The sequence below is a fragment of the Pseudorca crassidens genome, chromosome 15, assembly GCF_039906515.1.
Source record: "Pseudorca crassidens isolate mPseCra1 chromosome 15, mPseCra1.hap1, whole genome shotgun sequence".
NCBI lineage: Eukaryota > Metazoa > Chordata > Mammalia > Artiodactyla > Delphinidae > Pseudorca > Pseudorca crassidens.
This window is the reverse complement of record NC_090310.1, coordinates 50,883,336-51,027,514: the sequence shown is the minus strand read 5'-3', so window position 1 is coordinate 51,027,514 and position 144,179 is coordinate 50,883,336. Positions and strand designations below refer to the sequence as shown.

Below are 144,179 nucleotides of genomic sequence, written 5' to 3'. Positions count from 1 at the left end.
ATGAGTGTTCTTTAATGCTTAAATCAGTTTGAACTGAGTTTCTGTCACTTATAATCTAAAATATGCTGACTAATACTTTAATTGTTCTTTCTCAATGTTAACACAGAGCTAAGTACAGAGCCAGTGCTGTTTCTTTTTCTCTTTTTCTACCACATTTCAGAATTCTTCTGATTCCCAGGTTCATCAAGTAATCATTCAGCAATTATTTATTGAGAACCCATCATATGGCCAGCATATGGACTTTGCTGTTAAAAAGTTCAGAGTCAATATTGCTTTCCTAAAGTTATCTCAAGATGGTAAGCTGGTTATTTTGTTTTACAAAAAATATAAATAAATAAAGAGAGAGAGAGAGAGAGAGAGAGATTGAACTCTCAAGTTAAAAATATTTGTGACTTTTACCAAAAATTTTACTTTATTTCATGAATCATTTCACTTAGTGGTAGAAATTACCTTTCTCCAAATTTCTTCATGTTTTCAATGTGGCTATCACATCTTCTCCTTAGGAAAGTTACTTAGGCTCTCTGAGCCTTAATTTTTCTCATCTATAAAGGGGTAAAAGGGGTTCATCTGATATCTTCTCAAACTGAAATTCTGGCAATTAGCTCACTTATATAGACCCCCTTTTTCCTTGGGAACAATTTCCTACTCTGCCCTGTAGTAGCCTTCACTGCATGTATATCTCCCACTTCCCAAACCCAGGGAATCAAATGAGTTTCTCAGAGGAGACTGCCTTGCTTCCATTCCTAATACTTATAATCCATTCCCTATGCAACAGCCAAATCAATCTTTCTAAACAGTATGTCAGATCAAACCACACACACCCCACCCCAACTTATGATTCAGTGGAATGCTATCCACCTTGGAATAAAACTCAGATTCCTTACATGGCCCCTGTCTTCCATTTCCTCTCTCCCCTGACCTCCTCTTCTTCTCTCCCTTACTCACTATACTTCAACCACAGTGTCCTTTTGGCTCCTCCTTGAATATGCCAATCTTGGTTCCATCATGGCCTTTGGTCTTGCAAATCTCTCTTCCTAGAATATTTTTCCTCCAGATCAAGGAAATGTTTACTCCCTCACTTCACTCAGGTCTTTGCATGTGTCACTCATTCAAAGTGATTTCCTGATTCCCCCTTCCCTCCCCTATCTAAAATAACATCCTGCCCCCACTCTTCTACTTATGTTGATTTATTTTCTCTCAAGCTCTTATCACTCTCTGGAATTATAGTAGATCATGTTATGACAGTACTATGTTATATAATTAACATTTAATTTAATATAATTTAATGTAAATTATATTAGCATAGAGAGGAGCAAATAATAGAGGCTCAATTGGTTTTTGTAGAATGAATAATTCTACTCTAATTCCCATATTAGCCATCTGTTTAGCTTCGAGGCATATATGACAATAACTCACATTGGCTATAGTATCCTCTTTTAAGCATCTTTTGCTCTAATGTATAGACAGTTTTTCTATCCAAGCAGATTTTAAACAATTTGGAGATTCCATGAGCAGACATCATTTCTTTTGTGAATTCTCACAGAATCTCATCAGCTAATAGAATTTTAATAATATTCTCATAGGGGACTGTATTTTATTTTTAAAAGACAGGTTTTCTCACATTCTTAAAAGATTCAATTGAACATGGCAGAATTAACTTCTAAGACAATCTATAATGGGTAGTAGATATAATTTGGATCACCAAATGGAAACACGAAACAATGTTCAGAAGTCAGGGTACAGACCCAGGATTTAAACCAAACTGAGGTGATCTACCAATGAGGTATTTCCACCATTTTATCAAATTCATCCAATTTAACCACTGGATTATGGTGATATGGTTCAGCCAAATGATCACAGTCATCTGGACAATGTGCTCCCAACTTACCCAGAGAGCAGTTCATGGTAATCATCTCAGAAACTTCATCTATATTTGGTGAAAATTAGGAGGTCAAGGACAGGATAAAACTTAGAAGATGAAATATCAAGAATCTTCTTGATATCTGTGTTTACTAAAAGATAATAAGAAGGTACAAGAATTTTTGTCACAGCACTGTTTGTAAAATGGCGGAATCCCCATGTCCATCAACAGCAGAATGGAAAAATAAATCATGGTATATTAATGCAATGGATGACTATAACGAAAAAAGAAGAATGAATGATTTACGGTCACATGCAATAATATTAATGCAACCTACACACATAATATTGAAAGAATAAAAACACCAAACAGTCACAACAGTATGTACTAAATGTATAAAGTTCAAAAACAAGAAGAACTAATCCATAATGTGAGATCAGGATAGTGGTTACCCTTGCGGAGTTAGTGACCAGCAAGGGACATGAAAGAGGCATCAGGGGTGCTGCTAATGACCTAGGTCTGATTTTGGGTCCTGGTTGCACGGATGTGCTAACTTTACCAAAATCCATTAAGCTGTACACTTATATGTGCATGTTCATGTATTTATTTTACATTTCAGTAAAAGTTTACTTTAAAACCATTCTTCATGTGTTTAAGGACTTTTAAGCCAAGAAAATTATGAAAGCCTCTTTTGCAAGTACTCACAAATTGATACACCAACTTTTAAAACCGTCTGAAGCATGTGTTGAAAAGACGTTGAATCTTTAGCTGAACTTCACCAAAAAAAAGGAACACATTTGATTCTGAAGATATCACATATCCCTGAATTTTTCAAGAGAAAATGACTTTGTTTTCAGGATCCCAAGTTATATATTTTCCAAAAGCTCACTCATTCCCTCCTGGCCATTCACCAAAGTACATTCATCAATCAATCAATCAGTAACTGAAGGGGAAGGATGATGATGGATAGACATCCTTTTTATCTTCTAGCTCAGGTTATAAAATGCTAAGGGACTTCTGCATAATGAGTATGGCTCAGTAGGGAGTTGGGAGGAGGAGTGCAGGAAGTAGCTGTCAGAGGGAAATGAGGTCATCACCAAAGAGGAGGTAATAGGGCAATATCTGAGAAAGGTGGCACCTCAGATATTGTTCTCCTAGCCATTGCATAACCAGCCCCTAAAGTTTATACATAGGTGACTAGTTTATAAATCACACTATCTCAAGAATTCTGCCTCTAGTAATGGGAGACTACGTAATTTGCCCCATTCTATCCACCACCTCCTTTTCCACCATCATTACAACCAGAACCCTGAACTGATATGCTATCACTCTAACTTTTTTCCTCACTAACACTATACTTTGTGGAAATTTTAATTTAATTTAGCTATTGTGAAAAGATTCAAAGATGACAAACTTGGAAGGAAGTGGTTATAGGCTTCTTTCCTCCTACAGATAACTTTTTGTCTTCACAGGGTATTTTTTAAATGTTTGAATGTAAATGTCTTTAGATTCATAAAGAAAAAAAATTAAAAACAAAAGGCAGTTTCTTCTACTTTTCACTTCTGTCACCAAATGTGTTGTGTGTGTTTTCTTCCACACCAAGCAATTTCCCAATTCTTAGTGGACATCAACTAAGTGTCCTACAATTTAACTCAATTATGATACTAACTATCTGGAATTAGCATAGACCTCACAGGTTAAGGGCTCAGTCCCACAAGACTGCTCTCCACTTCAGAGGCTAGTTGAAAGTCTCAGGTTGTCAGTGTACTTCTGACACCAATCAGAGGTTCCCACGACCCCTCTTCAGGTTTGACAATTTGCAAGAATGTCTCACAGAATTCAGGAAAGTGCTTTACTTACTATTATCCATTTATTATAAAGAATACAACAAAGAAACAGCATAATGGAAGAGATGTATAGGGCAAGGTATGGGGGTTGATGAGGGGGCTTGAAGCATCCATGCCCTTTCTAGGCATGCTACTCCCCTCCTCTCCCCTGCTCCACACCTCAACATGTTCAGCAAACAATCTCTTCAAACCCCTTCAGTTAAAATTTTTATGGAAATTCCATTATGTAGGCACAATTGATTAAATCACTGGCCACTAGTGATTAACCTAAACGCCAGCCCCTCTCCGCTCCCTGGAGTTTGGAGGGTGGGGCTGAAAGTTCCAACACTCTAATACATGGTGTGTTCCTCTGGCAACCAGCCCCATCCTCCAAGTGTCACCTCATTAGCATAAACTCAAGTATGATTAAAGGGACTTATTACAAATAACAAAGGCTCCTCTTACCCTGTTACTCAGAAATGTCAAGGGTTTTAGGAGCTCTGTGCCAGGAACCTGGGATGAAGACAAAATATATATTTCTTATGATATCACAGTATCACAAATAGGCAAACGATCTCCAATTAATCATGGCCACCTCCACTCTTTGCATACTACAGTCATGTTTTCTACCTGGAATAAAGTCTTTTTTCTACCTTTGAATTAATTCTTAGGAATCCAAAAATGTTGCTCCTCCCTTTTTGCCTATGAAGTACAAGAAAGTCTCTGGTGGGGAGCAAAAAGTTACATAGAGGAATACAGATGTTTTTGTGATTATTGTTCCCAACTTTTGGTGTTTCCAAGGTACTAGTGTTAATTGGTTATTTGACATGAATGAAAGAGAGAAACAATGCTAATGACACAGAATCACCCAGCCCCAGATCTCAACTCTACTAGAGAAATGATCAGATATGATTACAACACCCCACTCCTCCAACCAAAACTGTCTTGGAATAAAAAGCTACTGAGGTAAAATTCCAATCCAATTCTGATTCCACTACTCACTAAAAATCTTATGATAGTTAGAAAATATTGACTGTAAACACGAACCAAATTAGTGACGAAAAAGAAAAATGGGAAAGAACTCCATGCTAAAAATCCAACCACATATGAAATTAGCAAAGCACCCTGAGAATAGACCATAAGTGCTACCTTCATCAAAAGCTTCCGGAAAGGGGAATAATTGTCCCTCCATGATACAGTCACCTCCTCCCCCCTCAGCTCTAACTGAACTGTTCATCTAGAGCCCAGACAGCCTGGACGGAGAAACTGAGCCCCTGATCTCTGTGGTGCCTGTTAGTTTAGGGTTGATGGTTCTCCATTAGCACCATCAGTAACTGCTGTACGGCCTGCATAAAACCACTTACCAATTCTAAGACTTAGACTTTTCATCTGTAACATGGGTGCAAACCAGGTGATTTCAATTCTAAAGGTTGCTTTCCATCCTAAAATCTCACTTTCTAAAATGTAACATTCCATTTCTTAACCTAGGTGGTGATTACACAAATATTTGCTTTACAATTATTCTTTGAACATATATGTTTTATACAACCTTCTAAATAAGTAATGTTTGAAAATGTGTTGAAATGGAAAAAAACCCTATGAAAGGAAGCCAGTCTAGTACCATTCTTGAATGCATAAAAGTAGGTGTGAAAATTGAATGCTAGAGGCAAAAAGCCAAGAGCAGATTGAAGCTTGTAAAATTCCTGAGGCTTCAAACCATTTCAGTGATAAGATAGAATCTAAGAAAGTGGAATGAATGGGAACTTGCAGGGCAAGCTGGACAGTTGCGAGCTCATAAAAGTTCCCACCATGGTCCTTGGAGAAAATTGGAATCCAAGGGTTGTTATTTAATAGCTAAATTTTCTCTTAGCCAAATGTGACTGTGGATATACATAGCATAGCCTAGGAAACAATTTTCTCCTAGTAGTTTACAATAAGGAGCATCTTAACATTCTCAAAATGACTTTGTTATAAAAAGTTTTTCATTACAGCATTATTTCTTTTGCCAAGCATTGTGCTGGGCCACATAAGTCTGCTCTCAAGGAGCTTGCAGACTTAGAAGGCCCTATGTCACTTAGAATAAATTCCAAACTCCTTATTCCTCTCTGACCTCAACTAAGAACACCCCCCACTGGCCTTTTGTCTTCGTTTTATCAAACTCCCTCCTCAGGGCCTTTGCACTTGCTGTACCTTCTACCAGACATTCTACTCCCCCCATCTTTACCTTGCCAGCTCTTTCTTACCATTCAGGTTTCAACTGAAATGTCAGAGATGCTTCTCTAGACCTCCAAATTAAACAGATTAATGTTCTAGTCATTCTCTACCTCATTTCTCAAAGTAATGAACCTTCAATACTCAACATTTGTAAGTACTTGTTTTTTAAAACTTATTTCTAGCCTTCCTTCTCTCAATATAGAGAAAGTTCCATGCTATGCCCCAGTGGCTGGATCAGTGCCCAACACATAAAAGTTGCACATTAAATATTTTAAAATTTTATTATTATTGATAAATGATATGAGGCAAACCAAAAAAAAGCATTACAAAATGTTTTTTAAGGTTCTGTTTAATCTTAAGATTTATATGCTCTTAAATACTATCAAAGAGTTTAAAGCTTCATGGAGTTGAAAGATAAAGAAAGGAAAGATGAATCCTGATTCTGTTTGTGTCCTCTATGTTGGTTGGTGTGATAGAGGGATTCACAGAAGGTGCTATTAGTGGGATTGGGAAAAATGCATATGATTCTTCAAGGTAGAGAATAAGAGGAAATTATGCCAGGTCAAGTGAACAGCCTGAAAGGCATGAAGAGATAAGAATGCACAGAATGTTGCTAGAACAGAGGATAAATGGAAAGGAAGGGTAATTTGAGCATTGTCATGGAAGATTTTGGGCTTCTTTCTGTTATCTGCTGGTGACAGGGGTCAGGAAAGTAAAATGACCTCACTCATCTTATGGAAATCTTAGTCTGACAGCAGTGGGAAGAATGGATTTCTGTGAGTGTGAGCAGCAATGAATACTTTGAGATTCTGGCCAAAATGTGTGTGTGTGTGTGTGTGTGTGTGTGTGTGTGTGTGTGAGAGAGAGAGAGAGAGAGAGAGAGAGAGAGAGAGATTTGGACATTTTACTGGAGAGAGAAAACTCATAGCTTTCATCAGGCTCAACATAAAAGAAAATAATAATAAATTAAAATATAAACACTGATGTAAAGGGAAAGTAAGAAGTACTCACATTGAAGATAAAGAAAAGATCCAGCAGAAGAAATATTTGCCCTTTTTTTTAAAGGTTATCTCCATGAGTAGTATAAGCCCCCCATTAATTGAGTCTTCTTACTTTTGGGAAATGCTCAATTATACATATCATAAACATTCAGGCAGATTACATATTTCTAGAAGACAGGAGGAAGGCAAATTTTTTTATTGACAATGTAGGAAAAGCTTAGACTACATCATATAAGACAGTAATTGCTTGAAGGTAGAAATAGGGGCAAATTCAGGTCTAACAAACTAAGACAGAAAAAAAGAAAAAGAGAAAAGTACAAACCTTACTCATGTATGTCCTATGTGATTCTTGTCTCTGTCTCAGTTATGCATTCTTTTGTGGCAAGTGAGTTTCTCCTCCATGCAGAGCAGCTCCTCCCATACCCTATACATCAATGGTCAATTCTTTTGTCATCTGTGAACCAGCTCTCTGGTGATGTAATTGGCAAAACTGCTTGAAGTTTAAAGTATCAGAGTTAATCTGTCTTCCCTAAGTTATAATAATGTTATTACAGTGGGGGTAGAAACAGCTCCAAAGTAGAGAAGAGTGTGATCTTAACAGTGAAGTTGAGGAAAGAAGAATTAAAATGAGATGGTGACCAACGGGAAAACTTGATGCAAGTCAAACCAATGGTCATCTCTCCATGGGAATCAACTGAGGAAAAACTGAGGTCAGATAAGGACATTGGCAAGAGAAGCCAACAGGCAGTGGAGTCAGATGGCCTTGTCCTTGTAGAAGCTATGCACACCCTTTTGAAGAGGAGAAAGCTAGATTTCAGGAATTGGCTCCAATTCAGTAGGAAGAAGTTGCAGGAGCCAGGAGGCCGAAAGATGTCTGCCATCTGGAGAAACTGGAGGAAGGAGGATGGGAAGTCATGCCGATCAGGGGTGGGGACTCAAGAAGAAAGAAAGACTATTTGGCAGGGATGCCTTCGGTGGGGTCTGATGCACCCACAGTACTAGGAGAGTCAGCAATAAAAACAATTATTTCCTTTCCAAATCCTGATACATCTATATTTTGAACTGACATTTAGGAAAACTGTCTTTAAATATGTAAATGTAGTGTTTCACATGTGATCATCTTTTTAAAAAATGCATCAAAATCATTAACAGCAATTCTACAAAGTGCAATAAATTTATACATTTTTGTTAGGGGTAAAAGGAAAAGATACCAGTTCTCTCCAGATAGAGAATTTCTTCCTGGAGAAGCAAAAAAAAAAAAAAAAATTGCAGTGGGAGTCACTGAAATACTGGCAGGAAAAGTTAAGGTTAATAGTGGTTACAGGTACAGGCTCTTAAATGAGACCAGGTAGATCAGATCCTGGCTCCACCATTTACCAATTATGGGTTCTTGGGCAAGTTCATAAACTCTGTAAACCTCAATTTCCTTCACCATACAGTGGGAGTAGCACCCACATCAAAGAGTTATTATGAGGATTAAAATTCAAAATAGTAATGCATGTAAATTATTTAGCACAGTGCCTGGTATATTTTGAGAGCTAAATAATTATCTATCATCCCCATCATCACTATTATTAGTTAATTAGAGAGAGCTTCCAGAATTATTCATGGACAGTGCTAATTAGTATTGGAATCGTCCACACAGACATAGAGTACAGACTTGTGGTTGCCAAGGGGGAGGGCGTGACCGAGGGATGGACTGGGAGTTTGGAATTAGCAGATGCAAACTATTATATATAGAATGGGTAAACAACAAGGTCCTACTGTATAGCACAGGAAACTATATTCAATATCCTGTAATAAACCCGAATAGAAAAGAATATGAAAAAGAATGTGTATATATATGCATAACTGAATCACTTTGCTGTATAGTAGAAATTAACACAACATTGGAAATCAACAATACTTCAATAAAATAAATTTTTTAAAAAATGTATTGAAGTCGTCCATCTTCTGCTGATTTGCTGTATGAATTTCGCTGAATGATTCAGCTGTAAAAGGGGAACAAGATCTGTGTCTAGGTTAAATCTCAAGAATTTAGATCATAGACATTGTTATTATTAACACTGCAGTGGCACAGACGGGGTGTTGAGTCCTTGTGTCAACTCCACCGTGAACTCACAAGCCACACATCTGTATAATGTTTATTGCAGTCTCCAAGGTTCATTTGAATTCTAACATTCTTTGATTCTGCAGCTACTGTTTCAGCTGCAGCACTTGTGAGCTAAAAATAATATAACTCCCCTTTGCCTGTATGGGTATGCTTATGGGTACTGAAAATGCAAAGCATGTGAGTATGTAACCTTCCACAGGTAAGAGATGGGTTGCTCTGCTCAGCCCAGCCTGCCTTTTCACAGCAGCCATTTTGTTCTGCCCTTGGCTGGCTGCCTCTTCAGTAATTTTCTGCAGAAAGCTCCATCCTCATCCCAGCCAGCAAGAAGAAAATGAATTTGCTCAGCAGTCCCAGGCATCCCTTTGGATGTTGCAGGAGAGAGCACGCCAGGCGTTTCACTGTTAATTATCAGCAGCCTGGCTGCTGTGGCCCCTTGCTGTGCCAATTTGAGAGATGAGACTCTTTACACTGCTTATTAGGCTCAGCTAAATAAATATTACCCGGCATTAGTGTTGTCAGAGATACAGTCTGAATTCAGCTCCCTGGAGTGGCTGTTGGTACCCAAGCTTTACACCATCACTTTTCCTTCCTGGCTTCCCTCTCTTACCACACCACTGTTGATCTCTTTCACTCCTCCCTGGACATTCAGCTGGATTCTGACATCAGGGGGCTGAAATATAATATCATTGATTTAGCTCCTTTGTTTAAGGTTATCAAACACCTGTACTATTAGATTTAAGGGCCTCAGTATTAATTACCTCCTATTCTTGACCCAACAGACTAAATTTCTGAGCCATGTGTTTTGAGTTAGATTTCCCCACCCTCCAAAAACTCAGGGGTGAGTTTTGATAGGCTTAAGTCCCCTGGCTGCAATGATTGCTTTATAGGTGGGAATATGACCCTAATCAGGGCAATCATAGCCTGAAAGACTGAACTACAGAACTCATTTAAACTATTTGGAAAATAGACTTTCTCTTCTTGGCTGGATATTGAAGCTAGAAAATATAGCTACCATTAGCTCTTTTGTAACCATGAGGGTAGAAACTACTGAGAATGGAGCCAACACATAGAAAGTGACACAAAGAAATAGAGGGTGAGAAAAGCCCCATGCCTGGTCAAGAATTGAAGAGCTGGATCAAGCTTTACCTGAAGTCATTCTAATTTTTGAACATTTCAGTTTTGCATCATTATGCCTCTTTTAGCACTTAAGCTTGAGTGGGGGAATTCTAATACTTTCATCCACATATATCTACTTGTTGTATGTGGTCTCCCTGATGTGCCTATTTGTAGCAAGTGCAGGTGGAGCCCTGCCATATCCCTTCAGCTCTTACCATAATAATTCTCTCCTACCTGAATTCCTACTCCTAAGGGCATACTCTAGTGTTTCTGCCTTAGAACAAGACAGACCAAAGTGCTGGGTAATTAATACCCCTTTGAGGCAGCCCTCAGTCAATAACTGGCAGAAGTTCATGGATAAATACCCCAGCCTCCTTGCTCCCTCAGGATAACTCTGAGATATATTCTCTATATGGGCTCTCAGAGTTCCACAGTGAGAGTGAGCCTGATTTGATAATGCGCACCTAATTGCTTGCCTTCCTTTCCCCATCCTACCTCCTCACTTCTTTCCGGGCTTCTTGGCATCACCCTCTAACTAAACTACTTGCACTTGGGTCCCTGTGAGCTGAGACATCACTTAACAGAGCAGCAAACTAGAGCTACACTGGCCCACAGGAATTTATAAAAAGTAACATCTACTTAGAACTTTAAAATGCACCCCACAAATTGTTTAACTTACCACAATTTTCATCTTTCCACCCCCAAACAGACTGGTGTATACGCAGACCATTTGACATTGACTCAGCCTAGAAAGCAGCTATGAATTCAAAGCCCAGTAAGCCAGTGTGTTCTTTCTTGTCATTGCTGGCCAAACAGAGGGTGATGTACTAGATGGAAGGTTTTAGGAGACAGACAGAAGTAAAAGCAAAAGCAAGCCAAGGTGTGGAGGACGCTCATTAATCCCCAGGCACCTACAATGGCAGTGAGCTGTCTAGATGCATGCATGGGAAGAATCAAGTCACTGAGGTTACTAATTTGGTGGTCCTGAAAGATGAGCAACACAGACATGTTTAATCTCTGGACACACTCCCTCCCCTGCACAGTATCTCTCCCAGTTTCTAAGCCCTCTTTGCTAAGGAAAACATCACCAGGCATGGGGGCTTTGCCAGAAACATGCATTTGCACTCCAAATGGTACCTGTCAGATGAAAACCACACTTTGAAATAATGCACTCTGACTAGTCTCACTAATGGGATGTTGTCTATTATTTACATGAAAAATGTTGAAATGCAGACTCCTTTGTTTTATTTTTATTTTGGGCCTTTAAAAGAAAACATTCAATCTCATGCCAGTGGGAAAAGGTTCATTTCCCTTTCTGTGTTCCTTTCCGTCTTCTAATCCTAGATTCTTGCCAAAGAACACATATGGCCAACAGGGCTTGCACTGAAACCTGTGCAATTCTAGTTCCCTCCTATGAGAAAGTACAATCATGGGATAAAAGAGTTAGCACCTTCAAGGTAAAATAGTTCAACTTCCTCATTTTACCAATAAGGACAGGGAAGGCATGAAAGTCTCAGATGACAAAGCTGGATGGGACTTGAAGGGCATCTGGTCCAATTCACCCCTGCCACAGATGAGGAAACTGAGGTACAGATCAGTGAAAGACTTTGTTCAAGACGTCACAGGTGGTTAGGGACAAAGTTGAGGCTGGAACTGAGGAATCTTGATTCCATCCACTGCCCCTCCTCCTCATACCATGCTCATTATTTTTGGTTTAACTGAATTTTTGTTTCACTTGCACGTTTGTTTTATCTTAAGCTCACACTTCAACCCTATAACTTATCTTGAATGTGGTGTGGGATGTTTCTTCTTAGAAAACCTGAGATTATACCATTGTATTTAGGGGTCTTGCCTAAATAATTGCACTGGGGAGAAACCCTCTCAGTAATGAATTTTGTCACTGGGAAATCACTAGAAATACCCCATGGCCTTTCCTTCTCTCTTCAGATACAGCCTGAAAAGTCAGATTATACTGATCCAACCTTAGTCCATTTGGTACGATGCTCATTCCTAAGCTCAAACCAGTTCCTGGGCCTGAGCCCAGGTACTGGTGTGGCCAGAAAAATGCCAGAAGCCATATGGCCTCCCCAGGCCACCTCCCGGATGAAGTTGGACGGCACACCTAGGAACCAACTCACTCCAAGAGATAGAACAGATGGCACCCCAGATATTAATATGTAGAATGTAGACTGCTAAGGTTGTTAAATAAGTTTATATTTTTAGACGGATTCATGAAAATCAAGAATTTTAAAGCCAAAGTGAAAGCCAAGCAAAGGAAACCACAAGACACCGTTCAAAGCTGTGCACTATTCTGTATTTGCTGGCACTGCCTTCCATAGCATCCTCCAACCTCCATAGAAACCACTGGAAAATAACCAGGAAGAAATTAAGTTACAACAAGAAAGGACTTTGGCTTCAGAATTCCATGCTGTGAGACCCTAGAAATGATACTGATGGCTACATTGTCATTTGGCAGAACAAGAAGCAAGCTGAATTTTTCCCTGTCTTCACCACCTGTTCCATGTTCCTTTCCTGATAATCCCACACTGACTATCCCACCCCACCTCAAACTACTTATGCTTCATTTTGGCTGCACCAGGAACAAGGCCTAAGGAGTATAACAACAATGCAAATCACTGAATCAGTGGAATTCGATAAGAAGATAGACGTGTAAGAATCTCCAATACAAACAGGACCCATCAGAAGGCTTCGAGTGCTTTGCCCATTGTTAGTACCACCTTGCATATGAAGTTATTTCCAGTTTACAGAACACTCTCATACTCATGATCTCATTTGATTTTTTTTTTTTTTTTTCGGTACGCGGGCCTCTCACTGTTGTGGCCTCTCCCGTTGCGGAGCACAGGCTCCGGACGCACAGGCACAGCGGCCATGGCTCACGGGCCCAGCCGCTCCGCGGCATGTGGGACCTTCCCGGACCGGGGCACAAACCCGTGTCCCCTGCATCGGCAGGCGGACTCTCAACCACTGCGCCACCAGGGAAGCCCTCATTTGATTTTGATCTTTGTAACAACCCTATGAGATAGAGAACGAATTTTTACTCTCATTTTATAGATGAGGAAATGGAGGCTCAGAGAGGTTAAATAGATCACTCAGAGATGCACAGATGATAAGTGGTACCACTGGGACTTGAACCCAAGACTCTTTGATTCCATGTCTAGCATTGCATCTGATTCGGCACTTGCCGATGAATTAACAGCCAAAAGGGCCTTCACGGGGGAATAATTCCAACTGCTGCTAGAACAGCCTAATCCATGGATTAACTGATTTTAATGAGTTAGAACATCAGGGGGTGGAATAAAATAATATTCCCATATTCTGCGAACATTCCGTGTAAAGAAACTAGATTCTAATGTATGCATTATTGATACTTAGTGCTTCACCTCTCACTGTATCCATGACCTTTTACACTTCCTCCCACTGGAAACAGAATCCATTTCCCTTCTTCACTGATGATGGGTTTGGCAATGTGATTTGCTTCACCCAATGAAACGTTAGCAAATGTGATGCAACAAAGACTCAAAATGAACTTGCTTAGTTGAGTTTACCATCTTTTGCTCTTATTATCTACCCAAAGTAGCTCACTGAACCAAGCCCATCTGAACCCATCCTAGATAATCCAACCTCCATCCAACCAGTGACACATAGTAAGAAAAAAAAAGATTATTTGAAATAATTGAGTTTGGGGTTGATCCGTTATATAGCAATAGCTGACTGATACACTACCTTCCTTTCATCTTTCCACCTCCAATTGAACGCAGATAGGGTTTGCCATTTGTTATCATTACTCTGTTTCTTTCCATACAGTGAATCACCACCTCTTCTTAAGTCCTAGATTAGCAGGGGTTTCAATATCAGGATCTGTATCATCATAGGATTGTGAAAAGCTACTATTAAGGACCCAGTAAAACAGTAAAAATAAGGTGGATGAAGATATACCCACAAAGGAGAACCTCATAGGTACCAGATAAATATTCAATGAATGATCAAAAACTTTGGTCATTTAAAGGCTATTTTATAGTTAGCATGTTAGAGAAAACACATTGTCATTAGACAATATTTTCTATGTGCTTTTTTACATGGTGACTTGGTGCTTGGTGTGCTAGGAAGACAGACTGCCCATCCCCTAGTGGCTTATTGACTAAAACAGACAATACAGAGGCAGGCAACTGGTAGAAAATGTAGAATAGGGTTGGATAAATTGATACTAAAAGGGTAAGGTTAGGTATTTTCTTTGGTTTGATTCTGCCATTTTGGCTTTGTTGGATGCATCATCAAAGCCCCCCAAAACCCAGTTCTGCTGGCTCCCTAGAAATCTGCATCAGGCTTCCAGCTCTAGAAAATTACGTGCTTTTCTTGGTATTCAGGAGGTTCAAATCCCCTAGTTCTCTAATCAACTGCTCCAAGCTGGGGTGGGGTGAGGAGTGGGGGAGGGGGAGGGTGAACCAATAGGGTGTACCACTTACAGCAAGGATGTAGTTATTCATCAGTTATCTGCAGTTTCCTGAAGATGATGGAAAGACTATGTCTAACCCCTGGTCAGCACTCAAGAACATTTGCTAAATGAAAGAAGGAGGAAGACAGGAACTAGTCCCTGCCCTCCCCATCCTTCCATCGTCCACTCTGTTTCATGTCAGTTTGATCAAGTAGTATCCATTGTGTGGTTCTCTCCAACTCTCATTGGTTCTAGTCCTATGATTCAGCCATTATAGCCCTCCAAATTTCTTCAATGATCACATCCTCCCCCCAATCCCTGACACGGTGACCTTGATACCGGCAGATTTTCCATTTTAGCTCTCAACCCCTTTCTTAATGTGCCCCAGTGCAAGGTATTTTGTACATAGTTCCCACCCTGACTGTAACTCCAGAAAGATGGACTTTGATTCTCAATTTTTAAAAATATTCTTTATAACAGCATCATGCTGGGCACTGAAGTACCCAGTGCTGTGCCACCTACAAAGAACTTTATTCTACAATAACTCATCTGACCTTCACCGCAGGTGGACAGAACAACCCTACCTGTTCAAATGAGGACTTGGAATACAAAGAGGGTTACAGAGTTGGAATACAGAGCAACCAAGATGCAAACCCAGTTTTCCTGTCTCCAACTCTGGGAATTATTTCTTTGCATCATGCTATTTTTAAAAAGCACTAGCACTGCTGAAATTCTTGGATATCCTTTATAATATTCCAATTTAAAAGAGAAAATTAAAAATTGCTAAGAAAAGAACTAGTTGGTATGGCACACGAAAATGGCCACAAGAAGACTGAACGACTTAGAAGGCCCGTCTTTGCCAAAAATGACCATTAGCTGTATTCCAATGCATTAATATAGATCTTAAGATTCTGGGTTCCGTTGGCAGGACTCTCTCTTCCAAAAATAACTCCAGATTTAATGGGTAGAATGAGATTCAGTACAAAGGCCCTGCACTCTTTAAAACTCGGCTTCCAGCCAAGACTTCAAAGGTTATTAAAGAAGAAATGTCAGGAAAGACCAAAGGCTGTCACCGCATCATGAATCACTCAACGTCTATTGGAACTTCCTACTTTTTTTAATATTTGCTTTCCAGAGTAATGGGGCCCTTGGGCTTTTGGAGGACCCTAAAAACTGCATCTTGAGAAGTGTCCAGCTTATTCAGTAGCCATTGCCCAGTCTGATTTCATTTTGAGATCATTTCCAAATAACCAGCTTGAGCATGAAATACTAGAAAAGTTCTAGGCTCAGGAGGAGGTGACAAGGGCATAGCTCCTGGCTGTTCCATGAACTGACTGTGTGAAGTTGAGCAAATTCCTTGGCCGATTCTGACCTCATTCTTTCCACAAATATTTATTTGAGCACCTACCGTGTGCCAGGCACTGGAAGTAGAAGAGCCCACCAGACAAAGATCTTGCCCTCAGGGAACTCACATTCTAGGGGAGATGCATGATAAGCAGATAAGTAAACATAAAATAAAGACATGAAAACAGCAAGGAGGCCTATGGAGACAGCACAGAGAGCTATTTTGGATAGGGTTCTATTTTGGGGAGGGTAGTCTTTTGGGCAGAGTAAAATGAAAGAAATGTCTGGGGGAAGAGAGTTCTAGGTGGAGGGGACAGCATGCCGGAAGGGCCATTGGTAGGGGTGCACCTGGTGTGTTCATGGAACAGGGAGAAGGCCAGATCCCTTACTCTGGCTGGAGTAGAGTGATAGAGGGGAAAGAGGGGACGGGGAGGAGGTAAGCGTTAACTGGGGCCCGATTTCAGAGGGTCTTTAGGCTTGGTAATGACTTGGGATGGGAAGTCACTGGAGAGGTCTGAGCAGGTGACAGTATAATCTGACTAAGGTTCCAGGAGCATGACTTTGGCTGCTATATAGAGGAAGGACAGCCTTCTGCTCATCTGGAAGCAAACTGGTACAGACAAGAGAAACAAAGAGGGCTCCCCACTGACCCTCTATGAGCTGAGATCCCAAGTCATAGGCTTTGCTGAACAAGTCACTGCCCATCTTGGTGGAAGCACATCCAGGCTGGGGCAGCTCTTTCATCCCAGAGGCCCGGGGCAGTGTCATTCCTCTGCCATTAGCCTATGGAGGAAGGACAGCTTCTAGACAGCAGGAGCTCCTGGGGGACCTGGTGACCACCCTGCAGCCCCTGGGGCTCAGGGTGGCTTTTCAGAGATGGCCGCTTTGGGTAGTTCCAGATAGAAATGACCCAGTTTGCTGCTCTTCATTTCCATCCATCCTCCAGCCTTTCTTCCCAAAAGGTAATCTGGAAAGGTCAGTGGGATTGAAGCACTTGGCCTTGGCCCAGCAGAGTGATTATTCTGTGGATGCTCAAGGCTTCAGGAGCTTATTTCTTTTTCTGGGTCACCTGCTTGGTGCGAATTCACCCAAATACAGCAGTTTGGTATTTTTAGAGCTATACATTTTAAGTGCATTTCTACTCTCCTACAAAAATTCAAGCTAGGGTTGGGGCAGGGTCCGTCCCTCTGTTTGAAACTTAGAGCCCCACCAGGCCTCTTAGCTCCCACCACTGCTGCTGGAATCAGTCCTCTGCACCGCTGCGTCGTAGCCACTCCAAGAATCCTGAGTCATTTCACTGGTTCTGTTTTCCCCCCCTTTCCCGGGCAACGTTTTCTGAGGCCAAGGAACACTGCAGCTCAGCAATCGCCCCCCTTCAGCAGGGCAGGCACCCACACCCCTTGGCTTCCCTCCGGCGGCCGCGGCTCAGGGCTGCGGCGGAAGGTCGGGGAGCCGCATCGCCCCGCGAGCAGCAGGCTTTGGCGCGGGGCGCGCGGCACGGAGGGTGGGCGGAGGCGCGGCGCGGGCGGCGCTGAGCTGGGCGGCGGGGATTCGCCTGCGCGCGGGCTGGGAGGCGGGCTCTTGACTCAACGGCGGCACCCGCGGGGCTGCAGCCCGGCCTCCCTCGCCCCCTGCCATCTGCGGCGGAGGTGAGGGGCGCCGAGCCGGCCTCCCTGGCTCGGTGGTCCTCTCGAGGGCTTTCCGAACAGCCCGCGCTCATTTCCGCGGGAGCCCTAGGGGGGCTGTACTGTCACTGTTTATTTCCACTTCTGCCCCAGGAGACTCCGACGGGGCAGAGCTTTCATCCACCCCCCGATGAATTCGGGGCCGTCGCGCTTGGCACCGTTCCTGGCACGTCATCACGACTTGGGGGATCAGTAAACAGCAGTGGAAGGAAGAGGGAGGGAGGGGGAGGAGAGAGACAGGGCGGGAGAGAGGAGAGAAAACGGAAGCGGCCTCGAGCCTCCATGTCTGCATAAGCGCTGCCCGTCTCCCTTTGAAACACAGGGATTAAAGCCGTGTTTAACCCCTTGGCCTGGCCGCCCCTCACACACCTCTGGCATTGTCCTCAATATTTATGCTTCTAGAGTGACAGTGATGTGATCAGGAGGGAAGGAAAGGACAAGGAGAAATGGGGGTGTCTCTTGCTCTTAAACATGAGGGGGTCATAAACACTTCATTGTCCTCCAACCACCAGTTGCCCCCAAAGCAAAGCAGGCTGGTGGCCCTTCCCTCCCTTATCATAACCGCAGAATGTGCAGAGCCTGGAGGATTCTCAGACACGTCTAGGACCCCATGTTACAGATGAGGAAACTGAGGTTCCGGGAGGCTCTGTCATGTGCCCAAGTCGAGGAAGACAGGACAGGAATCAATGAGTTGGAGCTTGGATTTCCAATCCCTTATCCTGCCTACTGCATCCCATGGCCTCTCTCTGAGCTTTCTCCTCTCCCTAATTTCCCAAAATGAAAGTTCTGGAAGAAGCCCCATATTGCGTTTTGCTCAGGGCCTGGACTCTGAACATGTGGAATTCTGGATGCAGAGACCCAGGCAACCAGCAGCCTCTGAAACCTCCACCCACCAGCGGGGAGCAGCTGCCAGAGGCTGCCTGACAACAAGCTTTCTGGGGCAGCTCTGCGCACGGAGAGGTATGTCGCTCGCAGCTCCAAAAACAGATTTTGCCATCTCATCCCCACATTTGCAGTCTCCAGTTGGCGTCTTGTGATTGGCCAGAACTTTTCCTCACTAGAAAGATGAGGAGAATTTGCCTCCTCCAACCGGCTGGGAGAAAACATTCTGCAGCAGGAAAGATGGGAATGACTGTTCCACCCCCTCTAATGCGGACCAGGGGGATAGGCGTGGGCTCCACAGGATGAATGACGCCAGGGCCCCCAAGGGTCCCTACACCTGACCCTGGGGGAGGTGGCCTCTGATGGGGTAACTGACCTTGAACCTTTCAGTCTGTAATTGGGGGTGTCGGAGTGGATTCTCTGGCTTTCTGGACCAAAACGTTTCTCAAAATTTAATTTCAAAAGTTGTCATCAGGGGCTTCCCTGGTGGTGCAGTGGTTAAGAATCCGCCTGCCAATGCAGGGGACACGGGTTCGAGCCCTGGTCCAGGAAGATCCCACATGCCACGGAGCAACTAAGCCTGTGTGCCACAACTACTGAGCCTGCACTCTAGAGCCCACAAGCCACAACTACTGAACCCACGTGCCACAACTACTGAAGTCTGTGCGCCTAGAGCCTGTGCTCCGCAACAAGAGAAGCCACTGCAATGAGAAGCCTGTGCACCTGAACAAAGAGTAGCCCCCGCTTGCCGCAACTAGAGAAAGCCCGCTCACAGCAGCGAAGACCCAACGCAGCCAAAAGTAAATTAATTAAATTAAAAAAAAAAAGTTGTCATCAGGGCTGGCAACTTGTGTACACAGCAGGTGGTTGCTAATAAACTTCAGTTTGGGGGCAATTACAGCTACCTGTCTGCCAACTGCAGTCCACTCCCATGCCAACTGCACCACACTGATTCTTAGCTTTCTCCAGTGTCGGGAACTCTGCCCTGAGAGATGCCCTCTTTTAGCCTGACCCGCAGGCTTCAAGGCATTTCCCAGGATCAGGCTTAATTAGCTATTAATATCCCTAATGCAGCAGTTCTGCCTTTGGCGACTCATTAGAATCACCTGGAGAATTTTTTTTTTTTTTTTTTGGCGGTACGCGGGCCTCTCACTGTTGTGGCCTCTCCCGTTGCGGAGCACAGGCTCCGGACGCGCAGGCTCAGCGGCCATGGCTCACGGGCCCAGCTGCTCCACGGCATGTGGGATCTTCCTGGACCGGGGCACGAACCCACGTCCCCTGCATCAGCAGGCGGACTTTCAACCACTGCGCCACCAGGGAAGCCCCACCTGGAGAATTTAAACGAATACTGAGGCCCAGGCCACACCTCAGAATGAATAAAGCAGTATTTCTGGAAGTGTTTTCTAAAAGTCCCCCTCGGGTGACTATAATATACAGTGAGATTGAAAGACATTGGTCAGATGGTAACTGCTGGTTTTACCTGCCCACATCTGTCCCCCTTCTAGTAACAGCACCTGATGTTCCGGGGAAAATCCCACTCTCTCTTAATCCAAGTTACTGAGTGGTGCTCGCCCCACCCTCACCTCCCACTCTACCCTTCTCTGGGGGGCTAGAAGGTTATCAGTTTGGCTAATTAGCATTTGCCATTCCCCTGGAGAAAGCAATCTGTTCAGGCACACTATGTGACCCAAGGAGTCCAGTGAGAATCAGCCAGAAGACTTCTGCTGAAACTACTGGGGAGGGAGAGTTCTCTTTGTGCTGCAGTTATTCAGCAGACAACATGGGAGTCCCAGGCTCCCAGCAGCCATTTTTGTCACCATGTGGAGAAAGCCTGCCTGTAAATTAAGGCAACACAGAGGAAAAGAGAGATTACTGATGGAGTGAAAAAGATGGAAACCTAATTAAAACCATGCCTAAAGCCAGATACCCTTCAGTAACAAAAACAAATAAATTCCCCTTCTTCACTCAAGCCAATTTGAGCTGAAATTTCTGTGATGGGCCAGCATCAGAATTAATCTGTTACATAACTAGGTGTTACCTTGAAATGCAGTGAACAGAGTCCTCATCTAAAGGGTCACTGCACAAGTGAGCTTAGATGTTCATGGGGAATAGTCCCAGGTATCTAAAGACAGCAAGAGCATGATGCCCACTTTCAAGGATGGTGGCTGTCAGAGGAGAGGGGTGCAGAAACTAAAGACAGACATGTCCTACTGCATTGTTTTCTTCAGTGAACATCAAGAGCCATGAGTAGCTAGGCCTTATCTAAATGAGAAAAAGCTTGAGGCAGAAATAAGTAGGTCCCAGGGATAATGTGTGGACTAATTTTAACCATGTCTGTTAGAGCTCTTTAAATAGCCAATAGAACAATGATACAGGAAGTTATACAGCCAAACAAAAGCAGACAACAGACCATCAAGACAATGCATTGGATGCTTTCTTGGTCAGGGGAAGTTTCCTGGAAAATGTACCCTCTGTCTGAAGGTACAAGGGAGGGAAGGGTAATTGACTCACTGAATGTTCAATTTGAAAATTATATCAGTTAGCTGTTGCTGCATAACAAACACCCCTAAACTTGGTGGCTTAAAAAAAAATGATTTATTTGGCCCAGCAATCTGAGTTAGGGTCAGCTGAATCCTTCTTCTGGTCTCAGTTGGGCTCACTTATGTATCTGCGGTAAGATTCTGATCAGTTTCTGGAGTTGGCTGGCTGTTGGCTGGCATGATGGGAGTGCCTGGGCCATGTGTCTCTCACCCTTTAGCAGCCTAGCCTGGGCTTATGTACATGGTGGAGGCAGGCTTCCAAGAGTGAGAGGAAAATCACACAAGGAATCTTGGGATCGAGAATTAAAACTTGCACATTTTCATTCCACCCCACTATTGGTTAAAGCAAGCCACAGCTCCACTTTTTAAGGGGAGGAGTTGCAAAGTCACATTACAGTGAGCCAATAAGAACTGAACTCAGAGGTGATTTGACCCAACCTTTCCTATCTGACAGGTGAGAAACTACAACGAGTGAGCTTACCCAGGTCCCCCTCTGATTATGGAGGAGTATTCTGGCCTCCACACTTGATGATTTGTCTACTACACTTCCCTTTTCTTCGTTATTTCTCTTACAATGTAGATCACTTGGCGTCTAGTAAATTTTCCATAAAGTGGAAGGATGACTTGTTTAATTTGCTACTTTATAATTAAAGAAACTGACACTCTTCTTCTCAAGGTCACCCACCAAATATATCGGGGTTCTTTCTCTGGACTGGGCACTGAGACACAACAGAAAACAGTGCAGACATGGATTCTATCTGCACAAAACACAGAGTTTACCATCTAAATGGGGTATCTGGACCTGAACCAAGACCATCCAATTCTTCCTCCGGACATACTTTTCATCCCCAGTTGCTGTCATGATTCTGATCTGTATGCTGATCTGTATTTCAAAGCCAGCTGTTTGCATTTGTGATGGGAACGATCTATATTAATTTACGGAGTTCTCAGCCTACGATTATTCCCTTTTCTACCCCTGCTAAGGAGAATTTTCTCTTTGACTACTCAGCTTTGTCTCTTCTCCCCTGGAGAGTTCTGTCTTTGTTGGGTAAGGTCCCAGGTTTTTGTGACAGCTGAATATGGAAAATGGATAGAGACAGTTTGGAAGGAGCAGGAGGAAAGAATTGAGAAAATGATGAGACAGAAGAGCCATGTGTAGTGGGGCTTCAGATAGAACAGAAGTGGGAATAGAAAGGAAGGAATTTGGAAAATGAGAAGGTCCAGAAAACTATAGGTTATATGAAAACCAGAGAAAAAAGAATTTTAAAAAATGCTGTGCTGAATTATGAATTGGATCTCTTTTTTCTTCCAGATACGTAAAAAAGGGGGGCAGTTTAATACTGCCCCCAAAGTTATGTGTCAATTTTATTATTTCAAGACATTTAGCGTTTGCCTGATTTTTTTCCATAGTAAACCACGCTCTAATATTTGCCTGCAGTTTCCAAAGCACTATAGATTTCTTTTTTTTTTCTTTCGCTTCTTTATCTATTAGATATGATAGTAAAATTGAATTTTGGCATTCAAAGAGGACTTAGAGAAAACAGCCCTCACTCTGTTTTCAGGAACTGTACTTTGAGATATTTTCTAAAAGTACAGAAAATTGGATGGAATGATGAAACAAACATTACTTAATTACTGTTAACCCTTGAATGACAGGAGTGAAGGACACGGACCCCAGTGTGGTAGAAAATCCAATTATAATTTTACAGTTGGCCCTCCATGTCCTTGGTTCTGCATCTGTAGATTCAGCCAATGGCAGACTTTGTAGTATTGTGGCATTTACTGAAAAAAAAAAAAAATCTGTGTATAAGTAGACCAGTGCAGTTCAAATCCGTGTTGTTCAAGGGTCAACTGTATATCTCCTTCAGAATGTTTAATTAAAATAGCTAGAATATTATACATGAGCTAAAGTCTTATTTATTCTATTTGTTTAGCCCATCTTTTCCCCCCTCAAACTGACTGATATAAATTTAGTGTGTTATCACCCAGTCCAGATTTTTCTATTTTGCCACATACACGTGGGAGATATATAGAGTTGTTTTTTTATATGGATAAACGTTATCAGGCTGAATGTAATGTTTTTCCATTTCTTTTTCCATTCAACATTTTTTGAAATCTGTGTTGATTTATATGGCTCTAGTTCATTCATTGTAACTATTACATAGCATTCCATCACGTGAATATATAACCTTCCATTTTTATAGCTCTTTATGTTGTTTCCAAATTTTCTCTAGTACAAACAGTACTGCAGTCTACACAGGACTTTGATGTGTCTTCTGTGGCCGTGTGGGACACCAGCCTTCTTTTAGTACTTTCCTGACATATCAAATGCCTTTTCCATCTCTTATTTCCAACCCTTCTGAGTTGTGTTACTTAAGTGCATCTCTGGAAAGTAACAGATAGACGGATATTTTAAAACAATCTGATTGTCTCTAGTTTTTATATAATCTATTCCCATCATTATAATTACTGACATATTTGGACTTATCTCTGCCATCTTATTTTGTGCATTCCATTTGGGAGTTTTTTCTTGACTTCTTTTTCTTCCTCTCCATGAATTTTGTTGGATCCATTTCCTTCTGGCTTCCTTTATTGGTCCCATTTTATTTCTACTATTTTAGTGGTTACCCTTAAATGTTTAACATGTATACTTAAGAAATCACAAGTTAATCTTCATCCTTCTCCTTCTTCTAAACAGTACAAGAGTTTAGAATGCACTAACTCTGACCTTTGCTCCCTCATGTTATTATTTTCTAGTATGTTTGTTCTGGCATTTCTATGTATAATATTTGAGGTAGAAGGAGAGCTCTCCTGGGTCAGGTCAACCTGCCTTTGAAAGTCCCATAATAGAATTTCTAAAGATTGAATATTTGAAAAGTCTGGCTGTGCACAAAAATGTTGATAGTAATTACTGTAGAATGATGTGATGAAAAGTGATTTTTTATTCTTTTCTATATTTTTGTTTTTCTACAGTTTCTCCTTTTTTTCCATAATGAAAAACTGCAAAGAAAGAAAGAAAGAAAAAGAGAAAAGGAACTTTTTTTTTTACTACTTTATTCTCATTTTGCACTGTAGTTTTCATTTTAACTAATGGTGGGATATAATTTCAAACTTGGCAATTAAGAGTAGTTTGATCTCTATCATGTGTCAGTTATAAATTGGCACAAGAATGCCACATAACAAATGATTTCAAAACCTCAGTGGCACGCAACATTGAGCATTTATTTCTCACACATCTATATCTGCTGATCTTGGTCTGGGCTTGCTCATATATCTGTTATGGTAGACAGAATAATGGTACGCAAATATGTCCATGTCCTAATCCCCAGAATCTGTGAATATATTACCTGCCATGTAAAAGGAACTTTGCAGCTGTGATTAAGGATCTTGAGATGGAGAGATTAATTTTGATTATCTGGGTGGGCTTGATATAATCACAAGGGTTTATAAAAGAGATTGGCAGGAGTTCACACAGGAAAGATGCTATGCTGCTGGCTTTGAAGATGGTAGAAGGGTCCATGAGTCAAAGAATATAGGCAGCTTCTAAAAGCTAGAAAAGACAAGGAATCAGATTTTCCCCTATAGCTTCCAGAAGGAATGCAGCTCTGTGGACTCATTTGAGACTTCTGACCTCTAGATCTGTAAAAATAAATTTGTGTTCTTTTAAGCCACTAAAACTGTGCTTATTTGTTATGGTGTCAAGAGAAACCTTATACATCTGGGGATATCTGGAAGTTAGCTGATCTAAAATGACTTCAGCTGGGATAATGAGGATGACTCAGCCCACCTCCACATAACCCTTAATCCTGTGCATGTTTTCATGATGATGGCAGACACAAAAGTGCAAGAAAATGGAAACACACGGGCCTTCTGAGACATAGGCTTTGAACTGGAACAAATCCCTTCAGCTTCATTCTATTCACTAAAGCAAGTGACATAGCCAACTCCAGATCCAAGAGTGTGGAAATAGACTCCACCCTAGACTCTACCTCATTAGAAAGAGGAGTTATGAGGTCCCATGATAAAGGACATGGATACAGGATGGGCAAAGAATTAGGGCAAACAATGCAATCTACCAGAAGAAGGTTAACACAGTCTCTTTCAGATTAACCTAGTCTCATTTAGTAGGTACACGATTAAACACTTTTAATTCCAGACGCTCTATCAAGATAATATCTCTTCTTTCTCAGTTGGTTTCACAATCTGATCATCCCTTCTAATCTGGTGTTTGGATATAGGTAGAAGCTTACATTCTTACCTACATGTGGTTCTCTGTTGATTCCCAATGACCTCAAGTTCAGATATACCTCACTTACCTGGTAAAACTCTAATCTTGCTGCATTCAGTGCTGATGGGTCTTGTGTAATTCATGGTCTGCCCTTGCTAAATTGTCCTTCTCTTTGGGTCTTGGTGGTGATACTCCTCCTCTGAGGAAATTGTAATGATCCCCATTCAACCTTTAGCCTGAGTGACCTGCCTTGCTGTTCTCTACTATAAAATCATCACACCCTTTACTGGGAAGAGTCCCCTGATGGAGTCATAAGGCAGCTCCCTCAACTGTCTTACATGTCCCTCTGTCCCCTATCCCCTGGAGCATGCAGGAAATTCTGAATTTTTTATAAAGCATTCTCAGACTAAAGCAGGTGTCATAAGCTTTTTGCTGATTAACCTCATCATGCCATGTGTGCATTTCCATTTTGCCTTCACCTCCTTCTGTTGGCATAGGACTCTTCTAATCATCTTTAAAATTTCCTAGGATCTACTCATAAGAGTGAGAAATTATTCTTCATATTCTGGCACTTCTCCAGAACAGTCTGGCTATTTCTCCCATTGTATTTATCTTGCATGATTTTGGCTCTAAATAACAGAAAGTCTGAGTCAAACTGATTAAACAGGATATAAAATTATTATATTACAAAATGGGAAGTCTAGTATTAGAATTGCTTGGTTCAAGACCTCAGCAATGTCAACTGGAATGTGGGTTCTTTCGGCTTTTTCCCTCTAAGAGCCACACTGTTGGCCTTGTTCCAAAGCTGGCTTCCCACTTGGTCACAAGTTGGCTGTAAATAGTACTGGCATCCTGCTTCCTCCATCACCAATGGGAGAGGGAAGGAGAATAACTTCTCTGTAACCTTGTAGTAGAAGGTTTTTCCTTCAGCCTGACTGGACCAACTCAAAACAAATAAGAATGGACAAAAGAACGCCATGTGCTGATTGGCTAAAACCTGGGTTTCGGAAACAGTTGCCGTCAAGGGGATTACCATCATTTGCTTCAATTAAGCCCCACCCCTGTAACTGGAGGTGAGTTCAGTTTCCTACTAACAAAGACTGTGTGAGATAAAGATGGACACAACAAAATCTTCATTCTACCAATAATGAGATAGGCAATTATGGATGCTTGCTGCTCAACAACAATGTCCCCTAAAACCATCTTTTGAAAGGTTTTTATACGTACTCCAAAGAACCAGTACATTTATATCTGGTATCTTGTCCTTCAGTTTCCCTCTCTCTTTTAGTAGTGGGAAACTTTCCACTCCTTTCTGTCTCATTGAAACTCTCTTCAAATATAGAATAAATTCTCTCTACCTCTTGTGTTCAGACTCCAATTGCTCTTAATATGTAAGGGAAAATTTTTAATTTCAAACTTCCTTTTTTCCTTGGCAACAAAAGCTAGCTTCCTAAACTTTTGTTTCACTAGACTTAAGTAAGCCCTTTTTATAATTCAATGACTCTGCATTTGTCTGGAGGACATCTGCCTTCCCCATGAAGATATGAATGCCAGTGATCCAGTGAGTAGAGAGTAGCAAGGCAGCAAGATAAACAGATCTACAGGAAATTCAGGATGTATCATAGAAAAAGAGCAAAAAAATATTTTCTTCCCATCACACTTCTGCCTGCCTGGTTTTTCCTTTAGGCAGAGAGATTAGAACCTTCAAATCTCTGACAACGTCAGCTCTGTTCCTGTTGCTTAACATCCAGTCCAAATGGCTTTCCCAGTTATTCTCTAGTTTACCATTATATTAGCTTCCTTCCTAGAAATTATTATAATTTGTAATTATCTATTTATTTGCAATTATGCCTATTTTTTGCTAGTCTATTGCCTGTTTCCTACACTTGAATGTAAGATCTATGAGGGTGGAGACCTCAACTATATTGTTCACTACTTTATTTCCAGCATTCAGCAGAGGACCTGGCACATCTATAGGCTTTCAATAGTTATTAGTTGGATGAATGAATGAATATATTTTCTCTTTCTAAACTGTATAACCCTTACATAGTTTAGCATATTCAGATCCATTATCTTAGCTGATTCTCAGAATGAAGTTACTCTGTCCACCAATAATAATAATGATACTAATATTAAGGTATAGAGATGTTAAGTGACTTGCTCAAAGACACACAGGAAGTGTTAAAGATGAATCTCAAACTCAGGTCTTTTATCTCAAGTCCTGTGCTCCCTCCATTCTGACCCATGATTTAAAGTTCTTAAAATTTGGCATCCAAATTGGAAAGGAAGAAGTAAAACTGTCCCTATTTACAGATGACATGATACTATATAGAGAAAACCTGAAAGACTCTGCCAAAAAAACTATTAGAACAAGTAAATGAATTCAGTGAAATTACAGGATACAAAATTAGTGTACAGAAATCTGTTGTATTTTTATACACTAACAATAACTTTCAGAAAGAAATGATGAAAGCAATCTCATTTACAATTGCATCAAAAAAAATAAAATATCTAGGAATAAATTTGACAAAGGAGGTAAAAGACCTGTACTCTGAAAACTGAGACATTGATGAAAGAAATTGAAGACTACACAAATAAGTGTAAAGATATACCATACTCGTGGAATGTTAAAATGTCCATATTATCGAAAGCGTTATACAGATTCATTGCAACCCCTATCAAAATAATAATGGCATTTTTCATAGAACTAGAACAAATTATCCTAAAATTTATATGGAACCACAAAAGACCCAGAATAGCCAGTGCAGTTTGAGAAGAAGAATAAAACAGGAAATATCACTCTCCCTGATTGCAAACTATACTACAAAGCTGTAGTAATCAAAACAATATGGTACTGGCACAAAAATAGACACATTGAACAATAGAACAGAATAGAACCCAGAAATAAAGCCATGCTTATATGGTCAATTAATCTATTACAAAGGAGTCAAGAATATACAATGACACAAAGACAGCCTCTTCAAAAATGGTGTTGGGAAAACTGCACAACTACATGTAAAAGAATTAAACTGAGCTGCTTATTCACACCACATACAAAAATAACCTCAAAATCAATTAAATACTTAAATGAAAGACCTGAAATGATAGAACTCCTAGAGGAAACATAGGCAGTACACTCTTCAATATCAGGCTTAACCGTATTTCTTTGGCAATGTCCCCTAAAGCAAAAATAAACAAATGGGAATATATCAAAACTAAAAATATTTTATATAGCGAAGGAAACTTTCAACAAAATGAAAAATGCAACCTACTAAATGGGATAATATATTTGCAAAAAATATACCTGATAAGGGATTAATACCCAAAATATATAAAGAATTCATACAACTCAAAAAAAAAAAACCTGATGAAAAATGGGCAAAGGGCCTAAATAAACATATTTCCAAAGAAGTCATACAGATTACCAACAGACACATGAAAAGATGTTCTACATCACTAATCATCAAGGAAATATAAATGAAAACCACAGTGAGATATCACTTCACACTTGTCAGAATGGCTATTATCAAAAGGACAAGAAATAGCAAGTATTGGCAAGGATGTGGAGAAAAGGAAACCCTCGTGAACTGTTGGTGGGAATGTAAATTGGTGCAACCAGCATGGAAAACAGTACTGAGCTTCCTCAAAAAATTAAAAATAGAACTACCATACAATCCATCAATTCCACTTCTATCTTTCAAATACTATTCTTTCAATAGTATTAGTATTCTTTCAAATACTAATTTGAAAATATATGTGTACTTATGTTCACTGCAGCATTATTTACCATAGCCAAGAAATGGAAACAACCTAAATGTCCATCAATTGATGAGTGGTTAAAGAAATTGTGGTGTGTAGGTATATACATAAAATGGAATTCTACTCAGCCATAAAAAAGAATGAAATCTTGCCACTTGCAACAACATGGATGGACCTAGAGGATATTATGCTAAGTGAAATAAGTAAGACAGAAAAAGACAAGTACTGTATCATTTCACTTATATGTAGAATCTAAAAAACAACAAATAAACAAAACAGAAACAGACTCATAGACACAGAGAACAAACTGGTGGTTGCCAGAGAAGAAGGGAGTGGGGGTTGGGCAAAATAGGTGAAGGAGATTAAGAGGTACAAACTTTAGTTATAAACTAAATTTCATGGGGATATAATGTACAGCATAGGAAATATAGTCAAAAATATTGTAATAATTTTGTATGGTGATAGATGGTAACCAGACTTATCATTGCAATCATTTTGTAACATATAAAATTATCAAATCATTATGCAATACATCTGAAACTAATATATTATAAGTCAATTATAATTCAATAAAAAGACAATATAATGCAAAATGTGGGGGGAAAAAAGACTTAGCTGTAGTAAAGTTGTAAAAACATAAAGTTCTCAGTGTTCGAGAACCACTTCAACAAGTAGAGGTGGTAGAAAGCCCTGTCTAGTCAAGGAGAACAGAATGAGCAATGTTAGGGGGTGGGAGGCAGCATGAAGCATTCTGGGAGAAATCTAGTGGTGCATTCTGGGAGCACTTTCGCTTGCCTAGCCTCTTAAAATGTCTAAGGAGATGTGAGACATTCCACAGGAGAAAGGCACCTTTCCTGCCTGTTTGGCTACAAAAACAACCACTACTGCTTCTAGAGTGCCCAGAACCAAGTTCCCTGCATAATAAAAGAGTCTGGATGGAGGACACAGTATAGAAATCTCAAGGTTAAGGGAGATTAAATTTAGCCTCTGTCTTCCTGGAACGTTCCTGGAGCTAGAGTTACATAGGAGGAAGGCCAGCAGTCAGACATCAGGGTTTCTTCTTTAGCAAAGAGAAACGTCCCCGGCCCTGCAGGCATGCCTCTCAAGGACTGGTGGGTGCAGGTGTTGGGGAGCTGATGGCAAACCAAGAGGGAGGCTGACAGGAAGACAAGCGAAGCTGACCTTTTCCTCCCTTGGAAACATCAAGGATTCTAAAACCAGAGATCTGCGGTAGCTCTGATGCTGCAGCAGCTGTGCAACCTCATCCCTACTTGAAGAGTTTCTTCCCAATATGAAATAGGATTGGCATTATCTCAGAATAACTATTTGTAGGGCCAGAGTCCATCCATCAGCAGTCACTAGTCTCACTGATACTTAGATAAAAGCTCTGCCAGAGGAGTAAGGCTCTCTATTATTTTCCTAGGGCTGCCATAACAAAGTACTGCAAACTGAGTGGCTTAAAACAACTAAAATGTATTGTCTCACCGTTCTAGAAGCCAGAAGTCCAAGATCAAGGGGTTGGCAGGACCATGTTTCTTCTGAGGTTATGGGTAAATCTCTTCCTTACCCCTTCCTAGCTCTGAGTGGTGGCTGTCAATCCCTGTAATTTATGGGCTTGCTGCTCTATTATGCTAATATCTGCCTATGCCTGTGTTTCTCTGCCTTCATACGGTGTTTTCCTCTTCTTATAAAGACACCAGTCGTATAGGATTAGAGCCCACCCTAATGACCTCATCTTAACTTGATTATATCTGCAAAGATTCTATTTCCAAGTAAGGTCCGTTCACAGGAACTGGGGGTTAGGACTTCTACATATCTACATACAATTCAACTCTAACAGCTTAGTATTACTATCTCCATTTTTTGAAGGAGGAAACTGAGGTTCAGAGAAACCTGGGATTTGTGTGATGACACTACGGTGGATCAATTGCACTAGTGGCCCCAATTTTTTCATGCCACTCTACAACTTTTTTCCACACTCATTCTAGGCTTGACCATGTGTCTTGCCTCAGCCAATGAAGTAGAGCAAACATGATGTAAGCAGAGGTTTGAAAAGTGCTTTCACATTAGGATTCATCACTCTTGTGTACTCCTGGAGCTCTGTGACCAGTATGTGAATAAACTCAGGACAGTCTGCTGAATGATGAGTGACGATGTGGAGAGAGATCCCAGTCATCCCAGTGTTGCCATAATAAACCAGCCTAATCTCTAGCTGAGCACAGATGCATGAGCAAGTCCCACCAAGATCAGGCAAGCACAACCCAAGTCAGCAGAACTCATAGTCGACCCATAGACTCATGAATAATCATGAATATTTTTTGCTGTTTTAAGCCAAAAAAATTGGGGGGTGGTTAGTTACACTGAGATGACTAACTGATATAATCACATAGATGGTAAATGGCAGAGATGGTTGTGGTAAGGTGGGGAGGGCAGGTGGGGAGAGAAGAGTGCTATGGCTATGCAACAAGCCACCCCAAAACTTAGTGTCATAAAACAACAACCATTTGTTATTTCTCATCAGCCTATGGTTCCACTAGGAAGTTCTGCAACCCTGGACCAGTCTTGACTGATTTTGGCAGGGCTTGCTCAGGCATCCACTACCACCTGCCACAGGCTGGCTGTCAGCTGGCTGGTCTAGGGTGGCCTCAGCTGGGATGACTTGGCTCTGTTCCATGTATCTCTCCCATCCCTCCAGCAGGCTAGCTCAGGCATGTACTCTTGGTGGTGCAAGGATCCAAGAGAGAAAGCAAAAACGTGCACGCACTTTTCAAAAAGATAGCTGCTATCTCATTAATCAAACATATATCATGCCCACGCCCAGAATAAGTGTGGAAGGTCACTAGTGAAAGTTATGGATAAAGGGAGGCATGGAAATCTGTGTATATTAATGCAATCAACCTCCAGTAGCAAGCCAATAACCAGAAAGTTAGAGAAATGAGTTCTTAGACGGGAGAAGAGAAGGGTGAAATTCCTGGAGGAAGAAGAACTGGGAAACTCAGAAAACAGTGTGATAACAAAATGAAAGTGAGTTCACACATAAGTACCTGGAATAAGTATGTGGGCAGAAGTCTGTAGAAGCCTGGAGTTGGCCCCGACTTGGTCCAGAATTCCTCCTACTGTTTACCCAGTAACAATCCCTTGTATTGACTGAGCAAAAAAGAAGTTCTCAGAAAGCACAAGGGCCCCCACCTCATGTCATAAGGCCTCCACCTCATGGTCCGACATGGGTCCTGAAATTCCAGCCAACAACTCTGCATTCCAGCCTGAACAATAGAGGAAGGAAGTGAAGAAAGGTACAGATTAGCCTCACACACTTCCTCCTACACTGCATTGGCCAAAATGTAGTCACATGACCACAGGTAGCTACAAAGAAGGCTAAGAAATATAATCTTTGTTCTCAGGAGAGGAGCATGTGTATAGCTAAAAATAAGGTGTTCTATCACTAAGGAAGAAAAGAAAAGGGATATTGAGGGGCAACTAGTAATTTCAAACATGTAAATTCATCAAAATTCTTTGTTTCCCCTTGAACTCTTTAGAGAAAGTGAATACATAAACACAGATGATGGCTGGGCATCTCAAAGTTGTTTTAAATATACAATTTGTTTTTTCCAAAGGAGATAAGGAATATTGTCCAAGTTAAATAATGCAGAAGAGTTTAAATGTTAGCAGTTGAATTGGTCTCTACATCCCCAGAGGCCATCCCAACCCAAAGAGCTTTCCCATAGAACAATGCAGAAAGATCTCAGTTCTTCTCCAGAGAGTCTTTGGCTCTGAGGTAGGCAGTGTTCTCCTTACCTTCAAGGGGGAGTACTACTTTCAAGCACCCTCCAAGGGGGCAAGGGGAGTTAGTTCAATTCCTTAGGCAAAAGGGCCTCACCTGGGACTGATTTCAGAGGGACAGCAGCGAGCAGTCTTGGAAAGAGATTTTAGTTCCCTGCCCAGGAATTGAACCTGGGTAGCCTGGATGAAAACCAGGAATCGTAGCTGCCAGTCCACCAGTGGCTAGAGGCTAGAAGCAAAATTCTCCTGGCTGTTGCCCCATTTGAAAAATTAGTTTCTCAAAGAGGCAAAAAGAGCAAAACGAGTACAAAGTTTATTACTAGAGACACAGCATAACACGTGAGAGAACACACAGAGAAGCAGTTTATTTATGTAAGACAGAAGCAAGGCAGAAATACGCACCCAGAGAGAAAGGGTGTGGGCGTCCTCTCTAATGAGGAGGAGCACAGTAAAGAGGCGGTTACATCATGTATATAGGGCAGTTCCTCTGGGTCTTTGTTTACCTTTGGCCAATTATCTTGCTTCTTTTCCCACAACTGACCTGTTCTAGGACCTTCCCCAACATGTATGCACATCTTTTTGCCAAGATGAATTCCAACACGGAGGACTGTGGGAGGTTTTAAAACACTTATTATGGGGTGGGACCCCCTCCCTTTTGACCCCCAAGGTGTCTTTCTGCACATGTGCAGTGAGGGAGGTCTGCTTGACCTCAGGAGTGGTCATCTTATCTCTTTAGTCTAACAGAGCTCAGCTCCTGCCACTAACTTTGTCCTTGCCATGTCTAGGGAAAACAAAGCTCCAATTTACTCCACTTGACAAACTTCAGCTGCTCAGCCCAGGGCCCCATCTACCTCCTACCACAGGACCAATCCTCCCCAGGCTCTGCAAGGACTGGGAAGCAGAAAGCCTGCACTGTGCAGCTCACACCTGAGCAGGAGCTGGGCATGCTCTCAGATGGTCAGGGTAGTGCCTAGAAAGATGGGGAAGGACACAGTACAAAGCTGAGGGTGAGTGCCCATTTGCTTACTCTTCTCATTTGGAAACCACTGGAGAGAGAGAAAGATGCCATGTGCTTGCAACAAGTTCTCTTTCTCTCTCTGCTTTCAGTTTCCCAATGGATAAAATGGGGACGTTGAAACAAGCCTTATAGGCTTGTTTGAATGGTTATTTGGAAAATACCTGCCAAAGTTCCTGACAAACACCTCCACTTAATGTGTACAAGTTCTTTTCTCTTCTTCCTTTTGGAATAATGTAATCTGATTGTAAGGACACATTTCCATAAGAAAACATGACAAGAAAAGTTTGACAAGATGTCTAGAGCTGCAACATGGTAGACACTAGCCCCTGTTAAGTACTTGAAATGTGTCTACTGTAATTAGGAACTGAATTTTTAATTTTCTTTCATTTTAATTTACTTAAATTTACATTTAAAATCTGATACTTGATTCATTATCAGAAAATGCTTAAGCATGTTTTGAACCGTTTGGGTATGTGAATCTTCTTTTGCAACTATAAATTTTATAAAATTGAAATACAAATCAAGGAGTTCCTATAGAAACCTAACATTCGAATTAAGATTTCCTGTAAGTATCAAATACTTATCAGATTTCAAAGACTTACTACAAAAAATGAGAATGTAAACTAGTTTATTAATAATTTTTACATTAATAATTTTTATATTAATTACATGTTAAAATGATATATTGGATACAATGGGTAAAATATAATACATTATAAAATTAATTTCATTTTTTTTACTTCTTTAATGCAGTGACTAGAATATTTTAAATTACATAAATGACTTGAATTGTATTTCCATTGGATAGTACTTAGCAGAGGATACCAAATAATCAATTGGATTGAGTTCTCTTACCAGACTAGCTGGTGATTTTGGCCTGGTTCAGACATTTCATTAATTAATTGAGCACCTATTCTGAACGAGGGATAAAGTAGCACTTGAATACCAAATAAACATATAAACAAACATTGAAACAAGAAAATTACAAATAATTATCATGAGTACAAGGAAGGGAATAAATACAGTAATGAATAAGGGAATAATTGGCCAGAGATGGGGGTGGTTTCCTTAGATGAAAGAGTAGGCAGAAAAGGCCTTTGAGAAAAGGGGCATTTGAGTTAAGGCTTGAAGGATAAAGATGAGCTAGAAGTGCAACAATCTAAATGATCGTTGATCTTAACCATTTCTTTTCCCTCTTTTAATGATATTGTTCTCGTCTTCTAAAGAGACAAATTGTTGCCACTGACTAAGTGCTCTCCTTCTGCCCTATCATATAAAACTTATTATGTTATTGATGGGACATTTCCCAGTTTGATTCCTAAGGTCAGGAATCCTGAACAGTAGCCAATACATATGGGTATGTGGCATATCTTACAGGAAAGCATTCGGTTTTACTCTTGTTACCATTTTGATTTTCTATGACAAGGACCAATTACAAAGATTACAGAAATGATGGAAATGATTTCTGAGGAAATGATTAAACTATGACTTAATGGGGTCAAGCTAACAAGCTTGAGGGAATAGAAATGACCTAATGGGAAAATAATGGTGATTCTGAGAGCAGGACAGTGTGGATTTGGGAGGAGGGGACCAACCAGCACTACAGTCCCATGGGGAGTTATTAGATCTGGAGAAGCAGCCATCCCTTGAGGCTTTTATAAACTGAAAAATGGATGTAATCTGTCATACTGAGTTATAGAATTTTACAGGCAAAACTGATGAGGGGCACCATCTTTTTCTCAGACTTTGAACCTCCAATATTTCTCTTAAACTCCTAGGGACTGCTGTGAAACTACAAATGTGCAATGGAGCCATTTAAGCTCCAGACCTTGTTTTTTTTTGTTTTTTTGTTTGTTTGTTTGTTTTCTGATGCTCTGGTTAAAAGCTCAGGAATATGGTTAGCCCTTGCTTTACTTCACAGAATAAGAGGGCTGAAGAAAATCTTCATAGGTATAAAAACAGAGATGGAGGAAGATGACCCTGGTGCTGTATTGCCTGGAACTGAAGTGATTGGGAAGCACAAGAGGATATTGAAATTACACATTTGGAGAAAGGCCAACAAAGCTATGTCAAAAGAATAATTCAAGTTTAAAAAACTAATTTTTGTATAAGAGAAATTCTATACCTAGCTCAGATATCTCCCTAGCTCCAGGTTTATGGATCCAATTGCCCACTTGACATCCAACCACCAGTAGAAAGTAGGATATCTCATGGTCATCCCAAATGGCTAAAATAAAATGTTGGGGCTCTATACCTAGTTTCCCCCATCTAGAGAAATTAGCACTGTTTAATTATTCAAGCCATACTCTCCCATATTCATTCTGTCATCAAGTCCATTTAATTTCACCTCTTAAATGTATTTAGAGCGTCTTCTTTCCATCTCCAGAATCATCCCCCTAGTCCAAGCTGCCATCATTCTGTATGGCAGCAGCAGCCTTTGAACAGGTGTCTTGGCTTCTATACTTGCTTTCTAACCCCAATCTATTCTTCAGGTGGCAGTCACGGGCCCACCCAGATCAAGGGAAGGTGACATGGACCCTCAAACTCTCAATGAAAGGAGTATCAAAGAATTTGTGACCATTTTTTAAAACTGCTACAATCACTCTTACAGGAATATTGGTACCCACTGTAAATCACTTGCTTTGGCATTCCCACCACTTCTGGTCACAGGCTTTGCCCAATATTTAAAAAAAAAATCCACACCAACTGAATCTTCTACAAAGTCCTCTTCTGCATGGTTTACCTCCAAAAACACAGCACACTCCTCTCTTTAGACTTGGAGGTGATTAACTCCTCTCTTTAGACTTTGAGGTGATTAACTCAGACTAGCCCTATACCACTTTATTCTTGGCTCTTCAAATGGTCTTCAGCAAATTACTTAATCTCTCTGGGCCTCGGTTTCTTCATCCAATATGACAGTCCTTATATCTCAGTACTCAGACAACTCTGAGAGGGTTCAGTCACTGCCCATGTTCACATGCCATGAATATACAGTTAATAATCATTTTTTGGTTGCACTGGTTATGAGAATGGCTTCTGGTTCAACTTTGCACAGAACATGATGCAAATCTCCTGAGACTCGAGCTGCCTTGTAACCCCTCCTCCCCAGGATTCCTAAATCATCTGAACCAACTTTAGATTCTATGATTATTTCTATAGCAAATTTTCTAAAAGCTGTTTTCCTTCTTTTGACCCAGCCAATCTATCCCCAATCTAGTTTTCCAAGCAAGCCCCTATCTGATTTGGTCTTTTTTTTTTTTTTTTAATTCCTGCAAGGTGTTCTTTTCTTTCTGTTTCAATTTTTTTTCTTCAGTTGTCTTATTCAAAAGAGGCTTCTTACCTTTTGTCAGCATAAATTTATAACAAAAAGCAATTTCTCCTCTGTTTGAATTTTCTTTTGCTCTTGTGTTAAAAGTACAATGCATGCTGAAGCAGAGAACTAGATTCCTTTTACATATTGGGAGTTCATTTAAGCTGAGGTAAAAGACAAAGCTAATATACAATTTTTTCAAAACTATTTTTAAAAGTTTAAAAAATTCATCATGATTAAATTGTTTATAAGGAAAAAGAATTTACTTTTTTTATTCTCAAGCCTCTTTTTCAAAATTTTGGTCCTGAAATATATAAGAATATATCACATATATGAAAACTAGTATAATAAAAGTAAGTTCTTATGAAAAGACAGTGTTTTTAATCAAACTAAATCACTATCAGGTATAAATAACCCAGAGGGTTGAACTGTTTTTTCTTAAACTTTTTATTGCCATATGATGCACACATGGAAGACTACACAAATAATAGTGTATGATTTGATGAATTTTTCACAAAGTAAAAACATATACGTAACCAGCCAAAGGGTTAACTTTTATCTTGCTGAAGGATTCTCAGTGATAGGCTATTGAGAAAGACCTGTATAGTTGTCTTACATTGTTATTAACTTTATGTGAGGGTGAGGCTGTCCCTCCAACTAAATTATACATTCTACATGGTTTTTACAGGAAGACCATAGTCTATAGCTCTGCCACAGAGCTAGCTAAGGGACCTGAACTGAGGACACAACAATAAATGAATATAAACTATATTAAGACTCCGTTTATTAAACATTAGTGCATGCTCTACATATTTTTATTTCCTGTTTCACCTTCTAGTCTTTTTGCTGGCCCCAACCTCATTGGCCAAATGCTGGAGCTTCTTAGGACTCTTCTCTTCTTCACCTACACTTTATCTCTAGTTGAGCTCAGTTTTTCCTATGGCTTTAAATAATACCTATATGCTGAAGACCTGTACTATAGTCAGTTAATTGCATTGATGACCCCAGATAACGACCTCTCTGTGTCTATACCCTTTTGCAATGTGACTTTACAATAGCTTAGATCATGAGGTGTAATCTATTTCTTTACTCATTGAATCTGTGCTGGCCTTATCATTTTCTTTGGTCAATAGAATTCTGGGAAGGTGATGGTTTACCAGTTATGAGCTTAAGACTCTACTAACTCTTGGAACCCTCCTTCTATCATATGAACAAGCCCAAGGCAGCCCACTAAAGAATGAATAGATCATTACACCAACTGACAATCAACCAACCCCCAGAAACAAAGCCACCTAGCCAAATAACAGCCGACTACTGATGGGCTAGAGAACCCAGGTAAAACCAAATAAGACCCTCAGTTAACCCAGGGTAACTCACCAACCTGAAAAAACCACAAGGTAACAAAATAGTTTTTGAAACTGCTGACTTTTGGTGTGATTTGTTACACAGCAATAGATAACTGATACACTAGCTTAGACTTAAAAATAGACACATATTCAACTACCAATCTGACATCTCCATATAAATGGTTCACAGTCATCTTTTAAAAATCTACATCAGACTGTTGATTTTCACCCCAAGTCCAGATCCTCCCCTCTCTAGTCTTTTCCTCTCAGAAAGTAGCCCCACCATCCATCCAGTTCTTTGAATCAAAAATCTGGAAGATACCACTTAATTTTTCCTTTCCCTTACCTCCCACACCCAATCCATCAGCAAATTTTGTTGATTTAACTTTCCAAATTTGTCTTGCATCTATTCACTTCTTCCCAGTCCCGCTTCAATCTCTTCTCCCAGGCTAAGCCTCTGCTACTGCTTACCTATAGCACTAGAGTAGCCTCCTATCTGGTTTTCTCCCTCTGAACATCTCTAGACCATTTTTACACAAAAGCTAGAGTTTTAATTTTTAAATCCCACAAAATCATGACTCCCCCCTGCTTAAAACCCTTCAAAGACTTCTCACTGCAATTAGAATCAAATAAAAATTCCTTATTATGACCTATAAAGCCCTACATGACCTCGTCCCTGCCATTCTCTCTATAATTCACTACACTGCAGCCACATTTACCTTCTCACTTCTTTTAGAATAACCAAGATCCACCCATCTCAAGACTTTTATTCTTATTATTCATCTGCTGCAAAATCTTTCCCTGTGTTCCCTGTTCTTTACCTGGTGGGCTCCATTCCATCCTTCTCAGATTAAATCTCACCACCTCTTGGAGGTCTTCTCTGGACACTCTCTTGAAAGTGGTATTCCTGCCCCACTCATTTTCCTCCATCATCCTATCCTGTTTAGCTTATTGAAATTCTTACAATTTCTGATTCTTGGTATGCTTATTTAACAATTTACTTTTTTGCCTGTCTTTTCTACCAGATCAGAAATTCCTTTGTTCATCCAGTATCATCAGTGTTAACCATAATTTCTAGCTCACTATAAGCATTTGGTAAATATGAATTGAATAAATGAATTTAATACAGTCCTTCCAAAAACAATAGCAAGTAGATTTTTATCACTACAATTTTATAAATAAGAAACTTGAAAGCAAATATTATCTGTATCACCCTTTTTTCAGACCAGATAGAAGGGATGGAAACATAGTGACTAGGCTAATTTGTCAGAGAATGTATCAGGGACTGGAAACCAATAAACCTTTTGGGAACTTATAAAGGGCCTAATCCTTAATTCCTCAATTGCAGTGAGTTGAGAGAAAAGCAACTGTGCACTTGTCAGGAGGGTTGAGGGTCGTGTTTTAAAGGGATATGAAAAAAGAGATGCCCCAACTCACATTAGAGTTTCCCACCCTGCACTGTTGCTGCAGCTCCCAGAGTCACATCCTCACACGATTAAATCCAGATGTAGGAAGGCAGAGGCAGACAATAAAGGCCTGTCTTATGTACCTCCCTCTTAGCAGAGAGGAAAATATTTCCCAGAAACCTCCAGCAGATTTTTAGTTACATTTCATTGGCCAGAATTCAGTCCCATTCCCATTTCTAGACAAATCATTTATAAAGGTGACCAAGACTGACACATCTGGTTTACATTCATCACCATTCATCACCTGGGCTAGGCTGTGGCTGGTTGCCACACAAATGCATTACGATTTGGTATCCATAACGAAAGGGGAGAGGGGCTATTGATCATGCAAGCTACAGTATCTGCCACAGCAATTAAATTACTGTGTGTTTTTTTGTCCCACTTTATCCTAGAAAGTATAAGTACCATGGATTTAGTCCATGGACTAAGAAACTTAGAGTTCAATCTGATGACACCGAAAGTTACAGCAAGGTTACAACCTACTTTTCTCAGAAATTGATGAACCCATATATTGCACCCAAAGAAGAATGTCAACTTCTCACGTCCTGGAGATAGATAAATTTAAATACCAGGCACGGTGTAACAAAAGCAAACAATATAATAAGGCATTGTCCTGATGACAAACCTAAACTTGTCCTGATAAATAAATCAAAGCATGTTTTAAATTCAGTACTTTGTAAACAACCAAAATATGTTAATATAAAAATATTAGGCTAAATTTTAATGTCCTTCTCCTTATAAAGACAATTTTAATTTTCCACAAAATTCAACCTGTGTGTTTCTGTTTCACTGGCAGTCATACAAGTGTGCTGAAAAGTATGTATAGACTAATAGAGACAAGTTTGGCTTGGTGGAGCCAGTCTTAGACTGAGACTTGGGAGACTGGATTCTAGTCCTGGGATTTCCAAAAACTGTGTGAACTTCAGCAAGTCACTTCATTTCTTCTTCTGTGAGATAAAGAGATGAAATAGACTGAGGACTTTCTAAGTTCTATAAATCTGTGATTATATCTGATATCCAAGTTGAAGTCAATTGGACATATAAAGATAATTGACACTAATAGTTATAACAAATAGCCCTCCAATTATACTGGCTTTACACAGTAAAAGTTTATTTTTCACATAACAGTCCAGTTGTATTTGTGAGGCCTTCCTGGTGTCTCCTCCAAGCAATGTTCTCAAGGATCCAGCTCCATTCATCTTACGGTGCTACCATCCTCTGCATTTGGCTTCCACGGTTCCTGTAAAAGAAGAAAGAGTATGAAGAATAAAACAAGAGGTTTTATAGGAGGCATGTCAATGTGGCAAGATACCTTGGTCAGAACCTTGTCATATGGCCTTGGACTAAATAAAAGTAGGGCTGGGTAGTGTAGCCTGGGAGACTGGAAAGAAGCAACAGGCTTGGTGAGTACTGAGCCAGTCTCTGCCACAAACATCTTTGGAAATACTTCTTTCTCTGAATTCCACGTAAGTAGAGAGAATATTAATCTCACTTTCAATATTTCCACTGTGTCACTCCTTATTCTATGTCCCCATGCACCTCATATATATATCTCTCACTGTTGGCTGGGAGCTCCCTGAAGGAAGGACCCAGTGTAGTATGTACCCTTAGGTCTTAGCATAGTGGATGGCACATATTAAGGATTGGAGATCCTGGACAAATCAAAAAAGAGGAGATATTCTCAAGAGGGTCTTGCCAGGAAGGGTATTAGGGCTACCACACTGACTGACATAATAGTTCTGCTCTAAGGGCAATTGCCAGCTTTCCCTCTACCCTACCCTACAGTCCAGCACCACCACCCAGCATGGCCTAACCCAGTGTCCACTCACAAAGTAGTGATTCTGCAGGTTGCTAGAATTCCAAGATGCCCATACCCCAGACTGAGAAAACATTCCAATGGGAATCTCGTGTTTTCAGTAGACAGACCAGGAATGTACTCATGAGATTCCTGTATTTCAAGTTAAGCATGCATTTTAGTTTTTTTTTTTTAACTCAACAATAATAAACTTTGTTGAAAGACCAACTTCTAGAACTCTGCTATGCAATACAGCAGTCATTAGCCACATGTGGCTATTTAGATTTAAATTTATACTAATTAAAATTAAACAAAACTTTAAAATGAGTTCCTCAGTCACACTAACCATATATCAAGTGTTAAATGTAGCTAGTGGCTCCTTATTGGACAATGCAGCTGTGCAGCATTTTCTGGCATCACAGAAAGTTCTATGGACAGAACTGCTCTAAAAACAGCTTTTACATTAGTGTGTCCAGCTTTCTACATCAAGTTATCTCAGCCTTATTTAATAGAAAATATGATCAACTCTTTTTAGGAAATTAAGAGGACCTGTATTTTGCTAAAATTTAGACATAGGCATGCGGTCTCAAAATAAGTTTTACGTATTTGAAGGGTGAGTCCACCCTTGAAAGCCAAATTTCATATCTCTAACATGAACAAAGTTTTCACTACCTGGAGCTCAGTGATCATTATACATTAATGGTTAAAAAAACAAAGAAAGAAATTTAGTATCTCTTGACATCTGGGAGAGAATATAAGCCAAACAATGTAAACCCCCTTCTAGTAACAGTGAAAGCATGAAAGAACTGAAAAAGAACCTTACCTATTTTTAACTGTATTATCTCCAGGCACATATCATTTTAAAGAATAAAATTCTATATTACCTTATTTGAATCACTGAAATGTGTTTATTCCTTATACTTGTTAACCTCTAAGCTTTATAAGATATGGCATTATTGTTTTTTATGTTTGGGTGTTTTTTAATTTATTTATTTTAGGCTGCGTTGGGTCTTCATTGTTGCACGCGGGGGCTTTTCATTGCGGTAACTTCTCTTGCTGCAGAGCACGGGCTTCAGTAGCTGTAGCTCGAGGGCTCTAGAGCACAGTCTCAGTAGCTGTGGCTCATGGGCTTAGTTGCTCCGCGGCATGTGGGATCTTCCAGGACCAGGGCTCGAACCCGTGTCCCCTGCATTGGCAGGCAGATTCTTAACCACTGCGCCACCAGGGAAGCCCTGGCATTATTGTTTTCTAAGGTTAAAAGTTAGTCCACCCAAGAAGAAAGTGAATTGGCCAGAATCCTATTTCTTCATTGGTCCAGGAGTGGCAAGGACCCTACCTGACCATCTGGGCTAGTTATTGGAGCTGTTCATAAAACCTCTGGCTTTATTTCTCTAGGCATATGGAGGGACTGCACTTCCCTACCCCCTTAAGTAAGAGTGGCCACATGACTTGGTTAACACAGTTAAATATGAACAGGAGTGACGTATGTGTAGAAGCATATAAGTTCCTGTGCTTGGCTAATTCCCCCTTTCTCCCTTTGCTGACAATCACAGAAGTCCACAGAAGTGGACATTCATTAGTGAGGATGATGAAGAAAGGCCCCACTAATCTGCATTGGACAAGTAGAGGGTAGAAGAATAAACTGTTGTTATGTTGAAGCCATTATGAACATGAGGGTGTTTATTACTGCAATATAATCTAGCTTGTTCTGACCAATACGTCATCCAAATCCAGGTCGTATGGCTTAAAATGCAAACAATGAGTTCTGAGTCTTGTTTCTATGAATAAAAATAGAAAGCTATATGTGTGCAGATCAAGAATTAGATAGAGGCAAGGGATCAAATTTGACAAAGTCAATCCTAGACCTGATTTCCTATAGGCATTAAATATAGAAAGAAAAAATAGCTTGTGCCTGTGAGCATAAGTGGTGTGTAGATGTCCATTTAAACTCTGCTGTGAGCTTGGACCTCTTTTCCTGCCATGCTGAAGAAAAAAATACCACATAGGCTGTGTATATCTAAGATGCTTTTCCTATAAGAGCCTTAAAATTTTCATTCCCCCTTTTCTAGGCATGCTACTAAGAGAATATTTTTCCTTTAGGAATGAATAAACCACTGAGATTCACATCCAACTTGCTGAGTCACTTGGCTTCTGCTAGAATTTTAACTACAGGAACCTGAAGGCAGCAGGGAGAGAGAAAGACACACACACACACACACACACACACACACACACCGATTTATAGAGAGAAGGAGAAAGAGACTAATTCTATTACAGACAGAAAGAAGAAAATTTTATTAAGTCAAATGGAAAACCCAAAAATATTTGAAAGATTTGGCTAAGACATCTATTTTCTTACTCTGTAGTGAGATCCCAGAATACAATATTTTAATAAAAATTGCAATGTAAGTAAAGTTTGAATTGGATTTTAACAGTGGAAAAAGCAAGGTCATTAGAGTGAAAAGACCTACGTTTTAAAAACCTTTTTTTATTCCAGGACCTGCACTACAAGCTGTTTGACTTTGACAAAGTCAGCTCACTTTTCTGAGTCATAGTTTCCTCATCTGTAAAAAGGGAATAATACAGCTTACCACATAAGTTGCTAGGGAAGACAGAAGATCATAAAATATGTTAACAGTCTAGGAAATTATCTGACACCAAGCAGAGATCACTAAATGTTTATTTCTTTTGTCTTTTTCATACCGTCTCTTCTTAATTCTAATAGAAAGTTTCTCCGTTAGGCTTCTTTTTTTTTTTTTTTTTTTTTGTGGTACGCGGGCCTCTCACTGTTGTGGCCTCTCCCGTGGCGGAGCACAGGCTCCAGATGCACAGGCTCCGGACGCACAGGCTCAGCGGCCATGGCTCACGGGCCCAGCCGCTCCGCGGCATGTGGGATCTTCCCGGACCGGGGCACGAACCCGTGTCCCCTGCATCGGCAGGCGGACTCTCAACCACTGCGCCACCAGGGAAGCCCTCCATTAGGCTTCTTGAAGATAGCTGTAGGAGGGCAAACTGTAGTTGTTATTCTGCCATTTAATGGAATACTGTGGGGTTTTTTTTTTTACCTCCCTTATTATTTACTATTCAAAATAATTCTAAATAAGTTTATCCCCATTTTACAGAGGAAACAGAGGCTTACAGACAATAAAAAATTTGTCCCAGTTCACGAGATAGTCTTTTAGTAATCTATTGCCACAATAATATGACACACATCCCCAAAACTCAGTGGCTCATAATAACGGCACTTGGTATGGCTCGTCAAGCTGTGGGTCAACCGAGTAGTCCTGCTGACTTAAGGTGGCCTCAGCAGGGCCCAGCCATGCAGCTACAGTCATCTGGAGTTTGGCAAATCTCTCTGGTCTATAGCCAAAGAACAATAAATAAGCAGCAGGAAGTAGAGTGATCTCTGGCTCCTTTATTGAATAAAATGGTGACCATGGCTGCACCAACTAACCTTCCCTGAACCCTAAGCCAGGGATCTCCTTTGGTCCAATGCCTTAAACCCAAGCAGTCCTGGAGTAGGCAAATGAGGAAGCCTGTGCTTCTAATAGAAAGGCTGCCTCCATCTTCATGTTATCCTGAGAGAGATGACTGATAGCAGGACAGAAGCTACTACGGACATACAGACAGCGAGTACAGATGCTTCCAACCGCCACCATTTCAAGGGAAGGACAATCAAGCCGGAGAATTCACCACAGCTGGAGATGATTACCGTTGATGCTTCAGCCCAGCTCCACGCCAATATGTGGTCCACGAATCAGCAGCATCAGCATCACTTGGGAGTTTGTTAGAAATGTGGACTCTTGGACTCCACCCCAGACATCCTGAATCCAAACCTGAGAAGCACTGCTTCAGCAAGAATCACAAGGTCATACTACTGAAATAGCATCTGTAGCCAGATTTGCTCTAGTAGGTAAATTTACTCTTCAAGCCCCAGCACCTTGTTGAGTCTCTGACCTCCCACCCAAGCTCTTACCACCTTCAGTTGCCCACCGGGCCCCATTCTCTGGAATGAGCATCTATCGTTTTTGCTTTTTCTGCATGCATTCCCCATCTTCTTCTTTCTTTCTTTTTTTTTATTTATTCTGATTTTTCTTTGAGACAATTCACCTCCATGTGTTCTGGATGGGACTTATCCTGGTTCTAGGAATAGGTATGTGATCCAGGCTAGGCAATTAGAGTACAAAACCCTTCCACAGTGATTGGTTCTGGAAGGAACACATGACCCAGGCCTGGCCAAAGAAAAGAATAGTCATGGATTTTTCTGGAACTATTGGGAAAGTGGCATGCTCTTTTCTGCTGTTGACTATAGATGGTGGAGTCTATCTGAGAGCAAAGTCAGCACTTAGATGACAAGAGATAAATTTTTGATGACATTGTTTGAGCACCTGAATTCAGCCTTCTTTGAAGCCAGACCTGACCCCAGACTTTAAAATTATGCGAGCCAATATATTATCTTTTTTTGCCTAAATTGTTATGATTTGGATTTCTGTAACTCGAAAGCAAAATAGTCCTGATGTACAAAAGCCACCGCATGTTTCAAGCTTGCTGATCTGCACAAGTCCTTAGCTCAGCTGCCAGTCCCCTATTCCCCATCACCTGTAACATGGTCATTTTCCAATATCTATGTTCATAATTGTATGCACTGCCACAGTCATAAGAAGAATGGGGTTTCAAGATATAATTCTGGGCATGACCCTAGTGATTTGAGGGAGATGTAATTCTTCCCAAGTGTGACATGACCTGAGTGCTAGGTTCTATCTAGAACCTCACTACTCAGAGTGTGGACCAGCAGCATCAACAGCACCTAGGCGCTTGTTAGAGATGCAGAGTCTCAGTTACCACCTCAGATATTCTGAATCAGAATTTGCATCTTAACAAATCCCCAGGTAATTCATGGACACAAGTTGAGAAGTGCTTCTCTAAAACACATATCACATAGTAGAAAAATGTTACTGCCTTGGAGTTAGAAGACTGGTCCTCCAAAGTTCTTCTTTTTTCTCAGTTTCCTCACCTGTGAAATGAATAGGGCAGAATGTTTCAGAGATTTACTCCAGCCTGGACTTTCTAAGACTCTTATGTTTTAGGGACAATTACTCAAACAGATTGTGACAGTCTTGCGCACTGATTAACAGGAAGAGAGGGGGCAGAAAAACAAAAGTGTGTCTCTATCAGTCAATAAACAATTGGTTGAAACTGTGTGTGGCAAGACATCCACTTCCATTTAGAAACAATTTTTTATTTTAAAGATGAGAAAATAAGCCCAGAGAGGTTAAGAGGTTTTCAAAAAGTCACACAGTACAGACACAGCAGAGCAGGGATGAGAAGATAGAGCTGAGAAGGAACAAAAGAACAAAGGATAGTTTTTGAGCACTTGTGCTCTGGATCTGGGCTACCTAGGTCCTGATACTTATTACTGGGTGTCCTTGGACAAAATGCTTAACTGCTCTGTATCTCAGTTTACTCATCTGTTTAATGGGCTTTGTGATAGTTCATGAAACTTCATGAAGTTGTAGGAAGTTAAATCTGTAGTGTTTAAAATGATGCCAGAAACATATAACATTTTATACATGTTTGTTAAGTAAATAAAAATAAATCTTGACTCCCTGTCTTGAGTGATTTCTGTGGTACATCCCAGCACTCCTGAGCCAGAACTGTCCTTCCTTTCCTTCAAGATTTCTTTGACCACCATGCAATGTCTCTGAACTAGGCCTTACTAAATTCTTTTTTAAATTACTTAAATTTTTTTAGCATGGTGAATATGAGTTAATTTAATATGAATTAATTACCAGATAATCTATTCTTGGTAGAAATTACTTGAGGCAGCAGGCTCAAAGGAGAAAGGAGAAGGGAGTTGAATAAAAAAGGATTGAGTGGGGCTTCCCTGGTGGCGCAGTGGTTCAGAGACTGCCTGCCGATGTAGGGGACACGGGTTCGTGCCCCTGTCTGGGAAGATCCCACATGCTATGGAGCGGCTAGGCCCGTGAGCCATGGCTGCTGAGCCTGCGTGTCCGGAGCCTGTGCTCCACAACGAGAGAGGCCACAACAGTGAGAGGCCCGCGTACTGCAAAAAAAAAAAAAAAAAAAGAATTGAGTGGATGGAAAGGACCAAAAGAAAATAAGCAGAGTAATTCTTGTTCATCAGTTTATCTGTGGCTTACCCACAGCAGTAGTTTGAAACACTGGATATACTTGGGAAGCTTTAAAAACATTTTCAGTGTCCAGGACCCACTTGAACACAATTAAATCAGGATTTTTGGAAATGGTACTAAAGTGCCAATGTTTTTTAAAGCTCCCTGTAGTAGGCTGAATAATGTCCTCCAAAGATATCAGGTTCTAATCCCTGGAACCTGTAAACATTAGTTTATTTCGAAAAAGGGTCTTGCAGATATGATTAAGTTAAAGACCTTGAGGTGAGATGATTACCCTAGATTATCTGGGGTGAAACCTAAATGAAATCAAGCTGCATATATCCTTATAAAGAGGGCAGGGAGAGATTTGGACATAGGTGCACGGAGAAGGTGATGTGAACCCAAGAGGAATGTGTATTCTGTGGCTGTTGGGTGGAATGTTCTACAGAAGTCTGTTAGATCTAGAGTGTTTTAGTGTTGTTCAAGTCTTTGATCCTTATTGATTTCCTGTGTAGGTCTTCTATCCATATGGAAAGTGGGGTGTTGATGTCTCCAACTATTATTGTTGAATTGTCTATTTCTCCCGTCAATCTGTCAAATTCTGGCTTTGCTGTTACACTTTTATGATTAAAATGTCCTTCTTTGTCTCTAGTAGCAATTTTTATCTGAAAAAATTTATCATGTCTGTTATTAGTATGGTCACTGCATACTTCTTTTGGTTGCTTGCATAGTTTATCTTTTTCCATCTTTTTAAATTTCAACCTGTTTATGTCTTCGACTGTAAACTGGGTCTGGCAGTTTATATGGCAGCATATAGTTCAATTATGTTTTTTAAAGTCCATTTGACCAACTTCTGCCTTTTGATTAGAGTGTTTTGTCCATTTACATTTAATATAACTGATAAGGTAGGATTTATGTCTGGCTTTTTGCTATTTGTTTTCTTTATATCTTTTGATTTTTCCCTTTATTTCTCCATAACTGCCTTCTTTTGTGTTAAAGTGATATTTTCCAGTATACAATTTTAATTTCCTTTTCATTTTATTCTTTAACTATAATTTTCTAGGTATTTTCTTATAGTTTCCCTGAGATTTACAATTATCATATTAACTTTAAAAATCTAGTTGAGATTAATATTAATTAATGATATCAGTTAATATTAATTAATATTGAAACAATTTAAATGGCACACAAAAACTTTTCTGATATACCTCCAATTCCCTCTCTCCACGTTTATGCTATTATGGTCATACAAATTTCATCTTTATACATTATTAACCCATCAACACAGTCTCATAATTATTGATTTATGCAGGTGTCTTCTCATAGTAGGAGAAGAAAAGAGTTACAAACAAACCAAAAAATACTGGCTTTTTATAAATAATATATATTTATTTATTCGGCTGTACTGGGTCTTAGTTGCGGCATGCGGGATCTTTTAGTTGTGGCATGCAGGATCTGGTTCCCTGATCAGGATGGAAGCCGGGCCCCCTACACTGAGAGCTCAGAATCTTAACCACTGGACAGCCAGGGAAGTCCCAAAATACTGGCTTTTATATTTACCCATGTATCTGCCTTTACTGATAATCTTTGTTTTTTTCTTCATGTGGATTTAAGTCACTGTCTAATGTCTCTCCATTTCAGCCAAAGCACTCCCTGTAGTATTTCTTGTAAGACCACTCTACTGGCAGAAAATTCTCTCAGCTGCTGTTTTTGTTTTAATCTAAGAATGTTTTAATCTCTCCTTCTTTTCTGAAGGATAGTTTTGCTGAATATAGAATTACTGGATAAAAGTCTTTTTTTTTTCCATCACTCTGAATATGTCATCCCATTGCCTCCCTGGTTTCTGATGAGAAATCAGCTGTTAATCTTATTGAGGATCCCCTGTCACTTCTCTCTTATTGCTTTCAAGATTCTCTCTTTGTCTGTTGCTTTTGATAGTTCATGGTGCATGTAGGTGTGGATCTCTGCAGAGTTTTCCTACTTGGAGTTCATTGATTTTCTTGGATGTTTAATGTTATTTCTCAAACTGGGAAGTTTGGGCCATTATTTCTTCAAATATTCTTTCTTTTCCTTTTCTCCCTTTCTTAGACTCCCTATATGGATATTTGGTATGCTTGATAGTGCCCCACAGGTCTCTGAGTTTCTTTTAATTTTTCTTCATTCTTTTTCTGTTTCTCAGACTGAATAATCTTAATAATAATAATAGTAGGGACTTCCCTGGTGACACAGTGGTTAAGAATCCACCTGCCAATGCAGGGGACACGGGTTTGAGCCCTGGTCCGGGAAGATCCCACTTGCTGCAGAGCAACTAAGTCCATGCGCCACAGCTACTGAGCCTGCACTCTGGAGCCCGTGAGCCACAACTACTGAGCCCATGTGCCACAGCTACTGAAACCCATGCACCTAGAGCTCATGCTCCACAACAAGAGAAGCCACCACAATGAGAAGCCCGTACACCACAACAAAGAGTAGTCCCCACTGGCCGCAACTAGAGAAAGCCCACGTGCAGCAATGAAGACCCAATGCAGCCATAAATAAGTAAGTAAATAAATAATCATCTTAATAATAATAATCAATAATCTTCTTAATCTAAATTTAATTTATCCTTTAATTTGCTGGTTATTTTTTCTACCAGATCAAATCTACTATTGTGATCCTCTAGTGAATTTTTCATTTTGGTTATTATACATTTAAATCCCAATATTTCTATTTGGTTCTTTTAAAAATAATAATTATCTCTTATTGATATTCTCTATTTGGTGAGTCACCTAATACTTTACTTTAGTTCTTTAGAATTTGTTTAGTTCTTCAGCATATTTCTAATCACTGATTTAAAATTTTATCCAGTTAGTCTAATGCGTGAGTGTCCTCAGGAATAGTTTCTGCTGATGATTTTTCTACTGTTTATGGGTCATATTTCCTTACATGTTTCAATATTTAGTTAAAAGCTGAATATTTAAAACAGTATAATGTAGCAACTCTGGAAATCAGATTCTGCCCCACACATCCCCATCATTTGTTGCTGCCACTATTTGTTTGTTTAGTGGCTTTTCCAAACTACTTCTATAAAGTCTATATTCTTTGTTGTGTGTGTCCTAAAGTCTCTGCTCAGTTAACTTAGTGATCAGCTAATGAATGGACAGATTTCCTTAAATGCCTTGCACCACTGAGTCTCACAGTACTTGCAGAGAAACTCTGTCTGTGTGTTAGGGTAGTGCTTCAACATTCTGGCAGGCAGTTTACAAGGCTGCTTTAGCCTTTGCTTCCTGTTTTTGCAGAGTCTCAAGAACATTCAGAGAATAGGGCTTTCTCAGATCTTTTGCGGGCATGCTCACAGCCCCATGCATGTGAATGATCTTCTAGATTCCCAGGAATATATTGGAACTTTTCAAAGGCCCTATGGACATCTCATTTCTCAGCATTTCTTTTTAAGTTTTTTGGTCAGTGCCTTGTTTGCCCCAACAGTTATCACTGCCTCAGGCAGCTGCTATGTTAAACATTTGCTGCTGACTGTTTTTGACAAATGCCCTGAGGAAAAGTCTGTTCACATTGATTGCGTTCTGATACATGTCAAATATAGACAAGCCCCGAGAGTAGTAGTTTCCAGGGAACTTTCAAACAGGTCAAGTAGTGACAGTTCTCTCTGGGTGGGGCTTCTAGGGAGCTCCAAACCAATTATGCCTCCCTCGATTGGCTTCTAGGCTCATGGTTTTCAAGGGTACTACAGAGCTGTGGAAAGGGGGATGGGAGTAGGAAAAGTTAAACGCTACAAAGTTTGCTGTTCTTACCTAGATTCAATCATTTTTCTTGCATAAATTGTTTAAATCAGATTGTTATAAACCTTTGGTTAATTTCCAGAGGTTAAAAAAAAAAAAAGCTTTTGAAAAATTTTGCCAATGCTCTCATTGCTTTATCGAAGAGCAGATTTTGGAGGTCCCTACTCCATGATTCCAAAAGTGACTCTCTATGATCACTATTTTATTATTAAAATGTTGACCTCCAGCAGGACTCCTGCCCAGACATCAGCTCCCACATCTCACATTTAATCCAGACTCTCTATTTAGCATTACCCAGAAGAACAAAGAGATTAAAAATACACTTCAGGGAGTTCTTTTTTTCTTTTCCACTCTAAAAGTGGATGTCATTTTGACAGACTGAACAAGCAAGTTTTTAGAATTGCCGAGGCATTATGAGACAGATATTTCAGGTAGAACATTGCAGCCTACCCAAATCAGGAGTGCCTGCTTAAAAGCATTTTAAAAAAATTTGATATCTCCATTCTTTTTAAGATGAGTAATACAGTCACATTAAAAAAATTTTTTAATTAAAAAGTCGGGACTTCCCTGATGGTCCAGCAGTTAATACTCCATGCTCCCAATGCAAGGGGCCTGGATTTGATTCCTGGACAGGGAACTAGATCCCCCATGCTGCAACTAAGAGCCTGCATATCGCTAGTAAAGATTTCACACGCCACAACGAAGGCGAGATGCAGCCAAATAAATAAATATTATTTTTAAAAAATATAAATAAATAAAATTTTTAAAAGTCTCCAGGAGTGGAATTGCTGAATCACATTGTAGTTTCTACTTTTAATTTTTTGAGGAACCTCCATACTCTTTTCCATAATAGCTGCACCAATTTACATTCCCATCAACAGTGCAATAGGGTTCCCTTTTCTCCACATCCTCACCAACATTTTTCATTTCTTGACTTTCTGATAATAGCCACACTGACAGGTGTGAGATGATATCTCACTGTGACTTTGCTTTGCATTGCCCTGATGATTAGTGATGTTGAGTATCTTTTCATGTGTCTGTTGGCCATCTGTATGTCTTTGGAAAATTGTCTATTTAGGTCCTTTGCCTAGTTTTTAATCAGATTGTTTGTTTTCTTTATGTTAAGTTGTATGAGTTCTTCGTATATTTTGGATATTAACCCCTTATCAGACATACCTTTGACAAAAATTTTCTCCCATCTAGTAGGTTGCCTTTTCATTTTGTTGATGGTTTCCTTCGCCGTGCAAACGCTTTTTAGTTTGATGTAGTCTCGTTTGTTTACATGTGCTTTTGTTGTCCTTGCCTGAGGGGACAGATCCAGCAATTCCAGTTCTGTGTATTTATCCAAAGAAAACAAAAACACTAATTCAAAATATATATATACACTCCAATGTTCATTGCAACTTTATAATAGACAAGGTATGGAAGCAACCTAAGTGTCCACTGATAGATGGATGGATAAATTCAGACATAAAAAAGAATGAAATCTTGTCATCTGTGGCAACATGTATGGACTTAGAGGGTATTATGCTAAGTGAAATAAGTCAGACAGAAAAAGACAAATATTATATGTGGAATCTAAAAAACAAAGAAAGCAAACAAACATAAAACAAAAGCGGACTCAAAAATAGAGAACAAACTGGTGATTGCCACAGGAGAGAAGAGTGGAGAGACGGACAAAATAGTGGAAGGAGGGTTAAGAGGTACAAACTTCTAGTTATAAAATAAATATCATGGGGATGTAATGTACAATATAGAGAATATAGTCAATAATATTGTAATAGCTTTGTATGGTGACAGATGGTAACTAGACTTATTGTGGTGATCATTTAGTAAGGTATAGAAATATTGAATCACTATGTCATACACCTGAAACTAATATAATACTGTAAGTCAATTATGCTTCAATAAAATTTTTTAAATAAAATCAAATCATGCATTTTAGTGTTTATCCTTCTCCGAAGTAACCATCTTTTAATATTTCAGTTGTAAGTTCTTCTTAGTGTTTATAACCTTGATTTTAAATGATATAATCCTATTTCTTGATTTATCAACTTTAAATAATATTTATTAACTCTCTCTTATTAAAGATTAGAACATGATCTAATTGGTCCTTTCTCTCTATTCCAACACCTCAACTTTATTACTTCTAACAATTTTTGGTTTTCTGTTGGTTAATTTTGTATATAAATGTATGTTTAATCATATAATATGATTAAACTTTATTTTTCTTCTATCAACTTTACACCTATTCTCTTAACCTTTTACCATATAAAAATGGATAAATTGGAGCTTGTACATTAAATAAAACCTCTCCACCTTGTCCCTTCCCAAGCCCCTCCTTTAACGATCACATTCTGAAAGTTCTATCATCACTTTTCTATAACATGTAGATTCTGTTAGATAAACTTAATTAAAACTCTGTGCTTGATCTACAACTTGATTATAAACTTTGAAAATTAATAAATAGCATTTACAGCATTATGATTATATAAATATTATTCGCTGCAGAACCAGGTAGAATAGTATGTTTTTAAACATTCCTATGGCACTACATCTTCACTATAATAACAAGAAAATAATTAAAGAGAAAGAACAAATGGAAAACCTTTCCTTAAGCTCCACCAAAAATTTCTCAAAATTGTGTAATATTTGAAACAAAAATTTATAGCATAGCTTTGTTTTTCCTGGCATTTTTAAATAGGTGCTTTTTATTGCCATTAGAAGAGATCTATGCCATTGTCAGACCAATACTAGGATCATCCACCTTTTAGATCACATTATTTGTTAGATTATCTAATTTGCACTGATTTATTTCTATACTTGCTTCCTAGCTTCGATACTAGGAAAGAAATTCTATATTAGTTTTAATATTTCCTAAATTTTTAGTCTTCTTGCATTTAGTGGATTCCTTTGTGAGTTTTTGTTTTGCTAGTGTACAATGCTCAGAAACTGTTTTGATTTGCAGACAAAGCACAAGTGAACTTCCTGATTCTGTGTATATTTGAAAATGTCTTTATTTTGCCCTTCATTCTTTATTAACATTTGGCTTGGTATAGACTTATAGACTAAAATTAATTTTTCTTGCAACATGTGAAGACTTATTCTATTGACCCTACCGTCTGGATTCACTGATGAGAAGTCTGATGTTGATGTGATTCATGTTTCTTTGTAAGCAACCATCCTTTTCTCCTCTACAGAAATTCTTAAAATCTTCCCCAGGGAAAGTGGGAAATTATTCAAAAGAAGCAGCATATTAATTGTGTGGTGCTAACTTGTCAGTGAACAATACTTACATACTCATGTTAATGTCCGAGTGATTATGTGAAGAAAACTCATGATATTGAAAGGATAGGGAGAGGAAAAAGTGGTGACCTAAGAGAGCTTGTTTATCATTGACCATAAGAGGAAGTCAAGGGCTTCCCTGGTGGCGTAATGGTTGAGAGTCTGCCTGCCAATGCAGGGGACACGGGTTCGTGCCCCCATCCGGGAAGGTCCCACATGCCGAGGAGCGGCTAGGCCTGTGAGCCATGGCCGCTGAGCCTGCGTGTCTGGAGCCTGCGCTCCACAACGGGAGAGGCCACAACAGTGAGAGGCCCGTGTACCGAAAATAAAAAAAAAAAAAAAATGCAACTACAAACTGGGAAGAATAAACAGTTTTTTCATAGAAGACATGCCGATGGCCAACAGACACATGAAAAAATGCTCAACATCACTAATCATCAGGGAAAAGACATCAAAACCACAATGAGATATCATCTCACACCTGTTAGAGTGGCTATTATCAGAAAGTCAAGAAATAACAAGTGCTGGCAAGGATGTGGAGAAAAGGGAACCCTATTGCACTGTGGTTGGGAGTGTAAACTGGTGCAACCACTATGGAAAACAGTATGGAGGTTCCTCAAAAAATTAAAAATAGAACTACCATATGATCCAGCAATTCCACTCCTGGAGTTCAAAAAGTTATATGCACCCCTATGTTCAGAGCAGCATTATTTACTATAACCTAGACATGGAAGCAACCAAAGTGTGTCCATTGATGGATTAATAAATAAAGAAGATGTGGTGTGTGTGTGTGTGTGTGTGTGTATACATGTGCATACATATATATGTTACATATTTTATACATATATAATGGAATATCACTCAGCCATTAAAAAAATAAAATCTTGTCACTTGTGCCAACATAGCAGGATCTAGAGGGCATTATGCTAAGTGAAATAAGTCAGAGAAAGACAAATACTGTATGATTTCACTTATATGTAGAATCTGAAAACAAAACAAATGAACAAACATAACAAAATAGAAACAGACTCACAGATAGACAACAAGCAGGAGGTTGTCAGAGGGGAGGGGGTAAAGGAGATTAAAAGGTACAAAGTTCCAATTTCAAAATAAATTAGTCACAGGGATGAAATGTACAGCACGGGGAATATAGTCAATAATATTGTAATGACTGTGTATGGTGGCAGGTGATAACTAGACTTGTCATGATGATCATTTTATAATGTATAGAAATATTGAATCACAATGTTGTATGCCTGGAACTAGCATAGTTGTGTAGGTCGATTATACTTCAAGTTAAAAATGAGGAAACTGAGAAAACAGAGTTGAATAACTTGTCCAAAGTCACACAGTTAAGAGTAGAACCAGGATATAAACACAGGCAGTTTGGTTCTTGAGTCTGGCTGTGCTGTCTCAAGAGAGCCAGATTTTGGCCGCTCTGAGGAATATAATGCAAAATGGAAATTTACATAGTGAGTAGAGCCATCTGTGCATGAAAAGGCTTGCCTTTCTGAGGTGGTAGCTAGTCCCATATAACTGCAGGTGTTCAAGTACAAGTTGGACTACCACTTGGCCAAACTAATCAGTCTTAATATTCAAAGTGTTATCCATGGATCAGCAGCAGTGACACCAGCTGGGAGCTTGATAGAATTTCAAGCTCCTCCTCAAAACACTGACTATCAAAGTTTAGGAGTCACTGTAGCACAGGGTCTTTGTGAACCAGAGTAATAATAAAAGGGTGACGAGCATGGTTGTATTGCCAGACAGGCCTCAAGGTGAATCTCAGCTAGGCCAATTCCTAGCCATGTCATTTATTCATCTAAGCTTCAGTTTCTACATCTGAAATGGGCTGATAATTGTATTCCCATGGGGTTGCTGTGAGGACTTAATGAGTTCATACATGTAGAGCACTCATCACGATGCCTAATATCTTATAAGTACTCAATAATTGTAAACCACTAATAGGAATATGCATCAGATGTAAGGCTGGACCAGATAAATACCTCTGAAGATCCCCTTCAAAGAAAAGATTAAAAAAACAAAGAATATAAGAGGAGGAGAGTGGAAGAAATCAACTGATGCATAAATATGTTGAGTTTAAGACACCTTGATTCCTCAGGTAAGAGTATTCGGTAAGAAGCTAAGAAGATGCTTCTGAAGCTCATGAGAGAAGGTGGGATTGGGAATATAAAATGAAGAGTCATATATAAATAATGGCTAAACTAAGGGCATGGATCAGATATTTTTAAGACAACATGTGAAGGAAGGGATAGGACATTGGGTTCTCTTGATGTACTGTGGTCAGTTCAGGAGTCCAGAAAATCAATCAGAATTCTCATGTATTTACTGGGATTAAAATAATAATTACTTGTACACATACCTCAGAGAATGGTGAGAATATAATGAGATCACGTGTGTGACAGTGCTTTACAATTTGTACAAACGTGAGCTGTTCGATATTCCTCTCTTTGACTTAGAGTACAAAAGTTTTCATGGTGGAGAGTCAGGACATAATCCATGGACATATGGAGCTCCCAGAGGGTTTGTGTGGGGCTCAGGGAAATGTCCAGCTTAACCTGCTGGGCACAGCAATTTTACTGCTTCAACCCATCTGCTATGGAAAACAAGAAGCCAACAAAAAAGGGAGAAACAGGTGAGAGCATCTGACAGAGCACTTTAAGAAATGGAATGAGTGGTACAGATTGTCATGTGAAGTCAGAGGTTAAAAAGATGGGAAGTCCATTGGTTATGACGAAGAGATCATTGATGCTCTCTGCTGAGATATTAGAGTGCCTTGCCCAGCCTGGTACCTGTTGGCTGGCAGAACTGCACTGCTCTTCACGGTCAACACTAATAGAATTGTGCCAGATAGCCTTGCTCCATCCCAGCCATATCCTGAATTATTCACATCAACCCATCTCAACCTGATTTTCACTGCCAGAGTTCCTGGCTCTTGGGATCAATTCTGATTTAAGACCTCATATCATCCCCTCAAAAGCAGTAGTTGACATTGATGTTTTGTTCTGACTTCTGGCTGACTCTCTCAAGTATATTTTGAGTGCATCTTCTGACCCAATTCTTATTTATGCTCCTTATTAAGTATTGATCTCTAAATTCCTTTCTTGATTGTACTTGGCACTCTTTTATTTGGAATATGTATCTCCTGTTTACTCCAGATAATCATCTTGCCAGCCTAGATCCTCTCTTGAAATTCACCCCAACCACACTTTGTGGTCAGTGATCCATAGACTTATCCCATTAGCAAGTGGAACCCCAAAGCTGCTAATGAAAATAGTCATACATAAGCCATAACATGTTGAGGTTAGCTGTAAAGGGAGAGTGTGATGGTTAATTTTATCTGTCAACTTGACTGAGCCTCAGGGTGCCCAGATATTTGGTCAAACATTTCTATGAGAGTGCCTTTGGATGAGATTAACACTTGAATCAATAGACTGATGAAGCAGATTGCCCTCCCTAATGTGGTGGGCCTCATCCAATCAGCTAAAGCCCTGAGTAGAACAAAAAGGCTGATTCTCCCCTGAGTAAGAGAGAATTCCTCTTGCCTGGCTTCCTTTAAACTGGGACACTGGCTTGTTCCTGCCTTCAGATCAAACTGAAACAATGGGTGTTGAGCCTGCTGGCCTCTGGTCTAGAACTATACCACCATTGGTTTGGTGTCTTGGGTCTCCAGCTTGATTCACCCTGCAGGTCTTGAGACTTGTCAGCCTCCATAATCACATGAGCCAATTCCTTAGAAGAAATCCCTTTGCATGTATATGTATAGGGAGAGGGGGAGGGTAGTATGGGGGAGAGACAATGTGTGTGTCTAGATATATATACATATTCTATTGGTTCTGTTTCTCTGGAGAGATACAGATGGGCTAAGTCCAATGAGCCTGGCAGAGTCTGTACTAAAGCACAGTGTTTATGAACTTGGGCCCTGGGGTTCAAATTCCAGCTGTACCATTTATTAGCTGTGCCCTTGGTCAGGTTATTTAACCTCTTTAATCCTTATTTCCCTCCTCTGTTTTACTTAAATCCCAATATATTCCAGTGCCAAGCATACGGCAGGTAAATGTTGAGTAAATGAATGAACTAATACAGATGAAGAAATCAAGGCCCAGGGCCATTCATTGATACATATTTCATTAGTAGCTAATGAAAAAACTCAACCCTTCATATTAAAGCAGAGTTACATTTCATTACTTAGAGGAAAAGTTAAAAGTCTCATCAAATTGAGAGATTTATTTAACCAAGACTTCACAATTTCTTTGTGGGTTGGTTATAATGACTGTCCCCATTTTACCTGTGAAATGACTGAGGTACAGAGAGCTTAGAGAGCTAATAAGATTCTTGAAAGACTTACTAAAGGAATACTGTGATCCCTTTCAAATAGCCTTTTAGAAGTTTGCTTATTTCAACTACTATTTTTTCCTTCCCTCTGTCCCTGACTGTCACAGGGTTCTTCCTCCCTACTTGACCACCTGCATATCTCGGTATTGGAGAGGGTCCTGGGATGCATTCACATACAAAAGAAACCCTGTAATTTTGATGCATTAAGGAACAGGAGTTTGAAAGCACCCAGCATCTGGCTGCTGAGCACTTCTCCTTCCATCCTGCAATGCTGTTCTTAGTAAGGAACGAGGTGTTATTTAAAATCCTGGTGTGCAGTCTTATTTTTTCTCAACATGGCAAGCCGGAAACAGAAACCAATATCCCTAGTTCTGCTTTTACCTCTTACAGGATATGTCTCTGCCTCAGAGGCTTCAGGGAAAAAGGAGTTTAGATCTACAGAATTTAAGCTTTTCCCAGGTACTCTTAGGTCACTATCTATAAATGGGTTGGGGGATGAGGTAAGGGCTAGAAGAACATATAAAGAGAAAGTGGCAAGCAAACCATGTGGAAAAAAAACCCAAGGAATTAAAACAGTTGATCTGTCAAATTATGTATTCTTGTGCCCTCACAATGTTTCAAAATATTGTCACAGGGTGCCTGGCATGGCCCAAAGGAGGACCTTGGAGAAGGGGGTTCTGAGCTGGGCTAGTTCTAAACTACTTGCAAACTGACTTTGGAAAGATCTTACAACATTTTATAAAAACTTTTATAATTATTCTTCATGATGTTGTAATTATTGAGTCAACCATGCATCTCGCTCCTTACCTGGGAGATACAAGCTAAATATCTTAGATCTGGAGTTGTTGCAAACCAGAGTACTTTGGGGAATGGTGTACCAGAAAAAGCTTTCAGAGACTACATTAGCATAGTGTAAATATCCTTCCAGCAGAGCAGGTAATTTTCTCATTACTCATCAAATGAGTTCCTAAGAATTCGTTACTCTACATGTTGGATCTTTGTAGAAATAACTCACAAGAGCTGAATCATTTCAGAGTGAATTTTCCATTACCTTTCTTCTCTGTATGGCTTAGGCCTTTATAGACCCTGAATAACATAAATCTGCTGGTTCCCTACTGGCAAAGATGACTATGGATTTTTTTTTTTTTAATCAAGCAATGAGAAAACACTAGGGGGGAAAAAATCTCATTATCAGGGACTTCACTGGCGGTGCAGTGGTTGGAAGTCCGCCTGCCGGTGCAGGGGACACAGGTTCGATCCCTGGTCCGGGAAGATCCCACATGTTATGGAGCAACTGGGCCCGTGCGCCACAACTACTGAGCCTGTGCTCTAGAGCCCGTGTGCCACAATAACTGAAGCCCACATGCTCTAGGGCTCGCATGCTGCAACTACTGAGCCAGCATGCTGCAACTACTGAAGCCTGTACACCTAGAGCCCATGCTCTGCAGTGGGAGAGGCCTGCGCACCGCAACCAAGAGGGGGCCCTGTTCTCTGCAACTAGAGAAAGCCTGCACGCAGAAACGAAGACCCAACCCAGCCAAAAAAGAAAAAAGAAAAAAAAATCTCATTATCCTATTAAAATACATTTAAGGATGTCTGGTTTTCCTGAGTAGACTTATATTTATCCAATGTTTATGTTTTCTAAATTAGACTCTGCTACCTTTCCCAGATCAAGATGAAGAATCTCTCAAACAGCATCTTTTTAACATAAGCACAGGAGAATGAGAAATGCTACCGCCACCACAGCATAATCCCGTAGAGCCTGTGGTATTTTCTGTGATGCTTTGAATTAGTCTGACTCTCTCCTCTACTGTGTAATTTTTTAAGATGTCAATGTGGGGCATCAGCAGCTGAAAATTCAGCATACCAAGCCAGTCCTCCCCTGTGACTGCCACAGAGCTGTTGCCTACAGTTGAGCCTACATCACTGGTGTAGTTACTTTTTTAGTTTTATTATTTTTTTAATCTGGAAAATCCCCCACCTCCTCTATTCCTGCACAAAACTTTCTGCCTGAATGACTTTCAGACTGAGGGCCAAACACATATTTCGTTTCTCTCCACTTCAGGCTTCCCCCCTCAAGACTTCTACATGCTGAAAAAGTGTCACATTTGGGGGAAAAAAATCCTGACTATGAAGGATTTTGTAGTGACATCACCGCATTCGCTGTCACTTCTCCCAGCCCATTCCAGCTTGCTCTGTAGTGAAAGTGAGAACCATAACTAGGCGTTTATTGTCAAGTGTCGGAGGACCAGGCAGATTTTCTTCTTCTTTATTGTATATGAATCTTAAATGTTTAATGAAGTAAACAAATTTCAGCAACATGCCGTGTTTTAAGAATCCAGCTTTAATAAAAATCCAAACACTATTCATTCATTATTATTGAAAACATTAATATTTCAAAATACCCTTTGGGTCAAGGAATCTTTAAAGAAGCAGTGACTTCTACTTATTTCAATTAAAGGCATTGTTTATTAAATTCTTACAGCTCTGCTCGCTATAAATGCCCCCATTAAAACTCTGTTTTCCTCCTTTCTTTCCTGGGATTTATTCTCCATTCCCTTCTCTCTCTCTCTCTCTCTCTCTCTCTCTTTCATCGCGTGCAGTTAAAAACCTAAGCTCGCTCTCAGCCCACAGAGCAGGGGTGTGTGTTGGGGTCGGGGAGGTGATGTTCGTTTCCCCAGCCCCAGGCAAGGATTTTCCATTGCCTAAAAGAGGCCATCAAGTTTTAACATTGAGAGGCACGACTTCTAATCGCATCCTTCCCAGAAAAGTACAAACAGCTCCTCACCGAGATCCCCCACGTCCCACGCGCTCCCAGCTCGCCCTCCCCGCGGAGTGCCCCGCGACAGCCTCCCCAACACCTGTGAATCATCCGAGAGGCTGCCACCATTTGCATATGACCCCCCTTCCTTGGCGCCTAACGCACACAACAAAGGAGGACAGGATTATTGCTTTATGATTATTCTTTTTAATCTCTCCTATGACCAGCACTAGTAGTTTCTCGCCCACGTCCTGTTTTGAGCATCAGAGGGCCCCCAAGGTAGCCTTGATTGGTACTCAGGGTGTGTGCACTGAATGAAGCACCAGAATTTTGTAGCGTCCCAGCAATCCTTGAAGCCGCAGCCCCCCACATTATCCCACCCCACCCCCACCCCAACCCCCAGAAGTCTGGTCAGTCCTAGGAGGCGTGTACGCGCCTCTGTGAACTATTCCTAAGAAACCCAACATAAAACCCCAGGCTCCGATTGCAAATTAAACCCAAACAGCGTCACCTATTTTGGCCTCCGCAAACAACTCTCAACCCAAAGCTTTGAACTCCAGCAAACCCACGCTGGTTGGGTTAACTACCCCTCCCTCCCCTTTCCCCCAATTCCTTTGAAATCGCTCAGCGATAATTGCTCTGACGTACTTTAAAATAACGTGTACTAATCTCTCTCCCCAACTGACCACATTGAGGCGAACTCTAAGCCTCGATGCTACTTTGATAAAATGAAGAAATCACTCATAAAAATAGCAACCCACGTAGCTTGGCCATATATGGAGCTGGTGAGAGTTGACAGGGATGCCCCTTTGGACTATCTTTTTTAGAAAAAGCAAAATCGCAGCTGAAATCTCCCCCCACCCCCTTGCCGTCTACTCCTCCTCTGCCTTCCCTTCCCCTTCTATGACTCAACCAAAGACGAACTCAGCAGGGGAAAATTTTTGTATATATAATCGCAAATATATTGCATATATATCGCACATATACATACACACACACACACACATATATACATGTACATACACACGTACACACAAAAAAACAGAATGTCAGATGACCAGTCGCGAGATAAATGAGTTTGCCCGTGACCGGGTATTAAATAGGAGTCATAAGAATCGTCCCGTTCTGGTGTTTATAAAAGACTAAAATACAAAGGTTTGCAGTACAGCGAACCGGGAGCTGAGTCAAGTGCTCGGCCCCTCGCGGCTCCTCCCCTCCCACCGCCCGCCCCCATCCTCCCTCCGCCCTCCCCTCAACACACTTCCTCCCCGCCTCTCCAGGAGAGGGCTATTAAAAGCTGCTGACGTCAAAAGGGACGGCCATCTTTGATGAGGGCAGAGCTCACGTTGCATTGAAGACGAAACCTCGAGGAGGTCAGGCGCTGTCTTTCCTTCCCTCCCAGCTCGGCGGCTCCTCCACACTTGGAACCTGCAGGGACCGGGCGAACACCACCCTCTGGAGAAGCCAAGGTAAGGAGCCCCCCTCCCCAGGTCGTGGTTCTGGCTCTAGATGGCTACATACCCAGAGGGGACCACAGCTGGGCAGACCAAGTGAGCTTGGGCAAATACAAGAATTTGTGCACCTAGGGTGCGGTATTCCGTGTGTGCGCGTCTGGCTAGACTCCCGCCTGGGGCTTTATAAAGTATTTTCGAGGTGAGCTGCTTGGGGAAGGGATGAATGGGAACAGTGCAGGTGGAGCGATGGGGAGGAAGTGCAAGAATACGTACGGAATAATAACTTACTCTCTTTAAACAGTAGTGGGACCTTCTGTCTCTTCCATTTTGCGATGCAGTTTTAAGAGATGTTTAGGCTGTGGGGTTTTGGTTTTGTTTTGTTTTTTTTTCTGTAGATCAAGAAAAACAAACCCTGTGGTTCTGACCCGATTATTAGGACTTGTCGTTAGGGCGCTATTATCTAGGGAAGAATTAGGGAGAAGGCAGGGTGTGGGCGCTGGGGAGGCGAAAGAAGGGGGAGTTCCCGCCCCGGGCAAGCTGAGCTGCAGCCGCCACAGCAGCCTCCATGCCCCACGGACTTGATATATGCCGCCTGCTCCACGTCAACTGCAGGCTGGCGGGAGGCGGGCGGGTAGTGCTGGGTGGGAGGGCTCTGCGGAAGGCTGGCGGGGGCGGGGGCTCGGGCTCGCCTCCGTACTGCGGCGGCCAGCGCTCAGCACCCTGGACAGCAATACCAAGGGACTGCGCTGGCGCCCGCGACCTTCCAGCACCGCGGATAGCGGTCCGGCCGCCCCGGCGCACCTACCTGCTGCAGAGATGCCTGGCCGGGGCTAGATGTTCCAGGGCTGCAGGCCAAATTGCTTCTCTGAGACTTAGGTCTCACGGAGACCCCCTAATAGAGCAGGTGTAGTAGGTTAAAAGAAAAAAAGAAAGGAAAAAAAAAATCCTGCCTACAGGACTCCTTTGGAAGCAATTACCAGCTCCCATCCTTAGCTCCTGCATAGCCTAAAAAAAAAAAAAAGTCTACTTGTGGAAATTTTCTGTGTTACCCTCTCCCCTCCCCGCCCCCCCCCCCTTTTTAGGTAAAAAACAAACACATTTTTAAAAATTTGCATTTATCCTCCAGTCAGAAATCAAGGGTTTTGTTTATTTCTTTCTTTTCTCTCTCTTTTTTTTTTTTTTAAAACACAGAACAGATCTGTCTGCAGATCCAGGGTGATCATGAATGAGGTATATATGAAGATGCCAACACAATCTGTTTATAGGAGCGATATATCTTTCTACATGTTTCTATTTGATAAAAAATGTAGGGGTAGTTGAACTAAGCAGAATCAACTTTAATAATCAATCCTTCTTCCTCTCTCCCATCCTTGTAATTAGGCATTGACACAAGCACATGCCCATAAAAATACATCTCTAAGAAATATTACAGGTCTTACAGGGTATAGATTTAACCTCTTTGGCCATAGTTTCAGAGTGAGGGGAAGTATTTCCTATGGACATTTGTTATCTCAGGATAGTTTCTGATTTTGACAACATTAAGACTGGCTTTCCTCAGGGGAATCTAACTGTGTCCTTCAGGGTGATGCAGATGAAAGGACCATGGTGTTAGGCTGAAACTGGACTCTGACCTAAAGATCTACTGCAATTTCCATTACAGCATTGCGGGATTTTGCTGAGGCAGTAATAAGTACTTTAACCATTTTCTACTCTGACGTTTGGAGCCTGTGAGTGAACAAAAATTATCACAGGGATATTCCCAGCTGTTTAATATAGATAAAATCAACATAAAATGACCAGGAACAAAACTGTGCTATTTGAGTAGTTGTTAAATAAGAGTAATAGCGTCATATGTAAGAATGTTTATACAGCACGTTAAAGAAATGCTATCATGATCCCCTGAAAAGCCTTAAAATAAGATCTTGGATTGGGTTTAGTTAGTCATTAACTCCAACCATTTATATATTAGAGGTGCTCCAATGCCGTGTCCACATAGAGAAGGTACTTTCATTCCCAGCTATTTATTTCCTAGTGTTTTTTAAGGATAACCATGTGGTTCCATATAAGTATATACAGATCTGTTGCTGGATATGGATGTAAAATTATTATTCAAGAGTATGTAACTGCATGGAAGAATTTTACAACTCTGCAATCTGCAGATGAAATAAATAACTGTGTTTCAGTGATAGGAGGAGGGGAGACAAGATGGGTAGGAGTCTTGAAAAATGCTTTGACTTCATGCTGCATGTCCAGACAGCTCTCTGCGTAGCTGCGACAAATGAAAAAGCCTAACACTGCTGGAATTATGTGCTTGGACATTAGTAATTACTGCTGGGTTTGTTTGTTAGTGGAAGACTGGGGTAGTGGGGGCAGAGGTAGAGGACTGCAGTGAAGCTGGCAAAGGGTACAAATCTGGGAGGAAGTGGTGATGTGCACAATTATGGAGCTAATAGCTTACTGAAAAGTTTAAAAAAATGTAATTGAAACATGAATTTAACATTTACATTATTGATAAGCTTCAGGAAAAATATCAAGAGATTTCCTATTTTAAGTTTTAAATTTTAACAATCCAGGGCAATATGGTGAGCAGAGGCAGGAGCAGATGGACACAGAGATGTGCCAGGAAACATTCACACAGACCCTCCAGTGGTACCTGCTTGTTTGCTCATTGGCATTTTCTGCTTTACCACCTTGGCATTCAGAATATGAAACAATTTGTAATCTTATTAACCTCTCCATGGTAAATCTCCCAAGAATTCACAATTTTATTTTTACTTCGTTAAACATGCACGACCACACATGCACAAACACAATACAAACTGCCTCTGAATTCGCTTATATAAAGACATTTCTAAACTCTAGGTGTTGACCCCAGAGTGATGGTTATCAACCAGAAGACTGATCTATCTGCCAGTAGCACCTCTTCTCATAGCAGCCAGCCTTCAACAGAGCATGTAGGTTTTGACGATTAGGAGAAATGAGAGATAATTTGAGAAAGAGGTTGACAAAGGAGACATGAAGGATAAAAATAGATAGCTCTGCTTTTTATATGATGCACTATGAATAAACTATTTTTCTCACATCATGGAACTACTTTACAATTCTATAAAGGTAAGGCAATTGGTGTTTTCAGCCTCAGTGCTAAATATATTTCTGCAGTGTCATCCCTTGTCAGCAGGGACCAACCTGATTGGAAGACATTCCTCAATCAGTGAGCACCAGATACATAAATGAACCCCACTGAGGATGTAAAACCTCATGCTTATATAGTCTTTGACCTCAATAAGTTTAACACCTAGTACTTTTTTTTCTTTCTTTTTTTTTTTTTTTGCGGTACGCTGGCCTCTCACTGTTGTGGCCTCTCCCGTTGTGGAGCACACAGGCTCCGGACACGCAGGCTCAGCGGCCATGGCTCACGGGCCCAGCCGCTCCACGGCATGTGGGATCTTCCTGGACTGGGGCACGAACCCGTGTCCCCTGCGTCGGCAGGCAGACTCTCAACCACTGCACCACCAGGGAAGCCCTAACATCTAGTACTCTTAATGAAAACAACAAACAATAAAAATTAATAATACCAGAAGGAAAGTGCAATAAAACAGTAGAAGAAAAATCATGAGGGAGTGTATAATTACTTGCCAAGTCAATGCGACCAAAAATAAGGAATGCAAATTCTGAGAAGGACAATATTTCAGTGGACTAGAATGATCCGAGACAGGAAGCAGGACCTGAGCTGGTTTGGGAGGTTGGAGAGAGGTGAGGGGACTCTGCTAAGTAAAAGTTATAGCATAGGCAGAACTACAAGTTAGGCAAGCCCAAGGTATGGTCAGCAAACCCTGAAAATGCCCATCCATTTGGGTGAAGTGGGACGCTTATAAAGGGGAATATGCTGGAACTGTGAGTTGGAGCCGCCTATGAAAGGCCTTGAATGCCACACTGAGGACTTAGTGCTTTATCCTCTAAAGTTGATTTCTGAGCAGAAGCTGATATAACAAAGTAACCATGTCTTTTTTAACATCTTGGAATTGCTATTGACTGAGTGGAATTAAATTTACATTCTTCCAGAAATAGAGGGGAGCAAACTGTTATCATAAAGGATGATTAATTAAAAAAATAGTAACCAGTCCTCATTTAGTCATCTATTAAGACCACCCTTCAGTATATACATGGGCTTCTAAGTCCTACCCAGAAGTTAATTGTAGGTTTCAATTTTTCGTTATTGACTAGAACAAATTATTCAAGATGAGTGCCTACCAAGAAGATTGAAAATCGGGTCAGGCGTCTGGGGATGAGAGGTGTCCAGCAGGTACACTTGAATAATAAACACGCAAACACTCTCTTGGGCCCTCTGAGTATTCTGCACTGTCAAATACACTGACTGGATAGATGAAAAAAGATGCCAGGTTTTCTGTTCATGTTTCAGGCAGCATGACACATAGAACCAGCTCCAAGTGGCTAAAACTGGGGGAAAAAAAAAGGAAGGAAGGAGGGAGGAAAGAAAGGAAGGAAGGAAGGAAGAAGAAAGAAAGAGAGAGAGAGAAAGAAAGAAGGAAAGAAAGAAAGGAAGGAAGGAAGGAAGAAAGGAAGGAAGGAAGGAAGGAAAAGATACTATGGTAAAATTTTGAAAAACTGAGGTGTGGTGGGCAGTATATCATATTTCTTTCCCTACCATCCTAGCAGCCTAGCTGACTTTTGCTGATTACCCTCACTCCAGCGCTTGCTTGAGGTCTGAACTATACCCATTTCATTTTTAATCTTGTGGTTACTACTCTCACAGCAGAGCTTCACAATTCCAAATTCTGACAGAACTGCTGAACTGAAAGAGTCAATGGCTTCATGTGGAGGACTAAATGGCAGTTGCAGACATAGATCTTGTTGCTATTTCAGTTCTCACTGTGAAGTGTCAAGGGACTATTCTCATCTGTTCTTCACCAAAACACTGGCAGGAGAGACATCCTTAGGGCAACTTGTTGATTTCTAAGCTGACTCCCTGGGGCAAAATTGGAGGTAGTGACGTTTGATGCTTTAGGAGGTCAGACTGGTGGTTATTAAACTGAGTGCAGAAGGCCTTCCAAGTTATTAAGTAGGAAGGAGGAGATATGACAGAGCATTGAGGAAGCAGGACATGATGAGTGGAGGAAGAGGTTTTAAAAAATTATTCTTACAAGAGGAAAGAGGCTTCAGAGAAATTTCCAGAGAACCCTGTCTGCACTCTGAACTCTTCAGAATTACTGTCATTGCTGTAATAATAGCTACTTGTTTCTACATAATTTTCTTCACAAGGATCTCAAAGCACTTCACCCAATATAAAAGTCCAAGCAGTTTCTGATTTCCAAGTGAATGATACAAACCAGAGTCATATATGATATTAGATAACATTTCATATATGATATTTAGGTAACATTTAGTAAGCCATAAATCTGATTTAGAACAGAGATACCCAAAGCAGTGATTAATCAGAATAGGTCTGTGGGAGAGAAGAGAGAACCACTAATTCTAAAAGTTTTTACCAGTACTAGCTCACTGAATCTTCATAACAATCCTATAATCAGGGTGCTATTATTATTTCCATTTTACAGATGAGGAAACTGAGGCAAAGAAAACCTAAATAACTTGCCTTACATCACAGAACAGAGCCAGGATTTAAATGTAATCAGTCTGACTCCAGGGTCTAAGCTCTTAACTATATACTCTGCTACCTCTTGCATCATCCACATTTTTCATACTGGCTAAATAAGGCACAGAGAATGTATATGATTTTTTTTTTTTTTTTTTTTTTTTTGCAATATCTTTTCCCTTTCAGTTGGACAGCTGAGCATGATGGCAAGGATGCTGATCAGGAGCCAGGAGACCTGGATCTAGCCCTGAAGCAATTGCTTGTCATTTTCTTTAAATAAGTCATTCAATCTCTATTGAACTCAGTTTCTTCATCTGCAGAATGACAGCAGAATTGAACTAATGTTTTCCAATATGCCATTCAGAAGTCAATGATATCAGTGGTGAAAACTCTAGGTAGTAAGTCTGACGCCAGTGACCTGGTGGTCTCAGATGGCACTGCCTTAATACTGCTTCAGTAACTGACCTGACTCCCTCCCTCATTGTAAGATTAATTATATCCACAGCACCCCCTTCAATCTCTCTCTGTTTTTCCCTCAGTAATTTCTTTGACATCATCTTTCTGAAGTCTTTCTGGTCAGACTTAAGAAATCCTGACTTTTTCCTCAAAGCCCTGATCTGAGTCATCACTGCTATGGGGATCTCCCCTCCTTCTCACTCAGATTTATTGCTGTCTGGAACAGACTATTTCTACAACCTGCCTAAACTTTTTATAATTCTTTTTTCAACCTAATTAACTGTTACAAAAAATTTCTTTCTAGGCCCCCTTTTGATCATGTCTTTATGTCTGACTTAAAGCAATTTATTAGCTGCTATTTCCTCATTCCTCTTTTTTCCTCTGCCTCTTAGAAAAGGGGAAACAGAAGCTTTTAAAGAGTCTGTGAGCTCTTAAGTACTTAAAAAGTAACATTTCCATATGATCTGAATTACATGATTTAAGTAGCCAGCTCAAAAACTAATAAAATTTGGAGGATGGAGAGGTGATGGTAAAATAACATTACAAAAAAGCTTCAAGGACAAGGGACTAGGAGAGGAGGAAGCTTTAAAGCCTATGAGATATAAATTTTGGAGGTTAGCAGTTGGCGGTACAATATTTATTAATTAAATTCACAAGTTCCAGAAAAGCCATGTTCTCCTTGTTGCTATAAACTCATTCTTGCTGCAGATTTCAGCATCTTTCCATCACAGTAAAGCATTGACAAGGGGAGTTGCTAACTGATTTTCTTACTGCTGACTCACAGAGGTTAGCTTCAGTAGTGATCAACTGATGAGAAGAACAAATCTGTATTCCCAAAAAGAGATGGGGTAAATCCTGTTTAAGGGTTAGCGCTTCCTTTTAAATGCCTAACAACCATTCTGGTGAAACTCAAAGTGAATTAACAATGCTCACACCGGATTGGTACTGAATGACAGCTGCGCTAGGTTTATGAACTGCTTTCTGTGGTCATGGAAAAATAAATTTGATCCTCTTAGCTTGTAAAAGAAGCTGAATTATGATCCCTGTGAAGGGAAAACTAAAAGAACTTACTTATCTTTTATTCTATTTGGGGGTTTTTGTTGTTGATTTGATTTGGTTCCTATTACCCAAAGATGGCTAATTCTCAGGTCTTAAGTTGAGACTGTTTGCACTTTCTGCTGACTCACCTCATTTTATACTTGAAGATGGTCCATTTTATACTTGAAGAGCAATGTTATTTTCCTGCTAGAATGGTAGGTCTGACAAAATGACCATCTGGTCCCTGCTTCCCCATCACTTCCTACATCCAAATGACCCTAGTTACAGATTTTGAACTTAGGAGATGACTTTTCATGCCTGCAGGCTTGAATGAGTGGTTTCTGTCCTTTACTGATGACAACATGTAAGAAAGTGGAAGCCTCTTAGGTGCCCCCTGAGGCTAGAGTCACCCTGTACTCCTGCCTCATTCCTATTCTAGAGAAATCTCTCAATTCAGCCCAGAGTCCTACAAGTTGAACAGAATTTCCTTCCATGGAAAATCTCAGACCAAACTGCTGATCACCTTTATTCATGTTTTGTACAATTTCATAGAATAGTGACTGACAAATTGCAAAACAGTATATTTCTTAAATTTCCCTGAAGTTAGTCTAAGGTTGGTCTGACAGCTAGTTACAGGTAAATCACACTGCAGCTTTTCTGTTGATAAACAGAAAGTAGAAGGAAATAAATGCCAGTAAGCCTGCTAGAAAGAACACTGGCAAATGATTTCAATATGCAGTAGTCCTGTAGAGTGATTTTTTTTTATTTTAATAGGAAAGTCCATTATAACTTCATGATAACACTAGAAATCAAGATAGTTTTCCTAATTTATGCCTGAGAAATTGTTGAATATATCTACTTTTTCCAGTTTCAAGATGACTATTCCTGTATTCCTCAAACATAAATCAGCTGTCCTTATGGCACTCTTCACTAATTAATTAATTCAACAAATATTTATTGAGCATCTGTCATGTGCCAGGAAAACATAGTACTGGTTACTGAAGATAGAGCAGTGAATAAAACATGAATGATTCTGCCCTCCGTGTATTTTGATGGGCATCCCTTTTTGAGGTATTATTTTAGAAGACATGTTTCACATAGAATCCCTTTTAGACTCTAAGACATTAACCCAACTTAGAAAAGAACTTGGCTGTCTGTCCAAATATGCAATTGACTAAAGGTTTCTACTGAGTGATCAGTGTCCATGGAAAGGTTGCTGTCATAAACAGAATGTAAATTAAGAACCAGCCTCAGCCATCAAGGAACTTAGTAAATATCTAAGATATGCCCTTGTATAAATTTGCCTCTATTTATGTGGCAGTATTGCTAAAATTTCCTTTCAGAACATGTTATATTCCAGTATCCCAGTCCCTCCCTATATAGACCATTCCCCACCACTCATGCGGAGAACGGGTCAAGCTTCAAGAAACATGGTATCTCCTAGGCTAGAAAACCTAGTCCCAACTATAAAATTCGTGAAGCAATGCAAGAACAGAATGACAGAGAAGCGGCAGCATCTTTTGGATGACAGTACCTCCCGAGCCAATCCACGTTCCTCCTCTGAAAACTCCCTATCATTAAACAAGTTTACAGATTCAGGATCAGATAGAAGAATGTATTAGTTTCCCAGCTCTTGCTTTTCAAAATTTACCTCTTCTTACCAAGGAGCAAAGCTCCCATTTATCACATTGCTTTGTAATTATGTACTTATGCATTTCTCTTCCTTAACAGAATATAAAAGTCTTTGAGAGCAAGGGCAATATCTTAACCATCTTTGAATCCTCAGTACCTATAACAGTTCCTGTCACACACCAGCTATACAGGAAAAGAATGGGTGAGTGGGGATACCAGCTACCCCTTTGCAGAGAAAAGAATTCTACCACTGTAAGTAATTCCTTCTTTAATTGGTCAGATGTTATGATCAGAACAACTTGGGAATACAGATTCACCCTAAATGTTGGAATAAAATTATGTCCCAAGGAAGCACTTTTGTTCATCCCAACTAGCTGCCAAACTTTGGCAAATAAGTTGTTTTTCTGACCTGCTGTTTTATCACCTGTGCATCAGGGGCTAAAATGCCAATGAAGGATCTGAAGAGTCTCGTGAAAAGCATTGCTAAAAACAGGTTTATATAAAGAAATGAAGAACCATTGCCTATGACCTATTTAGGTCAATTTCACACATAAAACAAAGCTGTTTAACGTATATAAAATAATGCAGTCAAAATTCTTTACTTTTCATTAATATGGAAAGAATATTTTTGATGCCCCTCTTCACATGTTCACTGAGACATATAGTCACCAGGGAAGTAGATTGGTGGCTTCAGCCATCTCTTGTCTTTGAGGCCACATATTTGCTGCTTCTCTGTTAGAATTGGTGGCATGGTGTATACAAGCTCTCCATGTTCGTTTGGCTTCCTAGAAAATGTCCTCCAAACACATCAATTTCTAACCTATCCTTTCAAACATCCAGTGTCCTCTTGCCTAGGAGAGAAAAATAAACTGAGGCATGATGTGGTAAATCAGTCCCATTTATCACTGAGAAAAAGCCATTACCAATGGAGCATTGAATGTTGCACTTTTCCCCCCAGTCCTTCTTATGAAACAACTTTAAAACCACTGGTCAGTTACTCTGTGCCCTCCATTCTCCAGCTGAGAATGGAGGCACCACTTGTTGACCATAAGAAAAAAGTAACTAACTTATTGAATGCCCATAGTATGCTGAGCTAGACCCTTGGCATACATTATCTCATTTAATTTCCATGGCAACCTTAAAAGCATTTGGAATTCTTGTCTCTGACTGCAAAGCCCATGTTTCTCCCCACCACCTCATGAATTTTCCCACGAGTCGCACACAGTCCGTTGAGATCTTCTAATAGAAAGTATGCTCCTGATATGTAGAACATGAGTCAGCAAAATCCAAACAACTCAGTCCTGCGGACTAAAAAGTCAGGTGAGATGTGGTGGTATGAACTACCTGGAGAAACTAAATATCCAGACAAACTCATGGGGCACTGGATTTATCACCTATGCATCAGGGGCTAAAATGCTAATGAAGAATTTAGAGTCAGAGGGCTGCATACTTGGCCCGTCTCTGCCACTTCAGTTGTATCACCCTGACCAACTTACCTAACTTGAACTGAGCTTCAGTTTTCATATCTGTACAAAGAAAGCAATAGCTGCCATGCATACGTCCTGTAGTTGCTATGTGACTCTGAGCTAATGCTTGTGAAGTATTGTTACCTCCACTTGGGAGAGAAGAATGAACTGTTGTTATCATGTTCCATTGTCTGCTGTTTGCCGTGCCAGATTTCCAGTGTTCTTATTGCAGGCCATATGCTTCTTTTCCTCTTTATAATGTGGATTTTGCTTAAAGAAGTAACAGGTCCTGCCATCATACTATTTTTTAGCTTGAGCAGCATGCATGATAAAATGGGAAAATGTGTCAACAGTCTTTGATTTTTTCTATTTGTGGGAGGGTTTTTAAAATACCTTTGAATTGCATCTCTGCTTTGGCTTTGTGACTTTCAGGATAACTTTGGAGATGAAGAAGCTCAGGTTATGCTTTAATGAAACACTGGTCCCCCTCTTGCTTAATGCATTGGGTGTTAGGGTCCTTGAGGAGTTAAAAAGAAATGATATGCAAAAATACCCTTCTTTAGCTTAAGAAAAATAATTCTGCTGTGAGCTATTTAGTCAACCGTTATTGAAGCTGCATCTGTTGGCTTCATTTTGTATTGAGTGTAATGTTTTTTGTCGGGGAGTGTTGGGTTCCTTAGTAAATACTGCATGTGTGTTTTTGTGTGTGCACACAATATATAGGCAGACAGGTGCAAACACAGACTCTTGCTTGCAGCCAGCTTTAGGTACAAGATTCCTACATGCATCACCTCATTGTCAAAACCTTTAGCTATATTCATATAAACCAATAAATATAAAATATATATAACAGAGCAAGTTATGTGAACTGCAAAATGTATGATCCTAGGTTGCATTCACAGAATGATTCCTGTCCAAAGTTGGAAAATGCTCCCAAAACAATTCTCTATGCAGCAATGACCTCAAATTTTGGGAGAATTCCTGCAAATCTAGGCTTACAGGACAAGAGAGCTTGCTGGGAAAGATTTTTGAAATCCACACTGTCTTTTGAGCACCTACTATGTTCTACTTGTTATATTACTGTCCATTGTAGCTAGTAGTATTATATTTAATTTCTACACAACCTCCTAAATAGTGAACATAATTTTCCACACTTGACTCAGAGAGGATACTGTTTGGTCAAGGTCCTACTAAGGTGCTAATTGCTGCCTCTCTCCACCTCCATGAACCAACTGATATATACGTTAGTGATGAAAATATCAGGATTTTTGTCAAAGCTTGATTGGGAGAAAATGGTTAGAACCAGCAGCCAGAATCAGACTAGTTCTACTTCTAGTCCTTCTCCAAGTCTAGACATGGAGAGCCACCAAAGGAGGAAGAGCTATGGAGATAAGTGTAGTCAGGCACAGCTAGAATACCTTAGGTCCTGCCCCTACTCCCCCACTCACCCCTTCCAAGGCGCAGAAGATTTGCAGCTTGGAGGAGCAGAAAATGCAACCTTGCTATGAGCAAGAAAAAGAAAAAGCCAAGTGGAGGACTGAGGTATGCGTGCTTACTGCCCATTTCCCATCTCACAGAGCACTTAAGCTGGGGGTTAGAAGGGCAAATAAAGAAAGGGGTGGAAGGGATGGTGGAAACCATCTTCCTAATACTAATCTTCCCAAAGAGTGAAGGTTCCTATTTTAAGGGACAAGGGAGGAATTAATGAGTCTGAGAGGCAGAGAATGGATCCTCCTTCCACACAGCTAATAAAAGAGGGAACTTGAGTTTGAATTTAAGATCCCAAGTGCAATATTACTGACCCTTCAGAATCAGTGGCTCCTTACTCTAGGACATTGGTTCTCAAACTGTGATCTTTGGACCAGCAGCATCAGCATCACCCAAGAGTTTGTTAGAAATGCAATTCTCAGGCCCCACACCATCCTACTGTCTGAAACTCTAGGGATGGGGGAAGAGTTTTCTGTTTCCATCACCTCCAGGTGATTCTGATGCATGCTCAAGTTTGAGAACCAATATCCTAGAGATCTTTAGTAGCTCCTTCAAGTGTTCACATTGATCTTGAACTGGTCTGATGAGGATGAGGTGTTTCCCCTCTTCTCTGCTTTACAAAGGCTGTGACTAGGTATTTAGAGAGAGAAGTGCTGTCCTGGGGCACTGGATAGAAGTCTCCACTCACTCTTCTGACCTAGTTATAAGGATGCTATTGTCCATCAGAATGAGTTTGAAGGATGAGGAAGACTAGTGTCCACAGAATGAAGACGGGGGTTGTGTGTGGGGGCCATAGGGCTCTTTGTTATCTTTTTTCCCCTGCAACAATGACTCAATCTCTGGCTCCCAGAATCTTGCTCCCAAAAGTTAACAAAGTATAAAATCTCACCAAATGACAGGATAGTCCCTTCTTTCTGCAGTCCGAGCCTGCAACCTCTGAAGGACACCAGAGAGAAAATGGTACCCACTGTGCAAAGGATAAAGCAGTTCCCATTGCTTTTGCTTTGGGCTCCTCAATAAACTGCCACAGGTGCAAGAAGGGGCCTGACCCTTTCCCACTCATCCTGCAATCTTTTGTTTTCTGCTCTGGATCAGAGCACCAATTGCCCTTGGGGAAAAGATCCTGATGGCTCACATCACCCTTCTTTTTAGCACTCATCTTACATAGAATTATAGATTTGGGTTGCTAGGGCAGAACATACAAATTAGCACTTTTTAGAAAATGACAAATGACTAGGCCCAGAGATAAATTGCTTACCAAAGTCACAGTGTGAGCATTACAGCCTGGGCTCCTGACTCACAGTTCAGTGCTCTTTTATTGCATTGTGCTTTCTTGCCACTTCTGCCTCATCTTTTCCAAATTTTCTTTCCAGCACAGGCCCACAGCCTGCTCAGGAAATCTCTCAGTCTGCTGTTCCCCTCAGAGGTCTCCAGCCTCAAATGGTAACCCAACATTTATAAAAGCATTTTAGGAACATTCTCATGATTCTGAGCTGCCAGGTAGAGCATCCTGAAATGATTGGCTATATTGCTTATGTCTATTTGGGTTTTGCACATGACAGAAAAACCCAAATATAAGTGATTTAGGCAAAAATGGAGATGTTTGATTGCTCAAAGAACCTGAGTAAATGTTAAACAGTCAAACCATGGGAAGGGCAGAGAGGTTGCTGGAATTCAGGAACAACTCAGGGTTGAGTCGAGTTGAGTCAAGCACCACCAAGGCTCTCGTGCTGCCTCCTCCCTGTGCTTCTTTCTATACACTGACTTCATTTTCTCTTGTTAAAAAGTCATTTCCTCCCTCTATATATCAGAAACATGGACACCTAATTTGTACTCCTTGCACATCCACTATAGAAAAGGGACTGCCATTTTCTGTACCCCATGTTAAAAAATCTCAGGGAAAGGCTCTGATTGGTCCAGCTTGGGCCAGGTGCCAAGCTTACACCAATGAATTGAATGAATGCCAAGCTCCACACCAATGGTGTGGAGCATCACGGAACAGTATGTCTTATGTGCTGGAGCCACACAGTTCCGTTGGGGGAAGAACCAGGTTCAAGGTTGACATAATAAGCCATATTATGTGTCCTATGTACACAGACAATTTTTATCAGGTCACTTACCAAACACTTGCATTTGTTTAAAGATATTTTTTTGGGTTTTTTTTACAAGTTGTTTCTCCAATGTGATCTAATTTTTTAACTTCATGACAGCTCTGGAAAGGAAGATGATTTTTTAAAAAGTAACCATTTTGTGGATATACAAACTGAGGCCTAAGAAATTTGATTGCCCTGGAAAACATCACCTACCTACTTAAGTTGATGGCAGAGCCAGCTCAGAGGATGAAGATTGAACAGATGTTCAGTTTTGCTCCTAATCCGTGGATGACAAGCTAATGACCCCTAGGCTTAATACTATCCACAAACTTGTTTCATTTGGCCAATGCTGAGTTTGCAAACATCTTAAATCTGAATGACTTAAGGCAGAGTATTTCTTCTCCAATTTGCCACAGAGCCTAACACCACTTGTCTTCATATACCTGCTTCAGTCCATACATCTGTATTATCTTCCCAACACCTGTAGGCATTTGAGTTTGTTTCCACTGCTTACCAAAGTTGTGGCATTCTTGGTGGTTCTGTGATCCTGCCAGAATCAGATACAGCTAGAAGTTTCCTGGGTTATCTTGTCACAACTGTTCCTAGTCTTCTTAAGTTATGTCAGTATTTGGAGACAAGATTGGTTGCCTTAAATAGACCAACCAAGTTTCGGGGTATTTTTCTTATTTTAATCTGAATAGAGTTAGCTTTTTTGTTCTTCCCACTGACCCTCCTGGCAGTCTGAGGAAGCCTTTGGATCCCTTTGCAGAGTGGTATTTTTTAATGTATAAAATAAAATACAAAGGATTTAATAGGAAACCAATTATATTAAAGTATAGTTATAAAAATATTTAAATTGTGGATAGCAATATATAATCTTTTAAAAATTAAGCATTAAATAATATTTGGTCCAATAACTACCATAATTTCAAAGTGGTGCTGAGAATATGATATTCTGAGATATTTGCAACAGCTATAAAGTGATATGAAAACATCCTGAGATTTCTACTGGTGGCTCATCAGGGTTTGAGCTCTCTTCCCGCCCCCTCAGTGGTGGCGTAGTGGGGTGAAGTCGATGAAGTGGAGGGAGGGGTGTGTCTTCATGTCATTCAGGTGCCAGTGACAGCTGGGAGACCCTGGAACAGTTGGTCTTTGTTAGGTAACAATTTACCCTAAAACTTAGCGGCTTGAAACAACTATTTCTTACCGCTTATGGGTCTGTGGGTGACCTAGGCGGTTCTTTATTCAGCTGGTCGATTGGCTGGAGTCTTGTTGGTCCACGACATCCTCACTTTCATGAGTGACGGTTGGTGCTGGCTCTTGGCTGGGGCAATAGGGGTGACTAGACCACATACCATTCAAAAACAGCACAAGAGGGCAAGCCACCAGGTGTAGGCACTTCTCAAGTCTGGTGAGGCCACATTTGCTATTGTCCCATTGGCCAAAGTAAGTCACGTGGCCAAGTACAGAATCAGTGTGGGAGGGGCACCCCCAGATTATGGATACTGAGAGGGGAATTATTACAGCCATTTTTGTAAAAATATCTACCACAGCCCCCCAGTCTTGGGAGCGTAAGTCACAGAAAGCCCGTCCATCTGCCATAGGCTGGCTCTAGGCTCTACCTGTCCATCCTGGGCCTGCATAACTTCCACTACATTCCACAAAGCAGGAAACCTGAGCATGCGTTATTATTACCCTGCCACTGTCAGCCTTCCAATTCCTTCCTCAGCCAGATTTGGAGCCCTTGGACTTAAGTTTTGGATATCCTTGGGTCAAGAGGGCACCTGGAACACCTTGCTGCATCTCTCCAAGGCACCTAAGCAGTCACAGACCCAGATGTCTGGTAAATTCAGGGAAAGTCAAAGGGAAAATTTTCTGCTCCGAACTTTGAGGATGAGTAAGACTTTCTGGGCTCAAACTGGAAAAAAATATCAGTTTCCTACTGTTTTGTGATGATTTTTCTTTATCTGAAATTTCACTTGAGCTTGTCTCGGCAAAAGCAGTTGTATTTGAAGTTTTTTTTCTGTCCTTCCAGAAGTCCCTCCTGTTTAAGAAAACCCTGATTTCTCCTATAATTTCAAGATCTCCCCGTAATGTTAGAAACAATCCTCAGCCAACCCTTTATCCAAAGAGTGCTTTGGAAATGGGAACCCGAGGGATGAGACAGTGGAAAAAACCCTGAAGCCTTTTCAGCTGTGCTGCTGCGTCACGGAAACAAACCAGGCACCTGCATCGGGGCCTCACAGCAGACCCACGAGAGCCTTCATCTTAACTCTTCCATAGATTAGCAGACAACGCCCGGCTCACCCAGCTATCTAGTCAGGCACTCTCAAAGACCATTCTGAGACCTGGCTGTTCATTTTCTCAAATCACTTCAGATATCAGATGGCAGACTCCTAGGATCACACCCTGGGCAGAAGAGCTGTCCACTTGTTCAATCCTCTGCCGGCTTCAGGTTACTGAAACCCCAAAGCAAAAAAACAAAAGAAACTAAAAATGTAAAGCCTTCAAAATTCTTTAATCGGAATGCTCTCTTAAGTTGGGTCCTCCCAGAAGCAGACCCTGAGAGAAGGATGTGGTGCACATACTTTATTTGGGAGATAATCCTAGGAAGCAGTGATCAGTGAGCAGGGGAGCTAGATGGGGTGGGAAAGAAGCAAATACAGGGGACATCAGAGTGCAGGGTATCACCTGCTGGGGTTCAGTCCTGCTAGGACCTCTCTCAGAGGGAGTACACAATATGCCTGAATTACCCCACCTGAAGGGCAAGGAATTTAGGGTATTTATGTACCAACTCCCATCCTTCAGTGGCTAAGGGCTCTTCCCAGGAGTGTAAACTTGCACCCAGCCCAGTAAGAGGCTAAGCCTACTCCTGAGACTGGAGAAATCCCCAAGGCACCGAGTCATAGATGCTTGTCATAGAGGCTCTCAGACTATACAGGAGAGGTGAGTACCAAGGTGATACAGGTGGAGCATCAAGAATGGCTGCTACGATTTTGCAACTTGTCATCTCCAGACACCCCAAGCATCAAAACAGCTGTCTCCAGCTTTGGCACATTGATATTTCAGCCCTTCATTTATTCAACATGTATTCACTGGGCTCCAGCTGGGTACCATTTATTCAGCACCCGTCTGCTAGGCATTAAGCTAAGGTTTTTGCATACATCATCTCATTTGATTCCCATAACAACCTACAAGGTATTATTTGTTTCATTTTACAGCTGAGAAAACTGAGATTCAGTGAGTAATTTAAGGTAAGTAAAATTACCTTAGTCCCTCAGCTTGAAAATGACAGAGCTAAGATTCTAATCCAGGTCCATTTTCAAGTCTAAGCTCCACTCACTGTAACCCCAGCCCAGTTCTCAAGTTGCCTCTAGTGAGTTAACTCCTGTTCCTTCAGTGTTGCAAACCCTCTCTAAGGATAGTGGACTGTCCCTCACATCCTCCAGGCCCCCCTTACCCTGAGCCCTGTGACCGCTTTTTCCGAGCTCACTACATCTTTGAATCTCCGGATCCTTAAACACCTTCAGCTCACACCCACCCATGATCTGTGCTCCTCCAACCAGTATCTGTCCGGGGTTTTGGCAGGTCCTGCTACTTCCGGTTTCCTACTAAAGGAATCGGAGAATCATCTCTTTGTGGCATCTTGTGATTTTAAGGCTGATTTCACCCATGAGCCCCAAGCAAACAGGATCAAATGGTTTGTTTTTAAGCATCAGACAAAAATGTAAGTCCCACTTTACCGTTGTTAATATTTTAAAAATAAAATGGCGTGGGGTGAGGAACAGGAGAGGGAATAATTAATTCCAGCCTGCCAGCAGGGGAGTGGGAAGGAGTCAGCAGCTCCTGCAGTCCCAGGGAGTATACCACAGCAGTCAACACAGAACTTCAGCCTCCAGATGGCAAAAAAATATAAAGGGGAGCATGTGGGGTGCAAAACGCTGCTGCACAGCTCCATTTTAGAGCCATTATATCGGACTTCATGGGAACCCTGCTACCACTTTGAAAAACATTATCGATAGAGCGTCAGTGCCAGTATGAACTCTGCTGCTCTGGAGTCAGTACTGGTGAGTGGCAGAAACTCTCCACCCCTCATGGGACAAAAACAAATTAAAGTTGGACTTGAAAGAACCAAAACAAGAGGTCTTTGATGGAAAATGCCCTGGTATAGATCAGTGAGTGTAAATTTCACGCCATGGGTCCAAAGAGGCCATTTAAATGGTACAATCCAAAGTGCTTTAATGGAGAATGAAGGTTAGAGTGCCTTGGGTCATTCACACCTAGTTTTGAATCCCATCTTAGATCCCAGCTCTGGGGCCTTTTGAACCACTCAATGTGCCATGCCACCCCTGTGCCACCAGGGGTGGTATTACATTGTAGAATCATGGAATGTTGAGCTGTAAGAAATGTTGCGAAGCCTTCAACTCAACCCCCTCACTCACAAGTAAGGACACTGTTGTGACTTTGTTATAACGCTTGCTAAGTGGAACCTCCACACTACACTGCGATACCCGTGAGCCTTCCCTAAGCAGAGGAGTGGAGGGAGACAAGAGCAGGTAGAAGCCCTCTGACTTGGGGGAGGCAGCACCGGGAACCCACAGGGGCCTCTCTGGAACCCAGGTGTATTCCTTATTTATTGCTGTGAAACAATATTACCTCAAACTTAGTGGCTTAAAACATCTCACACATTCCATGGGTCAAGGGTCTGGGCACCCTGTGGCCGGGCTCTCTGCTCAGGGTCTCACAGCTGCCGTCCAGGGGTCAGCTGGGCTGCATCCTCATCTGGAGCCTGAGGTCCTCTTCCAAGCTCATTCGGGTTGTTGACAGATTCAGTTCTTGCATTGTAGGGCTGATTCCTGGCTCGCTGGTCGCCAGGAGCCATTCTCGGGTCCTTTTGCCACACAGCCCCCTTGCAGACCCTCTCACAGCATTGCAGGTTACTTCTTCGAGGCCAGCAGGAGAATTTCTTCAGGGAGGGCCAGCTCCCTGGTTTAAGAGCTTCTGCCTAATTAGGTCAGGCCCACCCCAGAAAATCTCCCTTTTGATGATCTTAAAATCAACTGATTGGGGACCTTAATTACACCTGCAGAATCACTTTACCCTTTTCCATTGAACATAAGCTAATCACAGAGTGACATCCTGTCCTATTCACAAATGCCCACACTCAGTGAGAGGAGATTACACACAGAGCTATGTGGGAACCTTGAGAGCTGTCTTAGAGTTCTGACCCCCACCCTGGGGTAAAGGTCAGTTCTGCTGCCTGCAGCCATCTACAGGCTCCTACCCTAGAGGACACCTGGATCCACATCGCAGTCAGCGGCCTCCCAAATGACCCTTTCTCAGCAGCCAGCGCTCGCTCTGAACTGGATAATTTGGTTGTTTGCAGACCTGCCTGCCAGCCTGAGTTGGGGCCCGCGTGCACTTTTCTGACCTTGATTGCCTCAATCCACAGTCATTGTTCCAGAAGAGGCAAGGCCCTCAGAGCCCTGGAAGAGCAGGCAGGGGCCTCTAGAGGAGTCGACTTGCAGAGTTTGCCATTAGCAACCCTGGAGACTGATGCAAATGACTTCATTCGCTCTGTGGAGCCAGCAATCACTGTGGGCACTGGGGGTCCTTGACATGAGCTACGGATACGCCTCTGTGAAGCAGCTGCTGGGGGTAATGGGGATGCCCTGCGGCCTCTCTGAGCTTCCATGGAGCTGAGCAAGAAATCTAGGGCAGCCCACCCTGCTCAAGAGAGGCCAGTGTGGACTGTAGGGCATGCTGAGTCCTGCCAAAGCTGGGCTTCCCTGAACCAGAAAGAGCAGCGAGGACTTGGCCAGAAAGACAGGGATTGGGACAGACCTCGAGGGGGCATGCTGGCAGAGGGGTGCCATTGTGGGGCAAGGGTGGTCTCTTTGTTCTATGATTTATAGGCAGCCTGGCAAAGCCTCCTGGGCCTCCGAGGTCATCAGTGGGTTCAGATCCTCGTGCTGTGGCGTTGGAGTTCAAAGCACCGTCGACTCTCCCTCCCTCCCTCCTTCTGTCGCCCCCATGTATTTACTGAGCATCTATTACATGCCTAGTGCTGCTCTAGGCACTGGGGAAACAGAGTGAACAAGTCAGGCAAGATCTCACGTGGAGATAACGTTTTAGTGGGAGGAGACAGACATCCAACAAACAGGCAGACAGACAAGAACCACATCAGATGGAACAGGGGCTAAACAGGAGATTAAAATAGTGTGAAGTGGAAATGTGAGACGGGGTGAGGGCGGGCCTCTCTGAGGGGATGGCAGTCAAGCTCCGGAGAAGAAGGCACCATCTTGGTGGGGGCTAGTATTTCAGGAAGGATGGTGTGTTTTCAGTAGCAAGTGGCCAGAGCTGTTGGAGAAGATGGGGTGTGAAACGAGGCCGGGAGTTAGGAAGCGCCAGATCAGCGAGGACTGCACAGCCTGGTGAGGGGTCTGGCTTTTGGTGGGGGAGTACTGGAAGCCTCTGGAGAGTTCTATGAAGGGGACTGACGTGATGTGCCTTATCTTTTTCCAACATCACTCTGGATTGGGGTGAAACAAGAGCGGAAACAGGGAGCCCAATAGGAGGTAGCTGTGGATGGAGAAATTGAGACCCAGTGAGAGGACATGACTTACTAGGGGCTCCCAGCTAGACAGGGATGGCCAGCTGGTGAGCATCCTTGGAGTGGGAGGCCACTGGAGGACCCTATCTGCTGTCCCCTCAGTCACCGCCTGGAACAGGATGCGGGCTGATGTAAGTCTGATTCCCTGGTTGTAGTGGAATATGAGTGCAAGTGATTCAGTGAGAAAGGATTTTCAGGTCAGCCTGTAATAACATGAGAGGAACAGGATGGGGCAGGGGTAAGAGCCTGGCAAGGATGCCATCTCAGCTGTGGACTAGCAGTCTGATCCTCAGCTCTGGAGTGTGGGTTGCATCACAGTTCATCCTGCCTTGAGGCAAGGAGGTAGCTCTGTATCAGTCAGTCCCTGGGCAGCCTGGAAACAGCCAGGCATCTCAGGGGAGGTGGGCCCTGTCAGTCAAGAGCAGGGCTCAGGAGAAATGACAGGTGTAACCTGTGAGCCACAGCAAGCTCAGCATCTGGGAAACTGGTACACCTGCCAGCAAAGAGTAACTGGGATCTGGGCAGGGCACCTCCAGCATCCATTATGGTAGCCACTACGCTTCTAGTGAGGGAGGGAGATGACTAGTCTGTGAAGCGCCCTGCTGCCAGAAAACACTGAACCCAAATGTAAAGAAATTAAATGAGCTAACCTGGGAGGTCTGTTACAGGAGAAGCCTCTCATTGCCCACAGGTCCTCTTCAAAAAACCTTTAAATAGTCACCTCCCACTAGGCACTTAACTGATTCACGGCTGTTTCATTCACCCAGCTCCTCAGGAATAAATTCCTTGCATGCTAGAAGGTGTCAAAAACCAAACTCTGCCCGCTGAATAAAACAAAGCAGAAGGATGAGTTTATTGCAAGGCTTTGACCTGCATGCAAACTGGGAAACTCAAGACTCTGGGAGCAATGAGTTCTGAGTTGCTCACAGACTAAGGGATTTTTATGGGATCACAGGGAAGTTATTTGTCTTTTTCAGCTGACTGGTTGCCCAGTGGTCTTCTTTCTCATTTGGATCAGGGGAGCTGAGTGAGGGGAACAAGGAAATCCAGAGCTGGCATGAACAGACCTGGAGTTTGAGGATTGGCTAGTGTCCTCTTCTGATTTCTGAGAAGAGCTGTAAATTCCTGTAAGTCTAGTTTACATTTCCTTTATATGCCTGTATTGACCATGTACATTTTGTCCCTGACAATAGTGACTCCATTTAGTTTGGTTCTCCAAAGGTAGGTCTGAATACCCACTTAGCCAACATAATAGGAGATTAGGATTAATCTAACCAGTACATTAGAGTGTCCCACCAAAGAGATAAGGTCCTGTTTCTGAGGATAAATGTGAGAGTAAATTTGCAAGGAGTGCTGTTCCAGAAAGAACCACTGTACCGTCATCACAGAGATGGAACCAGTAGCTCAGGGGTAGAGCCACCTTAAAGCAGCTGCCCCTTGTGACTTTACTTAAAAGAAACTGGCTTTACCACTCAACTCAGTAGCTCTTAAGAATGTGGATCAATGGTTTCCTAAACTTGTCTGCACATCAGAATCCCCATGGATCTTATAAAAATTCCAAAGCTCAGGCCATATCTTAGACCAATCAAATCACAATTTCTGGAGGCATTTTTAATTTAGGAATAAAAAATAAATAAACTTTTCATTTAGGAATAATTTTAGGTTTGCAGAAAAGTTGCAAAGATAGTACACCTCCCACCCAATATCCCCCATTGTTAACACCTTACATTTTCACATTTGTACATTTGAACACATGGTACATTTGTCACAACTAAGAAACTGACATTACTATTAATCAAACTTCAGATATTATTTGGATCCTACCAGCTTTTCCATTAATGTTCTCTTCCTGGTCCAGGATCTAGTCCAGATACCACATTGCATTTAGTTGTTATTTCTCCCTGTCTCCTATGATCTATGACAGTTTCTCCATCTTTCTTTGTTTTTTATGACCTTGACCGTCTCGAGGAGTAGTGCCCTGCACCCTGTAGAATGTCCCACAATCTGGGTTTGTCTGCTGTTGTTCTTACCGTTAGACTCGAGTTATAGGTTTTGGGAAAGAATATGGCAGAAGTGAAGTGTCCTATTCATCACCTTATGTCAGGGGGGACAGCAAATCCATATTACATCACTGGTGATATTATACTACTTGCCCAAGGTAGTGCTTGCCAAGTCTTTCCCCTGTAGAGTTACTATTTTTCCCTTTCCATACTCTTATCTTTGGAAATGTGTCACTGAGTCTAGCCCACCCTCAAGGGGTGTGTGTGGGGGGGGGGGGGGTGGAGGTGGTACTCAAACCCCACCTACAGGCAAAAATCTGAAAGACACATTTCCATGGCCATCATACTGTCCCCATCTCTTTGCCTTAGTTCCCAGTCACTATCGTGCGAACTCCTCAAATGATCCAGAACTTGGAATGCTCCTCAAATCTCCTGGGATTGAATCAGCACTTCCTGGCTGTTACCTTGGGCAGATTGTTTAGTCCCTTCTGAGCATCCTTTTCCTCATCTGAGGAATGAGTATCAATAGAGTATCTATTTCTAAGACTTGTAAAGATTACATTAGACAATGCCTATAAAGTTTTGACTACAGTGCCAGACACAGAGCAAACAGTCCATAAACGTTAGGTACCAACAGTAGTAATAATAGTGGATAGTAATGCCTTCCTTACTCCAGTCTTGTGCATCAGACATCTAGTGCCACAATAATTCACCTCAGTGACATAAAACAATAAGTTGGAACTTATATTTGAAAGGAACATATTAAACAACTCATTCCACTATGTTTATTTATTAAATGAACACTTATTTAGCACTTACTATATGCCAGGCACTGTTCTCATCGTTTTCATAAATATTAACTCGTTTAGTCTTCATAAAAAGCCTATGAGGTAGGAACTACTCTTAGCCCCATTTTACAGATAAGGAAACTGAGGCACAGTGAGGTTAAGCAGCTTGCCTAAAGGCACACAGCCAGAAAGTGGCAGAGGCAGGATGTGAACTGAAGAAATCCCATTTTGGAGTCCATACTTGCAACCGCTACACTACGCTAAATGGTACAAACAAAATTATAGAGTGTTGGGAGACTGTTTAAAATGGGGCGGGGCCTGGTCAGGGGAGGGGAGCCCCATCAGGGAAAGCATCTGTGAAATCTTGGGTAAATTTATACCAGGCAAGAGAAGGGTGTTGGGGGGTAGGTTAGGGGAAGGAGATCAGGGATGTATGGAAAGATTTGGCTCCCCCCAAAGCCATCCGACATTAAGTATCCTTTTCACAGGAAGTCTCCTTCTCTCTTGCTTTCTTACCTTCTTACTTGCTTTCTCAATTCTTGAATGTGCCCTTCGGAAAATTCAGTAGGTCTTTGATTTTAGGGAGATAGGAGTGGGGAAGACGACGCTTTCAATAACTCATACTGGTGGTCAGTATAAAAGAATCTGGACCATTCAAAACAGATCCTTGTGCTTTGTCTTCCACGCTTAAGAGAATCAATCTGTCCTCCTTCATTTTTATGTCAGGAGTTTGGTAATGCAAAGGAAGAAGACTTAGATTAGCTATTAAATTATGTTTCGGGAGAATGAACATTAATTTACATTTGGGAGTCAAAAATAAGTACTATTTTCTGATCAGTGTGGGTTTCAAAGTATTGCCAGGTCCACAGCCTGGGTATGTCTCTAGATCCATATTCCTGCACCTGAACTCAGCTACAAACTTCTTGGCGACAGGAATGCTATCTTATTCATCTTTCACACACTCACACTGACAATTCCCGCACAGCAGGTGCTTGATATGTGTTTTTAAATGAATTTATAATTAAACAGACTCATGATGAAGTGCTGTGGCTTGCTTTTTACCACTGCAGCCATATTTGAAACGTCAAGAGCACATGTAAATTATAAGCTATGTCCTTTCCCTTGTCCTGTCTTGTCCCCATATAAAATCATCTTTCTGCTTCCAAAATTGGCAGGGAATAAAGTATGTTAATTCACATCATGACTGAAATTTTAAACACACCTTTACTGACACCTGAGACTTCAAAACTGTATGTCCTTCAACCCAGGTAACTAGTGTCCTCGAGTTTGGCATTATTTAGTGGAGCTCATTGGAATTCATCTTACGCTTGACTATGTTGACTCCACTTCTGTCTGAAGCCTGCTGGGAAAACTCAGAACTCCAGGGGTTTCACTGGGGCCATGTTGACTCTGAGCTGATTCTGAGTGGTTGTATTTCAAAGATAGAGTCTCACATTGAATTTTCCTGGTTGAGAGCAAAAGAAAGTATGGTGGTGGGGGGTGTGTTCCATGCACATTTGTATGTGTTTGTGGGGTGGGGACAGAAGGTGGAAAGAAAGAGATGAAAGGGGCTGACCAATTTATTGAGAGGGGAGCAAATTGTACTTGCAAGGTTCTCCTTATCAGTGAAGACTGAACGATCAGCTGAGCCCAAGAAATGTTGACGTTTGGCTAAAACATAGAGAAGAAAGGAAAGAGGCAAGCCATCTTGACAACGGCAGATGTGTGTAGGGGGGTGGTGCTTTTGCTATCCACCATGCCCAGAATCTCCACCACTACCCCAGCCGTCATCCACAGCACACACAGAACCCGAGTGAAAACAGTGTGCTTGCTGGGAAATCTCACTTTCCAGACAAGTCTCCTGAACTTCCTACCAAATCACCAACTTTTAAGCCATAAAGAATGTCATAGGCCCCTCAAAATCCATAAAGAATAGATATGCTAAGAGTGGCCCTATAAAGGGAAAAGTAGGGATAAAAGGGGAGAATTAATCAGTACCCATCACTAATAGTCACTCTCTAGGAGCGCTTGCCAGCACCTGGTACAACATCTCTGTTAGGGCTCACATGGTCAGTCAGACACAGTATTTATTGAACATCTACTATATCCTAGGCACCGTCCTGTCATCTGGCTGAGATCCAACATAAGCATTAATGGTGGGTGCTCCAGCCTCAGATTTGAGGGAAGCTATTTAACCTTCCTATTCCTCAGTTTCTTCATGTATAAGGTAGAGAAATGATAATGGGGTTGTTGTGGAGATTATCACACACAAAGAGGTCAGACACTACCTGGCATGCGGTGAGTTAACTATGTGTCAACTGTGGTGCTTCCAGGCACTTAAGATGGCCAAATTCATCTAATTAAAATCAATATGACCCAAAAGTTAGAACAGAATAGGCAATTTCTCAACAGGTAAGCAAGGAGATTTCTTACTCCCTAAAGGATAGATGAAGCTGCAGAGGACACCCTGGTTCTGCCCAGAATGCTGCACCTGAGGTCTTATTAATTAATGGCCATCAGCAGAGCAGTAAAGAGATAGATTGGTGGTAACATCTGGGTCCAGCCCTACATTGATTTGTTTTCAGGCTCCTGAAAGAAATGAGATGCCAACACTTTATTATCCCAACTCCATTCTTCCTGTCCTGGCCCATAAGTTCAGTATTGCCTTTCAGACCAAGATAGACATTAAAGTGGAAATAAATTTCAGCTTCAATAGAGGAAAAGACTAAGAATAGACTGGCTGGTTATTCCTGAGATGCCATGTGAAAAATTTATATTAAGTCAGGCTTCTTTTTTTCCTCTTGGCCTATTTTCTTTTATTAAAGGACGTGAAGACAGCACCTTCCATTACGGATGTGTCTTTCGAGCCTGCTTTATTTCCGCTCTACTTGCTGCCTGCTGCTTACTTATCCTGATAGTCCCACTGTCTGTAAAACTCTTAACATAAAAGAGTAAAAAGAAATTTGACTGCTGGATATTGAGGGAAGAATAGGATGATGGCGTAATAGCAAACTCTTGACGTATACCCAATGTATCAGTTAGCTTATCCTGGGTAACAAGTAACCCCCCCCAACTTAGTGGCTTCAACAGTATTCATTTATTTAGCTTATGATTCTAAGTCAGTAATTTGGACTGAGTTCAGCTGGGCAGTGTTTCTCATCTTGGTTAGGCTCAGTCTGTGGTCAGTTGCTAGGTCAGCTGGGGGCTAGCTGATCTAGAGTGACCTCAGCTGAGATGACTTATCTCTGTTCCAGATGGTCTGTCTTATGATCCATCAGGTATAGAAATCACCTCAGTCCAATCAATCATCTGGAGCCCAGGCCCATGGGTAATGAGGCCTAAGAGGTTTTTCTTCCTGATTGATTGCATAGGAATGATCAAACTCACACATGTATGTACAGAAGCCAATAAAAGATATGTTTGGCTCTAAGAATAAGGCATGAATGGAGGGAGACCCATGAGGACCCATATGATATTCCATAGCCAACCCAATAACTCATCCAACTCAGCTATTAACACTTTCCCTTCTTTATGTACATCATTGTTATAGTGTTTCTTCTGGTTATAAAAACAATTCAGTAAGGCCAGACACTATAAAACTCTTAGAGGAAAACATAGACAGAACACTCTATGGCATAAATCACAGCAAGATCCTTTTTGACCCACCTCCTAGAGAAGTGGAAATAAAAACAAAAATAAACAAATGGGACTTAATGAAACTTAAAAGCTTTTGCACAGCAAAGGAACAAGATGAAAAGACAATCCTCAGAATGGGAGAAAATACTTGCAAATGAAGCAACTGACAGAGGATTAATCTCCAAAGTTTACAAGCAGCTCATGCAGCTCAATATCAAAAAAACAAACAACCCAATCCAAAAATGGGCAGAAGACCTAAATAGACATTTCTCCAAAGAAGATATACAGATTGCCAGCAAACACATGAAAGGATGCTCAACATCACTAATCATTAGAGACATGCGAATCAAAACTACAATGAGGTATCACCTCACACCAGTCAGAATGGCCATCCTCAAAAAATCTAGAAACAGGGCTTCCCTGGTGGCGCAGTGGTTAAGAGTCCGCCTGCCGAGTCAGGGGACATAGGTTCGTGCCCCGATCCGGGAAGATCCCACATGCCGCGGAGCGGCTGGGCCCGTGAGCCATGGTCACTGAGCCTGCGCGTCCGGAGCCTGTGCTCCGCAATGGGAGAGGCCACAACAGTGAGAGGCCCGCGTAGCACACACACACAAAAAAAAAAATCTAGAAACAATAAATGCTGGAGAGGGTGTGGAGAAAAGGGAACCCTCTTGCACTGTTGGTAGGAATGTAAATTGATACAGCCACTATGGAGAACAGTATGGAGGTTCTACCGTACAACCCAGCAATCTCACTACTGGGCATATACCCTTAGAAAAGCATAATTCAAAAAGAGTCATGTGCCACAATGTTCATTGCAGCTCTATTTACAATAGCCAGGACACGGAAGCAACCTAAGTGTCCATCGACAGATGAATGGATAAAGAAGATGTGGCACATATATACAATGGAATATTACTCAGCCATAAAAAGAAATGAAATTGAGTTATTTGTAGTGAGGTGGATGGACCTAGAGTCTGTCTTACAAAGTGAAGTCAAAAAGAGAAAAACAAATACCATATGCTAACACATATAAATGGAATCTAAAAAAAAAAATGGTTATGAAGAACCTAGGGACAGGACAGGAATAAAGATGCAGATGTAGAGAATAGACTTGAGGACAGGGGTGGGGGAGAGGGTAAGCTGGGACGATGCGAGAGAGTGGCACTGACATATATACACTACCAAATGTAAAATAGATAGCTAGTAGGAAGCAGCCACACAGCACAGGGAGATCAGCTCAGTGCTTTGTGACCACCTAGAGGAGTGGGATAGAGAGGGTTGGGGGGAGACGCAAGAGGGAGGAGATATGAGGATATATGTATATGTATAGCTGATTCACTTTGTTATAAAGCAGAAACGAACACACCACTGTAAAGCAATTATACTCCAATAAAGATGTTTAAAAAAGAATTCATATAAATTGTAGAAAAAGTGTGAAGGAAAGTATAAAAAAGTAAGTCAACAATGACCTCATGGTCCAGAAGCAATAATTATAAATAATTATTATACTATATATATGGTATAACATTGGCCTTGCTTCTATCTATACTTAAATATGCAGTAATACCATTTGTTGAGCCCTATGTGTCAGCCCTTTTGCTAACTGCTTTACCTGTGTTACTTCATTTAATCCTTACAACAATAATCCACTTTAAAATGAGGAAAATGAGGCACAGAGAGGCTAAACATCTTGCCTGAGATCACACAGCAAGTAGTAGAGCCAGCATTTGCAGCAGTGCACCCTCACTCCTTAGCTAGTCTTGACCATGAGAATCTACTGTTGGTCTTCATATCCAGTGTTACTCGAACTTTAGTGTGCAGTGTGTATCAGAATCCCCTGGAGGACATGTTAAAACACAGATTGCTGAGACCCCGCTCCAGATATTATGATTCAGTTGGCCTGGGGTGGGGCTTAAGAATTTGCATTTCTAGCAGACTCCAGGTGATGTTGATGCCACTGGTCCATGAACCACATTGGTCCACAAGCTCTGTTCACAGCAACATTGAGGTATGTACTGTTAATGCTGCTTCACAGATGAAAGGATGGAAGTTCAGAGAGGTCCAGTGAATGGACACACAGTTGGCCCGTTCTATGTTATACCCCTTTTCCAGTTCACTCTCATTGAAAATAATAAGCAGGGGTAATTTTCATCTCATTTTATAGCCCATGCTTTTCTTCTGGTGAGGTTATGGTGCTCAATGAGACAGTTCTGAACTCAGATGCAGGCTCTCTGATAACAGGCATTACAGTTAGATGTGGAGGTTGTAGTCATTACTTCTTCATTCATTTATTCATTTATTCCTTTCCTTGGTGAGGGGCTCAGCTGGGAAGCCCTGGGATGGGTAGTGTTATGAGCCCTGTCCCAGCAGCCTCTAAGTACTGATATTTAAGTGACTGTCCTCATCAAAAAAGATATGAAAGGAAAACATTGCACAAAGATGTTGCCTTTTGAAGATACAGAAAGGAGCCTGCTCCCAAGTCTTCTATGCTATTTTTAAACAGCAAAGAGCCCAGTAATATTCCGCTGAGTTTCTTACAGGGAAAAAACAAAAACCTCCTCGTGATTGTCAAGGCTTCATGATGTCCTGACTACATGGAGTACAGCTTTTGTAGCCATGTATGATCAGCTCATTGCTCTCTGGATGTCTGTCCTTTCTTCTCAAAGTGTGGTCCATGGACCAGCAGAACCACTGTGCAGCTTGATAGAAATGGAACTTCAGAAGCCCCACCCCAAACCTACTGAACTAGAATCCCCAGGGTTGAAGTCCAGGAATCGATGTTTTAACAAACTCTCCTAGTGATTTTGATGCAGCTACCTTTTTAGAAGCCCCGGTCTACTGAGAACCCTGCAGAATGGATTGATTTGCTTCCCAAGGAGGACAGCTGATCCTCTGGAGAGTTTTAAGTCAGCACCTCTAGTGACCATCAGGATCACCTGGAGAGCTTGGCAAAACATAAATTCCTGAGCTGCACCCTTAGGGGCTCCAATTCAGCTGGCTTAGGGTGGAGCTCATGAATCTGTATTCCCAGTGAGTTCCCTAGGGCTGCTGCTGCTGCTAGTCCTGGACCCCATTCCAACTTGCACTCCTTTAGCCAACATCCCTCTAAACAAAAAAAACAAAAAAAAAAAACCAACTGACCTCAACGTTCAAGAACTTTTCAAGATTTCTGATTCTATAGTTACATTTTAAAATGATATTTTCTTAATTAGGGAACTCATTTTCTTCAGGAATCCAATTATTTTTAACTTATTTTTTAACCAAAGTTCACAAAAACTGTTTAGAAATAGAGCTGGTTCTGGTGTCCAGGGAATTTCTGAAAGAGCTAGCTGAGTCTGAGTGAGAAGAAGGGTGTAAGCTATGTAAGGTATAGCTTCATGATTTCATGTTTGGGGGATTTTGATGGCCTTCCATCTGGTTCCATTAGAACCAGAGTCCCTGGTAAACAGCACTGGGGCTACATTTTCTGGGCTCATTAGTCAGGCCCCACAAAAGTGACACCCAATTGCCAAGAGTTGTCTCTGTGTCATTTGGAAAGGGAAGCCTTAACATGTTCCCCTAATACTTCCCTCTACCTTCTATGATTCTGATGTCAGACAGTGTGTGTGTATGTTTGTGATTTCTTAAATTGTTCATTGGACTGTCCAATAAATGCCCAAATTAATTGAGGACATATTGCCTTCAATGCTCAAAGGAAGATTGGTACCAAAAAAACTGCAGGAAACAAGCAACATGTATGTGAGTGTCTACTCATGTTTGAGAGCCCAGCATCAAGTCAAACAAAAACTGTTACAAAGAAGTGTGAGCTCCAGGACTTCCCTGGTGGTCCAGTGAGTGGTTAAGACTTCGCCTTCTAATGCAGGGAGTGCGGGTTTGATCCTGGGTCGGGGAGCTAGGATCTCACGTGCCTTGGGGCCAAAAACCCAAAAACATAAAAAACAGAAGCAATATTGTAACAAATTCAATAAAAACCAAAAAAAAAAAAAAAAAAAAAGGTCCACATCAAAAAAAAGTGTGAGCTCTGATCCTTGTCCTCAAAAACAGTCACTTGATGTGTTTTGTGTGCTAGCCACTGGGACTAAAAGGGTAGCCTTTGAAGACCCGTAACAGGATAGTGGGAGATGTAGGTAACATAAAGAGACCAATGTAGCATGAAGTGAGAAATACTAGGACAGGACACCTAAGAGCACACAAGAGTCCAGAGGGGGCCTTGGCCAAGCCACCAGCCTCCTCCAGGAGATGCCACTTGTGCTAAATTAAGAAGGCTGGGTAGAAGCTGGCCAGATAAAGGAGGCAGAGCAGGGTTGAGAGGTGATATTATGGCAAATGAGATCACAGGGGTTTGGAGGATTACAGTAAAAGTAAGTAGGTAGGTAAGCATGTTCATCAGGTTTGCTCCTGAGGGAGCAATGATTAATAAGCATGAGATCTGATTCCTCAGAAAATGTTAAACAAACCTGCTGCTACCTCTGGAAAGGAACACATAAATCTATTTGAAGGGAGCCATGTTTGCACTTGTGATTAAAACAGGCCAACCTTTCCTGGGTGGCTTTTGTGTTTCCTTTTTGTTATTCATGAAATCGTTCATTTCACATCACATCCCCTTGAGGTTCTAGTGAACTGTGGACCCAGAAAAGCCCTTTCGCCTGTAATACCTGCCTCCTAGAAAGTGAATTTATGGAAATTTTAGATATTTGTGCAGCTACAGAAAAAGAAATCTCAAACATCGGGAAATGGAAAGAAGAGGAACCTGGAGAGATTCAAGGCACAAATTCTCTGTACACTTGTGTTTGCCGGGCACTCCGCCAGCACACACCAAATAGGAATGAGTGAGGATCATAAGCTTGCTTTCTGCCTTGGCTGACATGACCATCTAGAACCATCTAGAGTTCTACCATCCTTAGGTGGATAAGAAAATATGTGCCTTGATTTGCTCTCTGGAAGAGCCTGGGGATATAGGAATACATTGACACATTCTGAGACACACATATGCTAACTCAGTAGTGGCAAAGTGCAATGTCCAAAGAGTTAAAACATGGCTCTCCTATCAATGTATAGTGAGAATATGTCAAAAGTTCCTTTATGTCATTAGTGAGAGAACCAGTAGTCTGGGAAAGCTCATTCACAGAGCATTTGAGGAACAAAGATTTATATAAACAGTCAGGAAAGGAATGTTAGAATAAATTCGTTCAGTTAAGTAGGAAACTGATTAATGTCTTATAGGGCAATAAAACTATAACACTTGGGGTTATCTTTTCTATCAAAGAGGAATCATTTGCATCTCTACTGGACAAAAGTCACTTGCTCAATTTTCTATAAAGTACTATTTCATTTGGTAGTCTGGTCTCTAATTAAGAGAAAATAGTAAAAACTTTTGGGGGTGACGGGTATATTTATTACCTTGATCATGGTGCTGGTTTCACAGGCGATGTACATATGACATTAAAGTGGATCAGACTGTACACTTTAAATATATGTATTTATTGTATATCAATTATGCCTCAATACAGCTGTTAAAAGAGAAAGAGAAAAAACAGAAAGCCAAACGAAGGCACATTCCCCTAGAAAATTAGATACTCATTGCATGAGCCAATTAGACAATTCCTCAGTGTGACATAAAAGGATGTGATCATCCTTTTGCTTTATTTCCAAGTTTTGGATAATTTTTCTTGAAAGTAATTAGAGCAACTGATTCTCGAATAAAAGGAATTTAGGTTTTGGTCGCCTGCTAGTTGTGTGACCTTGGCCAAAATATTTAAACCTCCCTAAGTCTCAGGCTCTCCATCTGAAAAAAATGAAGATAAAAATAGCCTCCTATGTCATAGGCATATAACTAGGATTAAAGAAAATAATGCATGTGGAACGCTTAGCAAAACACCTAGTACATATTATGTTGAGGACCTAGTGAATGTTCACTGTTCTTAATTATTGTTTCTGAGGAAGAAAATAGCTGAGGAATCTGAATAAGACAATAAGGTGAATGGAAAGACTACAGACCAAGAATGAGGTGCTAAGGATACTAAGAACTGTGCGATCTTGACCACAGCACTTCCCTTTACCTTATCTCTCTTTCCTCAGCTATAAACTATAAGAAGAGCAGATGAGAGCCAGAGCAGGATCTAACTTTTAAAGTGGAATTGACTTACCGGGCCTTGAGCCAAATCGTGGTGGAATTCTGGCTTCTTCTCATCCAGAATCTACTCATAAGCTCTCAGAGTTGTCGGTCCACCATGCTGTAGCCCAGTGGTCAAGGGCAAAGACTCTGGACTCAGACTCTCTGACTTCAATTCTCAACTCTGCCATTTACCAGCTAGGGAACACTGGGCCATTCACTCAACCACTCTGTGCCTTGGTTCCTTATCTGTAAAATGGAGATAATAAAGGCACCCACCTCACAGAGTTGCTGGGACTATTACCCTGGATCTAAACAGGGCTTGGCAGATACTAAGTGCTCAGTGATCATTCCCTTATTATTAGGGCCTTTGAAAGAATGGCTGAGAAGCCAAGGGTCCTGGACATTTAGCAGAGCTGATGAGTGTTGTTGAACTTCTCAGAATGATAAGGACTGAATACATAATTTGTATATGCAGAAGAATTCCCCTTTGGAGTGTCATTCAGTAATAATTCCAAAGGTGTATTTGTGTTACTAACAGAAGTTGTCTGACAGCTGCACATACAGTCTAATGACACAAAAAGCTCTGTGACCTACCCGTCACGCATCCCCTGGGACTGGAGAAAAGGTGTTGTCGGTGCAAAGGTCCCGTCCAGGCAGGTTTCAGGGTGACCTGGCCAGGCTTTCCCTCTGCTGACTGGCAGGGTTCCCTAAGCAGGAAGTGCCTCATGTTCCCACAGAGCCCACAGATGTCTTACCACCTGCTTTTGGCAAGATGACTTCTCTTTGGTTCTGGGGTACCGCTCCACCCAGAGCTGCAAGAAGATGTGTCCCCAGAGGCTCCTATAGCAGGCACTGTGGGGCCACCATAAGATCTCATTGGATCCCTTGCACCAGCCTTTTGCCCAGAGTCTGCAGGTTTTGCTGCTACAGACAGCCTACGACTCCATCCATGCAAAGGGTTGCCTGTGTGTAACCCCTTAAGGACTGCCTCCCCTGAATAGAGTTTCAGAAATCCCTGGGGGGGTCTCTGTGCCACTGGCCTACTCAGTGGCTTTCACCCATAATTGACTGGTGTGGAAGTCCAAAATCCCAGCTCCGTGGCCTTGAGGTAGCACATACTCTAAGGTACGTCTTACACTCCAGGGCTCCCTGTGGGATGATCTTGTCTTGATTGCCTTCTTCCCCTTCCTCAGTCTACTTCCTCTATTCCCTCCCTGGTCTCTGCTGATGCACTTCCCCCAGTAAACCAGGTTCTGGCACACAGATTCTTGGCTTAGGGCTGGCTCCTGGGAGGAGGCAGTCTAGGACCACCTCCTTTTCTCCTTACTCTTAACTCTAAAAGTGTCTCTCTGCCTAGAACTTGTGGAGCCCCAAAAGAGGAGGCTCCAACCTTGAAGTTCCCACAAAGCCAGGGCTTGCTTTGAGCAACTGGCCCCACCCTGAGCTACTTGTTTTGTAAGCACTCTGGGGGCAGGAGGAGAAGTAGGATAGGTAGGCTCGGGGCTCGCAGTGGGTGAAGAAAGCAGCATTCAGAATCCTCCAAGGGAGAACATTGTGTCCCCAAGGCAAGATGCCTTCTAGTCAGGCCTGTGTCACTGGAAACTTTTTCTCATGCACTGGGTAGTCTCAGAGCCTCAGGAACTTCTCCCCAAACAGGTACAGCCTGCTCTGCACCTCACTGACCTCAGGAAAGTTTGCTCAACTTCCTCCTTCAGCTCAGCCACAGCAAGGGGTCTGGGCTTCCAACTGCTTCTTCATTTGAAGTAAGAAGATTGCTGAGACTCAGTGGGACTCCTCGGCCCAGCCATCTGCCAGCTAAGGGTCTACCAACCTGCCAGGTTTCCAAAAGTTCAGTGGTCTCACATGGACTCTTTGGTGCTGGGAAGCACTTCTAAGTGATACTTGCTCCCCTGGCCACAGACAACACCTTTAATTCTTGTCCAACATCTTGTGTGTGTGTTTCAGAGGAGCAAATAACTCCCTGATCAAGACAGAGGCTGGGTGGGAGAGGGTGAATGAGTCAGGGTAAGCTATTCTCAGTTTCTGGAACGGTAGCATACAATTAACACACATACAACTTCCTCTGCCTTCTCAGGGTTATGGAAATCCACCAAGGTCAGCTGTTCCTCTTTGCAACCCACAGTCACTAGGGGTCTGTTTAACGCCTGGAAATAAGAGATGCACAGTGAAGGTTTCTCAGACTCAGCAAAGCTAACAAAGAGTAATAAAGCTAGTGAAGCACAGCTCATTAAAAAACTGAGTAGGCGAGTCTACCTTTCCTGCGATTTAATAGAGGAATCTTGAGGGATAGAAGGGAGAGATTTGTGTCCTGCAGTCATCGAATATGTTTCTGTTTTCTTGAGCATAATTCTGGCCTCCTTTTCTTTTGTGTGATGTGGCTCTGATAACTTCAGCCTTCATTTAATGACTGTAAATAGGGTTATTAAGCATAGAACAATGAGGCTATAATTATTACAGAAATAATATTAAATATATGCAAACAAAAATATATGAAAATGGATCCCACTAAATTCAGAATTGGTAATAAGTCAGTCTGGGATATAGTGCAGAAAAGTCTTTCTTCATAGATAATGCAAGGGTATAACCAATATTACAGAGGGAGAATATTTAAAGTAGAACAGATGGATTTAGGCAGGCTTCTTATTGGCAAAGCTACAAGCTGCTTGCAGACAGATTAAAGCCATCTTAGGGAGGATGAGATCTGAGTTGCTTTTCAACACTAAGAGTTCTCTAAGTGAGTGAGAGTTAAAATCAGAACTAGACATCTCTAAGAAATAGTGATGGTTAAAATTGAGGCAAGAATACACTCAAAATAGCTTGTTAGTAGTTTAAACTGGCATGTGTATCTATGAGTCTATCAACCATTACAAAGCACAGTTAACCCACCTACATATTTTATTTTACATAAATTAATGGAAAAAGAATGAATTATTCCACAAAGGATGTTGTAAAAAGGATGTTTGGAAAAAATATGAAATTAGAGTTTTAACTGTTTCTGTATACACTCTAACATAAATTTAAGCCAGAATAAAAAGTTAAATTAAAAATAACCATTGAGAAAGACTAAAAGAAAATGAATTTTTGACTGTTATTAGAATATGTAAATATTATGTAAATGAAAAATTGAAGAACTCCTCCGTTTAAAAGTATACACTGATGAGACTTTATAGGAAGCAATTTGGGTAATATGTCTTGAAGGTCTTTAAAACAATTTTTTTTTTGACCTGTAAATCCACTCCCAGAAATCCATTTTAAGAAAATAATCCAGGAAGTAGATAAAGTTTTTGTATAAATATGTCCATAGCAGTCTAATTTATAATGGCAAAAAAAAAAAAAGAAAAAGAAAATAGCATTAAATGTTCAGAAATAAGCCCAATAAATCATAACACATTTATATGCTGAAGCACAGTATAGTCTTTTAAAATGGTATTTGAGAAACATTTAATGATTAATTAAAATTTTCAAAATACAATTAAATAAAAGAAAAAACAGGATAATATATATCAGTATGATCCTAAATTAAAGATAAATTTATTTTAGGCATACACAGTATATACTGACTCTAAGTAGTTCACTGGTTCTCAATCTTGCTGCAATTAGAATCACCCCAACAGCTTTAATGTATCCTGCTGCCTGGATCCATTCTCAGAGATTCTCAATGAATTGCTCGGGGGTGTTGCCTGGGCACCTGGATTTTTTTAAAGCTCCCCAGGAGATGTTGAGATTTTAATGTGCTCCCCCGCCCACCCCAGATTTGAGAACCTTTTTTTTTTAAAATCCTCTTTACGAAGCACACTAGGAGAAAGCACTCAGCCTTCCAAAGCAAAAGAAGCATCTGGTGGCTGCTACAAATTTCCTGGCGTAGTGCCCAAGGCAAAACTCACCTCTTTCGATTATTTCTATCATTAAGAAAAATTATCCAAAACTTAGAAATAAGGCAAAAGGGTGGATACAAGTCTAAGGGACCCACCCAAGGATTACTTGATTCTCTTTGTTTGACTTACTATTAACTTCTGATCAGGCTCCAGACCCGTTGAAGTTACCGGTTCATTAACTTGGAGATTTTTGTGTGCTAGAGATTTAAATGATTTCTGTCTAGTAGAAAAGTTACAGTTTTACTGCCCTGTAAGATATAAACCAGCTCTGTATCCAATTAGCAATCTCAAGCCAACATCGTTATATACGAATTATCTGTGAACCAGCTTTTTCATCTAATTGGTTCCCTCATTAATGAGTTAAATAAATTTTTGACACACGTTCACTCTATAATTTCATGAGAGTCATGTTTTTAACTTTTTGGAATTGTATATTGAAACTGTCCATGATTAAACACAGATACAATGATAGAAGCGAACATTGGAAACTCACATTGAGTGGGGATTTATCCGGCATAACATCTTAGCACTTGGTCACAGGAAGCTTCCTTCCCCCCTATGGTCTCAGTACATGCAAAAAAAAAAAAAAAATTCCCGGGCCCTCCACCCACAAGATTTAGTCCAAAGTGCCTTTTAAATCTACTCCATATTAATGTTACTGAATGCCAAATTGAGTAATTGAAGAAATCAAATTTATACACTGGTTACTTATCATAAGCAACTGGAGATTTGAGTAAATTCTCATTTTACAAATCACATCATTTAGAGCCCTTCTGCCTTTAGCTGAGATTCCTGGTGCTTTGGCCAGACTTTTTAATCTTTTGTTCACCCTCTCTCTGTCAAACACTTAATGATCTGGAAAATGCTAGAATGTAAGCTAGGAGCTTTGCTATTTAAAGAAACCCTGCAGTGAATTCATTTCTAGAGCAAGTAATTTTCTGCGAGTTTCTTAGCTTAACCGCCCAGTAGCTTGGTCCATGATGGGTGTGTTTTGGAGCGGGATTGTTTTTGAAGGTGCTGGCTGCTTCAAGGAGAGACAGAACAGAACTGTTATCTAAGGCCAAAAAAACCCGAAAAACAAAAAACACATTATCTCCATCAGAGGTGAAACTTATAAAGCCCAGGGCGAATGCCTGTGTCGTTGGATATGAGATTGTCAATGAATTTAAGAAATAATCATTAGGTTGGCATTTTTGGTTCTCACCTCCATAAAGCAGACTTTGCAAATGAATCAGCCCCTTCCTGGGAGCTTGTTCACTTGGGAAATATGTTTCTGGTTTCTACCCACAAAGGATCCTTTAATACGGAGAGGCCGATGGTGCTGCCACTCAGTGAATCCCAATTGCCATGGCTGCAAAGACCCCACTCTTGCAACGGGCCTGGCCTTGAAGCATCAACATCATAAATCCACTTTGACATCCTTTATAGAGCCGGAGACCTCAGGTTTGGAAAGGAATTTACATATTGCTTGATCCAGTGTCCCCTCTCTTAACTGAATCTGTTGACCATAGGCCACCAGCTTTCTCCTGAATATTTCCAAGAACAGGAACTCACTTCATCCAAGGTGTCCAACTCAGACTTTGGACAGATGGCTCCAAGGTTCTTTACTGAGCCAAACTCTACTTTCCTGTAACTTGCCCCCAGTGCTGATGGTTTTGTTCCTTGGAGTCTGTTGCAAATTGTCTTCTCACAGTTTGGTAACTCTCAGTAATTATTTCATAGATAGCCGCAGCTTCTACTAGTTAGAGTAGGTGATGCTTGTGGGTCTCTTCTCCCATGACTTTGAAACTAGATATTATGTTATAAGGAAAACAAGATTCAGGATGAAGTCTTCCCTTCATGCAAATATTTATTAGAAAGAAGACACAATCCTAGTTGGACAACCTGTTCTACCAGTACAATGTCCCAGCTTTCTGTTCTTTTTGACACTCCAGTAAGAACCTTGCAGAAAAGGCTTAATTAGGGAAGCTGCAAAAATATTCTAGTAGGAGGATTCAGGTGACCTTATAGTCAGACCACAACAGTGATTCCCAAAGAGTGTTCCGTGAACCATCAGCAACAGTTATCACCTGAGAATTTCTTAGAAATGTAAATTATCAGACCCTGTTCTGGAATCACATACTGCATTAGCAAGCTGAGTTTTAGTAAACTCTCCAGATGAGAATCAGTGGGCAAGACAATTCCCTAACCATAACAGAATCAAGGACCAAACTTCAGCCTTAAGCCAATGAGTAGGTCTGGACTGAGTGAGTATACACACACACACACACACACACACAATTCATATTAAGTGGGATGTTAGTGCCTACATTTCTAGCCAATTACCCTATTTTGAACACTCAATTCACCAGTTAAAAAGCATCCCTAACACCCATTATGTTAATTAGCAAACCTCCCAGTAGATCACAGATAAAGGACACGGAAACACTTGTAGTAGCTGTTTCAGGAAGGTGGGCCTCTGGGTTCACAAAGACAGTCATCATGTCTCTTCCTTGTGGTAACCATTAAGTCTTGTTCTGCTTTCTTTTCTCCCAGCTAAACATTCTCATACCTTCCTTTGTAATATGTCAAAGCTCTTGACCACCCTGTACTCCTCCCAACTTCAAGTTAACCACAAATTAATGAGTATGAATTTTGATAGATATCGCTTGTTCTGTGGGCTCCCTGATTCCAGGATAAAGGTACTTACACACACAGACACACACTCATACTCACACACACCCCAAATATTCTACATCCATGCTCTCAGAACCCCTTTTTGCCAAGCTTCTCTTGCCTATCTCTGACCCCTCTACATGGGTCAGACATGTGGAAATACAGACAAGAATGTGAGTGGGTGGGTGAATTCCCAAAGATAACACACACACACCCTTGATGGCTCTCCAAGTGAGCTGAAGAGGATAATGAAAAACGTTTGTTCCTTAAGATTTTAATAGTCATGTGTCTATTAAAGAAAATACAAAACTTCTGATTTTAGAGACATTATTACTTAGAACAAGGCTAAGTTTGAAAGGTGAGTCCATTGAAATCAATTTTTAAAAAAGATCAAGTTAATAACCTGGTGTGCATTTTTGCTTAAATTCTGAAGGCACAGGAAGCCTAGGGTTTTGGATAAACTATTCACAAGGATAATAGGTCTGTGATATGGAGGACCTGGCCTTGGGTGTCTTCACCATGAGTACCTTTCCTAGGAAAACAGAGATCATGGTAACCAGTGTCATTTGCCTGTTAAGCTATTCGTCATGTCTCCAGGAGGAAGGAAAATAACAGAAAATGCTGAAACTCAATTAGTTTAGCAACGCAAACACTACTGATTCTTTGATAAACCGCATACAGCTCACATGCCTCCTTTCAATTGAGGAAAGAAAACATTCTATGCCAAGACCAGTACCCACCAAAAAGACCCAAGCCAGAAGAAACTAGAGTTTGGGTCTTGTTAGTGGAGGGATGATATCATGGCAGATAAAAAGAGTGGTTGCCTCAAATCAACAGTGGGAAAAGAGCACAGGGCATATTGGCCTTAGTCATGCTATTGTTTATACGTTCTGAAAACAGTCAATGTGCACAGACAAGACGGGTTCCTCCCTCCCGAGTTTTCTGATATTTCCTGTTTCAGTGATACCTTAAGATGAACCCTAGCTCTTGAGTTAAAAGAAGTGGGTTCCAGGTGATGATGCAGCCACCAACAAACTACTCTACCCTTGAGTTTCCCTTCCCTCTGTGAGGATGATGCTCCAATAACCCTCAAGTCTAACCACTCTGTGATATTTTGGATGTGGAGTGTTCAAATCCAATGAAGTCCAGCCAGGACTTCCCATATTGTTTGGCAGGACTGGGAACACAGGGAATTTTTGTTCTCCCCCAACCTTTCCTAATGCAGTGATTTGTTAATTCTTTCAGTACCTGATTTGCAATCATCTGTACCTGATAAAGTATAGCTCACAAGCCAATAGAAGTTGTCTTAGGTTGGGTTCTTGAGAAGCCGACGCTTAGACAAGTATTTGTGTGCAAGTGTTTTATTAAGAAGGCGCTACCAGGAGAAACCAGAAAGGGAGAGGGAGGAAGAGGACAGCGAGGCGGAGAGGAAGCCAGGCAGTAGAGCAATGGCAGGCGAGGTCCTAGCTTTGGCATGACCTCGAGAGAACTTTCGGAGTGTCCACTGCATCTCATGGTGTGTCTCACCTTAAGGCCAAAAAAAAAAAAAAAAGCTGGGCTTCTGTACTCCTGAGCCAGCAGGTCACCAGCTATGGGTCTGCCCTGGAGAGACCCAGGGACTTGCAGCTCTCAGTGGATCAGGTGAAGCAGCATTAAGGCAGTTTTACAAAGAGGGTCACATGCATGAGTCAGAGTAAAATATGCAGAAATTGGGGGATGACCCCATGGAACCAAGTGAGGGAAATCCTGGGCATGCCAAGCAGAGCACCAACAGCATCTACAACTGAAAGCAAGTTATCAGCAGCCGGAACATACAGCAGCTTCCTTCTGTTGATTGGTCATGTGGGCACAAAAAGAATTTGTTTCGATGAGAAGGAGGGTATTTCTGCCTGGTCTTGGATTCTATATGTTCTTGCACTCCTGAGTGGAATCATTTTATTTAGGGCATTTTGTTTTTCATGTGGCCAAGTGTTAGTCTTACATGGATATCATTCTTCCCTCAGGAACCAAGCCAGGTACCTTGGGATACAAATATTTTCATCAGTTCTCTCTTAAGGCAAGATGGAGGAGGAGAACTGAAAGCAAAGACTTCCAGCTCAAGCTCCTATGGCCACCATTTAGAGGCAGCCATTCCCCTCCAGCTGCAAGCCAGATGTGGCTGCACTAACCCATAGTGCTCAGTAAATATTGGTTAAATGGATGAACAAGTTACTCTGGCTGGCTTTGACTATGATCAGGGTAAATGAGATGAGGTTCAGTTCTGCCTTTCCCTCTCTTCTGGTCAGTGAGTCCTCTGTGCTTGGCTCCCAAGTAAACAATCAGGAACTGCTGCATAATACAAACCTCAGTGCTAAATAACCATTTGGCCACATTTGCAAAACAGACAAAGGAAACACTGGCATTTCTGAAAAGGGGAAATTTAGGCATAATCAATGTTGGTTGTGGCTGGCTGCCCTGTTGCAATTAAGAGATGCCAAAGCTGGCTGCATTGAAATGCCAGGCCACCCCTACCCAGGTCAGTAAAAAGCAAAAACCAAGGCAAAGCTGCCTGTCAGCCATGCTGTCATTAATCCCAGAATAGCCCACGGAAGGGGCTCACTGGGGAAGCTGGACTTACCTTATCAAAAGAAACCAGATCAGGACTGTATCTGTTTATATATCCAGATGTACAAACATAGAGTCCCATTTAGGAATGGGGTGGGGTGCAGTGGTTTAGAAAATAAATAAGCCAAGTTTGAAAAGAATTGGGCTCTAATGGTGGTCAGTGCCATCCCTCAGAAACACTAACGGAGACAATGACAATTCTGTGAGCTGGCTGAAATATTTGTCACTTGAGATGGTTCTTAAGCAAAATTCTTTTATAGGGAATGCATTCATGGTGTTTAACCCAGCACATACTATGCCATCAAATATTGAGGAGAACATGGTGGGGAGAAAAGAAGGCTGCCATCTCAGATCAAGATGGCCTCCTAAATGCTGGACAACCATGTACTTGTATTTCTAGATGGCTTTATCATAGGACTGTCAGCCCACTGGATACTTGCAAAGCCCTTTGGCCTTATGTGATGCTGCACATGGATTCTCCCTTTCTGGGCACATAAGAAGGACTTGTGGTTTTGTCAAAAATGCAAATTCCAGCCCCATCTTCATAGATCTCTTTTCATTGGTGGTGTGACTGGGAATATGTATTTTAATAAGCAACTAAAATGTTTTAGATGCAAGTAGACCTCAGATCACACTACCGAGAAGCCCTAAGTCACTTGAGACTTATCTGTGAACCACATAATGGACATAAAATGTATGTAAGATAGTAAATCAGTTCATTTATGAGTCACTTATTCTTCATATTTGAAAGATGCTCTTTTCATTCAACTAAGAAATTTATTAAAACCAGTAGTGAAAAGAGGACGTTGAATTTCATGCACAAGAATGTTCAAAGTAGAGTCACAGGGAGCCAAGTCCAGTCCACACTTTGAAGAACTTATACAACCATGAACACAGCAGAGTTAAGAAATGGCAATTTTTAACCATAGAAGTGCCAACAGAACCTTGCTACCTGTTACCTGCTAAAATTATTCTTTGCTCAGGTCCTTAGTTTTAGCATTAAGACATGAACTTTAATTATCATCATTTTCAGAAGAAGAAGAAGAATTTATCAGGACCATCCATAGAGTCTCCAGCATTCAAAATCCTCAATGTTTTCTCCCTTTTGAGCTCTAATGATCTTAAATAATAAGTCTTAGCCTTCACAGACTCTATTATTTGGGGAAGATGGAAAGTCTCCAGTGTGCTTTTTCTGATAAGCATCTCCCCTTTGCTTTCTGAATGAAATACTTAATCTCATGGAAATCAGCCAGTTTGTCCACCCTCCGAGTACAAGACTCTGTTGTGAGACATTTAGAACCCATGACCCCATGGAGCTCTCAGCTTCTTGGGAAGAAAATGCTGCTGGAAGTCTGCAGGTCGTATAGAAGGGGCAGAGTGAAGTAACAGCATGCAGTGCTGGGTGGAGGGACAGGCAGAGTCAGGCTCCCAAGGTGGGGCTCTCAGCCTCTTCCACTGCAGCTCTGTGATCTTGGTTGGTTATCAACTTCTACTTCATTCTTTTCATTTAACATGGAGATAATGTGGTTTAGGGCAGCACTTCTCAAACTTCTGATGCTCAGTGATCTTGTGCAGTAGATGATCTGATTCAGGAGGTCTGGGGTGGAGCCTAAGATTCTGCATCTCTAACAAGCTCCCAAGTGAAGCTAATTCTGCTGGTCTGAGGACCACACTTGGAATAGCAAAGGTTTGGGGGATCCTATATAAACCCTCAAGTTTTATATAAAGTTCCTGGTTTGATTCCTATCACATAGCAAGTTGTCAATAAATGACTATTACTATGCCTAATATATATATATATATATATATATATATATATACACACACACACACACATATGTGTATGTATATATATATATATATATATACACATATATGTGGCCGTATTGGGTCTTCTTTCCTGCACGTAGGCTTTCTCTAGTTGTTGCGAGCGGGGGCTACTCGTCGTTGCGGTGCATGGGCTTTTCATTGTGGTGGCTTCTCTTTGAGTCCGGTTTTTAATTAAAAGACAAAATATCCACACAACTTGCTTTGAGAATAAATATGCTTTGAAAATATGTTTTGCAGAGCATGGGCTCTAGGCACGCAGCCTCAGTAGTTGTGGTGCACGGGCTTATTTGCTCCACGGTATGTGGGATCTTCCCGGACCAGGGATCTAACCTGTGTCCCCTGTATTGGTAGGTGGATTCTTAACCACTGTGTCACCAGGGAAGTCCACACCTAATATTTTGACAAGAGTTATGTGACACAGAATGTTAGATAAGTGCAGCTGATTTATCTTAATCGAGAAAGGCTGCTTCAAACCTAGGCCTAATTCGGATAATTCACAATAAATAATGCTTCTGATGTGCTTGAGGAAACTTAGGGACTTATCTCAGCAGCAGTAACTGTGCTCACCCTTCCCTTAGAATGAACACTTTGTGATTGATTCCACTGTGCAGCCAGGGTTGGGAACCATCTGCCTAATCGATTTTGATCAATGAGTAATTCTGAGCAATCTTTAAGAAGCCTGGGTCTTAAAAAAGTGGTACAAATGAACTTATTTACAAAACAGAAATAGAGTCACAGATGTAGAAAAAGTTATGCTTACCAGGGGGAAAAGGGGGTGGGGAGGGATAAATTGAGAGATTGGGATTGACGTATACATACTACCATATATAAAATAGATAACTAATAAGGACCGACTGTATAGCACAGGGAACTCTTCTCAGTACTCTGTAATGACCTATAAGGGAAAAGAATCTTAAGAGTGGATATGTGTATATGTATAACTGATTCACTTTGCTGTACAGCAGAAACTAACACAACATTTTAAATCAGTTATACTCTAATAAAAATTTTTTTTTAAAAAAAAAGAATGAGCACTTTGAGTCTTACAGTTGCATTAACCTCAAGGAGAAATTTCACCAGTGAAAGTAATAGCACTAGGCCCATCCTTGATCACATTCTCGTACCATCACAGCTGGGGAAAGAGACCTTCCTCCAAACACATCCAAGAGATGGCTCCTTCTACAGGTGAGGACGAAAGCCCAGAGAAAACAGGTGGCTTCCCTCTCTGTTAGATTCTGAGTCATGAGCCAAATGAGACCTCCCACAGTTTAGATGTGTGATACTGGTTTGTTGTTGTTGTTGTTGCTGTTGGGTTTGTTTTGTGAAGATGAAAGGGATAGGCTAAGACATATACTCCAATCCCTTGACTTTGACCAGAATTGTGTAATGTAAATAAGATAATGAAATGGGGAATACAGGTACAATACTATTCTTTAATATTGATAAAAGTTACAATCCACCATGAATGTGTAGCCATTGGGGGTCTATTAGTATGACAACCTAGCTGTAAAATAGAAAAACAAAAAATGGGCTGAAATATAAGATGCAATTGATAAAACTATAGTTCCTATGGAGAATTTGAATACACAGAAGTCAATAGATCAGGTTGAGTAAGGATTTCAGAGAGTTTGAATAACACACCTTCCTTTTCAGCTCAATTTGATGTAGGTAGGTAGCTAGACAGAGTCAAATATGGAATAGAATTTCTTTTCAAACACAAATTAAACATTCTCAGAAATTGGTCATACGTTAGGGTGCAAAGGAAATCTCACCAGATTTCAAAAAGCAGAAATCATATGGGTCCCCTTCACTGACCATAATGAAAATAAAGTTAGAAATTACCAAAAAAAAAACCTTCTTATTTAAATTTTAAAATCATATTTTCAAATAACTCCTGAGTTATAGAAGAAATTAAAACTGAAATCTAAAACTACTTAGAAATAAATAACAAAGACCATTCTATATGCCTAAACATGTAGGATAGGGCCATAGTAACACACAGAGGACAATTTATAGCAGTAAGTAGTATACTGTACCAAAAATAAGAAAAAAATGTAAAATGAATCTTTTATCAATTCAAGAAGATAGAAAAGGAACAATATGATAACACATCTTAGGAAGAAAAGAGAAATAAGAGAAGTAAGAATAAATGCAAGGGAAAAAAAGAATTGGAAATTAACAACATAAGTAGGGATGATAAATAATATCAAAAGTTGGGATATACTTGAGATGTACTTGTCAGGTTCCTTAAAAAATAAAAACAGAGTTACCATATGATCCAGCAATCCCACTCCTGGGCATATATCCAGAAAAGATAGAAACTCTAATTCAAAAAGATACCTGCACCCCAATATTCATAGCAGCACTATTTATAATAGCCAAGACATGAAAGCAGCCTAAATGTCCATCATCAGATGAATGGATAAAGATGTGGTGTGTATACACACACACACACACACACACACACACACACACACAGTGGAATATTACTCAGCCATAAAAAAGAATGAAATAATGCCATTTGCAGCAACATGAATGGACCTAGAGATTATTATACTAAGTGAAATGTCAGGCAGAGAAAGACAAATATCCTATGATATCACTTATATGTGGGATCTTAAAAAATGATACAAATAAATTTATTTACAAAACAGAAATAGACTCACAGACATAGAACAAAATTAATGGTTACCAAAGGTGGAAGGGGGGTGGAGGGATAAATTAGGAATTTGTGATTAACAGATACATGTTACTAAATATAAAGTAGATAAACAACAAGGACCTACTGTATAGCACAGGGAACTATATTCAATATCTTGTAATAACCTATAATGGAAAAGAATCTGAAAAAGAATATATGTATATATATGTTCTGAATCACTTTGCTGTACACTTGAAACATTGTAAATCAACTATACTTCAATTAAAAAAGAGATGTACTTGTCAGGCCACTACATTATTTTCCGGTATATAAATGAAACTAAAAATAAAATCACTTCCAGTTTTTAATTAAAAGACAAAATATCCACACAACTTGCTTTGAGAATAAATATGCTTTGAAAATATGTTTTTGAAAATGACCCAAACTCATGATCTGAAACTTATCTGTGTGTCAGCAGAGAGTTACCTCTAAGCCTGTTTCCTGATCTACCAAGTAGGGATACTAACAGGATGCATACCACATGTCATTTAAGGTTTACATTAGTTATTATGTGAAAACATTGAAAACAGCGCCCTACGAAGAGTAGCCCTCATTAAGTGTTAGTGTGATTTTATTAATAATTAAGGAGAGTTGTCAGACTTGGTTTATAAAGTCCCTGTGTTCTTCTTTGGGCTTTTTGAACATAGTGAGTCTTTAATAAACTTCTGTTGAATTTGAAAGCATATCTCCACCAGAAAGCAGGCAGGGTCTACAAGAAGAGAGGGATCTGTCCTACAGAAGCCTTGTTCAAATGATTAGCGGTGTGGGGAGACACGAAGATGTAGGTTTCAGCTTTCTATGATAATTCAGCCGATGGGTATTGATGTATATAGGTTTGTTCTTTTAATTAAAGTGTGAAACAGGAAGAGAAATAGATGTTAGCTCAGGGCGTACTCTGCTTACACTTTTTCCATGACATTCCTGCCCTATGGCACTTGGACTAACAGCCGATGTCCCCAGCATAATAGCCATCCATGTCTCTGTCAACCTCGTATATCAAAGGCACACACCTAAATACGCACACTCACCTTCTGTTCCTGAGCCCTAACCCCATATTTGAGTCCAGGTTCTACATGAGAAAGCAGTCTTAGGCTAATTCATGTAAATAAGTAAGCCCCTTGATGTGGGAGAAAGGGTTTTCTCCAGAGCCCGTCTGCTGTGTGTCCAATGTGGGTCTCAAATAGACTTGGATGCAGAATGAGAATGAGAGCTTTACAAATTACACCTGCCATCAAGGGATAACTGTAGACAACCCACTTTGTACCGCATACCTCGACAGCGACAGATCCTCAGACGTCTCCGTCTCTGATGCAAATGGCCCGGTGCTGATGCTGAGTCTAGGAACCTTGGTCAGCTGGTCATGAAAATTAGGCATCTTTATGAGGGCTGTACGGTCATCCCAGATTAATCACATGGATTAAATCTGACTTGTAGTCCTAAAACTCTGTCCATCAAAGGCAAATTCACTTTTATATTGTACTCCGTGCATCTTTTTTTTTTTTTTTTTTTTTTTTTTTTTTTGCGGTACGCGGGCCTCTCACTGCTGTGGCGTCTCCGTTGCGGAGCACAGGCTCCGGACACGCAGGCTCAGCAGCCATGGCTCACGGGCCCAGCCGCTCCGCGGCATGTGGGATCTTCCTGGACTGGGGCACGAACCCGTGTCCCCTGCATCGGCAGGCAGACTCTCAACCACTGCGCCACCAGGGAAGCCCCGTGCATCATTTCTTGTTTTAAAATATGGTCCAGGAAACACAAACCCTATCACAGGAAACTCCAGGCAAAGGAAATTCTACAAACAACTACAGACAGGAAAACACACCACACCCTGTATCTGTCTATAGCAAATATACAGTGCCCTGTGGACAGGAAATGCTTTAAGAATTTCTGGGGGCACATCCATCTGCAAACAGACGTAGAGGAGTGGGAAACAGCAACAGCACTACAGGTCTGAAAGCACAAAGACCTCTATCTTCTAACAAACTGGCCTATTAAAAGGAAAGGTCACTTGCTGGCTTAGACTGAAGGAAGAAGTTCTGCCAAGGAACCCAGCAGCAAAATATGAAGATGGAGAACAGGGTGAGAAAGCGCTCTTGTTTGTCTCCACCTGGAAATCCTTTGAGAGGTGCTGCTTGGAGACTGGAGATTCAGGCACTCGGTTGGTTTCCCTGTTTTCAGGCTTCCGTGGGTGACCAGCACTGCAGCAACATGCCTCTTGCCCAGCCATCAGTAAATGAAAGCTAATTAACGAACACTGGATTTGTTTCACTCTTAGCAAAGGGTACAGGCTTATCCTGAATGAGCAAGCTTTCTGAATATTAAGCTCCCACATCGTTTCAAACAAGGTTGATCAGAACTTTCTATAATATATGCCCGTCAACAAGCCAATGAGTCTGGTATTATTTACGCTGTTGAGAAAGCTGGGGCTCAGAGACAGCGATAAACTTGTCCAGAGTCACCCAGCAACTGAGTGCCAGAACCAGCAGTACAACTACGTCTTTCTGATATCAAAGCTACGACCCACAATCTACTCAGCATTTCTGGTCCACCATTTTATCCTGGAGGGCAGATCCCAGTCACTCAGAGGAATATAGGAATTTTGTTTCTGCTCATCTCAAAGTTTAGGAATGACTTGGTATAAATTTCTTCCAAATTCTGTTTCCTAGATCCCTAATTTCTAAAATGGAGACTTGTGTTTAAGTAAAACGCAAAGCATTTAAAACTCTACATCGTATCATGAGTACATATTCTGGTGGCCAGAATGGAGGAGGTGGGTAGGGAAAGAAAGGCTCTGGAGGGAGCCTAGTCTGGTTAACTGTAAGTTGCACTAAACGGGATTTCAAGAGAGCAGCCAGAAAAATGCACAGGTCACGTTTCAGGACCAAGGGCCCATCCTTCTTTAGAAAAATTCCTGTGCACACCCACATAAGCCCTCTTGGCAACCTCTGATAACAACTGAAAGAGATGAAAGATTTTCTGTCTTTTGCTTTTAAATGCCCCTAAATACAATGGAATACTACTCACCAGCAAGAAGGAATGCACTATTAGTACATGCTACAACATGAGTGAATCTCAAAATGATTACGCTAAGTGAAAGAAGCCAGAAAAAAATAATCCATACTGTATCTTTCCATTCATATAAAATTCTAGGAAATGCAAACTAATTTATAGTGACAGAAAGCAGATAAGCAGTTGTCTTGGCACGGGGCTACAGTGAGATGGGATGGGTGGGTGGGTAGGATTATAAAAGGCATGAGGAAACTTCTGGGGGTGATGGATATGTTTATTTTCTTAATTGTGGTCATGGTTTCCTGGGAGGATGCATCTGTCAAAACTTCTCATTGTATACTTCAAAGATATGGGATTTATTGTGTGCCAAATATACCTCAATAAAGCTGTTAAAAAGTAAAATAGAAATAAATAAGTGGGAGGTTAAAGGTATTCTAACACGGAACCACATCCTTCCCTACTGACATTTCAAACTTGAGTGGTGTGTGTCTTAAAAATTATTTCATAGGCAGACAGGTATCCATCTCCATTGTAACGTAGGCGAATAGGTATTCATGGTGGCTTTTGGAGAAAGAGCATCATTCTGCGGACTCCTGTCTGGGTACAGCTTACAGCTCAGAAGATGAGTCATGGAGACAGAGTATGGACCGTTGAGACCTTCCCCTAGCTGAGCACACCTGCCTGTACACATATAAGCTCTCACATTTTCAAATCTGCTACTTTCCAGGTTCCGTGGCCAAACCCATCACTGACGCCCCAGCCCAGGCACCCCGCCAACCCCCACCCCTACCATGGCTGAAGATGCAGACATGCGCAATGAGCTGGAGGAGATGCAGCGAAGGGCTGACCAGCTGGCTGATGAGGTGAGGGATGGAGACCTGGGGAGGGAGCAAAAGATGGAGAGCTGCGTAGTTTGTCTTATTCAGGTTGAGGTGGGAAAAGGGCTTCTTCTCGTCTCAGAAAAAAAAAAAGCAGGAGGAGTATGACTTTGATTTCCGATGTATCTAAGGGCTCTGCACACAGGAATGGGTTGGTTATAAAACTTGCATGCAGATCAGTGACTGAGCCCAAGCTTCCAATGCCTAGAAATCTAGAGAAGTCAAGATCCTCTAAGAAAAGTACTGTCTTTGGGTGTCTTACAGCCAGCGTTTTGCCAGAGTTGGCTCAATTCTGAGAGCTGGTTGTTACATTGTCCAGAACTTTGCAAGGTGGTATTAAAATTGAATTATATAAACTGACAATTGAATAGATCATATTAAAATCAAAGGTAATAAATACTCAGATCTCGTCACGTCCTAATGATTTTACTACTATCTATGCTTTCAAAGTTCTTGGCATGTGTTGTATCTGTAGTGTGAGGATACCGTCTAGTGGCGTGTTACCGTGAACCTTCCCAAGTTCACCTTCAGTGATACCATGGTGTAGTTAGAAATCAGAGAGGGAAAAAGTATTTACACGACGGAATCTGCAAACACTACAAATCAGGGCTTGACCTATTGTTTTGTTGACCCTCTAGACTTAAGAAAGTGGAAAAGTATTAATAATGCAGATTAAACTTAAAAGTATGAACCTCCGCAGCCATTACACTATAAGCAACACAAAAAAGAATTGAGAAAATCTTCCAGTATTTGAAAACTATGATTCTCTTCAGCAGAGAAGCCACTTGCATCATTGACAAATGAATAAAGTTCCCAAACATGTCTTCATTCTTTCACTTGCCTTTTATTCACTCACGTAAATGAAAATATCAACCAGCGTTCATGCCAGAGCTGCTCTTGTTTTATGCGTGCTTAGCTGTGGACACAAGAGTTCAGCAAAAATCAACAAAAGTTTTCTGTGAAAATCGATTGGCTATACAGAATTTGCAATAAGGTGTTGTGTATTTTATTATTATTTATAAATTTTATGGTAGTCATCCTTTATATCATTAAAATAATACACACACACACACACACACACACACACATCTTTTTTCTGGAGAGCCCATTGTTAACATTACCAGCATACCTCTGCTTACAGCCATTCTATTTCAAAAAGCAGCCTGCTGACAGTACTTCCAGGAAAGTGAACATGCTTCATGTTCCTGCAAACTCTTGTCCAAAATAAGTTTGCCATTGAAAAGCACAGCTTTTGAGAAATCACACTGGTTGCTGGATTCTAGTAATTTAAAAGGAACTTAGAAAAAAGTGACCACACTGTGTCCAAGGGGCCAGTGCTGAATTCATTTTTTCTTATCTAAGGATGAAGATAATTATTATAGCTTTCTCCTATAGACTAGCTGTTTCAAACACGCTTGATTTTTTTTCCACCCTAGGGCAACAACTTAATTTGTACTGATAAGAACTTCCAATTGTGTTTCTAGGAGCTTTATAAGAAAATCGATGTTAGATTCATCTCAATTCATGACAAATGATATTTGCCTTTAAAATTCAATATTCCTGGTCCAGGGAGGCCAAATTAGTCCTCTGAGTATTCGAGATAATTTTTCATGCCTCCTGCACATGCAAAATTACCTTTTCGAGCTTACTTTGTCTTTGATATCAAAATCAACTTCGTCTGGTTTTGATTTTATGACAATCAGCTTTAATGTAATTGCTTTAGGGAATCTTATTATGTAGAAAGCCTGATAGGAAAGAGATTGAAATTGTGGTTCAGTTACAAACTTCAAAGAACATGTGATAACAACCCTTTATGTTTCCCAAGTGAAGAAAGTTTTTCTGATATTCCAAGAACTCTGGATCCTGCACTCATAATATTTGTGTTTTTTATCTTAGTCGCTGGAAAGCACCCGTCGTATGCTACAACTGGTTGAAGAGGTAAGCAGTGACTATATTTTAAGATGAACTAATCCCTTTGGCTGACATATCCTTTGCCTAGACCCTTTGCCTTTCCCTAGACCACTGTCCCATTTATTCCAGTGTGAATGTAGCTACCAGAAAGCCATATAATGAGAGAGATGCTATATTTAAGTTGCCAGGTAGCCATCAAAGTATTCACTCTCCCTCCAGCCCAGCCTATCTTCCTAGTCTCGGAAGCAGAAGAGGGTGGTATTTCCAAGTATGTAAATGTTCCCAAGAAATCACAAAAACAAATCAGAACGATTTTTTAATATACGAAAGAATTATCTACATAAAATCCTCATTTGTACTGATTTTGATGCCTCTAAATTACATCTAATCTTGGCCTTCTGTTTTAAATCTAGCTACATATATCACTTTAAAAAATATGTACCCAGAGAGGCATAATTTTCAGAAATTGTTACATTTATAGTCAGGCACTAAAATTCATGAAATAATAGGAAAATCCTTTAATAAAGGGAAATATCAAGTCTAGTCATGTAAATATAGAAGCTCTTTTATATTCCTGACTCTGGATTTAACATCCATTTTCAAGGCATGGTTAATGAATCCGTGACTATTTTTAAATGGGTGAAATAGGGCAGACAGCAATAATGGAATCAAAAGGCCATTTGCAATAAACCTCATTTATTCCAATTTGGGAGAGCGGCAGTCAACCAGGAAGAATAAATGGATTAATTGAACTTGTCCGTTGGGAGAGATGAAGTGGAAAAAGAATGGGATGAGCTATATTTATCTTAACTGAATAAAACAAGTCTAATCATTTTTATTCAGTGAGATGCTGTTTTATCTATGCTTTGAAAATGCTTATCAATGTATAAATTCATGTGTGGTTATCATCTTTAGAGATCTTGGGGGTTTTCTAGCAGAATGATCAAACGAGCCTACTTGCCTCATGCTACTGTAAATTGCTTTTGCAATGACATGAAAGGAGAAAAGTGTCAATTTTATAAGGCTAAAAGGAAGGGCAGCCGCCTCTTACACTATGGAAGCCAACATTTTCCCTTACTTCTGCAGCTTCAGCTTCTCAGCTAAGAATGGTATATAGCTAACTGTGAATTGCCACAGGAGGGGGAGGAGAAGGTGGCAACCAAGAGCTCAGAGGACCCCTGGGAAGGGAAGGGGGTCCACTGAAGGAGATCTATTATCATGAAAAATGAGAGTTTGAGCCTGCAGCATAGCACAAATTGGCCCCCACAGGAGGTGGGCCAGCAAGGGGCCCTCAGCAGCACAGGAAAGCAACCTTCACTCTCTTAATGAAGAGAAATGCTTTCTTTGTGCTGTCCTGGGACTCACGCAGTACTTGAGGACCAAAAAGGAGGCAGATATTCTAAATCTACTAGTGTCGGTGAGGCTTTCAGAATCCACATGTTGCCCCTCATCTTGTCATGAGAACAAGTAAAAGGAACAGATCTGAGTAACATCCACACATGAGCTCTCACTGTGACAGGAAGGCAGGGAGCCCAGAAGTCAGCTGACATCATTATCTTGATTCGTGTTTATGACCTTCAACCATGGCCTCCAAGCTCATATTTCATTTTCATTTGTGTGTGTGCACATGTGAAGGGAGTTTCTAAACTGCAAAATCTATCACCAGTTTGCCCACCTGTGCAATGTTGAAACTGCCCAGAGCACAGAAAGTGATGGAGGAATGCATCCAACACACTTTTCCCAACTGGCCCCTCCCCCATCAGAGTCTTTGGGCTGCAGAGACTTCTTTTTCTGTGTCTTCTTAAATTGCAGGCAACGTTGGCCAGTCTTGGAAAAGGAGTGTCTGCTCTAATTTATTCTGGAAAAAAAAAATCTCAAAAGCTCTATTAATTGAAGTAGGATTCTCAAATATTACATTTTTGTTTTTCCTAAAGTGTTTCTCGATCAAGCATGAAGTTGCATCTTAGAACAGGGGGTGAAACAGATGGATGCTGTCTCCTACCTCTAACAAATGAGAGGAGGCTATTAGACTTTCCATCCTTAGGAAATTATGAGCAAGGCATTATTAGACTAGATTGATTGCTCTTACATCCTCCTGGGTTATCTTATATTGATGGTCAAACATCCCTTATATCTAGGGCATTGGCCAGTCAGATGTTATTCTGCTTTCAATCAGGAAGGAAATTCTCTTTAAAGAGAATCAGCATTAAATATTCATCAAGGGCAGAAATCATTTGGAAAATCTGAGCATTGAAATACTAGGATCTTGCCCATGATCCCAAAGTCTATCAGTGCCATATAATTTGAATTGAGCTGAATGCTTATTGAAATTCAGTCTCAAAGACAGGAAAGGTTACTCAACTTGTGAAGTTTCCCTGAGGCAAACAATCCCACTTTCAGTGGAATGTATAGGACTTTGTGCCATCCCTCATGGACTTTACGGTGTAACAGAGTGGAAGGCATGGAAGCTTGGTTTTCAATAGAAGCCATCATCAGTGTATCAAGGACAATGTAAAGTTACACAGAGATCAGTAGAGAAAGTTCAGAAAAGCTGAATACCATACACACATAAAAAGATTAGAAATCACATAGCACTTGGTTCCCAGCCTGGGGCTGGGAACTGGCTCTTTTGATGGATGCATTTCAGCAAATATTTATGGAATGCCTGATGCTGGAGGTGGAAGATCAAAACTGATATCATGTAGAAAAACAGATATGAAAATAGCTCTCCAAATTCAAGGCCACACCTGCCTCAGGAGCACAGAGGAGGGGACAATGAATTCTAGAGGGAGAGTCATGAATACTATTTGATTCCAGACAAAAAAGTTAACTCTGCTAATACTAACTGCAGGAAATGAGCTCTACATGTTAATGCCTTGGGCTATAGAACAAAGCCCGGAAAAGCCACACTGCCCTAGGGCAGGCTGATCCAAAGCCCCACACAGAACTTTCACGCAGTGGTGGTTACTGAGGGCTCCCCAACATTTATGGGTGTTTCAGCATCTTTTCTTTTCATTCCAACTTATCTTTTGAAACACGTTGGCCACAAGAAGAAAATAAGCATTCTAAAGCTATGTCTTTGTTATGCCAGACTTTGTACTAAAGGTGGAAAATTCAGGCTGAGCAGTTGTTTTCAGGTAGGCAGTTGTAGGGATCTTTTGGAACTCTCGCGGTTAAGAGAGTGTCTGGACTGGCCTAGTTTTAGCTCAGGTGTATTGGACTTTGGGAAAAGCATTGCAGGATGACAAAGGACTTTAAAATGTTCTATAAACATGGTCTTAGATCATCAGCAAGAAAAAAATAAGAATAGAGAAATAAAAAGTAAAATGAAAGAAATGAAAAAAAAAAAAATCGGGGACTTCCCTGGTGGTCCAGTGGTTAAGAATCTGCCTTCCAATGAAGGGGATGTGGGTTCAATCGCTGGTTGGGGAACTAAGATGCCTCATGCCATGGGGCAACTAAGCCCACGTGCCGAAGCTACCGTGCCTACGCACTCTGGAGCCCACACACCACAACTAGAGAGCCTGAGTGCTGCAACTAGAGAGAAGCCCATGTGCCACAACGAAGAGCCCAAGCCCGCGTGCTGCGACGCAGATCCCATGCACCGCAACTAAGACCCAGTGCAGCAAAATAAGTAAATAAATAAATATATTTTTAAAAATCACTGGCATCTCCAACTCCCCCTGTTCACAGTTAGACAAGTTTCCCAGGGATCTTGAACAGGAACCAGGAATTGAGCTAAGACAAAAATAGAACAACCTCCTCTCCCTCCTAGCTATTAAAACATAATACTCATTAAGGAACCAGAGAAAGTAATATTCTGCCTCCCCCAAGATATCGTCCCATCCCTGTCCTTCTCTCTTGCCCTCCTAGTTCCTCCAAAGGACCACCCAGTTGTTTTGATAAAAGTTGTCAGCAAAAAGTGGAGCCAAATATAAGTTCTACTATTTATTGAGAACCTACTATATGCCAGCGACTGTGCTCAGAGTTTATTATCTAATTTAATCCCTGCAGTCACTTTTTCTACTGCTTTGCTCTCCATTTTACCAAGGAGGAAATTGAAGTCCACAGTGGTTAAGAAACTTGCTTGAGACACACAGCCACAAAAGACAGAGATGAAATTCAAACTCAGATCTACCTGATTCCAGAGTGTGAATTCTTACAACATTTCCCTTACACCAGCAATTCCCACAATATTTAAAAATTTTTTGAGAATTCCACAAAAAGCAAAAGGATCTAAGAAAACAAACATAGCAGCTCATCCTAAACTGACAGATTCCACACAAATGAAATCCTTTATCTCAGTTTTTGAATCATGGCTTCCAGTGGAGTTGAACCTGTAGAAGCTTTTAGGTTCTGTAGCTTATTTTGTCTTTATAAATCTTGGGAAGTGAGGGAGCTGTTTCTGTCCCCATCTGACAGCTGGAAAAGCTGAGACACAGAACAGATGACTCTAGAGCAATAGAACTGTAAAGATAAGTGTAGAATTCAGAATTACTGACTCCCAGATGCCAGCTCTGTTCGCCTGACCAAACTGTTTATCATTCTGTGAAGCACAGTTTAGAAGCCAGGCATTTGTCTGGCCCTTACCTTAGTGCCTGGGGCAGAGTGGAAGCACAATAACCATTTAGTGAATGAATGAATGAATGAACAAACTAATGAACGAGTGAGTGAATGAACCAACCTAGCAACTACCCAATCTTATTTAGCATCTCTATCCTTATCTTAAATATGGGAAAGCATCCTGAAAGGTCAAGTGACTCTTCCCCAATCTCAAGACTATTAACTGGCTGAGCTAAGAACATAATCCAGCATTCCTGACTCTCTGACCTGTGCTCACTGCTTCTGTTCTCTCAAATTGGGGCAAACTCTTGGTGGTTCTGTGAATCATTCCAGCACTGAAACATTTAGCACCAAATTGAACAAAGAGGAAATTATACTTGCAGAGGAAATTATACTTTATTTTATTTATTATATAACATAAATGGGTAGAGCAGAAAGGGTCAACAGATGAGAGCTGAACTGACCAAACTGAAGTCACTCACCTGTTTCTCACCCTCCATCCCAAATAGAACAGAACAGAAATCTCGTGCATAGCCTTGAGTTGGGTCCTTAGAGAAGAAGATGCTCTCTGAGATGACTCCATCCTCACTGGAACTTGCATTGTCACATCCATATGCCTGAATGAGCCATCTGCATTTTACAATTTCCTCTCATAAACAATGGCTAAAATTTGCATAAAAGGGGCATAGAAATTGTCTATGTGTCTAGTGTAGACAAATGTCCATTTATAACACACTGAAGAACAAGATTTTGAAATGTCTTGTGGGGTCTAGAATCTTGCTGCTCCATGTATGACCCTGCACCAGCCAGCATCGCCGATCTTGTTCAAAATGAAAAATCTCAGTCTCTACCCCAGTCCTACTGAATCAGGATCTATATTTTAACAAGATGTTTTCTATGCAGGGAATTCATATACACATTAAAGTTTGAGCAGTAGTCTAGAAACTTCTGGTGGTAGTCTGTAATGATGATATTTTTAGTTTGCCCAGATATCCTGCACTAGATGCATTTTGTGAAGGTATTTATTTTATTAACCCTGGTGTAAGGCTAACTATAGGCCAGGCACCGTTCTAACACGTGCCGCCTATTAATTTACTGAATTCGCATAAGAACTCAATGAAGTATGAACTATTATGATTGCTGTATTACAAATGAGAGAACTGAGGCACAGAGCAATTAAGACATTTGCCTGAGGTCCTGCAGCCAGAAAAGAAAATCACCAGGATTCCAAGGCAGAGTCTAGCTCCAGAATCTGTGCTGTCAATGACTCCTGAAGTCATCCTGAGCCATCACTCTCCAAACTACATCCTGACTTTGCAACTAAAACTTATCAAAATGTGTTCAACCACTAATTTGAAAAGATACATGCACCCCAGTGTTCATAGCAGCATTATTTACAATTGCCAAGGTATGTAAATGACCTAAGTGTCCATCAAGAGATGAATGGATAAAGAAGCTGTGGTATATATATACAATGGAATACTATTCAGCCCATAAAAAAGAATGAAATTTCGCCATTTGCAGCAACATGGATGGACTTGGAGGGTATTATGTCAAATGAAATAAGTCAGACAGACAAAGACAAATACTGTATGATATCTTATCTGTGGAATCTAAAAAACACAACAAACTAGTGACTAAAACAGAAAAGAAGCAGACTTACAGATATAGAGACAAACTAGTTGTTACCAGTGGGGAGAGGGAAGGGGGAAGGGGCCATAGAGGTGTAGGGGTAAAAAAGGGGTTCTTATATGATTACATGAAATCATGTATGTGAAAGTTTTGAAAATTATAAAGCACTATACAACTTAAAGAATCTTTCATTCAATTTTTTTAAAACAAGCAAAATAGGCTTTTCTGTCTGGGAGAGTTAACTGCACATGTTCTCTGAAATGGTGAGCTTATAAAAGCTCACAGAAATAATTTTCAGTGTTTTATTTTATTTTTTGAAAGCACTATTGGAATTAAATTGTTGAAATACTGTTAAAAAAACAAAACAAAACACTTTTGTTGACCTCCACTAACATCTCTCTCTTAGGTTAATGTAAGTCAGTCGAAAATAAATGGGGCCATGAGAGACATATTTTAGAATTTATTCTAGGTACCACCATGAGCTTTTCTTGAAAAAACAATTAATCCAAACTGTAAGCACTGCCATTTAATATCTATTAATAATCACCCTATAAAACGGAAGGTCTTTACATAACTAGTTCCTGGAAATGATGATTATGAACAATGCAAATATCTCTGCTCCTTTTTTCCCACCCACCAACTCCCACTCCCCTCCACTAAATAGTTCAGGGCTGTTTGGTTTATTTAGAGCATAAGGGGTGAACAAAAAAACTGTAGTAAAACTTGTGGATGAATTATTTTCTCACACCATATTATTGTGCAGAATTTCAGATTTCATTAGAAAAAGCCCTTATTTCTCATCTGTCATTCCCTTTTCTAAATCTTGCAGAACTTCTCTCCATAGAGAAAGAAATGGAAGATTGAATTTCCTTTTGAGCTATGTTTCTCAACCTTTGTGAAGCTGTCATCTTTTTTGATAAACTTAAAAATCTCACCACCACTCCCAAGATTCTTACACATCTTTTCAGTAGAGCACCCCTCCCCAGTTCACCTAGGGAAACTTTCTGATCTATCGTGCCAGAGAAGATTTAGTCCTGAAGATTTTGAAAGATTTGCTTTCTGTGGTTGGTGTTACAAAAACTATAGGCATTTTTATTTTCCAGATATAAAATCACACTATAATATTAAGTATGTGTATTTCAAGTCCATGCCAAGCCCCATCCCGAGCCCCACCCCGTGGAGACTGAGCTACATCCCCCTCTTCTATCTGAGAATCACTGATGAAGCAAGTCCACAGGTGACCCACCTCTCTGAGTTCCTCCCCAGCCCCTAATACTCTCCGCCATATTTCCTCCCTCTTTTTCCTTTGGTCCTTCTTCATTTTCCATATCTAGGGCTAATTGTCCCCTTACTGATTTCTCTTTCTCTCTTTTCTCTCTCTAACTCTTTTTCCACTTTGCTACCATTATTGGAATGTAGAGTAAAGATGCTGGTATCAGGACTTTGGTTATGTTGGATGAACAAGGAGGTAAGTTCAGATTTCTTCAGTAAGAACAATTCCTCATCTGAATAAAGTCCATTAAAAAATGATTTGTGCATCTACAGGTGGTCATTGATGTGTGTTATGCACATATATGTGTGTAAGAGTTCTACAGTTTTTATCTTGCTTTTTTTCTCCTTTTTCTGTTGAAAAGGTTGGTAAATGTATGGAAATGTTGAGATCTTCATGGTTGAATAAATGGTACTACATGCCCTGTTATATGTGTTGGGGTAATACAATTTTGAAGGCAGAAGTCATTTGTTTGAATTTTTAATGATAGGATTTTGGAGAGTTTGAGAATTCTCCTCCTCATCCCCAATCTTTCCCATAAATTTGATGTGATAATTCCTAAATAGAATGAGAGTATAGTATACCATATTGTCCATTTCTTTTGACCATCCTAATTCAGCATCTGGCAATATTGATTTCCAAGTCATTATGAGAATTCCTTGAATAACTGGAAGCTGTTTTTAACAGGACATAAACTGAGGGAAATCATTGTAAAGTGGAAAATTGAACCACTTAAAATATTTGAACTTTTTCTTTTAATTATTACGGAAATACTAGAAGCAGTGAACATCAGAGTGCCAACATTTTAGTATAGCATATTTAGTCTACAGTGGAACCTAGAAGGGTAATACCAAACTTTTTTTCTTTGATTTATACATAGAATCATACAGCAATGATTTATTTAATTCTAGCCACAAGTTAGTTACCTGATTCCATTCTGAATTCTTATCATAATAATCAGATTTAGCAGAATTTTTTCTCTTTATGTATATTTTACAAAGACATTAGAAAACTCTTAGCAATCACGAGAAATTTTTTGTCAAAGATAAAAATATAAAATTTTTACAACATGGAACACAATAAACAAACTCCAAGAATAAACCTCAAACTGGGGAGGGGGGGGAGGGGGCGGGAAACTGCCTTATGGATAACAGACATAAGGCATTTCCCTAAAATACAGAGAGACCTTGCATTTTATCAAAGAAAAAGACAACAACGTACAAGAAACAATGGATGTAATACGTAAATCATCAGTTTCCAAGTAGACAAATGAAACCATGCTTCACCCAACAACAGTAATGAGATGCCACTCTTTAGCAGATTGGCACAACTTCTTTTAATTGATAACAATCAATGCTGTGAATATGTTGGGAAAACAGAAACTCTCAGTCTACAGATGGGCACTGTTGATCGGTACAAAGTTTAAGAGTAATTTGATAATATCTCCAAATTTTGATGTTCACCCATCTTTGACCAAGATATTCCACTCATAGAATTATATGCTGCAGATATTCACTGACAACTCCATGAAGAAAAATATACACGCCTTACCTGTAATGGTGTAAAACTGGAAACTAAATGTCTGTCAGTGGGGAGACTGACCAAATCAATTATGATATGGCCAGGAAAGAAATTCTGCATAAAATGTTCTGCAACCTTTACAATATATGAGATCAATTTTTACTGACTTCTGAAGAGTTACAGCAGGGGCAGGGAGGGACTGAAGGAAGGTGTATTATTTGGGGTCCTCTGGGAAGCAACTGCTAAGAATCAATTAGAAGTGTGTGAGACTTCTTAAGGAAATGTCTGTGATGGGTGAAGGGGAGAGGAAGCAGGAGTAGGCAGGGAGAGCCTTTGGACTGTGATGCGGGCTTGACACTTGTGAGAGGAGAGGGGGCAGAAGGAGGATTGGGTAGGAAGAGTCTCATTCTGTAGTGCTGCTCTGAGAAAGTCTCAGCCAGACTGATAGGCAGCCCAGGAGCAAAGACAACCCAATGGAGCAGCCGTGTGACGGGCAGGGATGCATCCGCTCTAGTAAATTGTGCTCAGCTGTTGGCTAGAAGCATCCCAGGGAGGGCATGGCTTCCATGTAAATGTGGTAGATCCCATAGGTGCAACAGCTGGAGGTGTCAGCTAACTACAGGGTCCCTCTTGAAGGGAGATCTGAGGGGTACACCCTCATGGCTGCTATATAAAGACTTTTGTTTCTATATTATTCATTTGTATTGAACTTTTCCAATAAATATACACCAACTAATTTTTTTAAATCGGAAGAAAATTTTTTTAAAAAACAATTGAACATCAATCCCAACACTTCTCCCCCCATTTTTAAAATATAAATTGTCAAAATTAATACAAAAATAATGGAGCCTAGTGGAGTTGTATTTTGAAGGAATTACAATAGCTGTGACAGTCTTCAGAACTCTCCAGATGAATTTGCTATAAATCATAAGACTTGCTGGCTTGATGTGTACAACAATGTCCCAGACTTTGAAACTCAGGACACAGCAAATCATTGCTTTTTAAAAAAATTTATTTAATTAGGCAGCAGGTGCCCAAACAGAAGAGTGGCACCACATTTCCAGAGCTAAATTGATACATATATACTCAGGTAATAAGGAGTTCTATCTTATTAACTCTTTTAGTTAATAATTTGCGTGTGAAGGGAGTAGAAAAGGAGCATTGCAGTAAGAGAAAAAGTTTGAGAAAGGTTCAGGATAATACCATTTTCTCCCCTAATTATAAAGCATTGACATGAAAAAATAATATATACAAATCTGAAGTCAAAAAGAAAGTGAATAAGATATTGAGTTCAAATTTCATTGTACTTTGATGAAGAAAATCTACAGGCAAAATTTGCCCAAATCTCCAATATAATACAAAAATATATTATTCTTAAACACAAATGATTCTCAGGAACATCTTTACATTATTCTCTGAGAAACGAAGTAAAATTGCAGATTGCCCCCACAAGATAGTTAATGTTCTCAGCTAAGACATTTCAATTGTGGCCACATAGCAATAAATGCTAACTTCTTGGTTGAACATATTTCCTAGGATAACCTGGGTTTTACCAGATGCGTGGTGAATAATTGATACTGATGAGAAGCATGCAACTGTAAACCCTCAAAAGTGGGTAGCTTCTGCCTGGTCTTAAATGCTACATGTTCCATTTATACTGTAAGAAGAGATTAGAACTTTTGAAATGACTGATGAGTCAACAACTATCTTTACTGCCATTGTAAATGCATTTTGACACTGCATATGCTGTGTTTAGTTGTTTAGATCAGTAACTGCTTTAAAATTTCTCTCCAGTTATGCTCTACTAATTTTATCTTTGCCTGAACACCAAAAGTGTTGACTGCAACTGCACAGAAGTCTCAAGAAACAGCCATCCGCCTAAAGAGCCAATCCAGGTTGTCCTGCTAAATGGTTGTGCTAGGAAATTCCTTATGGGATTCTTGTTTTACACCCAGGTGTCAGGAGACACCAAGGAGCACTGAGCATGACAGATGGCCCTGAAATGTCCTACGTCCTTGGACTTTTCTTGTCTCCAAGAGAAATCCCCATGAAAAACCCCTAGCCCTAATGTGGGATGATTTAACCTTTCACTTCCATATCTCTTGTTCCCTTTGTTGGTCTTTGCTGGGTTATATGTTTGTTTTGATGCTGAAAATGCTGCTCTTGGGACAATCCCATGGGAATGGCTACAAACTAAACAGTGAAATCTTTGACCACTGCCTGGCAGAGTAAAGGAAAAGTAAACCCTCATCCACAGAGCCTGCCAACTTTCTTAAAGGGTTCATGGCACTACAGGGTAAAATTTGTGAAAACATCCTTCTTGCTAAAGTCCACTCACCAATATCTCTTATGAATGACTAAAGCTGCATTGCCCAATATGGTAGCCCCTAGTCACGTGGCTATTTAAATTTATTTAAATGAATTTCCATATGGTCATCAATTCTAAGGAAAATGAAAATCATGTAGGCAGCATCTTGTAATTGGTTACACTCATGAAGGCTTACCCATTGGATCAATCAATAGCATTGACCTCTTGCTATTCTTCTACTGTTTCTTTTTTTACTAGATTGAGGATTCTAATGGTCCCATGCTGCTTTACTTACATAATATTAATAGAAAAGATGTCTAAACTTAGATCCCTGAGCATCCTGCCATTGGTGGATCCATTGCAAATAACCAGTCATCCAAATATCATAGCAAAAGAAAGAACAATCTCTTGCCCCAACATATAGTGTGATGTACTGGAATACCTCCCCAATCCCAAATCTTATTCCCCTCCCAGTCTCCAAGAGTAAACAGAAAACAGCCAGAAAGTAAGTTTAGGGAGGAAAGGAGCAGTCAACCCTAGACACTGCATTGCATCAGCCTCTCAGATGCTGCTGTCTACGCCAGAATGGAATGAGGATATTGATTGCTTTCAAGCATTTCCTGAGGAAAATCTTCACAGAAATCATTTAAGTGCTGTGAAGTCCCAATACACCAAACATATCCACAAACGTAACTCAGTAACACTCTTAAAATTGCCATTATTGTGAGCTCCTGCTATGTGCCATAGCACTGAACAAAACAGGCAAAAATCCCTGCCTTTACAGCATTCACATTCAAAGAGGGAACCAAAAAAAAGAAATATTATTGTCAGAATATCTGTGACAAAATGGTTCCACAATATTTTTAAATTTCTTTTTAAATATTTTTATTTTTTAAATTTTTGTTTATTTTTTTATTTATGGCCATGCCATGAGGCATGCTGGATCTTAGTTCCCTGACCAGGGATCGAACCTGTGTCCCCTGCAGTGGAAGCGGTGGAGTCTTAACCACTGGAACCCCAGGGAAGTCCCACAATATTTTTTTAATTAAGGATTTGACTGATAATTGTGTATAACGAAACATTCAACCAATATTGGAGCAATAAAATAGTTTTCTGAATCAACTTTTCTGAAAGAACTCCAGAATTCCTATTTGCTATGATCTTTGCTGAACAAACTGGCAAAACATGGCCGAACCCCGCTCTCAGAAATAGGGATTTGGACCTGCCTGTTTGTTTTTATCTTTTAATTTGAATTCTCTGGTTCAGAAATTCAACACTTGTGGGCCAGTTCACTTTTATTTATGTTATTTTCTAATCCCTGGAGACACAGTGGGTGGGGATCTTGAAATGTCAGAAAGTTATCTTAGCTGAAAATATTAACTCAAGAGAAATTCCTTAGGAAAGGCAAACACCTGAATGTGTGTCCCCATGCCATAACCTGTGCATATGTCAGCTGTCATTAGTTGAGTCCAGCAAGTTTTCCCTCTGAACCCAGATGCTTCAATCTCATCTCAACCCAGCTCTCCAGGAAGCCATTAGCAATTCCTCGATTGGAATTTGGCGTCCCTATTCTGTCTGTACTTAACATAGTTCTTGTTTTGAGGATATTGGGCTCCTTTCCCCCCAACCAATCCCCTCATTTGATAGTTAATTTGATCTACAGACTAATTTATTGCATTCCTTAAAGGAAACTGGAATGAAGTCTTCAGAAAAGTACAGAATTCTCTGGATTGTAAAGAATTGTCATCCATTTGTTTTTTAGCCCCTTTAGAGATTTTTCTTAAGCTATTACCGTACCTATATTTATTCAGCAAAAGTTTGCCAGCACTGCACCCTTATTTCCTCCGGCTAGCCTATGCTGGATAAACATTTTGTTTTCCCTTGTCATTTGAAAAGCAGAGCAGAGATAGCAGATTCTTAATAAGTTGAATTCTATTCCTCAGCCCCACAAAAGAGAACATAATAGGCTCTTATTTTCCAAATGGATAGTCTCTCCAGTTTGGGCCACTAGTGAACCTAGCTTAGTTTTCTGGAATGACAATTTCGACTGGAATGACAATTTAATGTGAAATTGTTTTTAAGTGATTATGTATGCCCTTAGACTGGAAATGTATTTACCAGTTTTATTATAATCATGCCTTCCTTCCCAGAGGCGTAGGCATGCATGCATGAAAATACAGATGAATAGAAATGTAATTAGGTTTTGTAAATAGACAGCCAAGACATCCCATTGCTGTCTTAATGGTCTTAAAAGCTGTTTTAAAAATCCCTTCATGGAACTGATAGTTTACTCAATTTGATGACACAACTTTTGAAAAATTAATCAAGTTGGTGTATGTTACCCTGGTGACCTAGAAGTATGATTCATTTTTATGGGTATTGATCTATGTCTTAGGTATACTAAGGTCAGCTTTCCTGGCAGTGATGACTTGGTACTGTTTTATGTTCCAATCCATCACCTTCCTCCAGAGACCCAGGCATTCATTTTTCCCATGCTCTGCCTGGGGTTGGGGTCTAGCATTTCCCATTGTGGAGAATGGGAAATCAGGGGCAGAGAAGTGAAATGCCTTCCAAAGCTTTCATTACAAGGAAGTCATAGGATAAAAGGAATTTAAATGTTCCACTACCTATAACATTGCTGTGCTGATGTTGCTTTTCTTAGAACTTGTGTTAATTGAGTATTCAAAACCAAGAGCTGTCCATGGCCTGCCTTTGACTAGAGAAACACTGCTAGGGGGAAAAACTGTATGGTATCCAGTGATAGTTATCACTGTAGTTGTTATTTTTCCCAAAGAAGAAGGTGGATTATTTTCTACCCTTATCTGGTTGAGGATGCTTAAAAACCAGAAGACTGAGACCTGTTAAAGTTGAAGCAGACACTTTCTCTAGTAGCATTACATCTGAATGCCTAAAACATAAACTAACATGCTGTTTTCTTTCTCTTGGGTTTCACTGGTGTCTGAGTAAGTGAATATGCTGTGTTGTTTTCCTGGATCCTCAGAATCTAACAGGCCTACCTACCCCATCCCATCGTATCTGCACTATAAACTATTTGAGCATCATTTTTGTTCATTTCCTTCCACCCCTGGCTGCATAGGGGAGCAACAGCCGACTCCAGCAATGCATCCTCTCGGACAATGCATTGTAATAGCTCTCCTTCTTTTTCAAATTCCGTTTCACATAGACATTTCTCATGTTCTGTTGGAAACCCCCCAAAAATTCATTCCACACTGTCATCCCTTTGTCCTAACCAGAACAACTCGATCGTGTCGAAGAAGGCATGAACCATATCAACCAAGACATGAAGGAGGCTGAGAAAAATTTAAAAGATTTAGGGAAATGCTGTGGCCTTTTCATATGTCCTTGTAACAAGTAGGTACTGGGTACCAGCTCTAATCTGTGGCGTCCAGTTTTCTTTCTTTTTTTTTTTTTTTTCTTTTTTAATGTCAAAGTGAATGTCTGAAGTTTTGTCTTTTTTTTCTTTGTCCTTTTTCATCTGCTTCATTCTGTGGGGATAAAATACTTGTGTTTAATCAGAACAACTGGAACGCATTGAGGAAGGGATGGACCAAATCAATAAGGACATGAAAGAAGCAGAAAAGAATTTGACGGATCTAGGAAAATTCTGCGGGCTTTGTGTGTGTCCCTGTAACAAGTAGGTGCTGCCTGCCTGTCTGAAGCTTTGGTTTCCCAAGGCCCATCTCCAAGCCTTGACAAGCTCATTCCTGCTGGGTGCAAAGGCAGGATGAGTATGTGGCATGCAGAACAGATCAATACCGTCTCCAATGCATTCATCTCATAGCATAGATGATATTAGTGGGAGTTACTGTTGATGCATTAAAAATCAGGCATACTACAGTGAAAGCTCCACTGTCAGCAACTTTTATTGATGAACGTTTCAACATTTTCCAGAACGTGTACCTCGAGACAGAGACTAATCTCAAGAAAGAGGTGCTTTAGAGAACATAAAATCCCATAAAAGAGGGATTTTATGTTCTCTAAATCCCAAAAGCCAAAATTGCAGATTTAGAAAAGACTGTGGGTAAGTTGGGAAGATGAGAAACACGTATCAAGGTCTGATTTTTCAGAAGCAAAAATAAGAGTTAATTTGGCCCAAACAAGCATTTCATAAGTTAGAGAGTATGACAGCAACTCACCCTTTCAACTGCCCACCAGTTGCCAAATCGTGTCAGTGGTTAACCCGTAGATGCCACAGCTGCACCCAACTCAGAGGCAATGAGTCCTTCAACAAGAAGTGCTCAAGCCTTAGCCAAATTGGACCCATCCCTCTCCAATTCCTCCTCTTGGAAGACCTCCCTGTACACTGGCCGAAATGTTGAAATGTGTAGATTTTGCATGCACAACATCACAAAACATTCAACTATTAAGGTTCTGCAATGCTTTTTTGGAATGTAGCAGAAATGTGACATGTGGTTATAAAGGTTTGCAACAGAAGGAACCTGAAAATAAGGGTTCTGGAAGGTAGTCTCCTTTGACTAGCAGTGAAAAAAAAATGCATGAGCGGATTGTCCAACATGCATTTGGAAAATTAAACCCGTTACCCGATCCCCTTCACCCCTCCCACTTCCCTTTGAACAGAACCTTTTTCCTAAAAGCTCTCCTGATCCTAGCTTTTAGAATAGAAATTGATGTCATTTCTAGCTGATTATATGACCATTCACATCCTTTAAACTTCGAGGCTGATTTAAAATATCCCACTTCCTGTTTAGGAGGGGGAGGGGCTCAATTTACAAATAAATTTAAACTTTTATTTTTTCTTTTTTTAAAGAATGATCTACAGTAAAGTCTGATTAACTGGAATCTAGCTAACTGGAACCCTTGAGTATATTTATACTTTTGCTCCTTTCCACTTTTAACAAAAAGACAAATGAACAAGGAGAGAACAAATCCCATCAAGGATTTTAAAGTGTTTCTCTTTAAGGTCAGTCTAGGCAGTTGGCATTCTTTCACTCAGTCTCCATTCTATATAACTTCTACATCCAATAGGACCAAACAGTAAGAGCTGAGCTGCAGAGGAAAGGCCATCAGACACATCAAGAGAAACCATAACCAAGGAATGATTTGATCATGCTCACTGCCCTAAGACTCTGAGGCAGGAAAGTAGCTCAAGAATCTAACAGATATTCAGCCATCACCCTTGAAATAAAATGTACCGCCATGGCCCACTGCTAATGAAGAAAGTCCAATAATTCACCAAAATGACATTGCTACGCATTCCAGTTAGTCAAGATTTAACTGTATATCCTTTTCAGTGGCCACTTGCCCCCAGGTGAGATGTCTACCTGCTTTGTGATGAATTTCACAGGTACATTTTCCCCATCCATCAACTGTATGTGGAGAAAAGGTGGAGGCAGGCCCCCTTCCCTCCCTGGGATGGATTCTAATGTTCAGATGAAATGACGACCCCTATGAATTCCACATACCAGTTGGCAGTAATTTCTTATTGCACAAGAGACCCTAACTGAGCTTCAAAGCTTGACTGAAGTGTTCCGTATTGTGTGTAAATAATGCTTTAAAAACCATGTGTCACAACGCAGTGGCTGGTGGTGCCCTGGACTCTCTGAGGGCTTCGCCCTGTCTCGGCATGTTTCGAAGGACTATGATAGATGTCCGGCAGTTATGTGAGTCTATGTGCAGCATTGTGGGTGCAGTGATTCGCCTTCGTTCAGAAACGCAAACTTTCCCACCCCCTTGACTCTGCCAAAGATGGTATACCAGACATTTTACATAGCAGAAAGCATCACAAGGTCCATATAACTTCTGTTAATGTGAGGATGGAGGAGATGGGGATTTGAAAAAAAACAACAACAACAAAACCAGACTCTAAACTCCATTAAATTAGATTTTGGATCCTATCCCACTAAGTGGGCCCCTGGCTCTTTAGAGCAGTGAATTCTGACTGCTCTAAGGCTGTGGTATTATACACTAGATTGTGGAAGTTGCTGAAATTCCATTTGTACAATTTTCCAATTTGTCTCCAAGGTTTCTTGGTCCCTAATCTTCAAATATTACTATTAGAGCCAGTTTTAATAAATGGCTATGGTCCTACACTAAAAGAAAAAAAAAAGGTTAAATTCCGGTGTCTTATAATAGAAAATGTAAAAATGGGACCAAAGGAAGTTCTGTTCTTGGACTAAAAAGCATGTGGTTTCTACTATGCAAAGAACCTAAAAACATCTTTGATTGCTCAATTACAACACACCTACCAAAACACGCTGCACATGTTTCTATTGGGCACAACAGGTATGCCTGGATTTTAAGTTTTTCTCCAAGGCAGCTCAGTGAAATATGGCCTACGGAGACCACACCAGTTCCAGACCACTCTCCCCCACCACATCCCAGGACAGTTTGAAGTAGGAGTCTGTAACCACTCCCATCCTGCCCCTCAGCCCAACAAAGAAGCTATTGAACTGCGTTTCAAATCCTCATGAAGGCTATTACTGTCCTGCTGGTGCCTTTTTTGAGAATGGTCAACTTCTGGAGTAGTTTGGCTTAAATGAGAATGCTTCACTTTCTACTCATGCCTGTAGCTGGTGCATGAAGAAGATGTAGAGGGATTTCCCTTTTTGGTGCTAGATGGCTTGTTCTCTCTTCTATTTTCCTGCATTCATTTCACTACGCTTCTTTTACTTTTTGTCTCTGTGGACAAAGGTTTGTACATCGATTCTGGATGTATGGTAACTGTTTGGAAGTACCGATATATTATCTAATTCAAATCATTCTAGAGGCAACTCACAGACCATCACGCTTGGCCAACCACCAATCCTTTATGTTCTCCATGCAGAGTGGGAATGCTTGTTTCCACACATGCGTTGGGGGAAAACAATTAAGCAGGGAATCTTTGCATGATGGTGTGTAAAAACTTGGTCCAGTATGTTTTTCTTGATGACAGTGTGTTCCTGTGGTGTGATGTACACACTCTACTTGGCAGTCTTGTTTTGTGTCTGTCTGCCAGTATGTTTTTTCTGTGTGTTTTGTGTCTCAAAATATAACCGTGTCATTGAAATAGAACTGAATGTCCTCTAACTACCTTAATCCTTGTCTTAAATCCAACTAAACTACAAAAACAAACCAAAACAAGAACAACCCGCGGGCAAAGGTTGCCATCTCGACAATTGCAATTGACTTGATTGGAAATTAAATCCTGAGTAGCTGAGGCATGGTGGTGGCCAACTCTATGGGTCCAGATTATGATATATCGGTATTCTCTAATGCCTCGAATTAAAACTCATTCGCTTGGTTCAGTTCTTAGCTTGAAGAGGTAACCGTTGTTGTGAGCTTGATGCTCTGCCCCCTTTGCTTGTCACTCACCCTCTTTTTTGCATAGGCTTAAATCAAGCGATGCTTACAAAAAAGCCTGGGGCAATAATCAGGATGGAGTTGTGGCCAGCCAGCCTGCTCGTGTGGTGGACGAACGGGAGCAGATGGCCATCAGTGGTGGCTTCATCCGCAGGTGAGCCTTGTGCAGCCGGCGCTATGTAAGTTATCTACTTTTGAGTGACAAACCACCCCAAACTGAGTGGTTCTAAAACAACAACTAAGGAGTTCCCTGGTGGTCCAGTGGTTAGGACTCCTTGCTTTCAATCCCTGGTCGGGGAACTAAGATCCCACAGGCTGCGTGTAGAGGCCAAGAAAAAAAAAATCATTTTTCTACTTCTGAACCTCTATGTTGGCTGAGTAGGTCTTCCAAAAGCCTCTCCTGGACTCACTCATTACATGCACCCGGGTGAGGGATGATCCAAGATGGCCCTCCTTGCTTGTCTGGTGGTTGGCTGGGGCTGTGAGTAGGGAGCATCCATTGTTTTCTATGTGGCCTCTCCAGCAGGAGAGCTGAGGTTTCTTGCATGGTGGTGGCAGCAACCCAAGGGGCAGGCTCTGATGAGCAAGCACTTATCAAGCCTTTGTCCACATTACATTGGACAAAGCAAGTCACATGACCACATCCAGCATCAGTGTGGCAGTAAACAGGTGTCTCATTCTGTGAGTTTAATTGGAACAGAACTTATGAAAGATTATTTACAGAGATGTGGGCAGGGTCAATAATAAGGAATGGCGAAGCACTTATGAACTAGGAATAGCAGGAAGAATCCTGAAAGGATAGGAGAGAGCTGTCACCAGAACCCAACTGTAGTTATGGCTATGGGCAGGGGCTGTGGGTTGAGATGCAGCCACTGTCAAACCCAACAGGAAACTAGAAAGGGAAATAAATGCCCCAACTCCTCAGTCTCTTGTCCTCCAGTCTCTCACTGGCCATTGGACAAAGCCTACTGGAGGGCAGAGTAAGAGAACCTGGGTGATAAGGTTGTAGAGAGGTCAGCCTCTCTGGGCAGAGAGCAAAGAAGGCCAGAGAGCAGATCTGGGGGTACAAGTAGAGAATAATGAGCAGACCTGAATTCTTATTTATCGTTTCTTTTGAGATCTGGAAGCAAAAGCTAACTTAAACATCTATTAAAAAATCTCAAGTCACACAGACCTGCCAACTCGGAACTAAAGTCTCAAGAGATCAGAAAATAGTAATAAGAACAAATATCTCTGTTGTTAAAAAGAAAAGGAAAAAAAACTATAACTTTTTACAGGTTACTACACTAGGACTTAGCAATGACTAGGGTTGCTGTTTGTACAGCCATCTATACCCAGGCCTTTGTAGCTGAGACTGCCAACAAACCAGATTCAAATGTCACTGCCATTTGTGTATAAAGATCTAGATATCTACCTAGAAATAACAGATGACAATTCTATTCATGTTTCTATTGCTCCAAGGGAAACCAGACCAGGGGTCCTCAATCCTGGCTGCACATTAGAATAACCTGAGCAATTTTTAAAAAGTATCAGTGCTTGGACTTAATCCACACCAATTGAATCATAATTTCTAGAAATGAGATCCAGGTATTAGTAGTTCTTAAAGCTCCTCAGGTGATTCTAATGTGCAAATAGGGCTGGGAACCCTGGAACCAGAAGTATGCCTTAGCTGCTGAAGATCATTTAAATAAGCTTCTTTTCTACAGAAGAAATCTAGGAAGTTCCCCTTTAATTTTATCTGGCCTGGACTGCTTTAAAAACGTTAGAGGGGCAGTTTGCATTGGGATTTACCATGGGGGATGGATTTTAACCCCTCTGAACATATTTTAGCTCATCACCATCTGTTGTAGAAAGATATTAGTTAGCCAGACATTCTGCAATAAGTACCTACTGTTTACAATAAAGAGTTAGTGCCTTCTTAACTTTCAAGCTGAGCTATGAAAAAAATGGAAAGGCACTTTGGATAAGGCACTTTGAGAGCCAACTCCTTCCTCCCCATTCAAACTGAAACAATAATCTTTTATCACAGTTTTCTTCCTTGAAATCAACCATTCACAATGCCACCAAAACCCCCATAGCATTGAAATCTGAGCAAGTAAAAATCATCTTGAACAAGTAACTCCCTTTGGAATTCTTGGGAGCAAACAGGATTAAGGGGAAGACGGTAATTCTCATTACTCTTCCCATTGATGTTGGTCCCAAATGGGGAAGAAGATGAGTGGAGAAATTCTCTGACTTAGTACAGTAGCTTTTGTTTCATTCTAAATTTGAGTCTTGGAGATTTTGACTGACACTTCAGAAAGAAAAATACAGTTTCTAACTAGTTCCATTCTCTGACCTGGAACCCTCCCAACTAATCCTCCCAGCTGATTTTACCCTTAAAAAAATGAAAATTGGGATAAACATATGAAGGGAGGAAATGATGTGTTGGTGGAAGCAAGAGAAGAAGATAAATTAATCTATTTAATATGCTTTCTTTAAAAATAGAAATGTAAGTGTTCAATAATGCACTTTAAAACATCATTTTCCAATGTACAACAGCGAACATGTGTTCTTGTATAGAATAGAAATTTTAAAAGAATAGGATTGATACCTAGAGGTCTACAGATTTTCCCTAAACTTTGAGTCCTTGGTATTTGAGGTTTTTTCCTATCTTCTAAAAACTGTTCTTTGATGCCCAGGGTAACAAATGATGCCCGAGAAAATGAAATGGATGAAAACCTGGAGCAGGTGAGCGGCATCATTGGAAACCTCCGTCACATGGCCCTGGATATGGGCAATGAGATCGATACACAGAACCGCCAGATCGACAGGATCATGGAGAAGGTGAGCATGTGGCATTCAGCAAGTTTCCATTGCTTATCACTTCCTCTGAAATAACCACCAAGGAAGTGCGAAGGGCATAACAAGACCCTCAAACCATGACTTTGGATTCAGACGTTGGTAGATAGACATTTTCCCTTAATTTTCTAAGACAAAAATCCAGCAACAGATAAGTAAGTAACAGGGTAGAATTTAATCTAGCAGATATTCCTCAGAGGAACCTTTGCTTCAGGCATTGTGCTAGGAATCAAAGGACATATTAAGATGAGAAAGACATCATCCCAACTGCCAAGAAACTCACAGCCTACAGAAGGCAGTGAGCTTCAGATGAAAATATAATTTGCCAAGAAAGCCACACATCAAATGCTAAATCATGTTAGATGAGGAAAGATTTCAAGGGTCAGGGGATGGGAAAATCTCCAAAAAAACGGTTGAATTTGAATTGAGTCCTAAAGGATGGTTAGGAGCTTGTCAGGTGGAGATGATGTAGGAACAGAATCAGGAAATGAGCAAAAGAATAGTTATTTTAGGTTAGCCAGATGATGAATATGAGCTTTGATTTTATAAGTGCCAGAGCTTTAATGACAGTTCAAAAAGTCCCAGATTCCATTTCCAGTTCAACAGTGCACATGTCCAGATCTCAAAGTAGGGAACATAATCTGATGAAGCTGCGTTCACATAAGGACACCAGGTGTCATGCTAAGACTGAGCCCCCTAGTGTCAACAAGAGGCATAAGGAAGAGTGGAGACAGTAGAATGGAAAAGGGTAGGTTTGGGCTTGAGATTAGGAGGAAACAGAAAGAAACACTGGAAAGCTCTTATATAAAGATTTGGGGCACCCAAACCTGGTATTCTACACTATGTAAATCTGATTCAGTCTCTATGTCTTTGTATTCCACTCCCTCCCCAATCAGTAGACTCCTAAATATTGCTTGTAATCTCTTAAAGGTGTCCAAATGCCAACAGGGAGAAATAGACACATTATGGGTTTAATGGTAATTGTGCATCTATAATCGATTCTACGTGGCTAATCTTATATTGTGTGAGTTTATTCCTTGGAAGATATTGAAGTTTTGAGGCTGAAACCCTGAGTTTCTTTTCAACAACTCATCCACTTTGGTAGGGGGAAGAAGGATGGTTTTTGAGATCTCTTGAATCATAAGGCTAAATACTCAGTTTCTTAGTACCTAAGCATTCTCCACTGACTTGAGAAAGCAATGAGTAGACATAAAGGGAACGCTTTGCCCTATTGTGTTCTGTGCACTTTATATTAAAAATATTTGATTGCATAACACTTTGGCTAATCAATATTGAGCTACACAGATGTCAATGTTAGTTGACAAAATACTTGAGCTCTGCCTACTTTACAAGTCATGACATACTTATTATTGTTAAGAGCCTTTGATACGCTAAAGCTTTTAAAGCTTTTAAAGCAAATCAATAGATTTTCAGAACAATATTGGGGGTTTCATAAAGCACTAGAGCCAACAGAAATGGACCTAACCATTACGGCCCAGAAAAATGAACTAAGAAATAATTGCTGAACTACCTTCCAACAGGAAAATGATTTTTAAAAAATGAAGAGTAGTCATTTTCTATCAAAGGACCCAATTGACTCAGATGTAGGGAGATAATGTATCTCTTAACTCACTTAGAGTCCTAGAAGGAGAAGTTCTACTAAAAGAGAGGGGTCAAATCTTTATTGATAGGTCTGGGCTTTAAGCAAGCTGTTTTCCTGGAAAGGCAAGTGACATCTTAATTCTGCCGCTTTGTATTTCTAGTTCTCTTCTTTAGGAGAATACCTTTCATTCTGGGCCAAGTTTGCTATAAGAGCAAAGACATGTGCAGCTATAAGGTTTAATCAAAAGTCAGACAAGTGGATAGGAAATAGTCATTACAGTTTATATCATCCTTGAATGCTGAATTGCTTAAGAAGTAAGGTAGGGGTCTAGTTGCCATTGAGTAACTAGCCTTTTTTTCCCCTCAAAATAACAATGTGGATATGATTGAGATAAAGCCCATTTCAACTCAGCATTGCTCCAAATGATACATGTTACATGAGCTACAAAATTATTAGTAGACTTCTATCTTCTTGTGCAAGTTCTTACTTCTGATAACAGGAATGGTATGCAGAGGTCTCCTGCATATTTAAGATTAAATCACACTGTAGAACAAAAGAGAATCTTCTGATGTTTCTCCCATATTCTCTCGTGACTCCAACAGCAATCTTCACCCAACTTCATCAGTCATGATCCTTTCTCATCACTTCAGATAGCAGTGAAGTTTTGGGAGTCCAAAACAACCCAATTTTCAATACATCCTTATGGACTGTCAAGAAATTACTTTGTCTATTTTAAAACCTTGTTTTCTGATTTAGGATATTTATATATAGACAATCTTCTAAGGTTAAAAAGCTACGATTCTCTTAGAAAACTATTAAAACAGGGCAAGTTTATATCAGATCTTTATGGGAACTGTTGCTAAGGAAACAACTTAGTGATGTTCAAACTTGGACTTAAAGTTGTCAGTGGAAGATGCTACACACACATTGAAATACAGTGAAGTTGAAGCTTTAGCATTGCTCACATTCTCTCATCAACAAGGAAACATGGAATTTGAAAACTAAGATCTTGAGTACCAGCAAGGTTTTCCTGCTCACCAGCTTCATGACCTGGTTCCTCACCTGAAAGATGATAAGAGAACAGTGCAAATCTGGGGTCAGAACAGGCTGCCATGTGGGATAGTGAGTATCCACTTCTGGAAGTCTGAGCTGTGGCCTAAAATCTACCTGTCATGGTCTGAAGTTGAGATTTCCAGAGTGTTCAGAAGGGTGAACTAAATAGCTCCTTCTACCTCTCTTACTGGCTTTTTTCTTAGTCATCCTGGGTTTCTCACAAGGGCAAATCATGTACCATATCTTGAGTATATTAGCAAGTTTAGGATTCTTTACATAGAAATATGAAAGTTGGAATGGGATATATTGCATAAATAAAGTCCTAAAAAGCATATAAATAGAATAAACACAGACACATTCTCCAAATACCAGGAAGACATCTAAAATAAGATTATCTCAGGAGTTTTTTCTAAAAGCACTACTGTTATATAATATAATAAAGATATGGCACTTTTGTACTGTATGGGCTGGAATTTTGATATGCTTCAGAAATAATTCAGGTGGACATCACAGATGGCTGTTAAAGATAGGTCTGTTCCAGCTCCTCCCAGATCCTTTGAGGATATCCAAAGAGTAACCTCATGCTCTACTTCAAAATATCCTCTTGTACCATCATGTGAAGACTCATCAGTGCATTCTTAATGTAAGAAATCCTAGAATGTTTGCCTCCAGAAATGCTATCCATTTTTAAATGGATGATTTTTCTCATTTGAACAGTTCTCAAAGTTAAGTCTGGAAAAATAGAATAATCCAGTCTTCAGGAGCATTTCACACTGGTCTGAGCCTCTAATTTTCCTTTGTACCAAAGAGTCATTATTTCTGTAGCTGAAGAGGGAATACTTAAGAGCCAAGTAAAATTGGAGAGAATACCCATTTCCCAAATTAGGAACCTAAGGTCAAAAATATGAATCTATAGATCAAGGCAATCAAGGAAAATTAGTGTTCTATCTTATCTGTTTTGAAGTCAACACTTAATTATCCAAACAGATGGTAGGGAGCCATTGCCAGATAATTTAGAGTTATGGATAATCTAGAATTATTTTTTATTTTAACTTGGCAAATTTCTATTTGAATATTGATAACTCTAGTGTGCTGAGAATTCACAATTAAACTGAATAAAGAAGACACAACTTGGTGGAGATTGGAAAGCACCAAGCACAGTCATGGATGCAAAATCAGTAACTGTTGAGTAAATACTGGTTGATATAAAAACAGTCCAGTTTCCCTACACTGCCTCTCAGCTTCCTTCCCCTCTTCCCAGGCTGGAGAGGGACAGACAACATTACCAATCATAATAGAGGAAAACAACAGCCTAAAAAGAATTTTTGTCTTCCCTTCTACTTGCTGACTCATACATTTCTCAGTGGTGTCAGGAATAGTTTATTTTCTGGAATTTAAAGGTATATCCAGGTAGCAGACCTGGGTTTCATGATGCATGCAGAGCAAAAGGTAGCTCAAGCAGTGAAGGGGTCAGTCAAGGCACAAAATGATAGTAAATGATCCCCTGCTAAAACAAGCCAGTTATAACTCATAAGAGTAAGTCTTCAGAAATGGGGCTAAACAATTATTAAACATCCTTAAAAGCAAACCACGTTTTCACCCAATAACAATAATTACAAGATAAGATATGTTGAGCCCTTAATTTTTGCAAAACATTATTCTAAACATACTATGTGTATAAACTCATTTCATCCTCATAGCAAACTTAAGTAGTAAAATGACTAACATAGTGACTACCAGTGTGGACGCTGACTCCAGGGTGCTGGCCTTCTGACTCTGGTTTCCTCATTTATTAGTTCTGTGACATTAGACAAATTGCCTAAATCCCCTCTGCTTAGTTTCCTCACTTGGTAAAAGGAGCTAATAACAGGATATACCTCATAGTTGATGTTGTCAAAGTTGAATGAGTGGAACTGTGCTCATTAGCAGTGTTCTTTATTATCCCCAGCTTATAAATGAGAAAGCTGAGGCCCTGAAATGTTAAGTAATTTTCCCAAAGTGACACTGCTAATAACTGTACAAATGGCAGGAATTCAACTCAATCCAACGGATGTGAATGCCTGCCATAGAAATCACTGGGTGTCATTCCAGAAGAGAAAGATAAATGATATAACTCTGCTCTCCATAGTAGGGAAAAGAGTCATGAGAACTAAGATCAAGCTTCTGTGATCATGTCTAAGTCCAGCCATAAGCAATGGTTCTGGGAACACAAAAGGAGGCATGGTTCATTCTGATCAGGGAAGTCTCAAGATGCCTTCACCCAACAGGAGGAATTTGAACTAGACCCAGAAGGATGAATGGAATGTGGATGGGTAAACTGAATTCTGTTTTCTTTCCCCTTTCTCCAGGCTGATTCCAACAAAACCAGAATTGATGAGGCCAACCAACGTGCAACAAAGATGCTGGGGAGTGGTTAAATGTGCCCACCTGTGTCCTCTTCCAAATGCTGTCGGGCAAGATGGCACCTTCATGCTTTTTTCATGGTATTACCTAGTAGGTCTGCACACATGCACACATCAATCCGCCCCCATTGTGAATGTTGTCTTGTGTCATCCATCAGCCCAACAATACTACGTGTCTTTTGTTCTTTCTGGGTCTCTTTCTTTCCAAAGGCTGTATATAGTGGTCATTTGGTGGCTCTAACTCCCTACGTAAGATGTCTTGGGTTTCATTTTTTCCTTTTCTCTCCTCAGTGGCGTTTGCTGAATGACAACAATTTAGGAATGCTCAATGTGCTGTTGATTCTTTCAATACACAGTATTGTTCTTGTAAAACTGTGACATTCCACAGAGCTACTGCCACTGTCCTTTCTTTGGGTGTCAGGCTCTGAAACTCTCAAAATTTGCTGTCTTTGGTTCCTCACGGCTGTCATCTGTCTTTATGATTTCATGATTAGACAATGTGGAATTACATAACAGGCATTGCACTCAAAGTGATGTGATTTATGCATTTATGCATGAGAACTAAATAGATTTTTAGATTCCTACTTAAACAAAATATTTCCATGACAGTAGCATACTGATGAGAAAACACATACATAAAACAACAGCAACAACAGCAAAACAACAACAAAGCATGCTCAGTATTGAGACACTGTCAAGATTAAGTTATACCAGCAAAACTGCAATAGTGTCACTTTCTTTTTGTCAATATTTAGACTTATTAATCATAATCATCCTTTTTTTAAAAAAAATTGTTTTTAAAAAGATGGGTTAAACACGCTCACCATTGAACCATTTCCAGCAAAATATATGTTTGGCTGAAACTATGTCAAATGGATGTAATATAGGGTTTGTTTGCTGCTTTTGAAGGCTCTGTTTTGGAGAAAGCAACCTTGCTGTGAAACAGTGTGGAGATGTAAATTTTATAAGGCTGATTCTTATTAATCACCATTTCCCCTGTGGTTTGTTATCAGTACAATTCTCTGTTGCTTAATCTAGAGCTATGCACACCAAATTGCTGAGATGTTTAGTAGCTGATAAAGAAACCTTTAAAAAATAATATAAATGAATGAAATATAGATAAACTGTGAGATAAATATCATTACAGCATGTAATATTAAATTCCCCCTTGTCTTCTCTGTCAGTTTGTGATGTGATTGACATTTTGTAGCTAGTTTAAAATTATTAAAAATTATAGACTCCAGATGTCTGTTTTAATTTCTTCATGGACCCACTCACATGAGTGGATGCACTCACATGAGAAGAAGAAATCTGGATGGATGCACTCACATGAGAAGAAGAAATCTGGCTACTATCCCATTGCTCCTAAGAAGCCAGTTCTGTGTGCTGAGGACACTGCATGGAAAAAGCAAAGGTGTCCCTTCTAGACACGATCCAATGACAGCCAAAACTTGGCTTGATTTTTATAATCTGTTTCAGAAATGCTTGTGTGTAGGTTCAGTGTTGTCTGTGGGGAAATGTAGTTCAGCCAGAAGGCATAGAAAAAAATTCCATGGGAAAAATATCTGTGGTACTCAGACTTGGCTGTACATTGACTGAGGTATATCAGGTGTCAATCAACTCTCATCTTCCTTCCTCTCTCCAGTATCCCCACCAAATTTAGACCTCCACAACCACCACCACTGCTGCCCCCACTTTATTTAACAGCTTTATGGATGTGTCATAAAATTCACCCATTTAAAATGT

The 144,179-nt window shown here is 40.7% G+C and overlaps 1 protein-coding gene across 3 annotated transcripts; it reads left to right on the top strand.

Annotated features, from left to right (window-relative positions):
* The first annotated feature begins 63,352 nt into the window (after positions 1–63,352).
* On the top strand, positions 63,353–143,676 carry SNAP25 (synaptosome associated protein 25). 3 transcript variants are annotated; one of them, XM_067707489.1, is made up of 8 exons: positions 63,353–63,512; positions 113,859–113,994; positions 115,906–115,947; positions 123,535–123,583; positions 130,469–130,586; positions 134,563–134,688; positions 137,216–137,360; positions 142,380–143,676. In XM_067707489.1, the coding sequence occupies exons 2-8, from the start codon at positions 113,923–113,925 to the stop codon at positions 142,446–142,448; spliced, it is 621 nt and encodes a 206-aa protein (XP_067563590.1). In that variant the 5' UTR covers positions 63,353–63,512; positions 113,859–113,922; the 3' UTR covers positions 142,449–143,676. The 3 variants fall into 3 exon arrangements, with proteins under 3 accessions (XP_067563590.1, XP_067563588.1, XP_067563589.1); XM_067707487.1 differs by lacking the exon at positions 130,469–130,586 and adding an exon at positions 130,752–130,869 and having other exon boundaries at positions 63,354–63,512; XM_067707488.1 differs by lacking the exons at positions 63,353–63,512; positions 130,469–130,586 and adding exons at positions 84,916–85,024; positions 130,752–130,869.
* Positions 143,677–144,179: the final 503 nt, after the last annotated feature.

Coding starts and splice junctions, on each gene's coding strand:
- SNAP25 (XM_067707489.1), top strand. CDS start 113,923: ATGGCTGAAGATGCAGACATGCGCAATGAGCTGGAGGAGATGCAGCGA. Junction 115,948..123,534: donor TGCTACAACTGGTTGAAGAG/GTAAGCAGTGAC, acceptor ATTGGAATGTAG/AGTAAAGATGCTGGTATCAG. Junction 123,584..130,468: donor TATGTTGGATGAACAAGGAG/GTAAGTTCAGAT, acceptor TGTCCTAACCAG/AACAACTCGATCGTGTCGAA.